This window comes from Gobio gobio (genome assembly GCF_949357685.1).
Source record: "Gobio gobio genome assembly, chromosome: 6".
NCBI lineage: Eukaryota > Metazoa > Chordata > Actinopteri > Cypriniformes > Gobionidae > Gobio > Gobio gobio.
This window is the reverse complement of record NC_137102.1, coordinates 54,314,052-54,458,230: the sequence shown is the minus strand read 5'-3', so window position 1 is coordinate 54,458,230 and position 144,179 is coordinate 54,314,052. Positions and strand designations below refer to the sequence as shown.

At 38.3% G+C, this 144,179-nt stretch overlaps 3 protein-coding genes and 1 long non-coding RNA gene across 6 annotated transcripts; 3 read left to right on the top strand and 1 right to left on the bottom strand.

Moving 5' to 3' along the window:
* Positions 1-32,807: 32,807 nt before the first annotated feature.
* Positions 32,808-83,341, bottom strand: fyco1b (FYVE and coiled-coil domain autophagy adaptor 1b). Of its 3 annotated transcripts, XM_079820603.1 has the most exons (18): positions 83,264-83,341; positions 82,690-82,790; positions 79,064-79,170; positions 76,891-77,016; positions 57,646-57,752; positions 56,792-56,935; positions 55,439-55,532; positions 52,276-54,369; positions 47,980-48,072; positions 47,389-47,507; positions 47,120-47,287; positions 46,827-46,970; positions 44,425-44,600; positions 41,193-41,313; positions 40,745-40,840; positions 39,756-39,966; positions 37,840-37,949; positions 32,808-35,309 (listed from the first exon to the last, which is right to left on the bottom strand). In XM_079820603.1, the coding sequence occupies exons 2-18, from the start codon at positions 82,739-82,741 to the stop codon at positions 35,231-35,233; spliced, it is 4,041 nt and encodes a 1,346-aa protein (XP_079676729.1). In that variant the 5' UTR covers positions 82,742-82,790; positions 83,264-83,341; the 3' UTR covers positions 32,808-35,230. The 3 variants fall into 3 exon arrangements, with proteins under 3 accessions (XP_079676729.1, XP_079676730.1, XP_079676731.1); XM_079820604.1 differs by lacking the exons at positions 76,891-77,016; positions 79,064-79,170; positions 82,690-82,790; positions 83,264-83,341 and adding an exon at positions 76,708-76,873; XM_079820605.1 differs by lacking the exons at positions 55,439-55,532; positions 56,792-56,935; positions 79,064-79,170; positions 82,690-82,790; positions 83,264-83,341.
* A 624-nt stretch (positions 83,342-83,965) lies between these two features.
* Positions 83,966-96,611, top strand: xcr1b.1 (chemokine (C motif) receptor 1b, duplicate 1). Its single transcript, XM_079820487.1, has 4 exons — positions 83,966-84,028; positions 84,508-85,589; positions 94,708-94,771; positions 95,431-96,611. Exons 2-4 carry the CDS (start codon positions 84,508-84,510, stop codon positions 96,475-96,477), a joined length of 2,193 nt encoding a protein of 730 aa, XP_079676613.1. The 5' UTR covers positions 83,966-84,028; the 3' UTR covers positions 96,478-96,611.
* On the top strand, positions 92,637-94,057 carry xcr1b.2 (chemokine (C motif) receptor 1b, duplicate 2). The gene is made up of 2 exons (XM_079820608.1): positions 92,637-92,724; positions 92,876-94,057. The coding sequence occupies exon 2, from the start codon at positions 92,876-92,878 to the stop codon at positions 93,932-93,934; it is 1,059 nt and encodes a 352-aa protein (XP_079676734.1). The 5' UTR covers positions 92,637-92,724; the 3' UTR covers positions 93,935-94,057.
* A 9,751-nt stretch (positions 96,612-106,362) lies between the features above and the next one.
* Positions 106,363-108,910, top strand: LOC307128674. Its single transcript, XR_013816804.1, has 4 exons — positions 106,363-108,169; positions 108,274-108,368; positions 108,457-108,573; positions 108,657-108,910. It is a non-coding gene; the product is annotated as an uncharacterized lncRNA (long non-coding RNA).
* Positions 108,911-144,179: the final 35,269 nt, after the last annotated feature.

Sequence of the window (144,179 nt, the reverse complement as noted above, 5' to 3'; positions counted from 1 at the left end):
TTAACATTAATATGAGTTCCCCTAGCCTGTATATGGTCCCCAAGTGGCTAGAAATTTCAATCGGTGTAAACCGAGTTCTGGCTGTCTTTCTCTGCCTTTGAGAAAATGACAGCTCAGACGAGCTGATCTTGAATTTTCCTGTTATGACGTCATACCAGGAAAGGTTACCTCCCCTTCCTCTGCTATAATCCACACTTTGACGATTCGTTCATCTCGACGGCTGTAATGGTACATTACATGTGTTACAAAGTTCGTAGAATAAGGTGGAAGACAGAGTCGACGTGACTGGGACTGTTTATTCAGAACTCTCAGCTACAAATAAGCTCGCGCTAACAGCACAGCGCTCTCAAAAACTCAGTACAATAAAACTTCTTCCAGCTCTCCGTGGTTCACGAGTGCCCAGTCAGTCTCTCTCTCTCGCCTCGCTAAACCACGCCCCCTCCGCAACATAATCTAACACTCATTTCAAATGCAAAGATGTCAGCCAATCACAACAGTGGGCGTTTTCACTGAAGTCTCACAGCAGACACGCCCCTTGAAACAGGGCATTCAGCCAGAGGGGTAATAACAGTATAGAAAAATGCCTTTTTCTAAATTATGACATTTTTTGATGTAAAAATCATACTAACAATATAAGTACACCTCAGGAAACATTATAAAATAATAGAAAAATGCCATGCCATGGGACCTTTAAAATGTCATTTATTCCTGTGATCATTACTCCAGTCTTCAGTGTCACATGATCCTTCAGAAATAATTCGCAAATGATGATTGGCTACTCAAGAAACATTCCTTAATATTATCAATGTTAAAAACAGTTGTGCTGCTTCATATTTTTATGGAAAGCTTAATTCTTTGATATAAATGTCTTTACTGGCACTTTTGATTTTGCCATGGTTAAAAGGGGTTTAAGCACTCTGCTTCATGTCACAATCCCTATGAGTGACTACGAGTGGCTTGCTGCTTTAACAGAGTCCAGATGTTTCTCATATTTTTTCCTCAGAATATTTGAATTGATAAAAGCACTGACTAAACCATGCAGCATGTCTTGCGGTTGTCATGGTTATGCTGCACTCAAATGCACGAGTCACATGATAAGCGCAGCACAGCACACACCTCCGTCTCATGGTTATGATTGTGAGAAACACTGTCCAAAAAAACAGTGTGATGTACAGTGTTGCCGGGAAGAGTTTGGAGTCAAGTGGGCGTTTTGCGTGTACCCTGTCATTTCCTGATGATGCTTCGCAAGAGAGAGAGAGAGAGAGTGAGGGGGAGGTGAGAGAGAAAATTGCTCAATTGGAAAACACATTGACGATGCAATGCACAATAAAACCGGAAAGCCTGTTTTGTTGTGTAAACCAGCTTGTCACTATTCACATAAAGTTGGAAATTGCCTGTCTATAGTCTGTCAGCAGCAAAATGCATGTAACCTTGCACAGGCTGTCTTCTGAGATTGAATGCATTATTTATGTACAATACCATGACAGGCTCCTTCCAGGATATGACCCGAATGCCACCACAGGTCTCCTTCCGTTTAATCCCACATTTCTCTGGAGTCCTGCAAACCGGATCCATGCAGCTGAAATAATAGAACAATATCACTGGTTTCATGTTCAAATTGATTTACATGTAGAAGGCGAAGGTTATATTTTTCTATTGTTTTAGGTGTTGCAACTGCTCAACATTTTCTATTTATTTATCAACTTTTGAACACCATTTTGCAGTTCAATTTAGTATTCCAGTGGTGCGACAAATTCATTTTTGTATTCTTTCAATACGAGCTCATTCAATTTCATGCAAAAATTTAGCTTTAATTTAGTTTCAGATGGTTTATGACATGTTACACTGTAGGATGTTCAAACTATAATTTTAAAATCTTGTTATCGCAATTTTCATATCCACAAATTAGTAAAGCTATAACCTTTAAAGTGCCCATATTATGCTATTTTGAAGGCTCCTAATTTAGTTTTGGAGGTCTCCTACAACAGGTTTACATGTATCAAAAGAAAAAAAAAAAACAGTTTCATTTTCTCATAATATACATTGCACATCACCACACCACATTTTTCAATGTTTCTCAAACGACTGTCTGTGTCTGGCAATCTGATGGATGAGGGGGTTTGGCAGTTGCCAGGAGAACGGTACTTGCCTGACTGCATTGTGCCAAGTGTAAAGTTTGGTGGAGGGGGGATTATGGTGTGGGGGTTGTTTTTAAGGCTTTGGGCTTGGTCCCTTCATTCCAGTAAAAGGAAATCTTAATGCTTCAGCATACTAAGACATTTTGGACAATTTCTTGCTCCCAACTTTGTGGGAACAGTTTGGGAATGGCCCCTTCCTTTTCCAACATGGACCTCACAAATGCGCTTTTAGAAGAATGGTAAAAAATTCCTATAAACACACTCCTAAACCTTGTGGAAAGCCTTGCCAGAAGAGTTGAAGCTGTTTTAGTTGCAAAGGGTGGACCAACTCCATATTAAACCCTACGGATTAAGAATGGGATGTCATTAAAGTTCACGTGCATGTAAAGGCAGGCGTCCCAAAACTTTTGGCAATATAGTGTATTTCAGTAAGACAGTAATAATGTGAGTTAGCCGGAAACTTACACAATATAAAGCACAAAAATACGTATTTTGAAAACCCGGTACAAAATATATACATCAATAATTATTCATACTTACAGGTTGTGATTCTGAGGAGCAAGTTAGTCCAAATAAACTGGGTCCTGACCCATCTTTCAAGAGCAAGCGTTTTGTAAATCCCGTGTTGAACTCTGAGATTTGAGAATCAGTCGTCAGTAAAATTACGCTTTTGAGGGCGGGACAAGTTGTTCACGGGCGAACAATGTACAACATAGTGGGGAATTATGCAAATGTCTACTCTTTTCTAGTGTTGTAGAATCGTAACACTGTAGGATTCAAAACAAAAACGACTCATTTAGGCGGTTCAGAGTCAATTCTTTCCTTTGGGAGACAAAAACGTTATTTATCGTGCATTTTCGACTCTACAGAAGGTTTACATTCACAAACAGTTATATTACACACTGCATGAAAGAGAATATTCGAACAACCATAATAGGGGCATTTTAATGCTAAAAATTATATTTTGAATGTGGGTTTTTCTTGATACAACACACTTTAAATGTAATCATATCTGTCATATCTGTCAATCCAACGCTCTCCATTGACTTTGCATTGCGGGAGGCTGCCTCATTGTCATTTCGGACTTATAACAAAAAACAGAACAATGTCTAAAAGCTGATATGTGACAAGGTGTACAGCAAACAAGCTAAAAAACACAGAAATACGTTTTTATAAGCTGTCGACCCCAAAAAACGAGCGTTTAAGAAGATAAAAGTGGATACAGGCAATACGAAGTGACGCTTCAGCAGGATGAATGGGTAAATTTTGGGATCCTGACACTCAGTATGTCTCAGTATGTGTATGTGTGCAGTAAACATTTTGTCACTGTTAAGTCAAATATCCAAATGTCCGTTTTATATATGATATTTCCTGTCGTTGATTACATTCCGCTCTAGTCGCCGTAGTTCTCAGTGTAATAGCCTATGACCTGTAGCGCTCTGTCTCAATGGCCTGAATCCACTTTTTTGTCCTTAAACGCTTGTTTTTTGGGTCAACAGCTTATAAAAACGTCTGGGTTTTTGCTTCTGGGTTTTGTTTAGCTTGTTTGCAGTTCACTTTGTCACATATCAGCTTTTATACATTGTTCAGTTTTTTGTAATAAGTCCGAAATGACAAGGAGGCCGCCTCCCGCAATGCAAAGTCAATGGAGACGGTTTGATTGTTTTCCCCCCCGGTGGGCGTGGTCTTCAGATTATGACGCGTGTCGCTCTGTCTCTATTGACAAGCGTTTACTTCCTTGAAGGCGGGTACTCTATTGAAGTTTAAAACTATTGGATCTGCCCAGGGCCACTCTGGATCTGCTATAACCAATCGCTAACGTTTGGTCGTGACGTATGTCATGCGCCATTCGCCTCTGTTTCTTACATGGAAATCCGTGATAAATGTGCAGATTGTGCACGCCACCTCAGTGATAAAACCTAAAACTTGTGCATTCGGATTGTGATTTATTCACAGTTTTGTGATCGGGAACGCGCTGCTCACGTGGTAATATACATGCTGTAAATAAATTATCATATGCTTGGTATGATAAGAATAAATGCTGCCGTAAATAACGGCCCAATTCAAATGTTTACGTGCTTTTCTTCTTTTTATTTTTTGAGCGGTGATGAAATATATTGCTCTTGTAAATACTTGCCAACATTTAAAGAAATACAAGTCTAGAAATGCATCCAAATTACAGTGAAGGAAGCGCAACCTTATGGTGCTCTGCAGTGGTCAAAAAGGATACAAACAGTGAATTTTGAAGTGATATATTCTTGAAAACTCAGAGATGTGGATTCGGAGAGCAATTAAATGACCACACGACCTTGGTGTTTGCCTAAAACAGAAGGTAAATCGGCCGGGGATTTTTACACGGGTGGTGGGAGACGGACGGCAATAAAATCACTGACTGTATATGATGACAATACCTCCCGACCCCACGAGAAACAATTACTGTCCTAATAGGGCTTCAGCCAACTCCTTCACCACTAATGGAGCGAGCTGGAAAGGCTTTAACTTCTGGATATTTGGCAGTGGTGCCACAACGGAATGAATGGCTTCGCTCGCATCTTTCTCCACCGCTATTACTGAACTACAACTCAAACTAGCGCACGACATCAGCGTCATCGTTCTCAGCCACTCTCTCCGTTTGCTGATTGGACCGGTAAAGATTTGTTCGGAGAAAACCTACGAATATACCGCAGTCCCAGACGGAATACTGAAGGAAAATGAAAATTGAGCGGAAGTATGTAGGAGGGCGGAGCAAGGCTACTGTTTATGAGCTGTTTTATGAATTTTTATTAATAAATTAAGGATAAATTAATTAATAAAAGGATGAAGCATCTGACAGAAACCTTTATATATTTCTACCTTTCTATACCTTCTATATATAAATACAGACACTTTTCTATATTTTCTTCTAAGAGTGTAAGGTGTTTCACACGTCACGTCAACAGATATGACCCAAAATAACCATGAGAACAAAGCAACAGTAACAGTGATCTTTCCATAGCAAAAAAGCACCAAAAAAGAGAGTTCAAAAAGAGCTCTGCAGCTGTAAAACTTGAAACATAATGTTCACAGAGCTGTGAGTGACATGTCAAACAAAACTGAGATATCACTGAAAAATCAACGGAAAAGAGGACACGCTGTTCTCTGCTGAGAGTTCTTCTGTTCCACTATATACACTCTTTTGTCCTCTGCGTTCAGTTTCTGACACACAGTAATGATGAATGGCAGAGGTCAGCGGGAGTCGTCCTCCTGCTGTGAGGGTGAGATCTATGTAAGGACACTTCACACCGGAAAAATGTGAAGAGATTCAACGACCCTTCATCCAAAGCACACCTGTCTGAGTGAGAACATGCCCTCTCTGTCCTGTTAGATTCCCAGCCGAATGGCTTTACAGACAATCTATTCTTCAGTAAAGCATGCTACAGCAAGCGTCACAATAACAATTGACCTATCGGTAAGCCCCTCCCCTCGAACGCAGATGAGCCAATAGCAGTTGAGTATCAGTTGCGCTGGGACCGGAACTCGGACATCTTTAGGTTTCAGTGCCATAGAGATGCATTGGAAAATCCGAAGCTCTCATCGATTTGATGGCATTTATGCTACAAAAATGCTAAAATGTCGTGCCTGAGGTACTGTAACACTGATTTTCTGGTTGTCATACTCTCATTAAGTTACGATTAAAGTCCCTGCTAACACACAAACCGTAATAACTAACTGTTCTCACGTCATGTAACACTGTAGGTCAAAAACACGAAGGTCTACATTTCAGTGCCTCTCCATCTTAAACTGGTTATATGTAAATTAATTTTAGACATGTTTAAGGTCTACATTATCTGTCCTACTAAGGAGGACTCCTATTTTGATGGGTATTATAGTCTACGGGTGGTGAAAGGGAGAGCTCGCACGCAGTTTATCGGAGTTGTTTTGTAGATCATAAAAAGTTTACCAGTTATTAACTGCACCCTCGAAAAGTCATAAGGTCTGTGTATATGTTTGTTTACTGTTAGTTTTATGAGTGTTTTTGTGTAATTTGCTGTGTATGTTAATGGTAATGCAACGGAGAGAGATAGTTTCTGAATGAGACGTTAATGTGCACTTCTTATGCTTTGTTTGTTCAGCTCTTTCGATGATTTTTTTGGAGTGAAAAATGACATAATACACTTGATAAACCGTCAGTGAAGTTTGGCCATCATTCGGACGGGATATACGCTACATTCTGTGTCCAAAAACATCTTGGGATAAGGTTTTCACACTGACAGCTGTCACTGTAAGATATAGCAACTCCGTTTGTTTGTCCGAGTTAGCAACAGTAACTAAGGGGGGCGGAGCTTACCGATAGGTCAATTGGGCTGTTTTTACGAAATCACCCCCTATACCCTCATTCACTATTCCATCCATTACTCCACTAATATATTCCACTTGAGGTGAATGAAAACGAGTGAGTGAATTTGGACGCTGAGTGTGCCGGAAGGGCTGCCGCTTTTGCATAGTTTGTGCTTGCTGTTTAATAATCATTTGAAAGTAAGCAAACTGGCAACTCCAGTAATGAAAATATGTATCTTGAACTCTGTCATTGTCACATATCTAGTCTGTTTTGGTTGTGTTTTTGATTCTGTCACATGGTCCTTTGTCTTAGTTTCCCGCCACTAGTCTGTTTCCTTGGTTACCCTCGTTAGTCTTGTTCTGTTCAGCTGTGTCTTGTTAATTATCTCGTTTCTGTTCTCTATTTAAGTTCCTCCCTGTTCATTCACTCCTTGTCTGGTCACCGTTATGTGAAGTACCCGTTATGTTAAGTAGCTGTATTATCCATTATGTTAAGTTGTGTGTTTTGCCTGCCTTAGTTTAATGTGAATTAAAATACGTCTGAATCTGCATCTCCTGTGTCCTCTGCCTGTTCCTGGTACACCAACCCGTAACAGTCATGGACACTATGTATAAACCCTTAATTTGAAAACAATGTTATAATCAATTAAAAAGGAATCTATACCTGTATGATATTACACTGTACCCACATTGGACCAGCAGTTTGGAAAATCAGCTGTGGGTGATAATTTCTAGCCATTTTCCGGCATGCAACTCTCACAGTGCATTATGGGTAATCTCTACACTCTAAAAAATGCTGGGTTAAAAAAGCAATTGGGTTGTTTTAACCCAAGAATTGGGTTGTTTTAACTCAGTGGTTGGGTTAAATGTTTGCATAAAACAACCCAATTGCTGGGTTAAAACAACCCAGTCACCAAGTCCATTTTCAACCCAACTTGGGTTATTTTTAACCCAGCATTTTTTAGAGTGTAGCCTCGTACCAATGCCACTTGAAGGCAAGCCTGCAACCTTAGTCAAAAAACGCCTAATGCTAGCTAACTAACACTGGAGAGCGTACACACTAAAAAATGCTGGGTTAAAAATAGCCCAAGTTGGGTTGAAAATGGACCAACCCAGCAATTGGGTTGTTTTAACCCAGCGATTGGGTTGTTTTAACCCAGCAATTGGGTTGTTTTAAGCAAACATTTAACCCAACCGCTGGGTTAAAAGAACCCAAATGATGGGTTAAAACAACCCAATTGCTGGGTTGGTCCATTTTCAACCCAACTTGGGTTATTTTTAACCCAGCATTTTTTAGAGTGTAGGCTGTTTTTTAATGGATGTCAATGGATGAGAGGCTTCACTAAGCTGAATAAACTGCTTTTGTGAGGAAATCGACAGTCCAACGGCTAATCTTCAACATATGGGCTCTTAAACATTCGATTTGGATTTATTTATTTTTGGAGTTTACACCAAAAAATTCTGTTTAAGAAGAGAAGTCATAGGCAATTGAGTGACAGGATTCAGTTTACAGCACTTCCATTAATTTCTATGGTATCCAAAAACAGTGATTGGCAGCATCTGAAATTGCATACTTCCCTACTATATAGTAGGCGATAAACAGTATGTGACAAAAGAAGTATGTCCGAATTCACAGTACTCATAAAAGAGTAGAGACCGAGTCAAGACCAATGTGTGTTGAGACCAAGACTTTGAGGGGTGGAGACCAAGACAAGACCAAGACCAAAGCAGGACGAGACTGAGTCAAGACCAAGACCAATGTGTGTTGAGACCAACCAAGACAAGACAAGACCAAAGCAGGGCGAGACCGAGTCAAGACCAAGACCAATGTGTGTTGAGACCAAGACTTTGAGGGGTTGAGACCAAGACAAGACAAGACCAAAGCAGGGGGAGACCGAGTCAAGACCAAGACCAATGTGTGTTGAGACCAAGACTTTGAGGGGTTGAGATCAAGACAAGACCAAGACCAAAGCAGGGCGAGACCGAATCAAGACCATGATCAATGTGTGTTGAGACCAAGACAAGACCAAGACTTTGAGGGGTTGAGACCAAGACAAGACAAGACCAAGACCAAAGCAGGGCGAGACCGAGTCAAGACCAAGACCAATGTGTGTTGAGACCAAGACTTTGAGGGGTTGAGACCAAGACAAGACCAAGACCAAAGCAGGGCGAGACCGAGTCAAGACCAAGACCAATGTGTGTTGAGACCAAGACAAGACCAAGACTTTGAGGGGTTGAGACCAAGACAAGACAAGACCAAGACCAAAGCAGGGCGAGACCGAGTCAAGACCAAGACCAATGTGTGTTGAGACCAAGACTTTGAGGGGTTGAGACCAGTGATGCCAGTAACGCGTTACTTAGTAACGCGTTACTCTAATCTGACCACTTTTTCCAGTAACGAGTAATCTAACGCGTTACTATTTCCAAACCAGTAATCAGATTAAAGTAACTTATCCAAGTCACTGTGCGTTACTATTTTTGTCATTTTCCTTACTAAAAATATATATTTTTGCTTTCTTGTTGAGTCTCAGCAGGGGTTTTCCTCCATAGAGGAGAATTACGAGGCGGCCGCTCGGTCTCTCGAAAAAACTCACGACAGGCAGTCACTTGCTCAGATTAGGCATGTCGTGATAATTAAATAATTATCAGAAATATATATTGTCACATTATCCTTCAGCAATCATTATTCGCAAATTATTATTTGCTAGCAGCCTACAAAGTCATCTAAAGCCATTCCATAGCTGAATGTCTTTCCTCCGCTGTAACTGTCAATCATTCTCCGTTCAGCAAAACTGCGCGTTGCGTTCGGTTCCAGTCAGCAGTCAGCGGTAAAGCTCACTCTATGATTCCCGTTATAATACTTGATATGTTGATAAAATAATTTATCTTGCTGGAGTTTATCTCGCGGTTTCTGAAAGATGTTGTGCTCGAGCTACCCAGGTGACAACACAAGGACTATTACGCACACATCATACGCACCGGAATTTAAAACTGTGAAGAAACAAATAATCAGTGAATGTTTGGACCGATATAGGCTACATAGTAGACTTTGTGGGCTCAACGCTCATCTTCTCTTTATGCCGTGAACTTTTCAATGTGCACTCGCGCTGCACTGCGCCCTCTGATTCCATGTTGCTTTAAGCGCATCATTTTGCACCCGGGATGCGCATAAGCGCTTTGTTGCCGCTCATATACCGCTCATATATATATGCGTTTCATATATTTTCATAGTTTTGTGCACTTAAAGATTATTAAAAAATATATTGTTCTCACGTATCGATCATATAATTGTTGTCCCTTTACAGAGCTGCACATCAGGTTTACAATAAACTATAAATCTTGTAATTTTATATTATTTGTGTAGGTCCATATAATTATTTACATTCATATATAAATATAAATAAAAAAATTAAATATAAATTGTTTTTCATAAATGTATTTAATAAGAACACAAAGTAATTTGTACCTTTTCATTAACATTTTAGATTTTATAAAATTTGTCAAAATATTTTTTTTGGAGATACAATTTCAGGAGATACATTGTTGACGTTACTATTAAAAATGCACTTCCAATAAAGTGTTGGCAAAAACGGTTGTCATTTTTATGTTGAGGCTGCAGAGGTGTTGTCGGCAACTGATGAATGTAACTAATAAAGTAACTTGTAATCTAACTTAGTTACTTTTAAAATCAAGTAATCTGTAAAGTAACTTAATTACTTTTAAAATCAAGTAATCTGTAAAGTAACTAAGTTACTTTTTCAAAGTAACTGTGGCAACACTGGTTGAGACCAAGACCAAGAGTGTCTGGTCTCAACACACATTGGTCTTGGTCTTGACTCTGTCTCGCCCTGCTTTGGTCTTGGTCTTGTCTTATCTTGTCTTGGTCTCAACCCCTCAAAGTCTTGGTCTCAACACATATTGGTCTTGGTCTTGACTCTGTCTCGCCCTGCTTTGGTCTTGGTCTTGGTCTCAACCCCTCAAAGTCTTGGTCTCAACACACATTGTCAATGTAACAAACGTTCATCAAAATATCTTCTTTTGTATTCAGCAAAACAAAGAAACTCATACAGGTTTGGAACAACTTGAGGGTGAGTAAATGATGACAGAATTTTCCTTTTTGGGTGAACTATCCCTTTAAAGGTTTAGTTCACCCAAAAATGAAAATTCGGCCATTAATTAGCTTTGAAGCAGCTCGACAGAAGACAATAGTATCATCATTCACCTCAATTCAGTTTTGTTCTCTCATCGGATAGTGTGAGTGCAGTCAAATCAATAATACAGTGAGCCGCCGTTCTGCCGTAGAAGAAGAATGATGTTGAAGAGAAGAGATTGTTGTACAAAGTCATTATTTTTTCCTCACAAAAAATATTCTCGTCGCTTCATAACATTAAGGTCTGTCTTCTGTCGAGTTGCTTTATAGCTAAAATCGAATTTGTTTGCTAATTGATTCCTTTTGTAATATCGACATTGTTATTGAACTGACTAGAGCTGAATAACGACTCTATTGTTTCTTTAGAGCTTCTTATAACTAAATTGGACTAGTTTCTAAATGAATTACCTTTATACACATATTGACCTAACCTGAACCAACACTGATCTCATCTGAATAATGACACTATTGTATTCTGTAGAGCTGCTTAGGAGCAGAATTTGAATTTGTCTCATATTTGATGACTTACCAATATGACCCACTTTACATGCTTTGTAAGATCCAACCGCATCTCTTCTATTCCAGCCTTCAGCACAGATCAATAAGGAACCTCTTTGAGAAAGTACAGCAACTTTGCAAGTACCTGTATTCACAATCAAACACGAAACCATGCAATATCAAACAGCAGCATGCAATATCGGATGCATCAAAGCATATTAAAACAGGCGACAGTGTTCAGAGAATGTACAACGGCTTTCCTTTTAAGTCAGTATGTCAGACAAATGAAATGATTATAATGTGTGCCGCATCTGCAAGGTTTAAATCCCAGTAATTAGCAGGGTTAATGTCTACGGTAATTTCTCAATTAGATATTTTAACTCTACTGAGAGCAGGTGGGGAGTGGTGCACCTGTTCCACTAACTGAATGTGGGAGTGCAGAGGCGAGATGTCAACGTTGGGATCATTAAAATGTTCAGAATGGAAAATGATTATTAAAAATGGTATGTGAAGCCGTTACAATATGCAGCATTTCATACAGTTTATGCTACATCGTTGTAACATGGCCTCTTTATGTGCAGAATTCAAGTAAATCCAAAATTCTCATTCATCTCGGCTGGAGCATTCAAAATTGTGCAAACTGGCTGGATGCTTCCCTCTTTGCTTCATCAGCATTCAGTTCCAGAAAACTAAATAGTCAGTCACTTGAGCTATAAATGTCATGTGACGAGCGAGAGTCGCAGCACAGATCAGCAGCAGAAGTCCGATTTCATTTATCGCGTGAAGAGAGCAAGGCAAGCTGACTGACAAGACAATGGCGGGAGATTTGGTTTCTAAGCAAAATGTAAAAGTGCCTATTTGGTAGCCGGACAAGCCAGACCCACATCAAGATGTTGGGTCTGGAAACTCACCATTGGCAGGGCTCAATCCGAGGGGCGGGATAAACGGTTGTCTTTCAAATTCCCTCTGCACGCAATAGGATAGCGCTACAACCAACCAGAGCAACGAAGAAGGTGAAGCGGAGCTAGTTGATAGATTAAACTTTCGCCGTATCCGGTCGGCAAAACTCCGAACACATCTTCCTTTTTTAAGAATGACTTCAGTGCCGTTCTTTGTTCTTTCCTCAAAGAAAAGCTTAACTCCAAGTCTTCCAGAGTCGCGGCCAAAGCCAGTTTTCTTTGTTTACAACTCTGCCGTCATTATGTTAAGCCCGCCCACGGACTCTATACACGATGTGATTGGCCTGACCAGAGTTTGGTTTTTCCAGCTCGCAAGCCAACGGAGAGTTGCTAGACTAAAATGCGAATTACATTTGCTGCCACTAGGGTGCGTATAGATTTCTAGGCTACCTATTTAGCAATTTGGATTTAAATCCACCCAATGCTAACTAACATCGAACATTAGTCTAACTACATTGTTTCATAGGAACGTTCCATGAATGATGTATAAATAATACTTTTGTTCTGATGTTTGATAACGTTATTTAAATAAACATTCTATTAACATTACTGGAATAATGTTTGTTCATAATTTTGAGAGAACCTTGCCAGAACGTTAGCCAAACTTCCCTGGTAGCTGAATCACACTGGATAAATTTGACCCCGATTTTGCCGTCACAGACAAATTTTGTGAATTCTAAAAGAATCCTCAGATCCTAGGCCAAAATCTAAAGTCTTTGATCGTTAGTTTGACATGTTCATGACAGCAAATTGATTATCATTTAAATCAAATACTTTCGTGGAATTTTGGCAGCGTCAGAAAATTTTGGGGGATAAGATGGCTTTATTAAAGACATATGTAAAAAAATATATATACATATATATTATATTATATATTAAATATATATATATATATTAAAATATCCAAAAAACACTATAACAATGTTATATTTTGTTGACTTGTGTACTTATGTTATCCCAAATGTTTTCAAGAATGTTTAAAATCCAGAAAAATAAGCAATTTTAACCAGGACACAGACCGTGTCCATGCGTCGCCTATCAATAACATCATACCCGTGTTACCCTCGATTTCCGGTTTTATTTTGTAGAAACCATGGAAACACCAAATACGCTTTAATATATTCTGTGTTTTATTAGACAGGTGAGTAAATGTTTGGATACATTCATCGAAAGAAAATTAATCATTGGTATACAGTTCAACACAGTTAGTCTTACTGTTTAAATCTTGTTTTCTTGATTTACCGCGAGTACCATGATTTCGGATGCAGCCATGGTCTTCGTTTTTTTCCCCCGTTTTCTTTTCAAGAGAAGCCATGATCGAAATTATTTTTGTTTGCTAGCCACCATTTCTATCCTGCATGTGAATGCAACTCATGACACTGAACGTGATGGTGTAACGAGTTTTCTCATGTGCGTCCATTTTGAATGCCGTAAAGTCTGACATTAAAGGTGGGGTAAGTGTTATTTCAAAACTGCTTTAGAAAAGTGTCTCGGGGCCGAGTATCAAAACAAACTGAGGGCCAATCAGCTGTTAGGGGCGTGTCTACTAATGACAGGGAGAAGAGAGCTAATGACGTGCTCAGTGCAACACAGGACGGACATTAGCGGAGCGACGACAGAAAGAGAGAGATGGCAGACGATCAGGCAAGAAGTATCAGCTTTCCAGCGCTGGAGAGAACTCAAGGAGCGAAGGCAGAGGTTGCTTTATTTCTTCTCGATTGACAAGTAACATTGGTTTTGTTTTGTTTCACAGAACTAATATATGCTGGCTTTTGCTTGAATATGCTTGTGTGTCATGTTTGCTTGCTTGTCTATTTGCGATCGTATTGCCGTTCACTTCAGCGATGATAAAGACCCATTCATTTCCACACCGTACACTCTAAAAAAAAAGGCTCGTAATCATAGGGGAACCTTTTTAAGTGCTATATAGCACCAATTTTGGTGCTTCAGTGGTTCTTCAGCGGTTCTTCAGAGGTGCTATATAGCACCTTAGTCAAAGAACCGGTGAAGAACCGCTGAAGAACCACTGAAGCACCAAAAATGGTGCTATATAGCACTAAAAAAGGTTCCCCTATGATTACGAGCCAAGAACTATTTTTGGTGCCATATAGAACCTTTTTTTTTTTAGAGTGTATAAGCCTGGAGCGTATAAACCTCCTCACTGTCTGTTTCAAGCGTCAGCTCCCAAAGTGTGTCCGAAAAGTAAAATAATATACTCCTAATATATGTTTGTTTCCTTTGGTTCCTCTTTTTGTGATCGATATAACCATAGATATCCATAATAAAGGCTAGATGTCTCGTCCGCGGTGCTGGCCAATGGAGGTCGACGTCCGCACCTGGCGGCCATCTTGTCACAGTCAGCTTGCTCATTCGTAACATTGTGTTGTAATGGTGCATGTACTTTTTAAATAACCATAACTTGCTAAATTTTCTACCGATTTTAAAACTGTTTGGTTTGTTATAAACGTCAGAGATGTAGTTATGACACAGCACACTTATGAATAATTATTCATAATTTGTTCAAGCATCCAGAATTATAGCCACGTTAATAACGTTTGTAAAAAAACAAACCATTTGTAAATCCATCAAGATTTCAGCGAGATAAGAGTATTTGTTAGAGACTCCGTCGTAAGACATCTAGCCTTTATTATGTATATCAATGGATATAACCCTTTAATCTTGTCATAATTGTAATACGTTTGTTAGTTGGACTGTCGTGCTCGTGCTATCGAGTTGTTCATGAGAACTGTGTTTGTGTTTTCGGGATGGAAGGGATGACTTTTTCACTGAACAATCGACCTGGATTACCATAGTAACAGGGGTGGGAATCTTAAGACACTTAACGATTCGATCCGATTCCGATTCTGGGAGTAACGATCTGATTCCCAAAACGATTCTTAACAAACATTTTTGGTAACTAATTATCCTGCTGTGCAAATACATGAACTTTACATTTTAACCAAAATTGAAGCTAATATGTGTTTTGTTTTTAGTTAGAATATCTGTTTGACAGTATTGCCATATTAAAAATGATTATGAAAATTTATTTCACTACTTTTATTTTATTAACAAAGTTATATTCAAGATTAACAAGCTCTGAATGAAACATGGTAAGCCATACAATTGCAAGGAACAATCATTAAGAATAAACAGTTCTCAATTTACAACTAAGTGTGACAATTTTTCAGTTTCTTTAGAACATTTTAACAAAAAATGTCTTTAAAAGCAAAAAAAAGTTTACTTTGGTTAGAGCCACAAAAAATCTTTAAAACATATAGGCTAAAGCAGAAGAAAAACAAATTTAGCGCTCGCTGAGAAGCCAAATTCAGTGTGTGCGCATAACATCTCACATGAGAAAACTTGCCGAGCTGCAACAGTCATGTTAGAGACATTTAACGAATCACACGCCAAAACGAAGTCTTTGTTCAGAATTTTCCATTCGTTTGAAACATTGTGCAGTAGTTCAGCAATATTCGATAAGCCCTTCCAAAAATTATGCCACGGATGTTGGTAGGTTTATGTCCCGGCCACCGCATCGGAGACATATGAGTGTTATTAAGCATTAATGGCAAGGAAAGCGCGTATAGCCTACTTGAGCACCACTTCGTTATTTTGGCTCAGAATTTCGTTTGTTGGAAATATTAACTTAATTTAGAAGTGCTTTTGAAATTAAAAACTTTGCATTTAATAGGCAAAATACATTTTTGAAATGGAGAGGCAGCCACAGCGAGCACAGACACAGAGCGGCCAGAGAAACGGAGGAACGACTGCTGTAAGGCGTTTGAGCAAAACTGTGGAACTGTGCCCCTGAGCAGGTTGAAGTTTGTGCATTTTATCTTAAACGAAGGCAATTCACCAGCATACGAACGTTCGCCTATCAACGGGTTGTTCTGTTTGGCCGGTGACCTCGCGCGCTTGAACACAGAATCAATTCTGAATTTTTGAGAATCGATTCTGAATCGTTGGATAACGAATCGCGATGCATCGATGCATCGACCTTTTCTACCACATTGCTTTCACTTATTGATGAGATTATACCCGGCTGGCTGGCACAGCAGATTCCGCCATAGTCGTTGCCTGGGTTACGTATGCATGTGTGGGGCGGAGCTATAAAAATAGGGGCGTGTTTGTTTTGGTGATTTGAAATCAACATCGTTTACCAGAAATCACTTACCCCACCTTTAATGAGATCCAACAGTGTGACATGGCTTACAGGGGTGATCATGTTCGTACATTCTGACAAGAAACCGTCGTAAAGGACTATTATAAATCGTAGTGTGCACCTGTCTTTAGAAAATAAGAGGCTGTATAATATGGCTTGAGTTAACTGTAAGTCATGAGATATCAAGCAATGATCTCAGTGATGTTCTTCTAATCAAGTGTTCTACTTCCATTGAAAATTACATTCAATTAGATGTTCAAGGCAGGCTGCTGATCAAGATAGGCTTCATGATTGCCACTAAATTAAAGGTGGCGATGTATATTTGGACGCCCAGTTGTGTACGTAACAAGGAGGCAGACAGGTATATTCTCTCTGTTAAAGCATGCTCTCGTTGGCTGATGCTCAGCTGTCTAATGGAAGTCAATGACTCGCATTAGAAAGGTTCCAGAACAGACGGAGTATCCATGGAAACCTGCGCTGGAGAGCATGTCCGTCCCAGTGCCTGCAGCGATATATTGTAATTACAGAGCCATTTATTCTGTGCTTGGGAAAAAAAAACCTCTCAGTGATGGTCGTAATCATGGCCGTCTGAAGGATCCGCATGTAAGTACACCAGCCTACGCATGACCTGATTAAAATTCCAACTAACTCAAGTCCTTCTGGCCTGTGAGAACATCTCGTCTGTGAAGTGACACATGATATCATGTGTACTGTCATGGCCACGTGTCAGAATAACCTGCTACATGGCAGTACACGCAGTGGGCCACAACCTCTGCATGCAAGCAAATCTAATTTATCGCTTTGTCTTTGGCCATGAGCACTCACAGTCTCCCTCTGTTATAGTATATTTTATGTGTTATACCTCTACAAGTGCAACCAAATAAATCATACTATGCTTATATTGCAACAATATAACATAAATAGTTTTTTATATATTTTCCTAACAATTGCTAGGCTTGTTATGCAGGGTGTTCCTGTTGTTCTGAGCGGTTTTAGTGTGTTACTATGTATTTGCTAGGGTGTTCAAATGTCCCTTTGAAGGGAAGTCTGTTCACTCTGCGGCTATATTTGCAACGCCTCCGGGCAGCTATTTCGGGCATCTCCAAGTTCTGTTTATTTGAATGGGGGAAATCCTGAAATCTCCAAAACTGCTTGCCATACTTGTGTTAAAATTAGGGCTGTCAAAAGATTAATCGCGATAAATCGCATCCAAAACAAAAGTTTGTGTTTACATAATATATGTCTGTGTACTCTGTTAATTATTATTTATATATAAATACACACACATTCATGTATATATTTAAGAAATATTTGCATGTATATACATTTATATAATCTATAATATATATAAATATAAATGTTTTACATATAAAAATTATATTTTTTTCTTAAATATATACATGCTTGTGTGTGTATTTATATATAAATAATAATTCACAGAGTACACACACATATATTATGTAAACACAAACTTTTATTTTGGATGCGATTAATCTTTTGACAGCCCTAGTTAAAATAACATTTAAAATCAGCAGCAATATCTGACATGAACTGTCCCATAAATGTTGTTTTTTGTGCGCAAATATCGCTAAAAATATTTTTCAGGCTGGACCAACCAATGCACACGTCTCAATTCGCATACTATCCGTCCTAAATATTATTTGAAAAATAGCCTGTGTCCGAAATCGCCCCCTATACCCTTGAATAGGGCACCACTTGAGGGGACAGCCATTCATTATGGTGTCCGAAACCATAGTGGACGTTGTGCACTCATTCAATCCCATAATGCACTGCAATAACGAGTGTACAACCGATGTCCGCTCATTTGCTAGAGAATAAATATAATGCACTGTGAGAGTCGCGTACTGAATGAATTCCCGGTGTCATGACAAATCGAAGCTGAAGTCTCCTCAAGCTGTCAGTTAATGATTATCCCAAGTTTATATATATGAATGACATTATTTAAAATACGCATTGCTTACTATATAATGCGTAAGAAAACATACTACTGCATAATAAAACCAATTGAACATAATTTCTTACACTTGATTAACTGTTAATTAATAAATAATAATAATAGTCAACTAAGTGAATAATTGAACAACATTATTTTTTTATTTACAACTGAAATATTTGGACATTTAACACTTCATTACATTAAAGATGATTGGGAATACATGTAGGGTAAGTGCAAATGCATATAAGCTATCAGGCTAATCGCTTATCTGTATACTATGCTAGTACACAAGCTAACTAATACAGACATAAGTTGTCATTATAATGTAGTTGAAACTGCGTTTATCAATACGATTTTGTAGGAATAGCAACCAGGCGCTAAAGAAAGTACCCATTAAAATCAATTTGAACCAATGGGATCGCTTGGGGTCCTAAAGGAGACCAATAAGCAGAAATAAGATCCTATTCCTTGGCTGGGATCATGCAGAGCCCATTGAAACTGCATTGATTTGGACCTTCAACCCGTTGGTTGCCATTTAAGCCCATTTCGTGAAGAAAAATCCTGGAATGTTTTCCTCAAAAAACGTCATTTCTTTTCGACTGAAGAAAGAAAGACATGAACATCTTGGATCAGATGGGGGTGAGTAAATTATAAGGAAATTTTCATTTTGAAGTGAACTAATCCTTTAAGCCCAAACTATACTTCGGCCATCCACATTCCATGACTGTTCGCCTGATGTAATTTTCGTCATCAGGAGGGTTCGCACACCCAGTCCACATGCAGCCCAATTTTTGCGTGCGAACAGCACGTGCGCTTGAAAACAAAGTCCACTAGATAGTGCGCACTAGCCAAATGCGTCTTTCCGCGCTCACGGCCAAATAAGTATTTTGAAAGGCTTGCACACCCAAATGTGCGGTGCACCCCGGTGCGCTGAAAATGAAGTATACCTAGGCCTAGCCCTAAGTATGTTGAAATGAGTATTCCAAAGATACCCGGATGGTCTAATTTTTCCAGTAAGGATCTGAAGTGAAGATCCGTGCACACTCAAACAGCTAAAATATTGCCTGCAACCCTTTTTTGACTATAAAAACAGCCCGTGGCAACAATTGCAGATTTGCTCTTTTATATTGCGTTTTCTCCCACTCATGAGTAATATGAGTGCACTGTCTTTGTATATAAAGTCTTTGGGTATTCTGAGCGGGTTTTAAAGGCGTCATGAACTGGCTTTTAAAAAAAATGTATACTGTTGTCTAAGGTCAACTTATTACGTTCGCATGGTTTTTACATTCAAAAACATCATAATGAATAAGTAATAGGCTATTTTCTACCCTGGTTTTGAGGCTCTCTCCTGGAACGCTCGGTTTTTATGGGCGTGCCGCACTGAAGACTTGGAAGTAAACGCAATGTGGAGAAACGGCAACCGGAATCCGCCCACAGGGCTTGCGCAAAATGTCTTTATCAAACAAACACAATGATTTATCTCTCATCCACCCGCAATTAATATGAATGTTATTTTTTATTACTTGGCCCACCCAATCGTGAATATATCCGTGAACCGCGCATCACTAACACACAAACACACACACACACACACACACACACAAGCCAAGCACATGCATCAGCAAAACTTCACTGCAGACAAATCAGCATGTTCAAAACTTCCGCAACACAATCAGTAGATATCAAACGATCTGTAACAATGCAATACTATAACATATTATAAAAACTGTACTCGCATTAGTGTTGCACCATTCCTGTCGGATACAATATAGACGGCACAGCATTGTGTTTTAATCTCAATCTGTCTGGAAATCCAGTCTCGATCTGTGTCTTGTTTACAAACGATTCCGCGGTGAAATGAAGCGATCAAACGCGCAATGTCTTACGCACGTGAGCTGGATCTTCATTAAAAATAAAGTTCAAACACACATTCCTAATATTAGAATCTGAAGGAAGCTTATGCAGCGACTGTGTTCTTCCACAACCAGGTACAGCGCCATATCTTGCTATCTTCGGCATGTTTATTGCTCAATAGCGCGATCCGTTTAGCTCCACGAGTCGGTGGGCGGGTTTCACCACACACAGACGTCACAGCCTGGCACATTCTGAGATCTCTCGTTTTCTTAGTCTGGTGTCAATACAAGCTGTTCTTTGACTAACAAGGAAGTTTTCAGCTCCGAAACGTACAGGATATTCTTATATCACGATGAACTTTTATATATCAAAGGCTGAATGAAAAGTTGATTTCCCAATTCATGACCCCTTTAACACATTTGCTATGCTGTTGCTAGGGAGTTTTTGGGTGGCTGCTATAGGAAGATACTTACTGGCTCAAATTTTCACCCCTTTCATTCTGTATTTCTGAATGCTTAGCAAAGTAACAGCACACCTCTCCTCAACAAGCTGCGTTACAGGATGAGTTACTAATGCTTATGGTTGGCTAGCCTATGGGTTTATTCAAAGAAAGCACCTCTAATTATTTCAATATTAATATTTCTTTTTCATGCTGTTGGCTGCCTGCTACTGCAACACAGATGGACTAAAAGGGCTGTCTCTCAAACACTGCTCATATTTAGACATTTTATTGAGAGGTTGAGCTATAGCACGTTGTCATGGCAACAACAGATAAAAAAGGCTATCAATTGGAAAGCTAAATGAGCTGAGAATGAAAAAAAAGGGAAAAGAGAAGCGCAAAAAAAATGAATGAATCAATGAATGAATTAATAACATTTTAACAGGAGACAATCAAATATTTTATCTTATTCAACTAAGACTTGTAATATAGATCATTTTGGATATTTAAGCCGCTGCAAAACCACCGGAAGGTTTCCGAGTGAGCGTAAAGACATTTCTCCTCATGAGGTCTGTCCATTGATCCATCATTAGAGCAGAGACACCCATTCAAACTCCGGAAGGCTTGGAAGGAAACATGATGGATCACAGGAATGGGACTTGAAAAAAAACTTACACACACACTACAAGATAATCGGGGGATTTTGGGGCCAATTCTCCCCTTCCAACAATCCTAGGTAAAGTCCTGATTATCTCGATGGTTCTACAGATGATCTTATCAGATTTAATTGTGGTGTGAGGTGTGTTAAGAGTGATTGAATCTGTTGGGGCTGCATCAATCTCAAATCAGAAATCCTGTTGTGTGAGGAGAACCCCGAGGACAAACGCCCACACACTCTGATTGTCAGATGGACCAAGACGATAACCAATCAGAAAGCGAGCTGACGGAAACATAAAACAGCTTCATCCAAACCTTTTTCTTTCTTCCCCCATGAATTTTCTATATAAAAGTCTATTATCTATTATCAATTCTATTATTGCCATTTTCATATTATATTGATTAATAATAGATAGTTAGCTAATCTGTGTGCTTGTATATGTGCAATTCTGAAATGCATAACATGTACAAATCAATTAAATGTAGATGCTTTTTCTGTGAAGCTGCTTTGAAACGATATGTATCGTGAAAAGCGCTAAACAAATAAATTTTAATTGAATTGAATTGAATTTCTTCTTTTTTACTCTAAACTAGTCACGTTTGACCGCAAGAGATTTTGCGAGATTTCCCGTGTTATAACTGGAAGACAACCGACTTGCCACCAAAAGAGTAACTTGTGACTCGATTTATGACGCGATGTAGGAGTATCCTAAGCTTTGACGCCTCTCTCGGTTCAAACAAATACAAGTGGTACACACTGTAGATGTCAAATGACATTAAGCTCCTCCTCTCTGGAGCTCCAATGGGGTGGAGGGATAGAGTTGTGGGTAGGGTTAGGGTGTGGTTGGATATTCTAGCTCCACCCATTCGGCACAAATTATATTCGCCCCTCCTCTCTGGAGATCTAGTGGGGAGGAGCTACATGTACGCTCCACCCATTTGCCTCTCAACAATAGGGCTAGGCAACAAACTCAAGTTCCTCTTATTTCGAAATCCTCCGACATTTCCCTTTAAAAATTTGTGACCAGAGTTTTGTTCGCTCTTTCCTCTGCACTTCCGCGTTTGTCAATGCGTCATGCATTGGGTCACAGGCTACTCTTTTAGCGCAAGTCGACTTGCGTACAGTCGTCTGCCGGAAGCTAGTTATTTTAGGCTCTAAAGATTCAAATATGGATATTTTTCTTACAAAAATGTGTCTCTTCGCTTCAGAAATCCTCTATTGACCCCCTGAGTCTTTTATGATGGATGGATGCACTTTTTTGACCTTCAAAATCTAATTTACCATTCACTCCCATTATAAAGCTTGGAAGAGCCAAGATATTTTTTTTAATATAACTCTGATTGTATTCGCCTGAAAGAAGGAAGTCATATACACCTAAGATGGCTTGACGGTGAGTAAATCATGGGGTAATTTTCATTTTTGGGTGAACTTAACCTTTAAAGCAAGCATAACAATTGCGACTCCCCATACTCTGGTTGAGGAGATATGTATTATTACTTCTCTTAGTAATTATACATAATATTTTCATCTGACATTCAATAAAACAGCTGAAATCTAGAGAATATCACAGAAGACCAGAAACACCCTCAGCAAAAAATTACCTTAGCAACCACATAGCTAAACCTGGCAACGTCTTGATAGTTTTACATAAACGCCACTTCCTTATTTTTTTCAGAAAATGCTAAAAAATAATAGCTATATATATATATATACACACTCACCTAAAGGATTATTAGGAACACCTGTTCAATTTCTCATTAATGCAATTATCTAATCAACCAATCACATGGCAGTTGCTTCAATGCATTTAGGGGTGTGGTCCTGGTCAAGACAATCTCCTGAACTCCAAACTGAATGTCAGAATGGGAAAGATGGTGAAAAAAGGTGATTTAAGCTATTTTTAGCGTGGCATGGTTGTTTCTGTTGAGACATTCAGATGGTAGAGTCAGAATTTGTCGTAAACAGAATGAGAACATGGATCCATCATGCCTTGTTACCACTGTGCAGGCTGGTGGTGGTGGTGTAATGGTGTGGGGGATGTTTTCTTGGCACACTTTAGGCCCCTTAGTGCCAATTGGGCATCATTTAAATGCCACGGCCTACCTGAGCATTGTTTCTGACCATGTCCATCCCTTTATGACCACCATGTACCCATCCTCTAATGGCTACTTCCGGCAGGATAATGCACCATGTCACAAAGCTTGAATCATTTCAAATTGGTTTCTTGAACATGACAATGAGTTCACTGTACTAAAATGGCCCCCACAGTCACCAGATCTCAACCCAATAGAGCATCTTTGGGATGTGGTGGAACGGGAGCTTCGTGCCCTGGATGTGCATCCCACAAATCTCCATCAACTGCAAGATGCTATCCTATCAATATGGGCCAACATTTCTAAAGAATGCTTTCAGCACCTTGTTGAATCAATGCCACATAGAATTAAGGCAGTTCTGAAGGCGAAAGGGGGTCAAACACAGTATTAGTATGGTGTTCCTAATAATCCTTTAGGTGAGTGTTTATATATATATATATATATTATATGCAACAACTGGTGAATGAGAAGGTAGTGAAGAAAACTGAAAAATATGGAAGAGTAGAGAATTACGCAAAGTTAAGATGAAACGCAGAGAGCTGAAATAAACAAGTTCTCGGTTGCTACCTGACAGGCAGAAGTTTGTGATGAAAGGTCTCTGAGGACTTGAGAAACCGCTCTGACGAAACTGAGCTTGACACCAACAAATACTGGGAGAAACAGAACACAAATGCATCTGTTAGTCTCTCTCCCTCACACACACACACACACACACACACACACACACACACACACACACACACACACACACACACACACACACACACACACACACACACACACACACACACACACACACACACACACACACACACACACACACACACACACACACACACACACACACACACACACACACACACACACACACTTTGATATTGATTAGCAACACTGGCATATTATCAGGAGAGAATCTGAATAAGTGTACTCACAGTGCTCAGGAGAATAAAAGCGTTCTGTGGTTGTTCATTATGCTAATAAAATTCACACACTGGAACATAAACAGATTCCAGAGGCCACGCATCACTGTGGCCCTTATTTACATTTTATGAATTATGCCTATTGCTCATCACCCGTCCTGTTGTAGAGGTTATTAAGAACATTGTTTGTAATGCTTGAAGGAAATCATGATGCATGACAATGGAGCTTTAACAATATACTATATTTTCTGAAGAAAATTAGCGGCGTTTACATGACATTTCATTCAGTCCACCTTGCAAGTCCAACACTAAATACTATACCATAAATGAAGGTATGATGGGTAATTTAAGTGTCCAAAACAACAGGTTAAATAGGATTATTATACAGAAACTATACGAGAATATGGTAAGAAAAGATTGCTATATTCCAAAATAAGTCTGTTGTCTGAATATTTTCAGGGCAGCCAGCTTTTAGACATGCATTTGCAATGTATTCTCTTTCAAGTCATGTTTCACATGCGTTTGACTGTTTATGAATGCAGTTTCAAGAATCAGATATAATATATCAAATCAGTGCCGTTCATGGTGTGATTTGTTACACTAGCAGTAATGATTGTAATGTGTCAGGCTGCCACCTAGTGCTCAGCACCACATATACAGCACATCAACCAAAATGTTTCAGTTTAGACTCAGAAGTAAAAATACATCATGAAACGGGAATTGTAAATGAAGCAATTTTCAAGGAATTTTCCGAGTCCATTCCTAACACAAACACAAATAATGCTTACACTATGCACTTTTAAATAAATGTTATGGGTTCCAACATGAATAGGCCTAATCATGATTTCACCCAAAAATACCTTATCCTAAACTATCGTTCATATGTCAGATAAACACTACCATTCAAAAGTTTGTAATAATTAAGTTTTTTTTTTGCTCACTAAGGCTGGATTTATTTCATCAAAGAAAAAGTTTAATATTGTGAAATATTATTACAATTTAAAATAACTTTATGCATATATTTTAAAATGTAATTTATTCCTGTGATCAAAGCTGAATCTTAAGCATCATTACTCCAGTCTTCAGTGTCACGTGATCCTTCAGAAATCATTCTAATATGCTCTTTCCAAAAACATCCTTTCACAAATTTGACATTTAATATAGGTTTTTAAGTCCCCATGAAATCAAATCTCTAGAATCTGAAGCCCCGCCCCCTACATTATATATAGAAGCTGAAGCTGCGGCTGAAATCGGTCACTTGTTCACACATTTACTATTTTATACATGTTTAATGGCACATAGTGCACTATATAGGAGATAAGGAACGATTCAGACGATGTAAATATGGTTTCCATTGGGGCGAATTAAGTCTGGTTTCAATGTTAGTGTCACGCGAACCGCCACAGCTCCGGTCCAGAGACACGATAGCACAGAGCAGATCATATGTGCGAGTCGGCACATACCAGAAAACATATTGGACCCATTTGAAATCTACAAAGAATGATATATGGAGGAGATTATGAGGAGAAACGGTTAGAGATTAGGAGGATATTGCAACTTTACCGAGCTCAAAGGCTCTGGATCAAGCTGTGATAAAAACTAACCACTATTATTATTTTAAAGGGTTGTTATGTTCGCTGTTCGTTATGTCTCACCCTGTCTTCCTGTTTCATTGGAAATTACGTCAACGCATTGAATAATGCTAAAGGCACTACAGTGGGATATCAGAGCCATATCAGAGCCATGACCACTGGCCACATTTTCTCCCCATCCCTGTACTGGACACGTAAGGAGAGTGAGCAAAGATTTAGGGTCAACTGTTAGTGGTATGTTATGGCAATTTGAATGCATGCTTTAAAATTAATTTCCTGTAACCAATGCCTTATTAAGTAAAGCTTCAGAGAACATTAAGTTCTGCTTAGTTTTGATGCCTTATTAAAATAAACTTCAGAGAACATTAGAGGGTTAGTTCACCCAAAAATGAAAATTCTGTCATTAATTACTCACCCTCATGTCGTTCGACACCCGTAAGACCTCCGTTCATCTTCGGAACACAAATGAAGATATTTTTGTTGAAAGCTGATGGCTCTGAAAGGCTTCAGATAGGCCTCCATTGGCATTCAGTACATTAACACTCACAAGACCCATAAAAGGCACTTAAAACGTCGTTACAAAGTCCATCTCACCACAGTGACTCTACAATAATTTTACGAAGCGACGACAATAGTTTTTGTGCGCAAAAAAAATCAAAATAACGACTTTATTCAACCTCTTCTTGTCTTCCGTGTGTGCCTCCACGACGCATGCGCGAGAATATGACGTAGCGCTGGCGTTCGGGAATCCATGAAATGCACACTTTAGCCCCATTTGAGCACTACGCCAAGACCTAAAGCACGATCAATGTAGAATTCAACAGCTTAGATACGCGCGTCTTCCTCTGCTTGTAAACAAATCGCTTCTGGGTCATGTGTCCGAACGCCGGATCTGCGTCATATTCTCGCGCATGCGTCGTGGAGGCACACACGGAAGACAAGAACAAGTTGGATAAAGGCATTATTTTGATTGTTTTTTGCGCACAAAAACTATTGTCGTCGCATCGTAAAATTATTGTAGAGTCACTGTGGTGAGATGGACTTTATAACGACGTTTTTAGTGCCTTTTATGTGTCTTGGGAGTGTAAATGTACTGAATGCCAATGGAGGCCTATCTGAAGCCTTTCTCAGCCATCAGCTTTCAACAAAAATATCTTCATTTGTGTTCTGAAGATGAACGGAGGTCTTACAGGTGTCCAACAACATGAGGGTGAGTAATTAATGACAGAATTTTCATTTTTGGGTGAACTAACCCTTTAAGTTCTGCTTAGTTTCGCTGAAAATAAATAACAAGAAAAGGCCTAGTACAGAGAAATTGTAAAAGGGGAAACTTCTGCCCGGCAACAGGTAGATACAGAGTATATTTATATTAAGGAATATGTCATGATTAATGCTACGTTTATGTGTTTTGGATACGCGACTTCTGTGAACCCTCCGTGTGCAAGCTGCAAAAGAAAATAAAGAGGATGTTGAGTGCGGCAGCTTGTGTTTGCGAGGGTGGGGGCATAAAGCTTTCAGACACAGAGGGAAGTTTGCCTTTCTCTCTCTGAAAGCTCGGAGAGATGAAATGCCTTTCCTGCAGGAAATATTTCAATACTTTCAATACTTCTCTGAATCCTAATTACTTTGAAGATAAAATAATTTCCACGACAGGTATTATAACAAAATGAAAGCAACTGGGAACAACAGCAACTCAGCCACAAAGTGGTAGGCCACATAAAATCACAGAGCGGGGTCAGCGCATGCTGAGGCGCACAGTGCGCAGAAGTCCCCAACTTTCTGCAGAGTCAATAGCTACAGACCTCCAAACTTCATGTAGCCTTCAGATTAGCTCAAGAACAGTGTGTAGAGAGCTTTATGGAATGGGTTTCCATGGCCGAGCAGCTGCATCCAAACCTTACATCACCAAGTGCAATGCAGAGCGTTGGATGCAGTGGGGTAAAGCACACCGCCACTAGACTCACTAGATCAGTGGAGACGTGTTCTCTGGAGTGACCAATCACGCTTCTCTCTCTGGCAATAATATATATATATATATATATATATATATAGAGAGAGAGAGAGAGAGAGAGAGAGAGAGAGAGCACAGTGGGATCATATGACAACATAGCATACTACTGAAACACCTGTTGATGTATAGCTTTCCATACTATTTAATTAGTACGCAAATACAGAGTTAGTATTCCATTCCAAGCCAAAACACTATGGACTGAAAGTGCACTGCCTGTAAAGCAAAACGTGCACAAAACTATGGGTGTGTTAACACTCGGCATGTTTGGGCAGAATAAAACAAACCCTGGTGCTTTTGCTCCGCGGTTCATATGAATAAGTGAGAACGCTGCCATCCGAACCGAGACCGCTAAAAAGTTGCACTTCCAAACGAACTCTGGTGCGGTTCGAATGAAATGTGCAAAAGGACAGAATGTTCAAGCATAACTGTTTTTTCTAGTCATATGATGTTGCCCACCACAGTTCGGTACAGGCATCAGAACTGCATCTCCGCGAGGCAGATGTTGGTTTCCCGGAGGGATTCCTGCCGCTGTTTGACTCCTTTACACATTTTATAAGCTCTTCACGAGTTCTCAGCTGGTCAAAATACCATCATATGTAGCTACGCACACACAACGGGTGCATTTAGCCCAGAACACAGCATTGTTTTGATGTTGGCGAAATATATAATACAAGCCGACCAATCAGGTTGTGAACATATCCCTATGCCTTTAGGTTCGGTGTTAAAATGCTAATGTGAAAGTGTTTTTTTTTTTTTTTTTTTTTTTAACCATGCTGCTATACAATATACAGTGGGGCAAAAAAGTATATAGTCAGCCACCAATTGTGCAAGTTCTCCCACTTAAAAAGATGAGAGAGGCCTGTAATTTTCATCATAGGTACACTTCAACTATGAGAGACATGGAAAAAAAATCCAGAAAATCACATTGTCTGATTTTTAAAGAATTTATTTCCAAATTATGGTGGAAAATAAGTATTTGGTCAATAACAAAAGTTAATCTCAATACTTTGTTATATACCTGTAAGGATCGGTTTTGCTGCTAAGATAAAATCTTAGATCCACATCCCAGCAATAGAACAATAAAAGTCACTAATCTTGAGAGAAGATCTCACAGAAACTGTGAGACACCACCCTGATGAAACATTCCTCCCCCCTCCCCATTTTGCCCTCTCCTTGCCCTGTTTTCAAGTCACCAAATCCAGATGTACCAATGATGATGTATCTTGTAAACCTATTGCTTAATCCCTTTCATGTTTGATGTGTTTTTAAAGGTCTCGGTGCGAATGGTAAAATGGTCTCAGTTTCACTGCAGTCACTAGTAGTATTAGAAAGATTGAAAACTAATGAGAATTCAGTTCTCCTTTTGAGGAGTCTCTTCAAAGATATCTGATGCACTCCCCCAAAACCAGGTGGTTGTGTTGCAAATATTTATAACCCTTTTGTTCTAGTTGGAGTATTTAAGGGATGGTAACATAGCTTTCAGTGGGAAAAATTCTGTAGCCAGAACCCCCATGCAGTCTGTGTGAGTGTCTTTGGGACACACACACACACATTGCATGTATTATGCCAGACATGATGACTCTTTGCATATTACTTTGCGATTGTGTTTATGTTTTTACGCTGATCAGTTGTGTACCATGGATTCTTGTTTACTTATTTACTTTTCCTGTCTGGCCAAAATAAATGTTAATCTTGATTTATTCTGCATCTTTCTGAAATCATTATTTTAGTAGAGTCACACGAGGAGTAAGTAGGGGCTACCGCAAATCTCCATAGACTCTATAGCGGGAGCATCGAGCCAAGCATGAGAGAAAATCAGATTTCTGACTGTCGATGGTATTATAAGTTGCAGCTTCCATGCTTATTAATCAAATTACACTTTTTGTTATGAGTAAACCTGTGGGACTCACTTAAAGTTAAAATAGTTCACTCTGCAATCCTCTGTAATATCAGAACTGACTAATTTGTGTCGTGAGAGCTAGTGATTCGCGACACTAGCCTCGGTGCGGCTCCGGGTCCCATGGTGGAACGAATATTTGAAAATAAGTGATACTAAGAAAAATCAACGATCTAAATTAAAATCGCAAGTAATCATAAAATCAGCTGATAAACTCTAAACGTAACACACTTTATGGAGTCACATAAAATTGGAGTCAGATAAAATTATTTATGGAGTTGAAATGAGATATCAATAAATTAAGAGAACTTCACCGAAATGCTGAAAAGGCTTACACACAGAATGTCTTTTGACCAAGCCGTTAGCATCCGGTTTTTGGGCTAAATGGATGGAAGTTTACATACCCTTTGTTGGCAATCACAGAGGTCAAACATTTTCTGTAAGTCTCCACAAGGTTTTTACTAGGGATGCACCGAATCCAGATTTTTGGGGTTCGGCCGAATACCGAATCCACTAGTTAAGATTCAGCCGAATCCGAAACCGAATCCTTCTCCCATCCTCAGTCCATTATCACAGTAAACACATTAACGAAGTAAACAACGTCCACAGCAGTGTATGCTATTGGCCATTTAACCGTTAACCGAAAGTAAGAACTTTGACCGATTAATTCTACCAGTTAAACGGTTTAAATGTTTTTAAAGCATTTTTGTTTGTTTGTTTTTTGATGCATGGTTAAGAAAATTATGCTGTATAGCGTTATTTGTTCACTTGCGGTGCGTTTGTGCACCCACAAACCAGATATATCTGGCAAAATGACGCAATGGGAAAGCTTACTGAGTGGGACCATTTCGACAGAAAAATACAGCAGTAGTACAAGCTCCTGACTGGTGGAAGGCTTCCCGAGGCTGGCCACTCTAGCGAGGCGTTATCTCTGTATTCCCGGGACATCAGTGCCATCTGAAGCCTTGTTTAAGGCTTTTAATAGTGTGGTTGTGGTCAAGTTTACTAAAGTAAACATTGTCGCGTACGTTCTTCTCGCCCCTGTTTCCTGATGGTTTATAGAAAAATTACCCCGAGTCGTCTTCTGTCGTTTCAAAGAACAACACAACGGAGAGCGCAGGAGGCGCGCGCGCGCTGTCAGCTGGGACTCGCGCTGTGGAGACCGACGGATTGAGGTTGTTTTCTGCCGCGGGTTTAACTGTCAACAGGCTGCGCTCCAGACTAACCCACATCACTTAGACATGTTACTTAAAAAACAAACAAACAAACAAAAAACATACAAGGTGTGTATTGAGGTAGCCTAGGCCTTCTATTTTTATTTGACAAAAAAAAAAACGATTCCGGTTCTTCAAATATTACAGATTCAGTGTATTTTCGTTTTCTCATCTTAATTTGGTAATTATTTAAGTGAAAAATATTTAGTGTAGGCCTATGCATTTTATTATTTTTATTTATATTTTATCTGATCTATATGCGGCTGTTTGCACGGTAAAATAAAATACATTTTGGCTGCTGTCTCTAGAGTCCTTCATGCACAAATTGATCATGTAGCCCGACTTGAATCGCCTTCTTTTGACTTAAAGTAGCATAGGCCTACTGCCACGTTTTCTGTTTATGAGTTCCATTTTCACTGTCAACGGCGGCATCATTACGTTCGACCAGCGGAGTGCGCGTAGTGCAAGCCTAGGGTTCGGGTTTGGCGGAAAAAAATTCTGAGGTTCGGCAGAAACCGAACCCCGTCAAAAAGCCCAATATTCGGCCGAATCCGAATCCTGGATTCGGTGCATCCCTAGTTTTTACACACTGTTGCTGGTAGTTTGGCCCAATCCTCTTCTGGATCATCCAAATGCTTTCTAGCAAACTTCAGACGGGCCCGGACATGTACTGGCTTAAGCAGGGGGACACGTGATCACGTTGTGATCATTTGGACCCCACGGGGTGAGATCTTGCCTGGAGCCCCAGATCGAGGGAGATTATCAGTGGTCTTGTATGTCTTCCATTTTCTAATAATTGCTCCCACAGTTGATTTCTTCACACCAAGCTGCTTACCTAGTCCAGATTCACTTTAGATTTTTTACTGTCAGTTTTTGTTACAATTACAAAATAAAGCCTAATGCTAAATTTACTGACTGTAAAACAGTCAGTGTGTTTTTAACAAGATCTGTACAAAAGGACATTGAAACAATGTGATATTAAAACTGAATCAATCTGCAAAATTGTAACAATTCAACAGTGATTCACTCGTGAACAAATGTTACATAATACTAATTTCAGATTACTTGTTGAAAAACCAGTATGCATTTTTAAAGGTCGAATCTTAAATGATCACATCTGTTTCCCCAAATCCTGAGCATGTAGTTTCTTTTGTGTATGTATGTATGTGTGTGTGTGTGTGTGTGCAATAGTACACACATTGATATTCAACTCACATTTTTCTACACACCCTCCCCCAGCTCTCTCTCTCTCTCTCTGCCAGTATGTGTGTAAATCTCTGATCATTGCAGGCCGGTCGCAGGATGTGATCTGATTTACAATGGGTTCATTAACCTTGGGAAATGGTCTGGACTCTGCACCACAAACACACTGTGTTCAGATGGACTTCACGGTGAGATCAACGGCGCTCGCCCTCTGCAGCGCTGCTGTAACCACGGGCAACCGGCATCTGAGCATGACTGGATGCAGCCCTGGCAGGGAATAATCAATATCCTTAGTGGACACGTGCATAGAGACCGAGCTAATCACATTGAAGTACATGCAAATATCTGTGGAGCAGATGGCAATGCCATGGGAGTACACTATTTACACATTATTTAAAAAGGTTTATGTGTTTTGATATACAACAAGAATTATACACTGGCGCACACAGTGTTATTGTTGACTGAAATTAAAGCTAATAATTTGCTTAAATTGAAATATAGCTGAATTAAAGGGGTAGTTCGCCCAAAAATTTAAATTCTGTCATGAATTACCCTCATGTCGTTCCAAACCCGCAAGACCTTTGTTCATCTTCAGAACACAAATGATGATCATTTAGATGAAATCTGAGAGATTTCTGTTCTTGCATAGACAGCTACGCAACTACCACTTTGACGCTTCAAAAAGTTCATATGGAGATCCATATAAATTTAGTCCAAATTTTCTGAAGAGACTCAATCACTTTATATGATGAACAGATTGGATTTAGGCTTTTATTCACATTTAAACATTCATCAACTCACACAAAGAGAAGTTCAAGCATGTTCGCTTCACGTGCGAGAACCAATGAGGTTCATTCTCAAGTAACACAGCACGTTTGAGCTTCAGCAAGAACCAATGAGGTTCATTCTTGTGTTACGCAGCCAGTTTGAGCTTCAACAAGAGCCAATGAGGTTCATTCTTGTGTTATGCAGCACGTTTGAGCTTCCACAAGAATCAATGAGGTTCATTCTCATGTAACGCAGCACGTTTGAGCTTCAGCAAGAACCAATGAGGTTCATTCTCATGTAACGCAGCACGTTTGAGCTTCCACAAGAACCAATGAGGTTCATTCTTGTGTTACGCAGCACGTTTGAGCTTCCACAAGAACCAATGAGGTTCATTCTTGTGTTACGCAGCACGTTTGAGCTTCCTCAAGAACCAATGAGGTTCATTCTCATGTAACGCAGCACGTTTGAGCTTCTGCAAGAACCAATGAGGTTAATTCTCATGTAACGCAGCACGTTTGAGCTTCAGCAAGAACCAATGAGGTTCATTCTCATGTAACGCAGCACGTTTGAGCTTCTGCAAGAACCAATGAGGTTCTTTCTCATGTAACGCAGCACGTTTGAGCTTCAGCAAGAACCAATGAGGTTCATTCTCATGTAACGCAGCATGTTTGAGCTTCTGCAAGAACCAATGAGGTTCATTCTTGTGTTACGCAGCACGTTTGAGCTTCTGCAAGAACCAATAAGGTTAATTCTCGTGTTACGCAGCACGTTTGAGCTTCAGTAAGAACCAATGAGGTTCATTCTCATGTTACGTAGTACGTTTGAGCTTCAGCAAGAACCAATGTGGTTCATTTTCGGGCCTAAGGGGAAGAAATATATAGTTGGGGTTGGGGGGAATTAACAAAAGAGAGTCACGCCATCAGGTAGTTTTATTTCAAAAGCTCCATTTTACTACTGTTATATCACAGCTCTTTACACTAACTGCAGATAAAAAATTACTGCTAGTCACTCTGATATGCTTACAGTACTCTGATCAAGCACCTTCATCAGCCTGAAACACATTCAGAAAGTGCAACAGTGTCTATGCTTTTTATTAAAGTATCAGTGCTTCTTATTAAAATGTAGCTATTACAAAAAGTGTCATTTACAATATTCACCATTTTTAGGCTGGAGTTATTGCACTGTGTGGCTGCCAAAAATCTTATTTATGCAAAAAACACAGTCACTGAGTTATTGCTTATACATTTTTGCCTGGCGTCAGCTGAATAAAAATGCATTTTTTTTTTGGTTGATAATAAACAAGGCTGCCAGGAAATGGAGTCTCTTATTACTGTGTACTCGTCCTTTCAGAATACAGATTTTATGTCTGCATAAAAATCTTAGTTGACTTATAAAGCTTTTCTTTAAAAAAACATGATGCCCAGAATAGAATATACCAATACTGAGCAATCTCACAATAAAATATATTAGTTTCCTTTCTATAGATTCTATAATTAAGAAAGACACATTTTGCACAAATTCCTCCATTTTAGCATCTGTGTTAGACTTGTATTGCTATTAGACAGATGGTATAAAAGAATGGGTAACACTTTACAATACATTTCATTTATTAACATTAGTTAACTACATTAGTTAAAATGAACTAACAAGGAATAGTCCATCTCCAGCATTTATTATTATTGGTTAATGTTAATCTAAATACTTACTAATGAATACATTTTAAGACCAAAAGTTCTGTTAGCATTTGTTAAAGCACTGTGAACTAAGATGAACATTAACATTTTTATTAACTGACATAAACAAATGGTAATAATGCTGTAAAAATCACTGTTATTTCATGTTAGTTAATGCATTGAATTATTGTTAATAAATGAGAGCGTATTGTAAAGTTACCACAGAATGTTAAAGGAAAAGACTGGTATGTGAGTAACCTGATGTCGTATAAGTAATTTTCAGCATATCTACAATCACTAATTTAATTAAAAAACAATAATAAAGCTCTTCTGTAGTGCATAATCTCCTATCCTTCAAACTTCAACTATTTAACTACTGACCACACAGCTCTCAATATTTCACTGCATTTCAGAGTTTGTTTTTTTTGCGCCATCCATTCCCTTTAGATTCATTGATAAGTATGTCAGAGATATTGTGTCATTCCGGCTATTAGAGTATTTTAAAATCATTCAAGAGGTTATGAATGAAAAGGAATCATTCATAAGAGGGATGTGGCTTTTGAATTAGATTTTTAGAAAATAGATTTTAACATTATTAATAGGACAAAAATTCCATTCATTTGATTGTGAAAGCAGCATCCCATGTTTGGCTTGATGAACAGACACAATCCTCAACAAGCAGTCCCATGACCTGGCACAGACGGAATAGTGTGCGTGATGTGTTTTCTTATGAAGAACAATCACTTCCATTGGCTTCCTCTGGCTTCTCTATACTCAGTTTGTACAGGACCTTCTTGGAGACGAACCTGCAAAGAGGAACAACAACAAAACATGTTGTCAGACTTGTAGATAGTTTGCTTTGTTCTGACTTTATTTGTTACAATGTTGCACTTTTTTCTTGGCTCGGTTTGCTTTCCCAAGGCAACATTTCTAAGTGTACCAAAATGGGTTTATGCAAGTCACACGTGAGTAAAACTTATCTTGTAAACGTATCTTCTTATTGGTCAGCGTTCACCTGTTTACTGCGTCATCCATTATAATAGATTGACAGGCTCATCTGTAGCTGTCGTGACACACGCAAGCACTTATACGAATGGAGCCATCATTCCCGCTCTAACTGATAAATTATATATTTTTATTGGTAACGTGTAGAGCAGGTGTTTTCAAACTGGGGTCCAGGGACCCCCAAGGGTCCTCCAGAAGGTTCCAAGGGGTCCCCAGAAAACTCAAAGCAAAAATGGATAAAGTCTATCAAACATTCTGTTTAATTTCTAAATGTTTAAACATACTTTCCAGAATTGTATATGTTTGCTTTGTATCAGTATTCTTAACGCAGTACATAAGCTGCTTGCATACATTTATTGTGAAAGTTGTACTAATTTTTAAAGGGGTGGTTGCATGCGATTTCACTTTTTTAACTTTAGTTAGTGTGTAATGTTGCTGCTTAAGCATAAACAGTATCTGCAAAGTTACAGCGCTGAAAGTTCAATGCAAACGGAGATATTGTCTTTTAAAGTTATGGCAGTTTATTGCCTACAAAAACGGCCGGTTTGGACTACAACAAGCTTCTTCCCGGGTTGGTGACATCATAAACCCTTGCTATTAACATAAACAATGCCCCCGCGAACACGGAACAAAGTGGGTGAGGCCACGTCGCAGTCATTATGAAAGAGAGAGAGCTGATGCAGAACTACAAACTACATTTGGCCATCTAACCAATCTAAGACCATTGCGTTTTTCGGAGGCTTCACAGAAGCAGGAAGTAAACGAGCCGTTCAAAGGACAGTGGAGACAGCTGTGGAATAAAGGTAAAATATAAGAAAAATACTGCGTTTTAAAAAAAGTATTAAGACATGTTATACTGCGCCCCATAAACACAACCAAGCCTAGAAAAAAAACACGGAACCACCCCTTTAATTGAAAATGTTCTTCTTCAGGTTTATACATCCAATAATATAGCCAATTTAAGTTTGGAAACAATATGTTGTATTTATAATGTCACACTTACTATTTATCTACAGTCTAAATTTTTATCATACATAAAAAAAATATAGAAAGATTTTAGGAAGGGGGTCCCTCATAAAAGGTTCATCATATTTGGGGGTCCTTGGAATCATAAAGTGTGAAAACCCCTGGTGTAGAGTCTCCTTTTGCGGCCAATACAGCATCAATTTGTCTTGGGAATGACAGATATAAGTCCTTTACAGTGGTCAGAGGGATTTTGAGCCATTGCTCTTCCAGAACAGTGGCCGGGTCACTATGTGATGCTGGTGGAGGAAAATGTTAATTTACCCCAAAGTGGCTGAAATATATTTAGATCTGATGACTATGTGCAGGCCATGGAAGATAAGTTCAACTTAACTTTCATGTTCAACAAACCATTTCTTGCTGTGTGTATTGGTGCATTACCATGCGGATACACGGCACCCCCTTCAGGGTACAATGTTTGAACCATTAGGTGCACATGGTCCTCCAGAATGGTTCGGTAGTCCTTGGCAGTGACGCTCATCAAGCACAGTAGGGAATGCCATGATATTGCAGCCCAAACTATCACTGATCCACCATGTGCTTCACTAACTTCCACAGTAGTAGGAAAGACTTGGCATTGGCATGAGTGACCACAGGTTTGGCTATAGCAGCACGACCATGAATATTGACTCTGTGGAGCTCCTGACGAACAGTAGGTGGAAACAGTTGATGTGCGCATTTATTTCTGCAGTGAGTAGGGCAACCTCCAACACTATATTGGCCAGTGTTTCAGTTACTATCAAACCCCTGTATATGTACATATATACACCACCTGCCATAATGTTATGCCTGATCGAAGTGAATAACACTGATTATCTCTGCATCACGGCACCTGTTAGTGAGTGGGATATATTAGGCAGCAAGTTAACATTTTGTCCTAAAGGTTGATGTGTTAGAAGCAGGAAAAATGGACAAGCGTAAGGATTTGAGTGAGTTTGACAAGGGTCAGAGCATCTCCAAAACTGCAGCTCTTGTGGGGTGTTCCCGGTCTGCAGTGGTCAGTCTCTATAAAAAGGTCCAAGGAAGGAACGGTGGTGAACTGGCGACAGGGTCATGGGTCATTGATGCACGAGGGGAGCGAAGGCTGGCCCGTGTGGTTCGATCAAACAGAAGAGCTACTGTAGCTCAAATTGCTCAAGAAGCTAATTGGGGTTCGGATAGAAAAGTGTCAGAATACACAGTGCATCGCAGTTTGTTGCGTATGATTCTGTTACCTCTAAAAAAATAAAAAAGGCTCCAAGTGAGCCAGGTGTGAAAACTCCTTAAGAGAGAATGACAGAAGAGGAATTAACTGATCTCAGTACAAACCTGGAGAAGGAGTTGTCGAAGATAAGAGTGTATTCTCCAGCGTTCCTGACCTTCAACTGACCCTGAATTGTTTCCTTGTGAGAGTTACATCTCGTCAGAGGGATCAGAACCTGAAAAAGAGGATACATTTATTATTATGCTAAGATTTCTAAAGCTGTCCAGATGTCATCACCACAGGAGAGAAGTGCTGAGAGAAGTGCTGTGGCCTCTTTTTGTCAACACTCACTGCAATGCGTGTTTGACAGATATAACCATGTCCGTACATGACAACTGTTAATTCGCTGTAAAATTGCTGAATTAACTTCTCCAGTTAAGGTACCACATCTGTTATTCACACAAGCAACGGCTTTCGGCATCGTATATGTATTGCAACTGCTTCACACACCACTGGGGAAATATTGTTAATGTCTGATGTCACTGTCTGTCTAGAGATGATTGTTAATGTGTTCTGCTGGAAAATAGTATATAATACTAGTTCAATAAAATGGCAAATGATGTGGAGTAAATGCATCAGCTCATACAAAACGTATCTAGCTCAAACTCCTTGACAAAATCTTACAATAGAGCACTGAAACCGTTAAAGTTATGGCACATAACATTAGCATGGGACTTTTCTGCTGAATCCAAATCCCCTCTGGACCTCAAGGTATCGTAGCCTGGTCCTACCAGACTCTCGTACATTTCATTTGTACAGAGAGTAAACCGGAGAAAAACAGAGAATATACCGCAGTCCCAGATGGAGTACTGAGGGAAAATGAAAATTGAGCAGAAGTACGTAGGAGGGCGGAGCCAGGCTAAAGGTATCACTCAGTAATCAGAAATGTCTCTTACATCTAATATATAGTAATATAGTACAGTATACAATAATATAAATACTGTTCAAATGTTGAGGTTTGAAAGAAGTCTCTTATGCTCACCAAGGTAGCATTTAATCAAAACTACAGTAAAAACAGTAATAATGTGAAATACTATTACAATTTAAAATAATTTTAAAACTATGTTAATATATTTCAAAATGTAATTTATTCCTGTGATTTAAAGCTGGATTTTCAGCATCATTACTCTTCAGTGTCACATGATCCTTCAGAAATTATTCTAATATGCTGATTTACTGCTCAAAAAACGCCAAAACATTTCTTATAATTATCAATGTTGAAAACAGTTGTGCTGCTTCATATTTTTGAGGAAACAGTGATATTTTTTTCAGGATTCTTTGATGAATACAAAGTTCAAAAGAACAATGTTTATTTCAAACAACAACCTTTGGTAACAATTACTGTCAATTCTGATCAATTCAATGCAACCTTACTGAATAAAAGTTTAAATTTCTTTTTTTTTTAAAAAGACCAATAGCAAACGGTAGTGTAGTATGATATATTTCTAGTAGTTTGTTTGGATATTACTGAGAATATCATACTGTAATAGTATATTTCTAAGGTGATGTCTAAAATAATAAACATAACTTTTGACAAAATGCCTATAAAAAACATGGAAAAATATAAAGTATGGGCTACCATATTTAACTCTAAAATCACTAAATTCATATGAAGGTTTGATATGATTATGTGCAGTAACTGAAGTAGAATGCTAACTGCAAGCTAACTGAAATGTGATGCGTTATATACAGTATATTATAAAAGACAATCATTGGTATAAATAGACAGTTAAAACATCAACCATCTAAATTTCTAATTAGAATATTGCAAATATATAGCCAATGGAATCAATTTTGAGTCAAAGAGGATATAATTTGGCAGGACAGCAGCAATATGACAACATAAGCTGAAACATTGGCAGAGTTCATTTCCAAGCATTTTAATAGCAGGTTGGCGCATGGACCTCTAAACTGAGAAATGCTGATACATTTACAGCAAAGCCTGTAAGCAATAAAGCGCCATATGGCATATGTATGTTACCTTGGCCTCTTCTAGAGGTGTATTTGTGTTCTCTTTGTATACCACGGTGAAAGCGATGCTCTTGGGCTCAGAGGAGAAGACCCAGCTGATTGTAGGACCCGGATGTGCAGCGGTTATGAGAATGGCACTGTAACAGCTGGACTTGATGAAGAGTTCTCTGGACATGTCGCCAAACTTATTCACATCCATTACACTGAACGGCACAGACAGCCTGTGAAACACAACATCACTGACGTCAACAATGCTGGTCATGGAAATTGATACATATTGCAATACTAGATTTATTTTGACATTAATTATTTTCATGACAAATATGCACATCTCCATTAAATTCTCATTAACGTAATGCATCTTTTGAGTTCTTTTGAAATTAGCTCATTACTGTAATAAAAATGCATAATGATTATACATAAATTAAAATGCATCATATATTTTTTATTGATTTAAAATCAGCATAAATTAAAGAAAGTACTATAAATACTACCACTGCATGTACAGTAAATAATACAGAAAATCGTAATCAAACCCACATTTGATTTCAGTAAACAAATTTGGGTAACACTTTAGTTTAGGGTCCGATTCGCACTATTAACTAGTAGCTTATTAGCATGCATATTACTAGGATATTGAATGTTTATTAATTCTTATAAAGCACATATTAATGCCTTATTTTGCATAATCACATTCTACATCCCTTAATCCTCCTCAATATCTAGAGTTAACAACTACCTTATTAACTATTAATAAGCAGTAATTAGGAGTTTATTGAAGCAAAAGTCGTAGTTAACAGTTAGTTAATAGAGAGAACTGGACCCTAATCTAAAGCGTGACCCAAACTTGAAAAATAATGGGGAAAAATGGGAAAACAATAAACATTGCAATACTAGATTTATCTTTTTGTCACGATGAGAGTAATAGTAACAATAACAATAATTTAGCAAAAATCATAAGGGCATCAGGCTACATCATGAGTGTTGTGTCTCACTCACGTCCTCTCTCCAGATTTCAGCAGGCAGATCTCAGCATCCTGAACAGAGCCAATCAGCTCGTCTGAATCTTCTGTGCTGGCGATGTCACTGCTGCTTCTGAAGACATATATGCACTTACATTTCATTTCCTGTCATACACTTATTAAATCACAGAATAGAAGTGCACACTTCATACCAAGTGATACACATGAAATTAAAACAAAGTCCGCAAGTTTCAATATTATGTAGTTTACTTAGTACATTAAGTACACTGGCAGGCACCATGTGTTCATGTCAAATTTGCTCTGATAAATGAAAATAAATCCAATAATGAAACTCTGAGTTCAGCTCAGCAGGAGCAAATTTAATTTTGTTTGTTACTTCAGCACAAATTCAGAGTGTTGTGTTTAGTGCAGAGAATCTGTGCTAACAAGACAGGTGTGTGTGTGTGTGTGTGTGTGTGTCTCACAGCTGTTGTGTCTCTGGTGACAGCGCAGTGTAGTAAGAGTCGCTGTCATGGACACAGTTCACCTCCTCTTCTGTGATGATGTCATATACTGCGTCATCTGGCCGAGGGGACTTCAGTGACCCTGTGGGGAAAACACATTACCTATTATGCCCTTTTACAAAGTCTTGATTTTGTTTTTGGGGTCTACTAGAATAGGTTTTCATGCTTGAATGTTCAAAAACACATTTGACATTTTGTTGCAGCTCCTCTCTTCCCAGTCTGTCAGAAACAATCTGTTTAGTTCCTGTCTCTATGAAGCCCCTCCATCTGAGAAGCAGGCCAGCTGGACCAGTGTGTTGTGATTGGTCAACAAACAGAGGTGTCAAGTAACGAAGTACAAATACTTCGTTACCTTACTTAAGTAGAAATTTTGAGTATCTATACTTTACTGGAGTAATTATTTTTCAGCCTACTTTTTACTTCTACTCCTTACATTTTCAAGCAATTATCTGTACTTTCTACTCCTTACATTTTAATAATAGCCTCGTTACTCCTATTCCATTTCGGCATGTTTTCATTCCGGCTTGTCATAAAAAAAACAACTATCCAGATAAATCGCACTATCCGGACAGAGTGAATTTGATTGTGGTTGGATGAGAAGGATAAACACAAACCATTCTGACACCCTATTGGGTTGTAGGCGATCAATCACGCCTGCACCTGCACAAATCACACACCATGTTGCCAGATAGGGCGGGTTCTCGCCGACGAGCCCGCACTTTCAGCCAATCAGCGATCAGCTGGCAGACGTGCTCATTCATGACTTTAGCCGGGTTTTTAGCGTGATAACTCGTAGCTGTATATTCCAGTGATCGCTATGACAGTGGCATAAATATACAGTAAGTTGTATCTACAGTAAAGAGTGGGAGAGTGACTCAACTCTCAAACTTGAATTACACCTGTGACTCGAAGACTCTTTATAAATATAACCGTGACTCCTGTCCATCGTCATATACACACTCAGGACATTTGCAACTAGCAACCCCTACAGCTGCTGAAAGAGGTTTAAATCAACGATTAATGCGTTTTGACTGTGCTAAGTGCGTGTGCCATGTATTTCACGAAAGACATACTGTAGTTTTGTCAAAGCAAAGTGCAACACAATGGTACACGCATTGTTGTTATTTATTTGTTGACGGATTATTGTACAGTATCAATGAATTATGTATTTTGGCAGTGGTGTACGCATTAACGTGTGAACTGCCTGTTTATTACATTGCTTTTTCCAATCTCTATATTGGGCACTTTTTGGACGTAAATTGGCTTCTTACTGTTGACATTGAAAATGATGCGTTTTTCTGAGGGATTGCCGTTTTAACAGTTTCTACCTGGACATATAGTCATATTTGATCCGTTTTACTGGGAAATTAATTTTTTTAATCATCAATGTTATGTTTTAAGGAGATAAAATGGTAACTTACTTATCAACCTTGATTGGTATGGCAATAAAATAATTAAAGTTAAAGTTTTGGGCTTTTTTCTTGGAGTGACTAGTTGCCTATAAGTATTGTAAAGGTGCAAAAAGTCAACATTGTTATCAATAACCAGGCATGTTATCAATAACCATTTTTTGAATATAAATGTACATTTGGTGAGGTTTTTGGGCTGGAAATTGTCGACCCAATCTGGCCACACTGATCACACATTAAAAAAATGGTTATTGATAACATGCCTCTGAATTTTGACTTTTTGCACCTTTACAATATTTATAGGCAACTAGTCATCAAATCTTCCGCTCCATGAAACACGTGAATGCTCAGTAGTACACATATGGTTCTTTAATGTATTTGCATTGTCCTAAAATGCGTTCATTTTCAATGGGAATATATGTGGCTGAAACACGTAGCCAAGTGCATCTAAAAATGTTCAACATTAACTTTTTAATATAACATTATAGTCATTATGGCCTTTAGAAAAATGTTTTTTTGAGGAGGTGGGGTATGCACTGTGGCGCGGCCTAATCTTTTGTCCTTAAAGGGATACTTCACCCAACAATGAAAATTCTGTCATCATTTACTCACCCTCAAGTTGTTCCAAACCTGTATGAGTTTCTTTGTTCTGAAGATATTTTGAAGAATGTTTGTAACCAAGAAGATAGAGCAACCATTGACTGCCATAGTAGGGGGAAATACTATGGCAGTCAATGGTTGCATATAATCCGCTTGGTTACAAACATTCTTCAAAATATCTTCAGAACAAAGAAACTCATACCGGTTGGAACAACTTGAGGGTGAGTAAATTATGACAGAATTTTCATTTTTGGGTGAACTACCCCTTTAATGGCATTTTTCCCCCTTACATTACTTTTACTTTTATCCTTTAAGTAGTTTTGAAACCAGTACTTTTACACTTTTACTCGAGTAAAAAGCTTGAGTTGATACTTCAACTTCTACAAAAGTATTTTTAAACCCCAGTATCTATACTTCTACCTGAGTAATGAATGCAAATACTTTTGACACCTCTGTCAACAAAGCGGGCTTCAGAAATGTCACACCCCTTACCATAACCTTACCGCAACTCAACCAGGCCCCTTTATTTTGCATATGCTTTGGGCGGGAATTATTTAAATGAGGAATATTGTGATGTGTTCGTTCTCTGATCTCTCATTTTATATTTAAACGGATCTCTATCTATATTACCATATCTGACACTTGGTGATTCTATGGCCATCTCTCACCATACGCAACCCTCCCCATTACATGGCCTGAGACTGACACACATGCATTCACACCTATGGCCAATTTGGCATGTACAATCCACCGGCATATCTTTGGACTGTGTGGCGGAAACCCACGCTGACACAGGGAGAACATGCAAACTCCACACAGAATGGCCTCCTGGCTCAGCCGGGCTGTGAGGTGACAGTGTTGCCCACTGAACCACTGTGCCATCCCTTTAAAGAGATAGTTCACCCAAATTGTTGCATTTTTCTTAGTCTTGATTTCTCACAACTTGTGTGCTTTTTCTGAGTGAGTCTGAGTGAACTGCAGCGCTAAATATTCTTACAAACGCACTTACCATAGCAGTGCATAGAAGAACAACGGCCAAGGTCAGGATTTTCGTTAAATAATGCGGTTGTTTTTTTTTACCAAACCCTATCGCATATCACCACAACACTTGGAATACACGTCGCATGGGACCATTCTGTTATATTTGCTAAGCATGTTAGTTTTTGCGCTCTATAACATCTCACCTGGGACTCGAGGTGTGCTGGTTCGGGTGGGGCTTGACATTGAACGTACAGGACTACTCGGATTTGTCTTTGGGTGGTGCTGAGTGAAGCAGTCCTTACAGCAGCGGTCCTTACCACCGCCTTGGACACTCACAGCATAACTGCAGCAGTAGTAACAGAATGGCCGCCCACATAGCCTGCAAAATATAGAGAACCAAATGTACACTACCTTTCGAAAGTTTGAGGACAGCGAGAAATTAATACTTTTATTTAGCAAGTATGCATTACATTTCTCAAAAGTAAAAAGATTATATTTCAAAGTTTCTATTCATTAAAGAATCCTGAACAAAATGTATCACAGCAGCTGTGTTGTGTTCAACGCTAATATTCATAAGAAATGTTTCTTGAGCTGCAAATATTAGAATGATTTCTGAAGGGTCATGTGACACTAAGAGGCTTGCATCTGGAAATGGTATTCTTTACATCATGACTTAACACGCGATGTGCGCATCCGCAATAGTATAGGGATCGTTGTTAATCCGTGATCCGTACATGCCAGCTACTCCCAGGTTCGGAACGCATGTGATTCGAGGATTAATTGTAAAGTTAACCATCAAAGAGTGAAAGTTTATCATTTGCATGTGTTTTTAAGTCCTTTCAGTTTATACATCAAGTGCAAGAACACTGTAACTCGTGCGCGGAGCCGTGCAGAAAGCATGTTAACACCGAATTCAGTTCTCTTTCTCTTCGTTTTGAGCTTAAACTCTTTAGGGGCGGCAGTGGCTCAGTGGTTCATGTAGGTTGTCTACAAACCGGAAGGTTGGTGGTTCAATCCCCGGTTCCACCTGACCAAGTGTCGAGGTGTCCATGAGCAAGACACCTAACCCCAGCTGCTCCCGACCAGCTGGATGGTGCCTTGCATGGCTAACACCACTGTCTGTGTATGAATGGGTAAATGTGAGGCAATATGTAAAGCGCTTTGGATGGCCATGGGTCTGTTGAAAGCGCTATATAAATGCAGTCCATTTACCATTTTAAACGGACACGTGCACGCAAAAATTGAAGTCAAAATGGCCGTCTTGGTGAGTATCCTCCTAAACACAGTCGGTTATGTGTTGTAAACAATTGAGAAAGAAAATGTATGTGTATCATTATATTGGATTCGTGCATTTGACTTAAAGGTGCACTATGTAAAATTTTTTCAGTTAAATATCCAAACACCACGAGGCCATATTTTGTTCAGTTGAGTACTTACAATATCCCAAACGTTTCCAACTATTTGTAAATCGTGAGAAAATTGCTATTTTAACCAATGAACCGGGACATGTGAGGGAGTCACCTGTCAATTGCGTCATATCTGCGTTACTCTCGGTTTCAGGTTTTATTTTGCAAAAATGCTTTACTCTCACAGCAGTGTGAAATGAACAAGTGTCATAGCAGCTGCCGAGCGAATGCACAGAGTAACATTATAACATAATTTTCAACACACTCAGATGCATCTAATCTGATAAACAGAGCTGCGTTACCTCATTCTCATGAGCGGAAAAGGGGAAATGGCGCCGGCGACTGTGGCATAATAAAAGTCCCGCTGCTCGCGAGGCGTGTTGAGTTCATCTTTTTAACAATCGCTCCAGCGGCCTTACTCAGCTCCCACAACACTCGTCCTGCTCTGCTTCATACTACAGTAACGTTAATAATCGCATCCATGAACATGATTTCTGCCCGAGTCCTATCCTGATTCTTTTCCACCGGCTGAGAGGTGAAGACCACATGTCCCAAGATTAAACTTGGCGTCATCAAACTACGCCTTTGTTTTGAATAGCCGACCTCTAGCGGACGGAAAAAGTTACATAGTGCACCTTTAAAGTGACAGCAGCCTAATGTACCTGTTACTGTTTGTGTCACCAATGTTAATCAAACAACAAAAGAGAAAGATACTTTTGTAGCTTTAACAAAGATCATTTGTATTAATGAATTAATTATATTAGTCATTTTTATGTACACAGTGAAGACTGTTATCTTACATTTGATTATTTAATTTATCTGAATACTGTTAGCTTTACCTGAAAAACATAAGCCCTGCTTATTTAATTTGTATCTTTCTTCTAGTGTATTCATCTATACTTGTCATTTGTTTATTATTTCTATGCAGATTCGCTCGCCTACAAAATCACCCCAATCATCCTAGAATGATTAATTCTTTACAAAGAGCTTTTCAAATCTGGTGAAATTGTTTTCATATCACAATATAGATCACAGAAAAACTAAATATCGCAATAATTTTTCCAATATTGTGCAGCCCTAACACAGATGCTCTGATACTTCTGTTTTATTCCATTGCATCTAGCTGATTTGAATGCAAGTACATGACATTTATAACAGATAACAAAAGTGCCATTTCCCCTTAAAGTTTCCCCCCTGACCTGCAGTTGTGTCTGTGCAACATCCAGCTGAAGTGACTGCGGCAGCTCAGGCAGTATGTGACGTCTCTGTCTGTCTGTTCCTCAGCTCTCAGCTTCTGTTCAAACTCCAGTGCATCTGACTTCTGCCATAAAGCATCTTTCTCCCTACAGGGGGTGCCAGAGTTCTATGAAGAACAGCTTGCAACAATTTAGCAGATACAATAGAGGAATTTTCAAATGAGTTTTTTGGCATTGAGTCCTGATGTGTTAAATATGTGTGTGCAGAAAAAACATTCGGTAACTGTCTAAGTTACCTTATGAGCTCAATAAGTCTCTCTTCCAGGTTCTTTTTGGTACGAGAAAGGTCATCGATCTCGGCAGACATCGTCAGTTCAATGTCTTGCTTCTCCATTGCACTTCTGCTTAACTTCACACCCAGTTCATGACAGGACTGCTGAGCAAGTGCCAGTTCCTTCTCAGCTCTGACAAAAACAAGGATCAGGCCTTGATCAACTCTTGTTTTGCTTTTTGCTTACATTTTTAATCTATGGTCTACCTGAAAAGCAGTACAGAAATCTCTTACCTTGATAAGTCCACTCTGAGGTTTTTTATCTGTTCCTCTTTCTGATAAATTATAGTTTCAGAATCACCAATGAGGGCATTTTTCATTTCAATCATCTGACTGTGATCACTGTTGACAGACTTTCAAACACAAACACGTATGGAAGCAACATTTAAAAGACTTCTAATCCAAATAATTAGGGTTGGAAATCTTCAGCCCCCTCAAAATATAATACACATGCTAAGTACTATAAAACAGTATATAAAACAATGTCAATAGCATTATGGTACCCTAAAGGGCCGTTCACACCAAGAACGATAACTGTATTATATAATGATAACTATAACAGCATCCACTACAAAGCATAACATTCTGTTTATTACAATTTGCAGCTTTAAATGCTCAAGGTTTTGCTCAAGTCAGCGCAGTGGAAAGCAAAAGTATGTTCTGTGGGGACAACCCCTAAGAGAAGGCTGTTTAACAGTTGCCAAGACTATAGAAAATTATTCAGTGCATTAACATAGGATTCACTTGATTCATTCACATCGCATGTTTGTCAATTACTCTATGTAATGAAATTACCTCAACAGCCATCTAATGAGATCATAATACCTCAAGCTCCAACACCTTGGACTCAAGACTTGAGACTTTCTCGACTTCGTTGTCCAACCTCTTCCTCAGCGCATCCAGTTCCTCATTCAGACCCTTCAGAAAGACATTTATAAACAGTTGTTGAATATGACAAATCCAAAACCTATAGGCACTGTATACTAAAGACCTGCACTCGCGGGACCCAACTAGGGATGGGTATCGCGAACCGGTTCCATTTTAGAACCGGTGATTCGATAAGAAACGCACATTTCGATTCCGCTTATTGGTTACTGTGCGCGCATTTTATTGTGATTTTTAAACATTCGAGCGCCAAAAAGCACATGCGCTGTTTTCTGTGCTGCAGACACACTCACACGTGCACAAAGAATGGATTCTATAGGTGAATGAATAGTGCGCGATAATGAATGTTTGTTGGACAAATACACACAAAAATGTCAAAAATACTCTCGTAAATACAGTCGGTGATGTCGTTGACTGCAGATTTTCTTGATGCCGTCTCTATGATAACGTTAATCAAACAACCAGTGTTGAGGAAAGTTACTTTGAAAAGTAATGCATTACAATATTGCGTTACTCCCTTAAAAAGTAACCAGAGCCGGCTCTCCCTATAAGCGAACTAAGCGGCTGCTTAGGGCCCCGCCGCCACTAGGGGGCCCCCTAACTACAGATTGCACTCGCCAGCGTCGCCGCAGTTTATCACGCAAGACGCTCAATTCGCGTCATTCGCACCGCGCGAAAAGCGCCTTCCGCGCCGCGGGACCTCTAGACGCGCGTCAACGCGCCTTTCCATTGACTTAACATTGAAATCAAATCACTCGCGCCAGACACTCTATTTGCGTTTGGTGTGAACAGCATAACGTTAGCTGTCCGTCGATTATGCTGAATCAACATTGCTTGAGACAGACCCACCTCCTTTGAATGTATTTTCTTTTTAACAGTTAACGTTACATGACCTACACTAGTTCTGGGAAAGAAAAAAACGAAAAATCTTTGTCTCAATAGACGCTTATTACAATAAAAAAATAGTTTAAGAACATTCGAGAGAAAGAAAGTAATAGGAAGAGAAAGAGCAATCATTTGACAGTCAAAATCAAAATGAAGTTTAAAATAAAGCGGTTAAATACAAGCTTTTTCTTATGGTCTTAATTGAATAGGCAATTAAAGATTATTAATAAATATGAATCTATATAGGCCTACTATTATGAAATATTTTATATATTGTTAAGCTAAATCGCCCAGACCATTTAAACCTAAAGAAAACACAGTGTCCTCACTGAAACATTATTAAATGATGATCGATACAAGACACCTAAAAGCAAAATGGATTTGTGGTAAATTTTAGTAAAGAACACTGTAAAAAAAATCAGGTCCCCAATTGAAAATTTTCTAGTGAGCGATCACATCTAAATTTTTCAGTTGGCCAAATTGAATTAATGTGAATTGATGCATTTTAATTCAATTAAAATGCAAGAAATTAAATTTGGCCAACTGAAAATTTTAGATGTGATCGCTCACTAGAAAATTTTCAATTGGGCACCTGATTTTTTTTTACAGTGAATGTATTACTGTATGTAATCATAAAAGGTAAAAAAATATCTCACTCCATGCTGTGAAGGTTTAAAATATGAACAGTATGTAAGAGTTAATCAACCAATAATTAAATAATATAATTTAACATTGGATTTCTTTTAATTTACCCTTAACATAATTGTAAAAAACTAAATGTCACTTTCTCAGGAGGAGCCATTCTTAAATATTTTGGTGGTCGTGGAGAAACATTTCATGAGGCTGACACAAGTAAATATTTCCCACTGCCTTTCTTTTGAATAGTTTTGTGTGCAACTTCAACATAGCTAATTTTCCTCTTGCCAATAAAAAATTTAGTTTTATAATCATAATTCACTATGTTGTCTAATTGTACTTTAATATTAATTTAAAATTAATGTGTTTTATCTACTCTGCATACTGTATTTATTATTAATTATATTATAATCTCAACAGCTGGAGGAGGTGACTCTACTGCTGCTTCAGTAGAGCATAGCGAGCCGCATACCACTATGGCTAATGTTGTAAGTTAGCTATATATTGTTAATGCTAAATTATTAATATTTATTTGTTTACAACAAATTGACCTTAAATTTGCAAATCTATAATCTTTACTTTTACTGTTTCAGTGAGTGTACTTTAATAAGCAGTAAAATAATTGTAGGCAATCATGTTAAAAGGTATACAGATGAAATATGTAAGTGTTAGATTGTATACAGTTGCTAGTTTGCAGTGCAATACTCCATTATTCACTGCAAGGCAGGGCCCCAAAATTATCCTGCTTAGGGCCCCCAGATTTACAGAGCCGGCCCTGAAAGTAACTAATTGAGTTACTTAGTTACTTTTTAGGAAAAGTAATGCGTTACGTTACTTTTGCGTTACTTTTTCTCACCTGGGCTGGGCTTGTTTTTTTTTATAACAAAAAAAGTTATATTTTTGTAAAGACCTCTTCATACCAAAATTGAAATAATAAGCCCCAGGCTGAGGTAAAAAAGCAGATTCACGCATGAACAGTAGAGGGCGCACCTCTGCTGTGCTGCCATTCTAGATAATGGTAGAATAGGATGCAGGAGAAAAACGTTTTACCAATAAAAACAAAAAATCTAGTAATTTTCATCATCAAAGGTCATCAGCAAGACATTGTTAAATTAAATATAAAAGGTAGATTAAATGCATAAAAATAGTTGTTTTATTTAACATTTAATTATTGGAGGTTTGCATAGTATTCTGATTTTGCATTTGACTGATTTTATTCATTTTGAGGAGTACAGAATCTTTATTGTACAAGTGAGATTAATAAATGCTCACATTTAGTCTAGAACTACAATAACCATTATGTTCACACACAACGCCTCTGCACTTATTTTTTCTCAACATGGGGGCAGCAGAGCTGTCAGTCAAATTAATGTGAAAAAGTAACTTGCGTTACTTTTTTGAAAAAGTAACTCAGATATTTTGTTGTAAATTTTAAAAGTAATGCGTTACTTTACTAGTTACTTGGAAGTAATATTATTACGTAACTCAAGTTACTTGTAATGCGTTACCCCCAACACTGCAAACAACAAAAGATGAGAAAATTCACGCAGAATAACTTTTAACTATATTTGTAATGTATAGCCGATATTATATCAATAAAGTGCAGTGTTATTTTATATTTGATTACAGTTTCTGTACCTACCTGAAAATGTTTATTTCAATCCTATCTTTGTTCAATTGTATTTATTTGTGCAATTGCTAATTTGCTTATTTGTTCTTTTTTAAATTACTGAGTGTTTACTTGTCTTTAATAATGCTTGAAATTTATATTAGGCTTTTTTTTGCCATAGGCAAAAGTTGCTAGCCTGTTGATTTTTGTTCATGGTAATGAAATGTTTTGCAATAATAGCCTAATAATAAATGTGAATGATATCTAAGTTGGAATCCCTATTGGAATCTAAATTAAGTATCGATAAGAATCGGAATCGATAAGCAGAATCGGAATCATTAAAATTCAAACGATCCCCAACCCTAGACCCAACGCAACAGAGTGTGGCACGGAACTAGATTTGATGGCCGAGTGCGGCCGTGGGCGGTAAGGTACTCGTGTGTGCGGGTGAATAAAATGATCTGCGGGACTCCTGCAAAATAGAAATATCTAAAAATAAAACAACTAAAAACAAATAAATTGTTATTCATCTATTACACAAAAGCAACAAGAACAACTAAAACAAAATAAAAACGATTTTCAGGCACAAGCATGGGCAGAGTTTCTACTTATAACATGTTTTTGTAGCGTTGTTCAGTGTAGCCAATCACAGACATATGTGTTGATTTCTTGAACGCAATGGCCAATCAGATGCATTTAAGATAGAAGCCACTCACCGCTCAAAGTGACCTTTTGTTCAGTGCTGAATTCTGCATGCTGGCAAATTCTGAGATTATAACAAGGAAAATGTGTAGACATTATGAAAGATTCACCTGACAGTCAGCTTTGTGAGATTGCGCGGAACTGAGATGTCAGCTTTTTAGGAATTATAACCCATGCATGCGCTTGCTTTTATGTTAAATTACTTGAAACTAAGTTATGGACGTATAGAAAATATCTATTTATACTTTTATGCTGGATTTTGCGGACGGGACCGGGACAGAATTTGAAACAATATTGTGGGCGGGAGAAGGTAATGTATATCTTTGCGGGAGCCGGACAGAATCCTACGGGATCGGGACTGAAAAATCCATCCTGTGCAGGTCTCTACTGTGTACTTCAGTTACCTGTATTTGACTTTGGTGGTGCTCAGCCTCATCGCTCAACTGGGACCTCATTGTGTCAACTTCCCTCTGCCGGATCTCTTGGAGGCTTTTGGCTTCTTCCTCCACCAGTTCAAATCTCTCCTGCAACTTCTGCATGGCTTCTGGGAGTCCCTCAGTCTGCTTTAGCTGCTCTTGGAGTCTTGCATTATCTTTACTTATGGCATCCATGGAATCACTTAGAGTTTTCACCTGCTCTTGTGCCTCCATCTGTTTGGTAGAAAGCTCTTCCCATCGCAACTGAGCCTCCTCTTTTTGGCCCGTCAGCATGCAAACTTGAACCCCGAGCTCTGCTGTCTCAGTGTTGGCCCTGTGTAAGGCCTCACGAGCCTCTCCGTTCTCAAATACAAGCGTGCCGTTCTGCTTTTTCAACAAGTGAAGCTCTTCCCTCATGGCAGTCATGTTCGTTTGGATTTCTGACCGTACCTTAGCCTCCATATCCCTCTCTTTTACCAGAGCGTCCTCTCTTTCACGGCAGCGTAGCATTTCCTCCACATGCCTACGATTTAGCTCTTCCACCTGGGACTTTAGTTGCTCTGTCTGAGCACGGAGGTCTTCTCTGGAGGCTTCTGTCACTTCCTGCAGAGCCTGGATCTTCATCCTCTCCTCTGAGCTTACCAATAGCTGAGCCCGGAGCTCCATGACCTCCTCCTGACGTCTGGAAACCTCCTTCATGTTGAGTTCAAGTTGGGCCTCAGCTAGAGCCAACCTGGAAGTGGATTCTCCATTATCAGTTCTTGAGGATTCAATGGCTTCAAGTAGGTGTTTAGAAGATGCTCTCTTGTAGGACTCCTGTGGGACTGCATCACTGTCATCTAATTCTTCCAGCCTTGATATACTCTTCTCCCCAAGTTGTTCAATTTCGGTTTCCTCATTGTTCATCTGGCCGTTCTGTATGCACTTCTCCGGATTTTGGTTCTCCACACTCAGTCCAGCTGACTCCAGTCTGCTTCTCAGTTGCCTCTCGAAGGCCTGTGCAGTAATCAGTTCTCTCTCTAAAGCGGTCTTAGTTTGCGCCAGCTCTTTGCTGCTGTCTTCGTTTCTTTTTACAGTCTGAATCAGCTTGGAATTGATCTCCATTAAACTGGAGCACTGGTTCTTGTACTCTTCCAGTTTCTTGGCTTGCACTTGTAAGCTCTGACTCTCTGAAGTCAACCGCTGGTTGTGATTCTCCAGTTGCCGAATCTTCTGGGTACTGGTGGACAACTCATGCGTCTTTGTCTTTAGTTGTTCTTCAAGCACACTTTTATGTTGCAGCTCCTCTTGGATCCTTTTCTTGTGCTCCTCCAGTTGACTCTCCTGGGCCTCCAATGCCCTTTGCACATCCTGAAGCTGTGTCTGGAGGTTCCCCGTTTCCCGCTCCTTCAGAGAAAGTGTTCCCTGAAGGTGGTTGATGGTCACCTGCAGCTCATCAGCCTGTTGCTTTGCAGTTGTTCGTTCCTTGTCGGCGGAGACTCTACATGTGTCCAGTTTGCCTTCCATCTCCTTTGCTCTCTCCTGCTGAAGCGTCAGCTCCTGGGCAAGTCGCTCAGCAAGTCTAGCCCGGTCTTCGCTCTCTCGTCTAGATTCTATCCTTTCTTCTTCAGCCTCCTTTAGCTTGGTCAGGAGCTCTTGGATCTTCCAGGCCGAGTCGCAGTAAGTAGCAGCTTGCTGTCCTTTTTCGCTCAGAGCTCCGTCAAGCTTCGCCAGCAACTCCATGTTCCTGTTCTCCGCAATGTTCAGCTTGGATTCTAGATTGCTCTCTGATGTCCGTAGAGCCTCCAGCTCCTGTGTGGTGGGATTGGTGGACTCTCTGACAGCTTTTACCACCTCCTGCTCCCCTGCAGACTGTCCTCCTTCTTTCTCTTGTTCCTGTAGGTCACTGAGCAGAGCTCTCAGATCAGCTGCCTCACTTGTGAGCTGCTGGACTTTCTCCTGGAGCTCTTTTTGTCTCAACTCTGATTGGTCCAGCTCAATGCGCAGGTCCTCAGAAGCGCTACAGGACAGCTCGCCCAACTCGCCCAGATCATCTAGCAGACTGGAGCTGAATTCTTGGCCTGGAAGAAACTCCTGGGCTTGCTGCAAGAGGGGGGGGGGGGGGCAATTAATTAAATCAACAGTGACTAAAGACAACAGTGAAAAAAATGCATTCGCTCACATTTGTCTACTTTGTTGATAATGAAAGACACTAAATTACTGGTATTTAATCCAAAATTAGATTGGTGGTACAAATAAAGCAATAGACATCATATAAAAATAAAAAAAACTGTTCAGGGTGGCATGATTCATGTAATGTGTTTTACATAATAAGTTTACTTTTTCGAAGTACTGGGTGCTGAGTTTATTGCATATTAGCCAAGGTACTTTTTACAATAAGAACCAGCTTTCTTTTCTATTTTCTATTTTATTTTTTAATTGAATTACTGAGATATATTACTGATATATATATATATATATATATATATATATATACCAAAATTACAAAACTGAAATAAAAATTGGTAAAACTGCAATTAAGTTCCATTTGTTAACATTGGTTAAGTACATCAGTTAACACAAAATATATAAAAAATACTTAATACTGATGTAAATTTCAATATTTGCTATTCATTTATTAAAATACAAAAGCTGTATCTGTTAATATTATTTAACAGACATGAGCTAACATGAACTAACAATGAAAAGCTTTATTTTTGTTATTTATTATGTTAACAAAGATAAAGCAAAAAAACTGTAACATATGTTTTGCTGTTGTTTACTTTTGTAATTTATTTTTGTAGTGTTTTATTGTAAATTGTTACCAATAAATTAAAGTCAAAAATAAATACTTAAAAAAACTAACAACCACTAAAGCACATAAAATTACTAAAACATAAACTAAATTTCAAATAAAAACTGGCAATATAAAAATAAAAGCTAATTTAAAATATTAATAAATACTAATATTGTACATCCAGTAAACAATACTAAAACATTTTGTTTAGTTTGTTTAGGGGTTATGTAATATTGCAGCAGATTACTTTTAAAAGAAGAGCTCACCAACATGAAATTAATAAATTAAATGATACATCTGACAACATGTATCCAGAGATTGTAAGGATATGAACAGAACAGACCGTTTAATGCTGTTTCTAATGTGTTAGCAAACCTGTGAGTAATTGCTGACCAGACTGTTGACACTAGAGCAGCGACTGGGTGGTTTCCACACTTGGGCAGATGAGAGAGCTGATCCCAGAGTCTTTCTGTATGTGTAAAATGCACATAATAAGTGAAATTTGTATGGCTCATTTGTTTTATTAATATTATTTGATCATGAACTACATAAGCTACAAGAAACAAGTACACATTTATGTAGAGCTTAGATAAAGTTACAAAGTCATTGTAGGCAATGCCCTTTCATGTACTACTTTCCTGATCCCTAATACATGTGCAAATACTGTAGTATTTGAATTATAAGCTTTTTTTTCGCACACTAATTGCCAAAAGTATTGGGACGCCCCTCCAAATAATTGAATTCAAGTGTTCCAATCACTTCCATGGACACAGGCGTATTAAAATCAAGCACCTAGACATGCAGACGCTTCTACAAACATTTATGAAAGAATGGGTCGCTCTCAGGAGCTCATTGAATTCAAGCGTGATACCATGATAGGTTGCCACCTGTGCAAGAAGTCCATTCGGGAAATTTCCTCACTACTAAATATTCCACAGTCAACTGTTAGTGGTGTTATAACAAAGTGGAAGCAATTGGGAACAACAGCAACTCAGCCATGAAGTGGTAGGCCAAGTAAAATCACAGAGTGGGGTCAGCACATGCTGAGGTGCACAGTGTGCAGAAGTCACCAACTTTCGGCAGTCAATAGCAACAGACCTCCAAACTTTGTGTGGCCTTCAGATTAGCTCAAGAACAGTGCGTAGAGAGCTTCATGGAATGGGTTTCCATGGCCGAGCAGCTCATCCAAGCCTTACATAACCAAATGCAATGCAAAGCGTCAGATGCAGTGGTGTAAAGCATGCCGCCACTGGACTCTAGAGCAGTGGAGACATGTTCTCTGGAGTGACCAATCACGCTTCTCTGTCTGGCAATCTGATGGACGAGTATGGGTTTGGCGGTTGCCAGGAGAACAGTACTTGCCTGACTGCATTGTGCCAAGTGTAAAGTTTGGTGGAGGGGGATTATGGTGTGGGGTTGTTTTTCAGGGGTTGGGCTTGGCCCCTTAGTTCCAATGAAAGGAACTCTTAATGCTTCAGCATACCAAGACATTTTGGACAATTTCATGCTCCCAACTTTTTTGGGAAAAGTTTGGGGATGGCCCCTTCCTGATTCCAACATGACTGCGCACCAGTGCACAAAGCAAGGTCCATAAAGGAGTCCCAAAACTTTTGGCAATATAGTGTATGTGAAAGGGAATTTGCTATAATAAAATGCTTACATATGCTGTAATGATGCTATTAAAAACAGATTGTTCAATGAATAGGAAAAAAAAAAAAAACGAATTACCTGGCAAAAGTAGGCCAGTCAGAATCAAGATCGTGACCTCGGGATGCTACATCAAACTGGACCTCATTGAGTTCATACAGGTGGTTGATGATATCGATGTTCAGATGGGACTTCAGGAAGGGACTGCGTTCATAATACCACTCACTGTGATAAACAAATATCACTGTGTTGTCAGTATTACAATAGAAATCGCTGACATGACATGTAAGTATGCTACTTTGAGACAAGAAGTTTTGAAAGCGAAGTGAAAGCGGGTGGAGGAAGGGAAATTAACGTGTCGAAGAGTTAACACTTCTGTTATGTAAAAAACAGCTTTGCAAAAACTGACAACTACAAATTTTATATTAATGCATTAAAATATACACAAATGCATCAACATTTTACATTCCCATGATCATGTTGTGTTATATGCAAAATAAATATTATTTCTAATTCATTGTAGACCAATTTGCTGAAGCCTAAACTGTTTAAAGTTGGCTAATAGAGCATAGTTTTTGGTTTCATACATACACTTTGTTATCGTGTGAAGCCTTCACCACACTTTAGAAAGTCGAGTGTGGTTGCGTTTTCCACCGAAACGTTTGTTTGCATGTTTGATTGTAAGTCTCAGGCATACCACTGATATTATTTTCACTAGAATGTTATACTGCTACATTTTATCTTCATTACTACTTCTTCTCATGTTAATTTTTAGTTAATGCCATATCATAAACATTTACTGGATGTCTACTGGAAATACAAATTATACTTTGCACTTTAAGGGAGATAGCAAATGCTATGCATTTTAAGCTACGAGTCATAATCTTACTGTACATACGTTTGCATTAAGATCAAATTATTGGCGAACACATTACCATGTGACTTTGTAGTTCATAAGACATTGCTGAAGAGTGTCTGCCAGCCTTTGGTGCACCAGACAGTAGCGGATGAAAGCCCGTCCTTTCCCCAAAGACGTCTTTAACTAAATGCACACAAAATAAACACATAGACCTTGCATTTAATAAACAAGATATACATGTTTTAAAATCACAGAGACCTGAGAATGAAACATGTTCCGTTTGGCCAGACCACAACAACAGTTTCTCATTTTGTTGATCACACCAAAACCCCAAAGATCCTTATGATAATGGTATGAGACTTGTTGAAGAACAATAACAACAAGCATGTGAACATCACAACAGAGCTACACTGAAAACAAATTTTGGTGCAGAAACAATTTTCAGTCAGAAATATAATAAATAATAATTACAAAGATTACACTGAATTAAATGTGAAACTTTGACGTGGAAAGACTGAAATTGTATTTAAAAAAATAAAAAATAAATGATACAATAATTTTACAGTGAAACAACACCTGACAAACATTTGAGTTTTGAAAGGAAACAGTATTCCTTAGTTCAGAGGTCACTGTACAGGTTTGTTTTTAAAGTGCCCCGATTATGCTTTTTTGAATATTACCTTTAATGCAGTATATAATACAGCTGATTGTGAATGTAAAAGGTCTGCAAAGTTTTAAAGATCAAAGTGCACAACAAATAAAGTTACTATAGTCAGAGCTACTTAAAGGGGCACTTCAGCACTGGGAAGATGAATGTGTATTTAAACTGGGTCATTTATGTAGTAGAAATGTGAAATTATTTTTGAATTTGGTGCCTTCTAGACCGAGAAAAGACAGAAAATGCATTTTTGTCTCATGTGGATGAAAGACAACTCCCAGAATGCACTTGCTTCGCTGCCCTATGAGGCCAATCCCAAAGCCACGGCTACTGGTTAGCCTACATATCTTGCCCACCGCTGCACCACCTCACTGTCGTTTAGATATTCATAGTAATAAAATAATTTTGTTCAGTTAGAGAACAGACACTACAATTAAAAACTCTACGTGTCTTTTCAATAAAGTGTGAGTGAGCTGAACGAAAGTCACGTCACAGACGCAGCAGGAGTCAGATTTCATTCATCACGAAAGCGAAGAGCTGAGCAGAGCTGAGGTAAGCGCGGCAGTCATTCACAACGCGTGTCCAGTCTGGCGCGTTTTCAGATCATGCCTATGGAAGCTAAACTTTCATAGGAATTCATTGAAAAGTTGAAACACTCACTTTTCTCCGTACCGCTTCATTATTAAAGGAACACTCCACTTTTTAAAAAAAAAATAGGCTCATTTTACAAGTCCCCTAGAGTTAAATAGTTGAGTTTTACCGTTTTTGAATCCATTCAGCCGATCTTTGTATCTGGCGGTAGCACTTGTAGCATAGCTTAGCATACATCATTGATTCTGATCACTCCATTAGCATCTCATTCAAAAAATTATCAAAGACACTTTCAAAATTTTTCCTATTTAAAACTTGACTCTTCTACAGTAACATTGTGTGCTATATCCAACTGAAAATGAAAAGTTGTGATTTTCTACACCTATATGGCTAGGAACTACTTTCTCATTCCTGCGTAATAGTCGCGGATCTTCGCGGCCGTACCATGGGAATTATATTATGCAGCGCCTGAAAGTAGCCCCCAGCTAGGTAACTTTCAATGTGACCGGCACTACGTTCGTGTAGTTGCAGAGAAAGTTTCAGGCTTGCAGCCGACAAATTGTGTTGTGGATTTACCTGTGTGATTAGCCATGGTTCTGTGTGTTGTAAAGAGCTGTGATAGTAAGTCGAAGGTGTATACTACCACCATGTTTCACAGAATACCAACGAATCATTGCGCCGCTGCAGCCATGGTACGGCCGCGAAGATCCGTGACTATTACGCAGGAATGAGAAAGTAGTTTCTAGCCATATAGGTGTAGAAAATCGCAACTTTTCATTTTCAGTTGGTCTTAGCACACGATGTAACTGTAGAAGAGTCAAGTTTTAAATAGGAAAAATATTGAAAGTGTCATTTTTTGAATGAGATGCTAATGGACTGATCAGAATCAATGATGTACGCTAAGCTATGCTAAAAGTGCTACCGCCAGATACAAAGATCGGCTGAATTGATTCCAAAACTGTAAAACTCAACTATTCAACTCTAGGGGACTTGTAAAATGAGCCTATTTTCAAAAAAAGTGGTGTGTTCCTTTAACGCCCGAGCCGAGCAGCCATGCGCATTTACATTCTCTGAGTGAGATCCCACCCCTATGGGCGGGTTGAAAACATGCAGAACAGCTCCTTCTACTGGCTGTAGTCTTTAGCCTCTGGCCAAAAAATCCTCAGATGATGCAAAATGACGATATTTGCGTCACTGAAGCTGCTTTGAAACGATATGTATTGTGAAAAGCACTATACAAATACATTTGAATTGAATTGAATAAAGACACGAAACGATCGGTTTCTGCGAGAAACCGAACAGTATTTATGTTATTTTTTTACCTCTTAGCAGACGAATGTCATCTAGTATTCCCAGCGCCATAACTTCCGGCAAATAAGATCAAAATACTACCGCGATCAAAGATATAAATACGTAGATGCCTCATTCAACCGATCCGTGCAGGCACTAATGAGGAATCTATGTATATATCTATGTTCGTGACGGTATTTTGTGTGTATTTTGGCCTTATTCGCCGGAAGTGATGGCGCGGGGACGGCTGATGCAGACCCATAGAAAAAAATGAAATACATTTTTAAATAAGAATATTTTTCTTACACAAACGCATCGATTCACTTCAGAAGGCCTTTATTAACACCCCAGAGCCCCGTGGAGCACGTTTTTTGAGGGACAGATGCATTTTTTATGGACTTCAAAAACAGAGCAACTATTACTGCCATTATAATGCTTGGATTAGCCAGAACATTTTTAATATAACTCAGATTTTATTCTTCTGAAAAAAGAATGTCATATACACCTCGGATGACTTGAGGGTGAGTAAAACATGGGCTAATTTTTATTTTTGGGTGAACTATCCCTTTAAGCCAAAAACACCATAGACAAACTTTTAGTCAACTTTTTATTGGCATATTTTGCAAAAGTTACAATTGGCGATCTGTTCTAAATTCCCCAATCATTTCATGAGCTCCATGAAAAGCCAAGACAGGGAACAGCAGCAGCTTCTGGGGACAACTTCCCAGGTTGTCCCCAGCGCTTCCCAGGTGGGTTGCAAAGCAGCGTGCAATGGTAGCAGCAAGCAGGCACACAGCGCTCAAGTAAGGTGCCCTGTTTGAGAGTTGCCAATTGAGTACATAGGAATTGGATCAGCTGATATGGACGGGGTTTGAATTTTTGCCTGAACTAATCCTCACTAAATTTTTCAACTAAACATAGAAATAAATCTAATTAATAAACTAAATTAACCATTTAAACTAAATGACTGATCTAATTATTGATCCAAAGTCCACACTGTCACTGTATGATAATTGAAATGAACTGATGACATCAGCGTTTTTTCCAGAATGGCTATACAGCTGAATAAAATTATGCTGCATTATTTTCCTGTTTAACACTGTAAAGCTGCTTTGAAACAATCTACATTGTTAAAAGCGCTATATAAATAAAGTTGACTTGACTTGACTTGACTAATGCAGAATGCTTGATTTGTCTCCTAAAAGAAAGAATTGATTCTGAACTGACGAAACGAGTCATCAGCAATTCAATATCACTTCCTGTTACATACATACAATGTACCAAATTTGCATTATACCAGCCTATGGTCTTCATCAGTGTTGGAAAAGTTACTTTTAAAAGGGTGATGAATTCAGAAATCAACTTTACTTTGAGCCTTTGGTATATAAAAGTTCATTGTGATATAAGAATATCCTGCAAGTTCCAGAGCAGAAAACGTCATTGTTAGTCAAAGAAAAGCTTTTATAAACACCAGGCCCAGAAAACGAGAGATCTCAAAACATGTCACTGACGTATAGGACAGAAGCACCGCCTCAACTCCGCCCACCGACTCGTGGAGCTAAACGGGATGCTACCGAGCAATAAACATGCCGGTTCCAGCTCACGTGCGTAAGACATTGCGCGTTTGTTCGCTTCATTTCACCACAGAATCGATTGTAAACAAGATAGAGGTTGAGACTGGATCTGCAGACATATTGAGATTAAATCACAATGCTGTGCCTTCTATATTGGATCCGACAGGAGCGGTGCAACACACTTATGTGAGTAAAACATGTTTTTATATGTGTTAGTATTGCATTGTTACAGATCGTTTGATATCTATTGATTATATACCTTAGCACGCGGTCCCAGGCTGGAGAAGGTGTTATTGGTTCATTCGTGATCAGACTCGGACTTGTAATGCCAGCTCGCAAAGCCTTTTGTTGCTCTCTATGGAAAGTAATGTGTTACATATTTTTGCATTACTTTTTTTGGGCTGGGCTTGCTGGTTTGCTTTATAATAACAAAAAAAAGTTAGATTTTTTTTGGCAAATGCAAAGGCCCTTTCACACCAAAAATGCCCGTGAACGTCGTTGCACGTCGACTTTGACCTGCCCTCAAATTATGTTTTATTAACAAGGTTAGGGAGAAGCACGCTCAGATAATTGACATAATTGATAAGTGGAGAGCACTCAGCTAATCAACAATAGAGGTATTAATACGCAGCAGTCCTACCTCCGTTTGTTGACAGTTATCAGCAACCCTCCACCACCCCTTCTCCACACTTTTAGTTCTAACCACTTACATACACGGGGGTACTCTTGGTCAGATTCCAAGCTCGAAGCCCTCCCCCGGACAGCACGCCAAATACTCATTTAAATTTACTCTATAAATTATATGTAAGTGTGAACTCGTGAAACACTGTAGTTGTAGCTGAGGCATGGAAGAGTTTGGTTCGTGTTGTCTACATGTTGAGAAGATGCTGTTTTCAGAGCTGCAAATCCACATTGCATGCACTCCCAAAGGATGAGGATACAGAAAAAAATGATGCCATCATTACGGTTCGTATCACTGTATACAAGTGCTGAGGATGATCCAGAGCTGGAATTCAGATATGGTAATAGGCGTTCATTTTCCGAAGACGCGCTGTAAGTGTTGGACCAATCACAACAGACTGGGCCATCTGACCAATCAGAGAAGAGTAGACTCACGGAAAGGAGGGGTGTAGAGAGACTGAATCTTGAAGCAACCATTTTCAGACTCTCTGAGAAATCGGGTGATGTGCTAGCTCAGATACTGATCTCATACTCAGATTGTGGTCAGGATATGAGACTGAAACTGCTTCCTTCGGCTTTGATTATGGGGGCGTGTTTCAACCGAAGCAGGAAAGAAAATGCCTCTGCACTCAATTATATAGACCTACAACCAATCAGAGCAACGGTGTAAGTGACATATGTTGAGCGACGCATAGTTGTCAACAGAACTCAACTGCACGCACGCTGGAAGAAGTAGAAGAAGAAGATGAGTGTAAACGATCTTTGCCGGTGTTGTAAAAAAGAATTTAGGAAACACTGAGTACTTACATAATTTTTGAGTACATAATTTTTTATAGAAATAGTAAAGGGGAATGCATATACGAACAAGTTCTCCGTTTAGGATTAGAACGAATTCAACCCAAGCGCTCTTTGGTGACGTGGATGATTGCGTTACCATTGATCATCTGTCCATCATCGTGTAAAGCCCGCCCTGACAATTTGATTGGTCCAAACAGCTCTGGTTCGAGCATAGTTGCTCCACAACGGATCAAGTCCAGACCAAGTGGCAACCTCCCGCAGTTTCTCTTGAAGCCAACACGGAAGTGCCTTAAACTGCAATTCTTCGACTGGCCGCTAGGGACAGGCTCCAGAAGGGAGCAGAATCTCATTGAGCCCCATATTAAAATGCCCAACTTCACAGCAGAATAAAACATGTTTACAGCCTGGTACAAATTGTGGTTTTGGTCTATACGGCTAATTTTGCCCTTCATGACAACTGTGAGGGGGGTGAATTTTTTTATAACTCATTCGTTTACATTATATAAAGCATTAAAGTTCTGCATAATTAAGGGCGTGGCCACTTCGAGTGACAGTCGGATAGCCATTCATCTGCTGTCTGTTAGTCATCGCGTCACTTAACCTCCGCCCACGTCCCGCCTTTTTGAGAAGGGTCTGGCTGCAGACATGCACTCTCAGACACGCATGCGCAGTCCGACACATGCACTCTCAGACACGCATGCGCAGTCCGACACATGCACTCTCAGACACGCATGCGCACTCAGATACATGCAGTCTCAGCCGCACTTGCGCAGTCCGACACATGTGTTTTCAATCACGCATGCGTACGCAGTTCTACAAACGTTCTCATCAGCTGCTCGTGGACACTCAGATACTTGCGCTATCGGACGCACCTACAGGCTACGTGTAAGTATATTATTTATGCAATTCGTACAAGATTAATTTAAATTAAAATAGTTGTTCATTATTTGGTAAATGTTATAGAAAAGTATCCTGATTATTATCTGGTATATCCCACATGCACAGGTGTGACGTTGTGCACGTGTTTAGAGGAGTCGACGAACATTAAATAATTGATGTAAGTATATTTACCTCATTCATAGACGATTAACTAGATGTAAAATAGTTGTTTAATCTATTAGATAATGTAAACGAAACTGTGCTTATATCTGTCTGATGGATCCTGCCGTGCTTATTGGGTACCAATTCTTCATCCAGTAAGTTGAAGATCTAAATTAATTTTGTTTAGGCATTGAACAAATGTACTGAATTTACTGTCTCTTGTTTGGGTCTGTTGTTTTGAAAAGTGATAGAAGTTTGCAGGTGACAGTGAGATGCTGTGTGTAAGTGTTGTTTAGACGAGGTGTTCCTTAAAATTATTTAAAATAAAGATTAAATAACAGGTTAATTTTGTTAAAAATGGTTATTCAAATCGTGAGATACTATAAAACAGATAACAAACATTCAAATAATATTATACACAAGACAATAATTATTTTCATTTCTGTCTCTTCAATTTATGCTTACAGATGCATCAATCAATAGTCATAGAAGGTGTAAATCAGCTGATACCAAAATGCACATCTTGTTGCAAATTGTAGCATTGCCCCCTGTGCCACTCATTGATGCCAATGACTGAAAAGAAAGTTCAGGCTCACTGGAAAGTCCATATAAAAAATGGAATCTTTTTCCAAGGTAAGATGAGTGTGATAAGTTTTTTTTTGTTGTTGTCTTTTTGAAGCACTTCAAAAAGGGTACTAATAAGCAAAAGAGAAGACCTATTTCAAACATATTCTTGTGCACACTATCAAACTCTCTCAAACGCCTCTCACTCTATCAAAGATTTTCATGGATGCTATCAAACTCTCTCATTCACTACTATACTATTTCTCACACACTAATCAAAGCTTTGATCCAAACTCATTCACAAACATGCTATCAACTCTCTCACAGACACTATCAAACTCATTGTCTGTGTATCATCCATTTAGTTTTTTTTATTTAACATTTAAGATGCTTAGTGTTTATCTTCTGAACAACCAAATAATAAGGTAGCGTGTATGAGTGCAATTTGAAAAAATGTCTTGAACAGCCATATTATGGGTATTTAGTCTTGGTCAAATATAACTTTTGTTTAAATGTTATTTTTTTCTCATTTGTATCCTGTTTATAATTTCTAGATTCTGAGCAGCTGGACATGGCAGAGCTGAGGAAATGGTGGTGCATCATGTTAATGGAGAACTTCGGACTGGATTGGTAAAGTTTGTTTTTTGGCCTCTGAATACTTAAAGCTTTCATGAATAAGGAACTATGCAATATTCAATCTTTAATCTCTATTTTCCAGACATGGAAAACTGTTTGCCCATTATGCAGAAGAGTGCAAAGCCTTCCTAAGAGGTGATCAGCAGCCTGTATTTAGGTTGCCAAAGAGGAAGTTTGATCAAATCTCTCAGGTAAAAACATATACTTGGAAATAATGAGGTTAAAAATGGCATGTTATCATATACTAGCTAAACTTGTGCTGTATTTTTTCCACTAACAGGAAAAGCCTTTCCATGTACAGGTAACTCTTACCTTTTACTTTGTTGCAGCTCCTCAGAAAAAGTATCAGTTACTTTTTAAAAAGGTTCAAATTCAATTTTCATGTTTTTTATGAAGATAAAACAAATGGTTTCACCCCTGAGTCTACATCGGAGAAGCAGGTGGCTCCATGAAATGTAGGTTTTATTAGAGGGGTTGCAGCCATTATTGTTCAGCATATTTTTAATTTTCCTCTTTTGAATAGTTTTTTTTCTTAGGCGCGTATCATGGTGAATCTTAAGATTGCCAGTCAGTGGTGCTTGGAGAACTCTGGCAATATTCTTGGCTCAGTTAAGCTTCCTCGTATACTGTGCATGGAGGATGAGGAAGCCATTGAGGCCTTGGAACAGTACTGCAGTGCAGAGTTTATAGAGGACGATCTTGTAGAGCCACTGATGTTTATCTTAACAGTTGTGCAGGACATGCATACATTTGTAGATAATATGGTGGACCACATGCACCTCGCACCAATCTTTTCTCGCATACAAAATTAAACAAACAAAACATTGTCCAGTTGTTTTTGTTTTTTTATGTAATGTTTTCTCTATATATATGTATAACTAAAATCATTTACAAAACTCAACCACGACCAACTGCTGTGTTTAAAAAAAAAAAAAATATGGTTTATTTGGAAGTATATTAACATTGAATGTGACCGTAGCAGTAGCAATGTGACTGGCTTGTTAAGCTATGATTTAATTCATTATAAAGTTAATTTGGACATCTTTAAAGGTGATTTTTCTCAATATTTTGAGATGTACATCTTAATAATCTTATGTACATACATATATACTGAACTTAAGCAGCTAAATATATAATATATATAATTTTATTTTATGTTTTAAAAGTTTATGGTCATGTATGCCATATTTATTTTAAAAAAAATACAGGAAAACTCTGAAATATTATAATTTAAAATATCAGTTTTCTATTTTATTAAAATACTGAAAAAAATATTTGTTTTCAGGATTTGTGTTCATTTGTTAAAATGTGTACGTTTTTTTAGACATTTAAGAATTTAATATTGAATAAATTCTGTTTGTTTTATTTTGTTTTATTTTTCACAGAATCTTTAGAATAAAATTATAACAGGCTGTAAAAATAAGTTGTTTCTAACATTGATGATTAATCAGTATTAGATTTCTGACTAATCATGTGACACTGAAAACTGGATTAATGGATGATGAAAGTTCAGCTTTGCATGACATACATTTTAAAAACGTATTACAATACAAAACTTATTTTGAATCGCAATATTTCACAATACTGTATTTTTTGCATCTGTACTTTTCATCAAATAAATTCAGCCTTGATAAGCAAAAACATTAAAAATCAAATAAATGAAAATCTTACTGATCAAACACTTTTGCGCGGTAGTGTAAAAAAAAAAAAATTTATTTATGCGCGGCATCAAGTGCATGTGTAATCTACGGTCTTAATACGAGTGAATCTCGTTTAGTGTGCATGCGCGGCTGAGAGTGCATCTCGTTTAGTGCGCATGCGCGGCTGAGAGTGCATCTCATTTAGTGCGCATGCGCGGCTGAGAGTGCATCTCGTTTAGTGCGCATGCGCGGCTGAGAGTGCATCTCGTTTAGTGTGCATGCGCGGCTGAGAGTGCATCTCGTTTAGTGTGCATGCGCGGCTGAGAGTGCATCTCGTTTAGTGCGCATGCGCGGCTGAGAGTGCATCTCGTTTAGTGCGCATGCGCGGCTGAGAGTGCATCTCGTTTAGTGCGCATGCGCGGCTGAGAGTGCATCTCGTCTTGTCTGCAGCCAGACACTATTGGCCTTTTTGCCCATTTTCTGTTATCTGGGAGTGACGCGCGATGACGTGTTGCTAAGATGGCAACAGCCATATCGTCCATACTTTGCGCTTCAGAACGGCTCATCAGAATCCTATGGGTGACCTCACGGACACTACGTCCATATTTTTTTACAGTCTATGGTCCAGACCGAACTTCCCGACCTCAAATGTTGTGGGAAGGGCTAAGTTCGGCTGGCATCCAGGCTAGTGATGTGCAGTGTATTTTATGAGAATATATATTTTTTTTAATGTAATAATTTTTTGATTTTGGATGCATGAAAACCTGTTGTAGGAGACCTCCAAAACAAAACTAGGAACCTTTAAAATTGCATAATAGGGGCGATTTTAAATTCAGAATTCATTATTTTGCATTTTTTGGTTCCTTTTTAGTATAAGAGAAAATAAAACTAAACATTGGCAGTTTGACCAAATAGTTAAGAAATCATGTTCAATATTTCTTCCTGCTGATCTGGCACACTATAAATGAAAGGTCAAGCTAAGTGCACTGCATAGTGGGATACACTCTGCGTGCCATGTGCTCTGGTTGTATACGGCACATTTTGGCAAACGTAGTAATAGGACCTCTGGGTATTCCATATATACAGAAAATGTGTGTAGTACACAAAACCCAAACTGAAAATATTGCATGAGAAGTATGGTAATACGCCATTCTAAACACAAACAATGTCTGTCTCTGGTACAGTATGGTCAGGAGAACAGATGGAGGATTACAGTGGGTGACCAAAGAGCATAAGGACACCAGATGGAAACGTTACACTACAGCTGATGCTGGATTTGTTCTGGATTCAAAACTCACATAAACCTGCATTTCAGTGGCAAATTAATTCTGAAGAGTTTTGTATTGTTGGGGAAAAATTTAATCACAGAAGATTTAATCTTCCAGACCTGTTTTCTCTATTGTGTTTTAAATGAGTCAGATCAAAGAGGCCTCACCTGTGGAAGCCATACATTGTCCCTTTTATCTTTTATTGCTCTTGGAATCTGAGTTCCTGGCTAACATGCTTTGTTAGATGAAGATGAAGGACCATTGTGTTTCTTGCTTTTAATTCAAATGAGATCCAAGACAGGAGGGGGACCATTTGTGTATTGTCTCACCTCTTGCTCAAGGCGAAACCTTCAGTGGGTTTCGCCAGATGTATGGAAAATTACTGAGGGGGTTGTTGAGGGTATAAAAGTTTGTGCTTTCTTTTGTTTTAGCAGTTCACACTCAAGGTAGCCTCGAGCGGCTGCGTTTGACCGTGGCTCTTCCTTGCAAGGAAAATAAATCTTTATAAAGACAATTGGATCTTGGTTTGTCTCTTATTAGTGATGTCGATGAATTAATTTTTGCCATTACAGTTGGTGTCAGAAGTTTGGGATTCCTTGGATGTGCCTTCTGGACCCCGAGAGCAGACAGTGACCTGATCATCCTGGACTTAGAGTCACAGCCTTACCCCGAAGAATTGAGGGAGAAGGGCTGACTGCTCTGGGGGTGTCCGGAGGGTCCAGACACTGGAATCAGAGAAAACGAATCCGATGGCAACGGGGCGCTTCTGGTAAGAGACAAACTTTTTAAATTCAGGGGGAAATGTTTTATTTTTTATTTTATAGAATTTGGTTAAATTGAAAATTGAATTGATAGGGATAAACCATTAGGCGAGTCTGACTCTGTGGCAAATGCAGCGTGAATTGATGTTTTTTACGAGGTAGAAAAAAGAACTGAAATCACGTGGGCGATTAAATACCTAGATTGGTATAAATAAGACCTAGATTGGTCTGAGAATAAATAAGACCTAGATTGGTCTGGGAACCATATTACCTAGATTGGGTTGGTTCCGCCCGCGGTCAGGTAACCAGGGCACAAAATCGGGCACTATTGCGAGTGTCCGCCCGGCTGGTCTTGGGTGAAGAGATCAGATCTGTCCGGAGACGTCCAACAGATTAATAGCGCGAGCGCGAAAAGCCACAGAATCAGACTGCCAATATGGGGAAATCCAAAGCAAGCTAGCTGAATATGAGACACCGGTATTTTATCAAATGAGAAAATTATATGGCCAGAAATGCATGCAACGTATACGAAGTTCATTAAATGTCATGATTTGAGTGTCACCGCTGAGTGACCGGACTGGGGCTGTGAAAGAGTCAGTTGAAGGAAAAGGATAAATCGATGGGCTGTTGTGAGAACGCGTGTGAGAACTGTGAGCAGACACTGAAATGCTGGGTGTGAGAGGCATTGACTGTGGAGAAATGAAACGGAGAAATTAAAATGCCACAGCTGTTTAAAGATCGCTGGTGAGTATGAACTTTGACTAAATTTTAGCTAACAATTTGAGTGATATGATCAGTAATTTGATTAGTCGGTATAAAGATTGTAAGATGAACAAGAGCAAATGCTGTAAGCAGCTCCGCTCTGAAACCCTGACTTCAAAGACATTTGCTGGACTGATGAAGATAATGGGCAGAAATGTTTTTATTGTAATTGGAAGTTAACTAGCTACAAACAAAGAGAGAACAAGAGAATTCAAATTTGTAGATGTTTGTGCGTATTCATTAATTTATAAAATGGGGGAGGTGCCATACCCGAAGGGAGATATATAATTTGAGTAACTAAAAATAATGTTGGTGAAAAAAAAAGCAGATAAACTTTGATAAAGCACCATAAATTGCAAGCCATTGTCTGTTTTATTGGACCTCGAGCGAGCTCTGTTCTCAGACAGACTGCCACTTTTGGAGCACACAGGTTGCTGAACGTTGCTCCATAAGCTAAAGATGAGAGCGTTTTAATTGTGCTCAGCTGGGCCATTGATTTTGCGCGTAACTGTGTCTGAACACCCATAAGGTGTAAAAAAGTGTGGCAAATCAGGCCACCAGACTAAATTCTGTAAATGAAATCAGTAAAAAAAAAAAAAAAAAAAAAAAAAAAAAAAGAATAAAATAGATTTACACTAAGAAAATGAGAAAATAATAAGCTTGATAAATTCTTTAGTGATTATTTTTGAAGGAAGGATTTGAGATAATTTTAATATGAGGTTAAAATTAAAGTTAAAGATGATAAAACATGTTGTAAAAGATATATAAAATATATAAATCCTGATTAACCGAGTTAAATGAAAAAGATATAATAAATATGTTCTTGCTCTTCTCACCTTTGCAAAACTCTGATAATGATGATTTGACTGAATATTGGGTTGTTGAAATAACTATAGGTGTTAAAATGTTGAAAACCCTAGAAATTGATGTTTTGGTTTCAAAAGATAAGATTGTGCTGATCTGAAATAAACCATTTGTAATCTCAATCCGGCCACCACGTGGCCTAATTTGAGTAACAGAGACTCAATCTGAGTGAAAATTATAGCTTCTGAATTTATTTTGGGGGCAAAAGACAAATATAAAGTTATGATCATTTGAAAATGTGATTTCTGTCTAAGGATAGAGTTAAAAGGAAAATGTCTCATTTATTTGAAAACAAAGCCAGATCTTAGGCTGAGCTAGTGTGAAGAGTGAGAAGTTTATGAAAATGCAGTGTACCAGCCCTGAAGGCCTCAAAGTCTCTCTCTGATCCCAGACCAGCTCAAAGCTGATATATGAGCCTGTGCCACAGATGATAGAAGATATTGATGAGTAAAGGCACAGGGTATCATGTGAACATAATAGACAGTTATTTGTTAAGATAGAAAAAGGTGCCATCAAGAGGGCAATAAGACATGTTTTAAAAATACAGACTTTTAATGAACTGAAATGTTTGACTAATGTATGATATGACCAGTAACTTCTGTCTACTCTTAGCCTTCACCATGTACAGAACTGATGGCCTTAGTCACAGATGTAGCAGAACATTAAATGGAATGGAGAGTTGTTTTGGCTAAATTCACTGAGTGTAATCCACGCACTGTTAGGTTGCGTCTTTGAAGAAGTATGATGGATTTTAGTGATTAAGTTGTGTTATAATTAACCTGTCTCCATGTTTTTGCTAATTTGAAAGCAGACCAGATGGCTCTGATGACTCTTGAATGCACTTTCCGAAAGGCTCTAGAAAATATCGGATCCTGTTTAGGGTCAAAGATCTCAAAGCGATGACGAGGTTGAGCACGATGTGGTTGTTCCCGATGACGGGTAAGACTTCCTACGGCCTGACGGGGGGCAACCCAAGCCAGGGGAATCACGATAAGTCGCCTTGGACCCCCTACCAAAAAAAAAAAAAAAAAAAAAAAAAGGAGGAGGGGGTTTTATGTGAGGTGTGTATGAGAGGTGAGGCAGATGTCTGTGAGGCCAGCAGCATCTCTGTTGGGGGGGGAGCTGTGTTTCGTAAGGGCCGAGGTCAAGACTGGACACAGCAGCCCCTGCCCTAATATTGGCCCCTCTATACCGCTCACCAAATACCGCATAAATTGAGAGCCAGGAAACACCCTGAAGGAAAAGAGCTATGAATGAGATCGGCATTCAAGAGCCAGCTGAGACCATGCTGTGATTGTGATTGATAACTTTGTGGAGCAGAACAAAATTTATTTGGATTAGTAAAACTGTATGATATTGAACTAATATGTCTCTATCATAGTCTTAATCCTGCAGGTCATTAGGATGGCAGAGGATAATTTGGAGACATGGTGATGGCTTTAAGATGAGGACGGCTTTTGAAGTTTAAAGAGAAGGTCTGAATAACAAAGAAATCTAAACTAAAGATAACTTGAAACAATAAGTTACACTATGAAATTTCTAAAACTTTGTGAAGGATTAATGATTTAAGGGTTAATGAATTTAACATTATAGTTAAAGTCTTAGAAGACTGTTGAAAAGATTATCTGGGTGAGAGAGAGAGAGAGAGAGAGGCTGGAAACAGGGATTGTACTATATCTGTTATTGCTCAGTTAAAGCTGAGACTACACAAAAACAATGATATCAGAACAAAACAACCCAGCTGACTTTTCTAAAAATAAACAACTAATGAACGAACATATTTGAAACTGGTTAAGAGACCATGTAAAAGCACATCTTGAGAATGAGCAGTTCATATTTATGTGTCATGATTGAGTGTAGTGTGTCAGTAACCTCTGGAATTAGTGTCTTTATCATTACAGATGAGTTAAGTTAAACAAAACAAAAAAACTTTAGAGGAAGTTGATTATTCTGAGTGAATCTGATGAAAAGATGATCAGAACATGGGACGAGCTTTAAGTGGATTGGACATCCAGCTCTGTCTGTCACTAGTAATTATGACCAAATTTGTCATGGATGAAGACTATTTTAATTTATCTTTGGATTAATTAAGAGACAAAGTGACAATTTAACCGAAGTCACTATCCAAATGATCTAGAGACTCCCTCATATTTATGAAAGGCCGGAGGGCGAACCAAAAAGATAACTTCTAAAAGAATATCTAGATAACTTCTAGACATATTTTGATTCATACAGGAAACAAAAAAATAAATAGAAAATAAAAATAAAAATTAGGATTTCTGACAGGGATTGTGAACAATCAAAGTCAAATTAGGCTAAAATGGATATTGAAATATGAATGCTTTTTAAAATACAGATTGGTTTTAACCAGCGTTAAAGAAATTGATGTGGCAAGTTTGATGATAAGAATCACTGCCAAATGACATGATGTAAGAGGAGTTTTAATGGACAGGGCATGGAGAAAATGGTACTTTAAAAGAAATCCTAATTGATTAATTAATTAATTTTGTTTATTGATAACAGGAGCTGAAAAGATTTTGATAAAGAATTGGGTATTGAGTATGATTAAGTATGATGTCACGAGATAAAGATGAGTGAACGAGCTGATTGAACGTAATACAAATTGATAATTTTGTCATTTTGATGAAGTATATTTAACATTAACAAATTTAGATTTATATTTGTTAATGGTTAAATATGAGGTGGGCTATGATGAGTGAAAATGGTTCTGTTGGAAATAGTAAGTAGGGAAGTTTGTGAAGAATTGTGTTGAAATGACTGACTGAAGGAAGGTTGATAAGAATGTGATGCACAGTGAGAAACTGTGGGCAAAGCACAAAATGTAAACTGAAGGATGTTTTATGTAGAGATTTAAGGCGCTAAGATGGATTATTATCTATCTTACTTATTTGTATTGTTTAGTTTGAGTTTGAGTGAATGCCAAAAAGGTCTGTTATGATTTTGATTAATCAAAAGAACCACTGATTGTTTGTTTTCATATATGTTTTCTAAAGTGTTTAGTCTCTGAGGAGTGACTGTGGGTCTGGCCTAGGGATGTGTGTGTCGTCAAACGGTTGATAGCAGAAAGTTGGCATGTTTGAATTTTGTAGGTATCACACACCCCTAACATGATGGGAGAGCAGTGACAGTGATTACTGACTTAGCCCGGCTTACAGAGATGAAATACGGATTTGTCTTTCATTTTATTGGATATTTTCAGTATGTTTATGGGAAACTTTCAAGTTAAGACTTAAATGCGCAGCGTAACTAACAACAAAGAGTTTATTTCAACAGGAAACCGTGAGAGCAGATGCGGCTGCGAAGGCCGCGGCAGCACAGCAGTCAAAGGAACCAGAATGCATTTTATTATCTGAAACTAACACAAATGCTTTGATTTCCTTACAGAGTATGCAGGCATTTGCCACAGCAGCGGAGAAGCACCTGTGGAGACGTGGCTGGAAACTTATGAATGATGTGTGAATGTGCAAAATGGCGTCTAGACAAGAAGTGATGGCAAGCCTTGTTTACCTCAACAATATTTTCAATGATTATGATAAATGGCTGCATGGGCGAGCCTGCAGCCAAAGGGGGAATGGTAATGGTAATGGTACTCAAATGAATGAAGTTTATAAGGGGGTTACAATATTTGCTGAAAATTTCGCATTTTGATGCATATTGAAATACATGAAAACGAGAAAAGGCCTTTAGTAAATCTGAGCCCGTTTGAGACATTTTTTGGAAGACCACCATTCATGGGAATGGAAGGGGGTAAACAATAGCTTGCATCAATAGAATTGTGAATTATTGCAAAGAAATGTCTTCTCTGTTGTCTGGTGTATGTGTGCAGGCGAAAACTGCTCAGGGGAAACCGGCTGAGACTCCCTTGCACAACATCAAGCCAGGAGATCACGTGGTAAAACAGGACCTGAGTACGAAAAGCTGGAAGGCGGAAAGGCGGCTAGGGCCTTTTGTCAGGCTTCTGACGACACTGCCGTCAAAGTAGCGGAGAGAGCGACGTGGGTGCATGCGAGCCATTGCAGAAAGGTCCCAACAGTGATCGGGGAGGAGGAGCCAAGAGGAGAGAGAAGCAGGAGGAAAACGTCTGTGCGGGCAGATATATAAACATCATTTGCCGTTATCATCTCAGGAGCAGAGACACTGGCACAACGTGGTGCTGAGCCAACCAGTTTTCAAGTTAAACCCTATTTCAAGCCTACAGAATCCAGTAGGTGGTGCTTAGAGCTGCAGCGGACATCGAGCAAGGGAAGATTCCAACAAAACATCCAACGTCTGCTCGAAAGAGAACGCAGCGGTACAACCACACAGACATGTTGATTACAAAATTGAGAGTGATGCATGTTCAAGGAGATGTGTTCGTGTGCTCACGAGACTGAAGCTGAACGTGAAAGCAGGGTGTTCTGACTGCAGAGTCAGAATTGACATCAAGAATTCGACCACAGGGAACTGCACAGCGGTGATAGGCAGTATCACAACAGGTTTTACCTGTACGTTTAGCAAACCAAGTGACACTTCGCATGCTGTAATTTGGGTTTGTGGTGACAGAAACCATTTCATGCCACAGAAAGACTCGACAGGTTGCTGTTACCCAGCTTTAATGAATGTGATGAGTGACTATTATTACTACTTCTATTTTTATTATATACACATTTAAAATTTTTCTTTTTTGAAAGTTATCAAAGAATGATAAAAGGGGGAAATTGTTGGGGAAAAATTTAATCACAGAAGATTTAATCTTCCAGACCTGTTTTCTCTATTGTGTTTTAAATGAGTCAGATCAAAGAGGCCTCACCTGTGGAAGCCATACATTGTCCCTTTTATCTTTTATTGCTCTTGGAATCTGAGTTCCTAACATGCTAACATGCTTTGTTAGATGAAGATGAAGGACCATTGTGTTTCTTGCTTTTAATTCAAATGAGATCCAAGACAGGAGGGGGACCATTTGTGTATTGTCTCACCTCTTGCTCAAGGCGAAACCTTCAGTGGGTTTCGCCAGATGTATGGAAAATTACTGAGGGGGTTGTTGAGGGTATAAAAGTTTGTGCTTTCTTTTGTTTTAGCAGTTCACACTCAAGGTAGCCTCGAGCGGCTGCGTTTGACCGTGGCTCTTCCTTGCAAGGAAAATAAATCTTTATAAAGACAATTGGATCTTGGTTTGTCTCTTATTAGTGATGTCGATGAATTAATTTTTGCCATTACAGTATGTATTAGTGAAAGTTGTTCTTCGAAAGGAGAAAAAAGGGAAAATGTCCTAATAATTGATTACATTTTTATCTGCGAGTAAAACAGGTTAGTGTCTTAAACTGTTTATGGTGGGAACACTACACAAAAAGAAAGATAACATCTCACAAAAAAAAATGGTGCAGTGTGAGAATACAATGCATATACAAGTTTCAGTGTATATTGTGGGTGATAGCTAGGATGTTGTTAGGTGGTTTCTAGAGTGTTCTAGTGGTTGCATACCGGCTAAGTGCAAGGGTTATTGCTGCTTAGAGCCAAAATTGGTCCAACGGTAATAATATTCTGTTTCCAAGATAAGGCTACGGTCCCTCCCTCAATGTAAGTCCATGATTTTTCCACCCATTGTTGCCCAACCGGCTGATAAATTAAGTCTGATCCCATAAAAATGTATCCCATAATCAATCAGTTTGGTTACCCATGTTCTTCAAAATATCTTCTTTTGTGTTCAGCAGAAGCTCATACATGTTTGGAACAACTTGAAGGGTGAGAAAATTATGACAGAACTTTCCTTTTTGGGTGAACTATCACTTTAAGGAATGAGTTGATGAGTTGTGTGCCAAAATGTAATACTTAAGCTTAGTGGTTTCTTTCTAACCCAAAATATGAGTAATAGTAATAGTTGTGCATACCTTAGCAAACAGCACTTAAATCACCTGCCTATGTGTATAATGTACAATTCTTTGGTCTACAGGAAAAATAATATTTGCGAGAGCCTCTACTGCTAGTCGAACACCTACAACACATGACCAACCTGAGGCTGAGCGTCACTGCATCCTTCTTGAAACCCTCCGGAGAGGTGGTGATAAAAAAAGACGTATATAAAATGTCAGAAAAACAGTGACATGAAACTGTGAAAGAGAAATGAGAAGGCATGCTCGAGCCAAACACGCACTGGCTGAAGAGATGTGTTTTTCTGCAGAGGTTTGTGGATTACCTCAGGGATTGATTTGACAAAGCGAATGCCGTCATTAGCTCCTTTAATCTTGGCCAAGCAGTCACAGAAATAGTCCCAGTAGTCTTTCCTGCTGCCCAAAAATGTGGTCCTCTCTTTCTGATCAAACTGGACACAACAGTCAACAGGTTAATCTCAAAGCAATCACTTTTGGTTGAATATGACTGCAGAGATCACCAATCTTCCAGGTCACCATAGAATGTCATGTTAAGATCTACAAGAATCTAGCTCAGGTGTCAACAACTGAATTCCACATGACATTCCACTTTTGCTCAAGTTAAAACTAGTTCCACCAGAATCTGCAAACTTGTTCCACATTTCCTGCACTGACTGTGGGTAAAAATCTGTGGACATTATATAAATTATTGTTTAAAATTATGATTACAAATTACAGTTGTCGAATCAATAAATAAAGTAACTGAAATCAAATTGAAATAAAATAAAATATAAAATAAAACATAATCAAAAAGGAGAAATCCTGCCTTGGCAAATAACTGAAATAAAACAAAGTTGAAGTTGAAGTACTAAAATTACAAAAAAACTAAAACTGGAATAAAAATGAATTAAAGCAATCCAAAAAAAAAAAAAAATTGTAAAAAAAAAATTGCTGCCATACATGTTTAATACAATCAACTTGGATGTTGAAGTCCTTTAAACTTAAATTAAGTTAAAGCAAAGTTTTTACTATTTGTTTACGGTGTAAAAATTACAAAAGCACATAAGACAATTACTAAAACAAACTAAAATTAAAATAAAAACTGAATAAATAAAAGTAAGAGTTCAAAACATTAAATAATATTATATATATATATAATACTGTATATAAACAATACTAAAATAAAACTGTCAAATTAAGAACATAAAATATTTTTTTATTAATTTAACTAATTATTTTTTTAAAAAGAATGCTATAAAAGTAATGAATTTAATGATGTCCTCTGTAATTTTCTGTATTATTATCAGACCCTTATTTAAATATGGTAAAGATTTGTTTAAATCTTGCTGAAGGTACTCCACTATTATTGATAGATGATATTTTAATCCAATCATTGAACACAGAAGGGGCAGAGATGTGAATTACAACCTTTTGAATTCTGTGTAAATTTCAGCTGAATTTTGTAGGTGCAGATTCCATATGGCCCGAATTTTAACTTCAACTTGAACATCAACTTCTAGAATTCATGATGAACAAAGAAATCTTAAAGGGTTAGTTCACCCAAAAATGAAAAATCTGTCATTAATTACTTACCCTCACGTCGTTCGACACCCGTAAGACCTTTGTTCATCTTTAGAACACAAATGAAGATATTTTTGTTGAAATCCGACAAAAATTTGCTCTGAAAGGCCTCCATTTGCACAATGCACTTTACACTCTCAAGACCCATAAAAGGTACTAAAGACGTCATTACAAAGTCCATCTCACTACAGTGGTTCTACAATAATTTTATGAAGCGACAATAATAGTTTTTGTGTGCAAAAAACAAAACAAAATAACGACTTTATTCAACAAGTTCTTGTCTTCCGTCTAGGCCTCAGACGTGAACTCACGAAGCACCACGACGCATGCGCGAGAATATGAATTAGTGCTGGCGTTCAGGGATCCAGGAAATGCACACTTTAGCCCCATTTTGAGCACTATGGCAAGACCTAAAGCACGATCAATTTAGAATTCAACAGCTTAGATACGGCGCGTCTTCCTCTGCTTGTAAACAAAGTTTACGTGTCAGAACGCCGGCTCTACGTCATATTCTCGCGCATGCGTCGTGGTGCTTCGTGAGTTCACGTCAAAGGCGCAGGCAGGAGACAAGAACTTGTTGAATAAAGTCGTTATTTTGTTTTAGTTTTTGCACACAAAATTTTTTCTCGTTGCTTCATAAAATTATTGTAGAACCACTGTAGTGAGATGGACTTTGTAACAACGTCTTTAGTACCTTTTATGGGTCTTGAGAGTGTAAATTTCGTTGCTGCCAATGGAGGCCTTTCTGAGCCATTGGATTTCAACAAAAATATCTTCATTTGTGTTCCAAAGATGAACAAAGGTCTTACGGGTGTCGAACGTCATGAGGGTAAGTAATTAATGACAGAATTTTCATTTTTTGGGTGAACTAACCCTTTAAGTATTCAAATGTAAACAACCTTAAAAACTGTGCCATACTTGCAGTAGGTACTCCAGTTTATAGCAGAACTTGTGAAGGCTGGGACTGTCATCGCTGATGGGCTCTCCAGTATCACAGTGTTCTTTGCTCAACTCAGAAACTGCATCTGCAGGTGTAGTGCAATATACATTCAAACATATGAAGTTACAAAGGAGTTATGTATACATTGTTATCAAGGCTTGACATTAACACCAGCCAAATGCAGGTGGATTTCAGCTGTGCGTGTATTGCAGTCACTCCTACTAGCCACCTTGGCGGGTTGAAAATTATATATAATAGCAATTAAATATCAAAAGTGTTGTCAAAAATATCGATTTTACAATCAAATCGATACTGAAATATCAAATGCTTCCAATACTAATTTTTCGGTGAATAGATCCACTATACCGATAAATCGGTTGGGTCTAGTCTAGTGACAACAGCCTAATATAGCTGCTGCCAAATTATGAGATAATATAATAAATATCTATATCACACTTTTTCCCCCTATGGTATAGATGTCAAAATTGTGGCCAGTGAAAATGCTGAGTGGCTAGTAACTGGAACACAGTGGCTGGTGAGCAAAAAAGTTCATGTCAAGCTCTGATTGTTATACAGTATATTGTTCCATTTTATAAGAGACTGTATGATGTTTGAGTTAACTAGTATCCAAATTTCAGTAACATATTAAGATTTCCTTGACTTATCACTTATTTAGGCTTTCCATTATTAATCAATTAATTGCAATGAATCAATTAATTGCGCCAAAAATTAATATTAATAAATAAACACCAATAAGTCAAATTTCACAGATCATGATTTCAACACTGCACATGCAGATAACATGCTTGCTGAATACCTACGAGAATACAGAGTATGTAGGGAAATAATGTTGGCTGCATCCATACTATATAGTACCCGAAAAACAGTATGTGACAAAAGTAGTATGTCTGAATTCACAGTACTCATAAAAGAGTAGATAAAACGTCCAAGGAGGACCTACTTCTTCCGGCGAGATTCTGAAGTGTTTATATGATGGACACTTCACTATCCCATGAGGCCACGGGAGAGGATTTATGAATGGCTGTGAAGCGACACAACTGATAGGTAGGTCACATGATAATGACAACATGGTGAATGTAGTATGTCCAGTATGTGTAGAGTTGTGTAGTATGTACATTCATACTACGCATACTAGGGCTGTGCAAATGTACATATCGCGATATCCATATCGCAACGGCATGCAATATCTGAATGATTTTAATAGGCTACTTCAACATTGTGAAAAGTGTACGTTTTAGGTTGACGCATATAGCAGAGAATAGACTGGGCACACGACTGTTACTTATGTGACTTTTGACGTTAAAAAGAGTTATTAAACGCAAAAAAATTGCGGAAAAACAACTCCTTGCAATCTTGCGCTGTCTGACACACACGCCGAAACGTGCGCACAAGCCGCCTCTCTGAAAGCGTGTGATCCCTTCAGTTCTGTTTCATGCCTTATTACTAGGGTTGGGTATCGTTTGGGTTTTTTCCGATACCGGTGCCAAACCGATACTTTTAAAATGGTACCGGTGCCTAAACGGTGCCTGAACCGATACTTAAAAAAAAAAAAAGAGCCACAAAACGAGGTGGATGAGATTAAATAATGGCTTTTTATTGATTTTTTTTTTATTATTATTTAAATTTAAAACTTTATTACAAGTTTAAAGTATACTTAAATATATTAATATAAATAAATACAAAACACAATTTACTTAACAAATTCACAGTGAAACTAACCCAACTACAACTAATTTAACACTAAATAACAGTTACAGTAATAACAGAAGTAGTCTGTTTTCTTGGTATGCTACAACCCAGCTTCAAGCTTCAGCTTTATTTTGCAGAAATATGACCATATTCTCTGGCTAAATATTTTAGAACGCATCACTTTATTGTTTCCATGGCGACGCTTCGTGCTTCTCACATGACACACAGCTGCCACAATAGTGCTATGACAGCTGTATCGGGTTTATTTCGCTTTTTCTTTTTTATTCAAAATATTCACAAACTTGCTAACTATGTCAAAAACTATCTGATATTCTGATTTTCAAATATGTGAATGTGTGTTAGTTGATCTATACTGCGCGATGGGCGGCGCCATGTTAGTTTGCGCCTCAGAGAATCGGATCTGTCATATTTACATCACATAAATTCATTCACATCTCACAAAATACATGAAAGTAAGTGACCGCTGAACTGGGAGAAGAATAGAGTAAACTATATAGTCACTATATAATGTGTATCTGATATGAATAAAACACGTAGTCAAGTTATAACTGTCTAAAAGGATTGTTTTTGCCGCTTCCATAGACAATGAGCATTTAAATGTCTGAAACCTAAAATAAACATGATGTGGTTGAAAACACTGAATAGTTGTGATATGTGACGAGCGCTGAGCGTGTCTGTCTCTGGCTCGGCGCCAGCCAAAGCGCAAAAGCACGTTTGAATTTAAGTGCCACCGAAATGAGGCACCGAAATCTTCGTTCCGATTCGGTCTGGTTCATACCGGCATAATTGGCACCGGGTTTCGGTACCCAACCCTACTTGTTACACACTCGAACTGTCAAATACACACACAGTTATGTCAAAATGGCTGTCTTGACAAGTATTCATGTAAACACAGTCGGTTATGCTTTAAGTGAATGATATCAGTTGGGGAAAGAAACCGAATGCGTGTCAATAGGATCCGTGCATTAGGTCTTAAAGTGACAGCCTGCTAATACAGTAAACCTGCTGCTGTCTGTCAAACAACAAAAGAACAAGAGAAAATCACTCAGTGCTCTTGGCTGAATAACCTTTGTAGCTGTATTATGTATCAGAGTATATTTAATTCATGTGAAGAATACTGTTTTTAGTTCTTATTTTTAATAACAAGGATAAATAAAAATAATAAAAATAATCGTTCACCCCTAGTTCAGGTGTGTTTGTTTACCTGGATGTTCTTGATGTTAAGTTTTAGGTTGATATAACTATATATTACCAAGTCAAAGAGTTTTTGGTATTTAAATATTGGCATAACATTTTTTGTTTGTTTACATTGATGTTAAAATTATATTGTCAGATTTGTGACATTCATTTTTGCTAAAACACTGCTGGTCACTTTCAGAAGTTGTAGCAATGCTTTCGTTTCCCAGAAAGAATGTGAAACACATAATGGTATCATTCTCTGTTTTTAAATATTTTGTTTTAATATAATTTAAACAGATTTTACACACTTAATGTATTTCATATCGCATTATTTAACAAGGTATTGCATATCGCATTTTTCTTCAATATCGCACAGCCCTAAGGCATAATCATACTATATAGATGATATTTTTTTAAATACCTACTCAAGAGAGTATGCCATTTTGGTCGCAGCCGTAGTGTCTCTAGAATAAGCTTTTACATTTCTTGGCCAACCACAAATTTCAAGAGACTCAGTTCACGTGACTGTGCCCACATGCAATAAATCACACAGTGTGTGTGTGTGTGTGTGTGTGTGTGTGTGTGTGTGTGTGTGTGTGTGTGTGTGTGTGTGTGTGTGTGTGTGTGTGTGTGTGTGTGTGTGTGTGTGTGTGTGTGTGTGTGTGTGTGAGGGAGAGACAGAGTCAGATTTTACCATGCAGATCTCTGATTATTCTCTGCAGCTGGTTTTCTCCGACTGTACTCATGGTGGACTGAATATGTTAGTGTGGCTGGTTCATAAAGTAAACATTATGCCTGTAAAAGCAAATAAAAAACAGGGTTGTACTAAAAGAATAAAGACAACAATAAAACAGTAAATCTCAAACTGTTTATGATGGTATACGACGTAATAAAAAAACATAATATGTTATGAATGCTTTGTATCATAACATCAGGCTAAAAGAGGAGCAATAATTTAATATAGAATAATTAAAGTATTCGTGTGTTGTGGAGTTTTACTTTTGTTTTTAAACGTGGAGAACCTCACAGCCATAAATTCACAAACCCTTAAATAGTATATAATGGTTACCATGATTAAACTATAAATACTACTTATTCATATTTAAATGAGACTGAAGAGACAACGCACCTGCTGAACTTTACAACTTCTAAACAGCGTTTTATCGTTTGAGTCATTTTCTAACAGAACAGTTTATCGTCAAGATAAGTACATGCATATAAGATAACCCGATGTAAATAACGATAAATAGATGTAAATAAAGACATACTTCATATAGAAAGATGATCTTCCTCATCGAGTATTTACAGTAGATACAACCCTGCTGCCATCACAGGAGGCGGTTACTAAGATTGACTGACAGCTCCCTGATCCAATCAGAGGTGAAAGCGCGATAGCGGATTGGTCCGGAGCGCAGCAAGTTTGGTTGCGCGATAGAAACGCAAGTGGTGTCATGTGATGATGTTCAGTAATGAGCGCATCATCACTAAAACAAACAAACTCAGGTGTTAACAAATATCTGTTATGATATAAGTGTTACTGTATAACATTTAACACGTTGTGAAAGATCAATTACTGTATAACATTTGACACGTTGTGAAAGATCAAAACCAACAAAATACTGTTTTATCAATTGCATCTTTAGAGTTATATAGCAGGTGCTTTATAAGAAGAGATCATTCGTAGCAAAGTCTTATTTAAATAATGCATTCAACAATCTATATTTAATATATAGGCTTATAGGTCAACTCAATGGGATTTTTTTTATTAATGTTTCTTGATTCGAGCCCTTCTTTGTCAAATGGCAAGGCCTCTCGCAAATGAATTTATGCCATAAAGGAACAGAAAATAGGGCATGGGCCTATTGGGTTTGAGGATGGGGGATCTGAGCATCATGTATTAGGTGGGTTGAACTCTTTACTGATACTCTAATGGGAACAATCCCATATATTCAGAAAGTTTCATAGTTTTAGGTTACACTCGCTCAGCCATTAACACGTTTCCATTAACGTTTTCTCTGAAGAATTTTTTAAAGGTAAGTGATATAACTCATCTCTCCATATTCCTGAAGTGCATGCTAATGAACATTTGCAATGAGTATTATTGCAATCATTATTTTTCAAAATGGTAAATTAAAGGGATAGTTCACCTAAAAATGCAGTTTTTCTTCTGTTAAACACAAAATACGTTATTTTAAAGAACTTTTTTTAGCCATTGACTTCAATAGTAGGAAAAAAAATAGTATGGAAGTAAAGGGGACTCGGCAGAAGAAAGTCATACAGGTTTGGAAAAACTGCATTTTTAGGTGAACTATCCCTTTAATATTGATCAGTTACACTGTAACTGATGTACATGGTACCTTTTAAATTTTACATTAGTGGGAAATCTTTATCTACACAGACTTCAGTAGTGAAACAGACAAGAAAAACAAAATGTTTCTTTACACCTTTCTAGAGGGTCTATCATCTCCTTATTTTTGTATTAATTATCGCTTTTTTACATTTATGCATCAAGATGGCAGCCCAATCAATAACTGAAAGTCATCCTGAAATATCTACTGCTGATGACTATTTTCCTGATTATCCCGAATATGACAATGACACAGACGGCATCTGTATCAAGACAAAAGTTGACCAATTTGGAAGAGCCGTCACGCCAATCATTTTTATCATTGTTGTTCTGTTCAGCTGTGTGGGGAACTCATTGGTCCTGTACGTCCTTGTGAAGTATGAAAATCTGAAATCCCTCACCAACACATTCCTGTTAAATCTGGCTCTCTCTGATCTGATTTTCACCTTCGGCCTGCCGTTCTGGGCCTACTATTACATGTATGGCTGGACTCTTGGAGATCCTGCTTGCAAAGCAGTTAACTATGTGTTCTACACGGGATATTACAGCAGCATCATCTTTCTGACAGTTATGACTGTCCACCGCTACATGGCCGTGGTTCACCCCATGTCGGTGGTCATGTCTAGGAAGAGCCTGCACTGCTACGTAACCTCAATTGTCATCTGGATCGTCAGTCTTATCGCTGCCATCCCACAAGCCATGTACAACTCCGTGGTGGACAGCCCCCCTGAAACAACGATAGAGGGTCAAAATGAGAGCAATGCAGTGAAGCTTTGTGATTTTGACGGTGAAATTAATTGGAAGCTTAAAACGACATACTTGCAAAATTTCTTTTTCATTGTCGCATTTGTGATCATTGCTTTTTGCTACACTGTGATCCTGACACGGCTGCTTCGACCAACGTCACACACTCGTAAGAAGACGGTGCAGCTCATCCTCTTCATAGTGGTGTTTTTTTTCTTGGGATGGGGGCCATACAACGTGGCCATATTTCTGGACTCTCTGATTTCATGGGAAATCTCTCCTTTTTACGAGTGTGATGTCAGTAAATCCATAGACTATTGGATGTACATCTCTCGCATGGTGGCTTTCTCACACTGCTGCCTGAATCCTGTGTTTTATGTTTTTATGGGGATAAAATTCAGAAACCACTTGAAGAAAATGTTATGGACTTTCCGTAAGAAGAACAGTGAGCCACAGAATCGACACAGCAGGCTCATTTACTCCAACGGCGAAGAAATATCAATGTATTAGCCCTCTATGCTTAAAAACAACTGATTTTCAGCCACAAAATGAACGCAATGAAAAGTGTCTATACTGTAATTGAACAAACCTTTAAAAATGATCCAACTAATCATATTACTGAAATTGCATGTAAAAAGCTTGGATGTATACATGTGTTAAATGAATTTGCATTATATATTTGCCTTCTTTTATGCATTCATACTTTAATGCAACTAATTATGAACTAATAATATGGGGTGTATATATTGTCATGGTAGCTGTGATCACATGCTCTTAACTGCATTTGTGTTTCACATTATTCACATTCTAATTAGATTTATCAACTTTAAATTGCTTTACTAATAAAAAGCAATTTAAAAAAGAAATTGCATTATGCTTTTACACTTGGCCTTAAAAGTATTTAGACATTTTTAACATTTTTATATAATTAAATTTGATATCAACACATAAACTCCTACAGACTGAATGTGAATCGTTGTCATTTATCCTTCCTTATTGTTCTTCATTTATATTGTTCTGATTTATTAACATTTTTTAAAATGTGCAGTAAATATTTCCCTGCACTTCTTTCACAAATGTCATGTATAAGCCACAAATAATAAAAATAAATTGCACCAAACCACATCCCTGCCACATACAGTGGTTCTATGATCTCTGTCTGTGTGTGTGTGTGTGTGTGTGTGTGTGTGTGTGTGTGTGTGTGTGTGTGTGTGTGTGTGTGTGTGTGTGTGTGTGTGTGTGTGTGTGTGTGTGTGTGTGTGTGTGTGTGTGTGTGTGTGTGTGTATATACAGCATGAAAAAAAAACCTGTCGAGTACCAAGCACATCATGTCAGGAAACACCTGTCAGGACGTGCTGCCACCATGGGTAACATATTTTATGAGTAGGCTACTACTACTATGAGTACCTACTAACCTTACCCAAGATCTCAAAATGATGCAAACATAGCATGAAGTCTGTTTTGTAAATAATGCAATGTAAAATGTTTGCCCATAGCTTTCCTATAACTCAAACAGTAGAGCATGGCGCTAGCCACGCCAAGGTCATGGGTTCGATTCCCAGGGAAAGCAAGAATTGACAAAAAAATATGTAACAAATGTGTACCTTGAATGCAATGTAAGTCGCTTTGGATAAAAGCGTCTGCCAAATGCATAAATGTAAATGTTTGAATGTTAGCTGTGGCCTCATCAGGTTTCTTTGGGTGATCTACAGATAATGCATGCAAATATTTTTTCCTTGCACAACATTGCTGCTTGTTTCTCGTACATGCAGTACTATGATCTATGGTTCAATTTACCGCAGCTTTAACACTAGCAGTCATTTGTGGTTAGCTGATTCAGTGTGGTATGCATTTTAGTTATTAGAGCAGGAAAAAACAAATGACTGTAAACTTTGCATTGGGGACTTACTCTACCTCAATGTGAAATACTGTGCAGTTATTTTAATAAGTTGTCTAGACTTATAGTCCAATGACTTTTGTATGAACAGTGTTGGGGTAACAGCTTAGAACCCAGGACCAGTAGTGAAAAAATGAAGACCAGGAGTCAGGAGTCAGATTAATTAAAGAAAATTTTACTGAAGAATAGTTTGCAGTTTCATCAGCAGAAGCCAGCTCAAGAGGAGTTTGTAGGCCGCACTCCCTCTAACAGTCTCCCCGCCTCCGTCTAATGTACATACAATTTTCTGAACAGTTATACTGTTTTCAAGGTCTAGACACGTCATTACTGCCATGTGGAATGATTCTGATTGGTTCTAACAACATGCAACGTAAGCAACTTTCCACACGTAGACAGATAGGAGCATATATCTCTAAAAATGCGTAGACTTGATGTCGCCCAGGCCCAGATTAGTCTCCAGTGACCTCGGAGGTCACAGAAAAGCGTCTAAAGGTCTGGCATCGCCTGCAGGAAGGCCCATATCCAATACTGAATCTGCACAAATCATACAACGCACACACACAATACTCCAGAGAATACCAGTTTCCATCAAGGTCGGGACATCTTAACTAACTATCAACAAAGCACTTCTCCAAAACATGCTGATACTACATTTAGTACAGAAGTGACTTTATTCTATTCTATAAAGAAAGAAAAATATATCAAGGAGGTACATTTCTCCCCAAAGAATCCCATAGCTGTTACATGGATGACCCCAGGGGTCACCTCAGTAAGACATATAGTTAACACATGCTGATCTCGTTTTACTCCCTGGAGTGTATTACAACACCAAGGACAGTTGCCTGTCAGCACGTCTTGACACAGACATCAGAGCAGCTCCTGAATAATCTGGATTCAAAAGCACAGAGCAACTAAAACACTACAATATCCAAAATCACTCCCTGATTTATCAAATGTAGGAAATGGTTATAACTTGATTATCATTCATTCTTATTTTAATATTGATTAAATATTTAATATTTAATATCATTCTTGAAGGATATGTGTCTGATGAAGAGACAAGTGATGTTTGGCTTGACCCTTGACCCTTCAACAGTGTCATGTCTGGGCCATTAGTGACCTCAAATAGAATTGCAAAAAGAAAAGAAACACTCCTCCTGTCTGCCACTGGTCGAAAAGCAGATGCAGCTGTTTCTGGGATACCAAAACAGCAAAGCAATGTGACTAAGTGTAACTGGTCCTACTTGACCCACTCCGAGTGGGATTTGAACCATGGCGTGGGAGACATGGTTGTTAATAAGGACGCTAAACTCTGCAGCCTCTTGCGTCAGTCGATAAAACGCCTCTTGACTTCAGGGGAGTGAGGTTTACACGCATAGCTCTTACTGGCCTACAGTTATACTCACTCCCATCCAGGTCATGACACCAAATGTAAAATTTATTTAAAAGTCTAAACAAGTGGATTTGGCTGTTGCAAAAACACAAATGTTCATAACAGACGCCATTTTGATGGGTGACAGGGCTGAATTTGCACTGCTGGCAACCCAACGACACTACAAAAGGTAAGAATGACATTAAATATGAACTGTTCAATGGTTTGATGCTTTAAATATAGCAAGGATAAAGCTAAATGTTTGTATTGATAAATACTTAAATTTGCCTTGAATTACACGGCTTGGCTGACGCTAACAGGCTAAAGCTAAATTGCTGAATAAAGTCGTTATTTTTGTTTGTTTTTGCGCACAAAAAGTATTCTCGTGGCTTCATAACATTAAGTTTGAAGCACTGGAGTCACATGGACTATTTGAATTATGTCTTTCCTATACTTTAGGGCCTTGAAAGTGTGTTTTAGACGGCAACCTCTAGTCTCGCACTGAAGTCCCGTGGGAACTCAGTTGTAGCCGGTAAAATGTAAATAGTCCAGGGGGGAGGAGCGTTGTGTGTGTGAAGAGTGATGATCGGCTCACAAGTGAAGAAGAAATGGTTCGTAACGCTCCTCCCTCCTGGACTATTTACATTTTTACCGGCTACAACTGAGTTCTCATGGGACTTCAGCGCGAGACTTTGCCGTCTAAAACACTATTTCGGTGAGTTTAAACAATGGCTAAGTTGCTAAACGCATCACGTTGTCATGTAAGGGCCTTGTTCATGTTGGACAGACATTTTAATGGCATTTTGTGTCTGTTACGAGGCACAAAGAAACTCTTTATGTATATGCCCCCATAGCTGCCGTGTTAACAGAGTGGGAGCTCTGGGCATTAACTGTAACAGCTCCGTGTTGCAAGCACCAATCCGGTTAGTTTTTTTTTTCTATAGACAGTACTCACAAAGGTATAACGATCAAGATTAACTTAAAAATCCACAGGAGTTCTCCTTTAAGAGCACATCTCTTACTGGCCTACGTTACACTCACCTCCCTAAACCTCACTCCCGCCCAGGTCACGGCACCAAATGCACACGGTGACGTCATGCACATGCAAATTTATGTGTTCAGTCTATAGGAGCATAGTTTCTTTACAAAGTGACATCGCCATCTGCTGACCTAGCAGCATAATACAGTGATTTAAGTCGTTTTCGCAAGTCTGCGTAACACAATTGTCATCTGTGAATGCAAGAAACGCAAAGGAAAACCGTTCCCATTTTTAGTACATTGCTTTTGTGTAAACTAACCCTGAACTAGAGCATGTTCCTGTATAGAGTATGTAGAGCATGGCACTGGTAATGGCAAGATCATGTATATGGCTACCTGTAAACCCGACAAGTTAGTGAGTGACCTTGGGTGTGTCTCAATCAGCTCTCTAGTTCGGTGGTCAGGGCACTGATCAGGGAGTCGGCCATTTTAAGGACTGGCTCAGTCACAGAATCCTTCCGGTGCACGTTCGCTCCCTAAAATGTCCCAAAATGCACTGCAAAAGGCATGCATGGGTGCATTGATGCTCACTATGTTCCCTTAACAGAAGTTCTGAAACGTGAAACTTAAATCACGTGAGCCAACTCGCCACACATAACGACACGCTATATGTTTTAAAAAAATAGAAACCATTATTGTATTATATTTCAGCATAAACATACATCGTTAGACAGGTAATAAACACAATCTAGCTAAAATTTAAAATGATATGTATATGTAAGCAAATGATTTATCATAATGTACTCTGCAAGTAATGTCAGAAAGATATCAGTTCTGATGTTGTTTCATATATATACCGATGTTGTACAATCACGTGGCCGGAAATAGAGTTATCTGTCCCAAAATGTAGTGAGTCAGCATCCTTTACTGTCCTTACAGTGCTCGAATTCGTGTACACCATATACTGATTCACGAGCTCGGGAGCTAGGGAGCTGATTGAGACACACCCAATGCCTTAAAGATACAGCATCTGTGTATACAGTACCCTACCGTATATGCATTTTGTCAATTTTTTTTAACATTTCACAAGTACACACTTGCATCAAATGAAATTGAGTAAAGATTATGTGTATCTGGCGTGCATGTGGCGTGCGGGAGGGCTCCGGGCTCTGAATTTTGGCCCGAACCCAGAGTATCCCCCCCGGGATAGAGATAGTCTAGAACTAGACTGCATTGTATTATGGATTGTGTTGACGTCTAATAAGAGTTTGTTAAATCAAAGTGAGGAGATGGGGTGGAGGAGGGATGCTAAAAAACTGTCAAAGAAAACAAGGTAAATCTGCGGTATATACACTCACCTAAAGGATTATTAGGAACACCTGTTCAATTTCTCATTAATGCAATTGTCTAATCAACCAATCACATGGCAGTTGCTTCAATGCATTTAGGGGTGTGGTCCTGGTCAAGATAATCTCCTGAACTCCAAACTGAATGTCAGAATGGGAAAGAAAGATGATTTAAGCAATTTTGAGCGTGGCATGGTTGTTGGTGCCAGACGGGCCGGTCTGAGTATTTCACAATCTGCTCAGTTACTGGGATTTTCACGCACAACCATTTCTAGGGTTTACAAAGAATGGTGTGAAAAGGGAAAAACATCCAGTATGCAGCAGTCCTGTGGGCGGAAATGCCTTGTTGATGCTAGAGGTCACAGGAGAATGGGGCGACTGATTCAAGCTGATAGAAGAGCAACTTTTACTGAAATAACCACTCGTTACAACCGAGGTATGCAGCAAAGCATTTGTGAAGCCACAACATGCACAACCTTAAGGCGGATGGGCTACAACAGCAGAAGACCCCACCGGGTACCACTCATCTCCACTACAAATAGGAAAAAGAGGCTACAATTTGCGAGCTCACCAAAATTGGACAGTTGAAGACTGGAAAAATGTTGCCTGGTCTGATGAGTCTCGATTTCTGTTGAGACATTCAGATGGTAGAGTCAGAATTTGGCGTAAACAGAATGAGAACATGGATCCATCATGCCTTGTTACCACTGTGCAGGCTGGTGGTGGTGGTGTAATGGTGTGGGGGATGTTTTCTTGGCACACTTTAGGCCCTTTAGTGCCAATTGGGCATCGTTTAAATGCCACGGCCTACCTGAGCATTGTTTCTGACCATGTCCATCCCTTTATGACCACCATGTACCCATCCTCTAACGGCTACTTCCAGCGGGATAATGCACCATGTCACAAAGCTCGAATCAATTCAAATTGGTTTCTTGAACATGACAATGAGTTCACTGTACTAAAATGGCCCCCACAGTCACCAGATCTCAACCCAGTAGAGCATCTTTGGGATGTGGTGGAACGGGAGCTTCGTGCCCTGGATGTGCATCCCACAAATCTCCATCAACTGAAAGATACTATCCTATCAATATGGGCCAACATTTCTAAAGAATGCTTTCAGCACCTTGTTGAATCAATGCCACATAGAATTAAGGCAGTTCTGAAGGCGAAAGGGGTCAAACACAGTATTAGTATGGTGTTCCTAATAATCCTTTAGGTGAGTGTATACACCTCTTATCGTTGATTAAATTGATTAACTTAATGTGCTCCACTCGTGTTTAATAGGTTTAATTATCTGAACGTGCTCCTCCCAAAATGTGTTAATAAAACATCACTAAAAGATCATGACAGTCCTTAACAATGTTTTGTATTTATGCTTAATTAGTTCTAGTCCTGTTTATATTATCAGCATTATCTTAATGTAAAAAGAAACAATGCAATTGAATTTCCCCCCCAAATCATTATTTCAATATTAATATAAAAACCAGTATCTGGACTGCACTCACGCTACTAAAAAGATTGTGAAAAGTCACTAAAAGTCCTATCTTTTGCAAGAAAGTATCTCAATGTAAAAAGAAGTAACGCAACTGAATCCACACCCTCCCAAGTATATGCTTAAAGGAATAGAATTAAGGAACTGGAATTGCTTAAATTCTGCTAAATCAGCTTCAACTTCAGTGTTATTTTCAGTGCCGGTGATTGGTGTTAAAACAATTATCACCCAGAAATTGGTAGTAAATGTTATAAACAATAATAAAGAAATGGTGTGTAGCATGTTGTCTTGTAAAACGCACTCTAATAATCTTAGTTTTGTTTACTAAAAAAAAAATGATTTACAGTCTATTAGCGTCTGTACCAATGTATCAAGAGGGTTTCAAACTTCCCAGAAGACATGCTTCAATGCCAAGCCACACTCTGATTATTCATTGCGAAACTGCTCGCATTAGCAAAAGGAAATGACTACGCTGACAAAAGTGTGAACTCGGTTGTCACTTAGACAATTATCCTCTTGCAGTTATCCAACTCGGTCAAATCCAGACCTTGAGGTAGGCATTTCGTGTTCTTTCATTCTTGATTTACTGAAGACGCAAGAAACAGTTGCATAGCTTTTTGATTACGCATGACTCTAATAGTGATTTGAAGTTTTTTTTAGTCAAAATTGCAGTGTTGTAACATGCTCATTTATATTTACACTAGATGGAACCAGTCAACTCAACTGGCGATTATTACTACTCATACAATGATACTGACGGTGTGTTAATCAAAATGTGTGAAGTTGATGACTATAAAAATATCACGGCCGCCTGCTACGCCACGGTCTTCTGCCTCAGCATCTTAGGAAATGGCTTCCTCATGTGTGCATTGACCTGCTACGAAGACCTGAAAAGGGCCACAAACCTTTTCATGTTCTGTTTAGCACTTTTCGATCTTCTGTTCACACTGACGTTGCCTTTTTGGTGTGTGGAGTTTCTTCATCACTGGGTTTTCGGTGACGTTGCCTGCAAGATCATGACTGGGGCCTATTTTGTGGGAATCTACGGAAGTCTTATTCTTCTCACGGCCATGACCCTCGACCGGTTTGTTGTTGTGGTGGTGAGAAGTTTTTGGCTAACACGTAGACGAAGGCTCAAATGTTCAAAAGCTGCCTGTGTTTGTGCATGGATCATAAGTTTGACTGCTTGTCTGAGAGATTCAATTGCATCAAAGGCAGAAAAAGACCATATTGACACCTATGCTTGTAAAAGCACAAATACGAACGATGATAATGTGGGATATTATTCACAACTCATTCTTCTGTTCCTCGTACCATTTGCCATCATTGTTTTCTGTTATACCAAAATCATTCTAACTCTCATGAGCACGTCGACCAGGCAGAAATACAGGACTGTGATATTGGTGCTGTGTATTGTTATAGCTTTCTTTATATGCTGGGGGCCTTATCATATCATCATCGTGTTGATGTCCATCTATGAATTTGATCCCTGCGAACATTACCAGCTGCATGTTGCGTTCGTCGTCTGCAGAATCCTGGCGTTTTCTCACTGCTGCATAAACCCAGCGCTGTATATTCTCAGAGGGAAGTACAGGAAACTCTTGTCCAGCTTTTTGTTCTGCTCTCCTGAACTCAGGCAGTCGGGGCTCTACAGAGGACCCACGGATCCCAGCGACTCCAGGATTCATCCGTACATGCATGACGTAGCCCCTGAAAACTGTGAACTGAGACAAACAAACATCACAGAGCTGAACACAATGTAAATATGGAGGATGCAAACATGACGAATGCATTTATTGCCAGAGAAACATTTTATGACCATTAGTTCTGTTTTATTTCAAACAAATCTTGCTTCACCCCCCCAAAAAAAATCACACTTTAGAGAGATATATATAATATATATAATTTTAAATATATTAAAAATGTTAATTCAGTATAACCATGAAGTAAACTGTAATATTTTTAATTAAAATTGAATTTAATTTGATTAAGATTTAATTTAATATTTTTTTTCTGTAATTAATCGCGATTATATATATATATATTATTTTTTTTTTTTTAAATGTATGCAATCAATCGCGCACTGGTAAGGACAGATATATTAGTTATGACAAAATATGCTTTTTAACTCATCAAAATACGTTTTTTATAATTTATACTAGATTCAACTCATTTTTAAAGTCAGTTTAATGTAATTTAAGTTGAAATTACTTAAACATCCAAGTTGATTATACTTAATTTTTTTAACAGTGACATGGATGTTTATTTAAAGGTTTATTTAAATATATTTAATTTTTGGCTGGTGTTATAACGTTTGAAAGAGAGAAACTGGATGTTTATTTTTGCACTCTTTCACTATATTAGAAAAGCAAAGCGTTAAATAGGAAATGATTTGTGTTATCTCTACTGTGTTCAGGGATTAACTTTAAGATGGATATTAAAGAAGATGTGTGTTAATGAGTTGGGTGGTAATGAGTGGGCTGGACGTTCATGTGACTGAAGGGTGAAACATGCAGAACAAGTATGTTTTCTTCAGTGTCTTAAAGACAGACAAGCCATATGTTTTAAGGAACATATCATTGATCATCACAACAATCAAGGTATTCCTTGTTTTACAGCGTTCTTTCCTTCACTCTTTGCTTGCATTTGCAATGGCTTTAAAGAAAATGCTCATTCAATTTGTTTTTTATTATTTAGTCTCTCAAAACATAGCATTGGTCATGGTAATAGACAATTACCACAAATAGTTTGTATAGACAAACTATATTTTTGTACTAAGTTTGTATTTTCCCCTAAAATCAGCATTTATTTTCTGTTCTGCATGGCTTCAAAAGCTTTGGAATATAGTTGTATAAGGTTCATTTTATGCTTTTTGATCATTATAAATAGTCATTGCATATGGAAAATAATTGTGTAAATAAAAAATGTATAATTGTGGGATTATGTAAAAAAACAGCATTAACATGACATACAGTAAATAAAGATTTTTATATTTTATTTATAAAATAAACTACATTTGTTTTATATGGTTTTTGATATGATCTTTTCACATGATATTTTTTGGAAGATTGAGTTTCTACAGTGAGGCTTTTAAATGATTTTCCCTCATAAATTGCTTGTAAATTTCACAAATAATTAAAATAAAAAGACAAATAACGAAATTTAGATGTAGTAGTAAGATTGAAATTGTATTTTCTTGTAAAACATAGTCCAATAATGTTTATTTACAGCTCCAAAAAAAATCACTTTTTTTTCACAGTCTACAGACAATATGATGAATGGAGACATGCACAAGGACTTAAATTCCAGCTATGATTACATGAACTTCACGTATGAGGATTATGGGGATCCTTTGATTGCATTAGAGGAAGAGAATTTTTCACTGTCGATAATCTGCGCCATTTGCTACAGTCTCATCATCTGCATCAGTCTACCAGGAAACTGCTTTCTGCTTTGGGTGGTCTTGAAGAAGATGGGTTTGAGCAGCTCTGCTGACTGTTTGCTCTTCCATCTGACAGCGTCCGACCTCATCTTCACCTTCATGCTGGTGCCCTGGGCCGTTTCTCACATCTGGGGCTGGATCTTTGGGAAACTGGCCTGCAGGCTGTTCTCCTGGGGCATCTTCTTGGGCCTTTACAGTTACATGACGTTCCTCACAGTCATGACTGTCCATCGCTATGTGGCGGTCGTGCATCCGGTGTTTGCTTCGTCTGTAGGCAATCGAAGCAGACTGTACAAGCACGTCTCGTCTGCTGTGGTGTGGTTGATCTCGGTGGGCTTCAGCCTGCCTGAAATGATCCTCTCTGATACTGTGGACAGTCCTAATGGCTTCCTCTGCATTCCCATTTACAGCTCAATGTTTATGGAGTTGTTTGGATCTTTCATGCAGATCATTCTCTTTTTCCTGTTGCCATTCCTGGTTATTACGTTCTGTTACACCCGGATGGGTTTTACCATCCATCAGAGCAGCATCAGAGACAGAAACCATGCTGTAGGTATCATCCTAAGCATCACCGTGGGATTCTTCATCTGCTGGGCGCCATATAACATCTTCCTCTTCCTCATCTCCTTGAAGTCTTTAGGCGTCCCTGTATTCGGGCAGGAAACCGATTTGGATAGCATCTACAGTATCACCCATATTCTAGCGTATTCCCACTGCTGTCTGAACCCGCTCGTCCACATCTTTGGAGGGAAGAAGTTCAGGCGATACCTGCCATGGACCAGAGGCTTTCGTCTGCTCTCACACAGGCTCAGCACTCAAACGTTCAGCATTCAGAGCAGCTTCTCAGGGCAGTTTCATCTCTGATCATGTCAAAGGACAAGTGTTATGATATCATAAGGAGTGTTCGAATCATCATGGTCTGACTTGAAGCAGTGCATGCTGGTTAGAAATGCCACACATCAAGGTGGCATAGGGGAGCGCGGGGCACAACCTAACGCGGGGTTAGTTGTAACGCGCATGTTTTAACCCTTTCCACACATGCCAGAATGACGAAACTTAGTGTATTTACTAGTTGCCATATCAACATTATTTAGAGAAAAAATAGCGCCAAAATTAAAAAATCTCTGGAAGATATTACAGAACATGTATTTAACCATAGTAAAAGTTAATTTCTTACTTAAGTTTAGTTTTTATCTCTGTTTTTTGTGTTTATTTAAAATAAGACAAATCCGATATAATTTTACTCTTATTTAACAGTTGAGATGGTTCTTTAATGCTGATCTAACCGGCAGAAGACACGAGCCGCGATATAAATCCCAGTTGCACAGATGGGGTGTGTTGTCACACTGCGTTACAATGAGCCCCTATTAGAAATAAGCCATTGTATTCTATACTTTTATGAATTCTTTTGAGAAACCATGAGAAAAGGGTGAATAATGACTGAGAGTTAATGTTCAGAAATTATTAATTATTATTGTTTTTAACTATGCTGTATAGCTGTATTTAGCGATGTGTTTGTAGTCAAACTCAAAAATGCTTATATTTTTAATGCTTAAAAGATTCCATTATTTTATTTTAAAAAGTTAATAATTGTATTTTGTTGACAAAATATTTTAGTTTGTGTTGAATATTTTTTTGGATTATATCAGGTAACATTTTAAGCTGTTATTTGGTCATGTTACAATGTACCCCACCTTTGGGGCATGTTGTCACATTTCACTTCCATTCTTTCGGGGTAAATCAAGAAAAAGGTATACACTGTATTAATGAAACAAAACCACATAATTGTACAAGACATGTGTGCAATTAATGTGGGAAGAAACAAATACTCTGAACCCCAAGTGGATTTACACAAACTGAGAAAGTCAAAAAGCGTTAGGTTGTGCCCGCTCTCCCCTACACTTTTAAAAAATAAAGGTTCCAAAAGGGATGCCCTAGAACAGGGTTCCTCACACTCAGTCCTGGAGTGCCACTGTCCTGCAGAGTTTAGCTCCAACCCTGATAACACTCGCCTACCTTTGATTTTCTAGTGATCCTGCATTCCTTGATTAGGTTCAGGCGTACTTGATCAGGGTTAGAGCTAAACTCTGCAGGACAGTGGCCCTCCATGACCGAGTTTGAGGAACCCGGCCTTAGAAGAACCATTTTTGGTTTGCCAAAGAACCATTCAGTTATAATTTCTTAAAATAACATTTTTTTGAGTGTGAAGAACACTTTTGATAATTTTTCCACTATAAAGGACATTTTGTGCAATAGGTTGTTAGCACATGACGTCACCGCTGTGTCGCGAAATGCAGATGGAGGGTAGGAAACGATTTTGTACACTATCACAAACTCAAAATGCCAATGTTTTGCATCATTTGAGGTTGCTAAAATCAATCAAACCGAGAAACCACAAGGAGCATTTATCGTTCACGTAATTTATATCATTTTTAACTTTAAAAGTTGACGCCTTTTGTGTCTGCTGATACCGAAAATAATACGGATACCTGCTTACCTTATGTAATATTTACCTTGACTTGGTAAATATTCACATTCTACGTGGTATCGTTTGCAGGGAAGATAAGCTATTTTACCGTATTGCATGATGTTTTCACTGAAGTTTTGTAGAGTTCCGTTCACAATGTTTATCTGGTTACCATTAAAACAGTGTTATGCGCTGGGCACTCGCTGCTGCTTGAGACAACATATGGTGGAAATCTCCAAATAAAAATGGTTTTCAACATGCTGACAGAAGTCAATCCATTTCTTTTTGGAAAGGTGAAATGTAGCTGAAGTTTTATTGTTGTCACTCTCCCATATGACCACGGAGGAGAATCGGAGTGGGTCACATTCAGTGGACAGACTGCATTTTTTTGTATTTATTTCAACAAATAACAACTCAAATCAAACCCATAGAAACTTGTGAACAGTTTTGAAGTTGTTGCGTGTAAGTTATGCTAATTCACAAGCCAAGTGAGTCATACTCGCAAAAATAATGTTAATTATTGCACTAAACAAAATACAAAACTTTCAGAAACACTCAATGTGATTATTTTATTGAGTGGGCAGTGGGTTTAATCAACACGGTGTGACGGTAGATTCACATCCTCTATATCTACTGTCTAAGTCTTTCAATTCAGTATAAAAATGCTCCTTTTCTAACATAAGGACCACGTCCAACATATGTTGTGATTTTCTGTTTATACCTTTCAAAACCAACACAGTAGCCTATGGACTTTCCTCCATCTCATCCATTGTGCTTTTCACTTCCTGCCCTCCATTTGAATTCCGCACATCATCAGAACCATACGACTGCAAACAAGCTATGGAAACGTTCTATCAATGTTAAAGGTTCTTCATGGATTCATTGACGTCAATAAAGAACCTTTATTTTTAAAAGTGTATAGGCTATCAACATTATAACAGTAAAACTCCTTTCCTGTAATCTTAATGTTATATTGTGTCATGTTTATCAAAATAAAGCGGATAGAAAAATATAGAACTCATATGTAAACAGTGTTGGAGAAAGTTACTTAAAAAGTAATGCATTACAATATTAAATAACTAATTGCTTTACTTAGTTACTTTTTACGAAAAGTAATACATTACATTACCTTTTCTATCGGGGCTGGGCTTGTTTTGTTTTTTTTTAAAACAAAAAAGTTATATTTTTAGGGGCAAATGTAAAGGCCCTTTCACACCAAAATTTAAATAAGGCTGAAAGAAATGCAAATCCACTCCTGTACAGTAGAGGGCACAGCTCAAACAAAACTTTCAGCTGTGCTGCCATTCTAGATTTCAGAAGAAAAGAATGCAGGAGAAGAAAGTTTAACTTACTTCAGCATTAAAAACGCTTGGGGTTACTTGACTGTAACCCTGTTCCCTGATAAAGCGGAACGAGATGCTGCACAAAGTGCATATGGGAAGTGCCTTATCACGACCAGCTGCGAAAAGTGTGTTTAAACTGAAATTGACCTGGAGGTATTATAGCCTCGGTCGGTGACGTCATCAGCGCACCTGCTACACGAATCTATAAATAGATGAGCCCCAGCTGTAAGCCTTCAGGTCTCTTTTGTTTGAAGACCAGTCCTGGGACATCATCAGCACGGTATTGCATCTCGTTCCGCTTCATCTGGGAACAGGGTTACAGTCAAGTAACCCAGAGTGTTCCCTTTCAAAAGCTGCACTCAATGCTGCACAAAGTGCATATGGGAACGAGAATACCCACGTCGCCTTGCTCGATGGTGTTTGGACCCCCTACGGTTGTGTAGGTGTGCACAAAAACGCAAGACAGTCTCAGACATTAGCTTGTGATGTTGACTCAAGGACATGAGAGCCCGGAGTGGCATCAGCATCCAAGCTATAAAATCTTATGAATGTGTGCGGAGAGGACCAACCTGCCGCATCACAAACACTTTGTAAAGGGGGCACCCCTTGCTAATAATGCCTTTAGTAGAGGAGGCGACCCCCCCCCCCCCCCCCTAGTGGAGTGAGACCTTAATCCCATTGGCGAAGCTTAACCGCGCGCCTCATAGGCAAGAGCAATAGCATCCCGGACCCAATGTGACATGGTTTGTTTGGTGGCGGCAGAACCTCTGTTACGGCCCCCAAGACATTATTAGTTATGGTTATAGCCATACGAAAAACCCATTTTTAAAAGGTCAGAAGTCTGTCAGACACTGACTCTTAACGGTTCAAAGGGGGTCTCAATCAGACCCTCGAGGACTACAGCTAAGTCCCATGGACGGATATTGGTTCTTACGGGAGGCCTCAACCGTCTGGCCCCATAAATGAACAGCAAACAGAGGATGCCTCCCAAGCGGCACCCCATCCACCAGGGCGTGGCAAGCCGAAAGAGCGGCCACAAACCCTGGGTGTGGAGAGGCAAGTGCCTGTTGACAATTTTCCTTGGAGAAAGTCCAGAACTGAAGCAACCTGGCAGTTAACTGGATCTGCATTATGTGTCGTACACCCCATTTACTGGCAAAAACGTTCCAAAATGGAGGAAGCCCTAGCACATAGGATGGCCCTGCCTGAGACAGAAGGTCCCTCCTCGCCGGAATCGCCCACGGCGATCTGTTGACGAGAGACACCATCTCCGAGAATCAAACTCTGTTTGACCACCGCAGCGCCATCAATAAGAGGCAAGACCCTTGTTGGCGAACTCTGGCTAGAACTCCCGGGAGCAGAGCGACTGGAAGGAGGGCATACAGGCACATTTTGGGCCATGTATGAGCTATCACATCCAGACCCAGCAGGGCTTGGTGACTGAGAGAGAAGTAGGAGACATTGCGCTGTCTGAGAAGAGGTGTAAAATCTGGTCCAGATCCGCTTGACTACTTCTGGGTGGAGTTTCCATTCCCCCATCTGTAATTTCTGTCTGGACAGTAAATCTGCTCCCACATTCAACCTGAATGTACACTGCTCTGAGTGACCTTGTCCTGGGCCCAGAGAAAAATCTCGCTATTCTGTTCAGTTAGCGTGAGCGCAGACCTCCCTGGTGATTTATATATGAGACTGTAACTGCATTGTCCACCCGCACTAGGACATGACAGCCCCTCAATTGGGGAGAACGTATTTCAGGGCCAGAAATACAGCCATCAACTCGAGGCCGTTGATGTGCCAATCAAGCTGATGACCCTCCCATTCCCCTTGGGCTGGACGACCACTTAAGGCCAAGGAGGCGTCTGCCGATAACAATCTGCGTCGACAAGACACCACTTTTATTAGCCTTGAGGATTGGCCCTAAATCCTCTGGCTTTGAGCCACAGCTGAAACGGTCTCATGTGCAACAACCCCAAAGGGAAACCCGAGGATGCTGATGCCATGAGACCCAACACGCTTTGGTGCTGACGATCAGTGCCCTAGCCTGACTTTGCTCAGGGTATGCTGAATGGTCTCAGTTTGAGCGGGAAACAGATGTGCCCACCTCGTGACCAAAAACCAAAAAAACCCTAGATAAGTTGTTCTCTGAGCAGGAGAAAGAACACTTTTCTTGGTGGTGAGTCTCAACCCTAGAGAAAGTAGATGAGCTAACACATTGTCTCTCTGTTGAAGCGCCATCTCTCGCAATTGTGCTAATATTAGCAATCGCCTATGTAATTCAAAATGTGAATACCCCGGAATCCTAATCCTAATGGCTAGTCGAAAGGAAGAACCCGAAATTGGTAAGCTTTTGTCCCCAAGAGTGAACCTCAGAAATGTCCTGTTGTGGCAGTATTTATATGTGAACACATGCATCCTTCAGATCGATTGTGCCGAACCAATCGCGATGTTGAATTTGGGACACAAACGTCTTTACAGTTAACATCTTGAACTTGAGTGCTTTAACTGTACGGTTTAAGTGTCAAAGATCTAAGATGGGACACAACTCCCCCACCCTTCTTGGGAATCAGGAAGTAACTGCTGTAATAACCCAACTCACTCTCCAGAAGAGGAACATGTTCTATGTTCTCTTTGTTGAGTATAGTTTGTAGCTCTTGTGAAGACCATTCCGTTAAAACATGGAGGACGACAAATAATTTAGTTTACAAATTTTTCTGTGCTTAACACCCATACAGAAACGCCTGGCAGAAGTTTCCATGCTGCCAGACTCTGAGAGTGATAATTTTAACACTTCCTGTTGAGGGGATGTTAGATGTCTCATGTCCTGGATGATAGCAGGATTTAAACACAGAACGTCTAACATTTCACTGGAAACCGGAGAGAGGTTGTGTGGCTGATAACCCCTCCCCTTGAGTGCATCGAGGAAGAAACTGAGTGAACACTTCCTTGTGTTTCTTCCACTTCTCCAAATCTGGCCACTACAGAGTTAACTGAGTCACCAAATAAACCACTCAAATCCTTCAGGAGATCAGCCTGGTATGCCTGCAAGACAGCCATAGTGTGCAGCGCAGCTCCAGCCTGACCTTTTATTTATTATTATTTTATATAAATAATATATAATATATATAATACACATTTCATATAAAACAATGTATAATTTATATATATATATATATATATATATATATATATATATATATATATATATATATATATATATATATATATATATATATATATATATATATATATATATATATATATATATATATGTATAAGCTTTGCCCATGAGAGCCGAAGTCTGTTTTCTGCATGGCTTCGTGGGGAGGTAGGTCTCTTTAATGAAGATACAGACCCAGGCGAGAGATTCCACCTGGGGCATCTCTACATACCCACGGCAATTCACACCCACTAAAGTCGAAAATGTCGACGTCGAGGGCACAAAAACATGCAAAGCAAATGGTTTTCTCCATGAATTTGCCACCGGACAGAAACCTAACCTCAAGCTCACTGCGTTTGGGGATCTCTTGTTCACGATGCCAGTCAAACTGTACCCTGGCCACCGCGCGAACAACCACCTTGATAAATTCCTCGTCATGGATTTAATATCATGTGAGGAACGATCGCAGGCCGGCTGCTCGAAGTCCGCAGACCCAGAGATTCATCATCATTCCCAGCGCGAGCCGAAGAAATGCCAGAGCGTGCTTCGGGCTCAGACGAGGAAAATTTGGTGAGCGAGCAAGGGAAAGGGACTGACCCGTCTCTTGCTCGTCAACCAAACCCATTGGGAGCCCCGCAACGTGGGTGCGGACTGAAAGTAGCAAAGACGAGCACAAAGCATTTTAACTGTAAAGGCTCGCAATGCTCCCACTCGTCTGACTCAATGCAGCAACCGCATGTTCCTCCCCAAACACACATGGTGTGTATCCAGTTCTTTCATTTGGAAGAGAACATGGAGAGACACAGCGTTTACCCTGCTGACTCATTTTCAACTGATTAGATTTCTTTCAGCTCTTTTCACTGACGTTTCTTTGTAACAGAGATGGAAAGAGAAAAATCTGCACACTGCCAGTTGAAAACTAACTCCCAACAAAGATCTCAAGTCGAGTTTTGAAAGGTAGAGAGAGATTTTTTTAGAGGGAGATTGTTTTGCACACCATCACAGTAGCGGTCTTCAAACAAAAGAGACCTGAAGGCTTACAGCTGGGGCTCATCTATTTATAGCCTCGTGTAGCAGGTGCGCTGATGACGTCACCGACCGAGGCTATAATACTTCCAGGTCAATTTCATTGACGTGTTTAAACACACTTTTCACAGCGGGTCGTAATAAGGCACTTCCCATATGCACTTCGTGCAGCATTGAGTGCAGCTTTTGAAAGGGAACTAAAAAAACTAAAGTAATTTTGCTTATGGTTTAACTGAATCATCGAAGGTCAGAAGCAAGTAAACTGGTCAATAAAGTGAGATTAAATGCATAAAAATATTTGTTTTATTTGACATTTAATTATTGGAGGTTTGCATAGTATTCAGATTTTTCATTGCACTTATTTTGAGAAATACTGAATAATTTTTAGTGCAAGTGAGATTAGTAAATGGCATGCTCACATTTAGGGCCCTATTTTAATGATCTAAGCGAATGGTGGCGTGTACTTTGGGCGTGTCCGAATCCACTTTTGCTAGTTTAACGATAAAATGGTCGGCGCACCAGGTGCATGGTCTAAAAAGGTTGTACCTAGTCTCCTAATGACTCATGGGTGTGTTTTGGGTGTAACCTGCAATAAACCAATCAGAGTTTCATCTCCCATTCCCTTTGCGCTTGCACCATGGCAGATTCGCTATTTACATGGCGGAATTTGCAAGCGTACATTTGAGAGTGTACACGCGTTGTGCACCCGCCTATATGCGCATATTACTAACGCGCCCTTTAAATAACACAAAAACTGCGCCGTTTTCAGTTCCTCAAAATAGCAACTGTATCTGCTATTTAAACAACGTGGCGCAGAATGTGAAAATGATAACTGTGTTGGGCTGAAACTAGCAAAATACACTTGCATCACATCTGGTGCTGTCTTGTGCCAGGTGTGTGATAGAGCCCTGAATCTAGAACTACAGTAACCTCATGTTTACACACAACGACTCCCGATTTTTCTCAAAATGGGGACAAGAGAGCTGGCAGTCAATAAATGGGGGAAAAAGTAACCTGTGTTACTTTGAAAAATATATTTTGTTGTAAATTTAAAAGTAATGCGTTACTTGACTAGTTACTTGCAAAAAAGTAATCTGATTATGTAACGAGTTAATTGTAATGTGTTACCCCAACCCAATCTCACGGCAATTCGTACATATACGAGGTGGCTAATTCGTACGCATTTGTATGACCTTTGTATGATTTTGCTAAATCATGGGTATTTGACCAGTTGCCAAACCTCAAACCCCACCCCTAAACCTACCCGTCACTGGGGTTTAGACAAAAGAGTGAGGTCGTACAAATTCGTACGAATTAGCCACCTCATAAAATACGTACAAATTGATCATGAGATAGTGTTGGTTACTCCCAGCACTGCTTATAAATATTATAGGCTTATGTTGAACTTTATTCTCATACGTACAGGCGCCGTATTCTCGCGCATGCGTCGTGGAGGCACACGCGGAAGGCAATAACAAGTTGGTTAAAGGTGTTATTTTGATTTTTTTTTGCGCACAAAAACTATTGTCGTCGCATCGTAAGATTATTGTAGAGTCACTGTGGTGAGATGGACTTTGTAACGACATTTTAAGTGCCTTTTATCGGTCTTGGGAGTATAAGTGTACTGAATGCCAATGGAGGCCTGTCTGAAGCCTTTCTCAGCCATCAGCTTTCAACAAAAATATCTTCATTTGTGTTCCGAATATGAACGGAGGTCTTACGGGTGTCGAACGACATAAGGGTGAGTAATTAATGACAGAATTTTCATTTTTGGGTGAACTAACCCTTTAATCCAAGCTATTATTCGAAATGTAGGCTGTCAAAAAGGAGGCAAGATGGGCAGTGTCTCTTAAAAAAAACTGAAAGACACATAATATTACAAAAAATAAAACTGTAGCCTATATATATATAATTACATTAAAAAGTCTAAAAGTCACTCGTTTTTATAAAGTCACACTGTCCAACAGCGACACCCGCAGGTAAAGTTACAGCGGGTTGCCGGAGCCCATTGATTTGAACAGACCTACGAAAGTCGCGCTATGATTGGACGACGTACCATTAATCTAGCTATGTTCTGTAACATGTAAAACGGGAACGTGAACGTAATATTCTAAAAGCAACTCATGTAAATGCCTTAATCAGATTATTGTCTTATTCACACTGCATGAAAAGTGGGATTTTCGTCAGTATGTGGCACTGTAGATTGCCGTGGAACTTCAGGTTTACAACTGTGCACGGCAATTTCCAGGCAACACCGAAAACTGCCGTAAAGTGTCGGAAATTGATGTGGGCCTTGCTTGGCAGTTGTCCCCCCATGACCCCCCCTCCCCTTAATTCTAGGGGAGGCTTTATCATGTAAATGAACATGCTGTGAGCTACACAAATGCAAATCAGAGTAGCAGCAGGGGGAGTTTTATCTAGGTTCTGAATTTTTTTAACTAAAACAAGTTTAAAGTTTAAGTTAAAATGTTAACTTAAATTTAAGTTAAATGTACTCATTTTAGTTCACATTACTAAATTTTTAGGGCAACCAGTTTGCTCCAATTTTTTAAGTAGATTCAACTTGTCCGGGCTCACACTGTAGATGAATTACTCTGTATGTTATTAGCAATAACCAATGTTATGTAAAAAAAAAAAAAAAAAAATACAGGACAGCAGTTCATGTCTTCAACCTTTAGAGAGGTTATGTGATGCAACAAGACAATGAACCAGCACACAAATAAATCAAGTAAAGCATACAGTTTACATACCAAAATGAATTTTTCCACCCTGCACTGTGAATGATTTCTAAATGGCTATTAATCATAAATGTGAAAAGTACAAGTTTGTGTGTTAATAGTTAAGTCAGATTGTGTTTTTCTGTAATTGTCATTTAAATTGAGCTCACACCACATTTTATGAATTATCAATGCAGATTTTCAAGAGGTGGTTTCCTGGACAGGGTTTAAATTATGCCAAGAGTAGGCCTTAATCTAGTTAATTATGAGTTAAAAAATTGTTGCCTGCAAAGATTAAGCACAGATTACTAACACCTGGACTATGAGTCCTGAACTAAAATAAACTGGATTCATTTACAGTTTTATCTAATTGCTTACACACAATTTCTGAAAATATGGCTCCATTTCTTGTAACTCTACACACAAAACACACAACATGCAAAACATCAGACATCGCTTGCAAAAGCAACACTTTGTGCAAAACTATTTTAACTCTTCCAAAAATGTTGTTTTTGCATATATCTAACTACACACAAATATGCACAACTGAGGAATTTTACAGTTGAACTGAAATCAGCTGAACTGAATCAACACTGAAGTCACTTGAGCTGAATATTGACACTATATTGGCTTGTTAGAGCCGGTTTACAGCAGAATTTGTTTTGAACTTGTTACTGAAGCTGCTATGAAACAATATATTTTGTTGTATGCATATTCTTTCTTTCTCAAACCTTAGTTTTGATTTCTAAGTGATCAATTTATGTATAAGTGTTTTCACACATGATCATTGGCTGTATGGGTCCTCAGTAAATTAATGTGGCATTTAAATGGCAAAAGTTATTCTTGTCTCTATAACTTATGGCTTCCTAAAGACACGTTTATGGGTAAATTAAATATTAATAATATAAATAAAATGAATATCAAAACATATTTTAAATATAACGAAGTCATTTTATTATAGCACTCATCAGATGTTCCTGGAAACAAAACAGAGACAGAACAGTATAAACAAACTATACAACAAACTAAACACCAAATTACAAAAACATTATTATGTGAAAGTAAATAAAGTTGTGTGTGTGTGTGTTTTCAGTTATAAATATGTGCTGTGTAAATTAGCCTATATATACTTTTAGAAATTATATATAGCCTAACTTTAAAAAAAAAAAAAATAAACCATATAGATAAATTATAATAATTGTATAATATTAAGGATTTACTTAATATACATTGTAACATTAGGCTACTTTACTCTAGCACAGTAGTCAGTTAAGCAATTAATTAATATCTTATATTAATATGTATGTAGCCTAGGCTACATCTAAAGGTAAGTCTGCTTTAAAAAAAAAAATATTACACTTTGACATGTACAGAATGTGCGCGTTAAGAAACACGTTCAAATGTGTCTTCTTAACATGTTAAAACTGTGCGTCGACTGTGCGTGTATGCCTGTTACACGACCAGAATGTGCGTGTCTACACATACAAAAGAAACACGTAAAAAATTGACGCGGACAAACAGTGCGTGTTGACACGGTCATAAGTCACACGTTTCGTATAAAGAGATTTGGCCCCGGGCGCGTTCCATAGTAGAGCCCTAGTCCAATGACGTGCGAGGTCGAGGTCATGGCCATGACGCGTAGAAGACGAGCTTTAAACTTTTTTTTTTTTCTTTTTTTTTACATTTCCTATGTTTTTTGCTGCTTTCCTTTTTCGTGATCAACAATGATAGGACGCCGTCTTCAACTCTGCATGGACGCAACCAACTTTTTGGACTCATTTTCAGGAGGCTGTCTTCGTCTTCACAACTCTGAGGCAAACTGCAGGCGCTATTAACCACAGCATGGGTAATGTAACGTTAAGATTTAAAGAATATGCTTTTATTCAGCTCTATAAGGAAATGGATGCGTTAATAGATCCGAGCTTAAAACTGCATATTTTGTTTACACAGACTATCCTCGCCTCATAACGAAGCCGTGAGCTCTTATCTGCTTGGAGCGATTTCAGCGAGTCCAGATTTAACCGCTGATCACGACGACATTGTGTGTAAGTATAACTTCTGTTTTTCTCATTCCTTGTTTAATTTTACCATGACTGTTTTTATTAATACCAGTCTCATGTAATTGTTTTCCAGCTGCCTGTAAGACGTATTATGAATCGACATGCCGGAGCTTCAGATACAAACAACCTGAACTTACATAGCAGGCGGAAACTGCGAAGTTTAGCTCGGAGTCGATCAAGAAGAAAAAGGGTACGATTTATTATATTAGATCCGTTTTTTGTCAATGTGAGTATTTTTCAGGTTGCTTATTGTCTTTATGGATTGTATTACAGTTGCTGGAAGCGAGACAAATTGTGCTGGGTGAGGATGAGATGGACTGGAAGTGCGCGACCATTGAACTCATATCTGATGAGGAAGACGGCTTTGTTGACGGGGTGTCTGGATGGATTGTGCGGCCACCGCCATATACGCCTGTGTTTCCCGAATGTTTTGGGCGCTTCTTTTTGACGTTTTTGGAGGACAACATAAGAGACATTACTGCTGCACTGTACATATTTGTGTGTTTGACAATAAAGCTCTTTCTTTGAATAAACAGCTGTGTTTTTCTGTTTTTCTGACAGCTGTCAAATTTTCCCATATATTCCTTGATAGTATGAATAGTGTAGTTCATAGCACAATAACATTACTATAAAACATAAATTATTACAACATAAATTATATATTTATTATTATTATTGGGGTTTACATTTATAATGAGCCAGGGTGACCAATAATGATTGGTTTGCAGTGATCTGCCAACCAATCACGAGGGATTTTTCTTGTTTAAATGTAGTGGCTTCAGCCAATACTGAGTGAGTAAATTCAAGTCTGGCCGTTGACTCTCTGGTTTCGCTGCTATTCATATGCAAATTAGAGGTGTCGCATCTCCGCGCAGTCTCTCCGCGGGGGGCTCTGGTTCGTTTACGACAATTTGTGGCACAGACGAACGCGACGTTCGCTGCCTCTAAATTGACGAAAACTGCCGAAAATTAGGGAGATCTCCGGGAGTCTACAGGCGTTTACGGGGTCGAAAATCCCACTTTTCATGCAGTGTCAGAGTAAGGTCAATAATTAGATTAGGCTACTGCTGTCCATGTAAACGTAGTCAATGATAAGTTTAATTACTCCAGCAGCTGTGAGAAAAGGCTATAAATGACCCGCTGAAGAACATGCGGTATGCTCCTCACATGCTTTACTACTACAAGCCGGACTCTTTCTTTATGTAGCCTATACAGACGTGACGTAATGTCGCAAAGCTATGCTTGAATTTCCCGCGGAAATCCACCACACCACTCAAATTATAACACATTATTACAAGCTTGCCGTTGTGAATGGGGCTAAGGTGAGGATATAGTTTTGAATACTGGCTTGTGTACTTGCTCAAAAATAGATTTTGGATAATTTTTGAACGGACTGCAGCTTTAAGGCCTGTTCACACCGGGACGATTTTCGCACGCGTTTATCGCCGACGTTTAACGCCTCGTGACTAAACAATGGGCGCCAATGTGAGTGTGCACACCGACACGCCAGGCGTAAAAGCGTCATTTAAAAAAAAACGCCTCGGGTTCGTTTTTTTATTTTGACGCGGCGCGTAAAAAACTGGCCGACCAATGAGATGAGCTTTTGTTCACGTGCCTGGAGCTGCTGAAGTGACAGTAAAACACGACTTGGTGGCGCTCAAGCACAAAATCGGTCTTGCCGAGCACACACTGATACGACGAAGAAGTAGTAAGTAGACAAAGAAGAAAATAGGCTGCTAATGCTGCTTGCCAGTTAGCAAAAAGTGTGTGAATGGTTTTGCCATAGACATAATATATCTATGGTTTTGGCAAGCACGTAAATACTGTCTCTCCTCTTCTTCTGTGTGATAAGCGAGTGTCAGAAGCGTAAAGTGCCGCAGCACCACCTTGTGTACCGGGAGCGCATCTACTGAATCTGCACATTCACTCGGCGCAGCGCCAGTGGAAATCGCTTGGGTGTGAACACTCAAGACGCGACGAAAAACGTCACGAAAAACGCTGGCGATAAGCGCACGCGATATTCGTCCCGGTGTGTACAGGCCTTAAGTGTTAAATAATATTAAATAGTCCATTAAATATTATTAACAGATATAACTTTTTATTTGAATAATGTATTAGTAAATGTTGAAATTAACATTAACTGATTAAATGCTATTATAGTTTTTTTGTTTATTGCTTAGCATTAAAAGCGTTATTTGTGGCCCACTCAGTGAAGCCATTCGCTCATGTGCCTGATCTTTAGACCAAGTCTGCAAAACTAAACTCAGTTTGCTATAGTAAAATAAACTTTTTGCAAAACTCTAAACACTATAAGACACATCATTTACTGATGATTACATACACCCAATGATCATGTGTGGAAAAAAAACATTATATAAATTATTATAATGATTGGATCAGCTTGTCATATACACCTAGAATGGCTTGAGGGGGAGTAAGTCAGTTCCGTGTTGATTCAGTTCAATTCCATAACTGTGTAAAATTCATCAGTTGTGCATGCATACCATATACAGTGTATTTGAGCACATACATGTACGTGTGCCAAAGTCATGTATAGCCTACACTCCACTACACACACAATAGTAGTGTTTTACATTTTTCAGATCTCTGTTTTACATTTTTCAGATCTGTGTGAAGTTTGGTGTGTATGTGGCTAATCGTTTTATGTTTGGGTGTGTTACAACACCATTTTTTTTTAGAAGAGATAAAATAGTTTTGAGTGAGAAATGTGAGATGTTTGCATCTTGCCTGTGTGTTTTGTGGTTGGTTTTATGAGTAGAGTTTGGGGATATGAAGCCATAGTTAAAAAAAAAAAAAAAAAAAAAAACTGTGTGCATTTTTGAGAAATTGTAAATGCTTAGAAGTGTTTCATTGTTAGTTCTTGCTAACTAACTAACCAAAATGAAATCTTATTGTAAAGTGTTGCCTGAATGTCAAAGTTGAATATTAAAAAAAATCTTACAAAAATAACATGAATACCATAATCTAAATGATAAAAAGATATCTATATTAAAATAGCTATAAATATACTTCACACACACACAGCCATGATGGTCTATACAGGGTCACTTTGTGATATAATTTCTTGTTTTATAATTTTACTGTCACATGGTAACAAAATGGCTTTCTGAATGTTGGTTATTCAAAGACAAGATGCTTATTTTGTAAAGAAGCTATCTATCACACCAAACTGCTTTAGTCTTTTGTTTACACGAATGTCAGACTTTTTTGCATGATAGGTCTGCAAAAATAGAAAAGTGTCATTGAACTACACCCATTACAGTAGGTCTGCTTGAGTTTGTGTTTGGAGAAGTGGTTATCGACACGAATATAATGTGTCAAAGATTTTCTGAAAAGGGAACAGAGACAAAAAAATAAAATAAAAAGCAGATGGAAAACCAAGTGTGATAGCAGAATTTGGATGAAAATAATTTTCCGCTATGTAGTAAAAGAGAAAAAAAGAAAGAAAAAAGAAATATTGGTTACATTTCATTATAAGGTGCAATTGTTACACTGTAATAATACATTTAGGTACTAAGTAATATTAAGTCGTTACATGTACTTAGGGTTAGGATTAGGGATTAGTTTAGTTTAGGGTTAGTTGCATGTAATTATGCATAATTTATAGCTATAGTAACAACATGTAACATATGTAACAAATGAAAAAATAAGGTGTTTCCGAAACGTTTCATGAGAAGTTTTTAGGAGGTCTCTGGGTTGCAAACTATAAGAAAGGCACAGGATGGTTAAGTCCTGTTAGTATCCACTAGGTGGCAATAGTGGTCAACAAGTGAGACATTTGGCACTTTGAATAACATTCTTCAAATATCATTTTTATTAGTGTCATTCTTTTTTTTCTTTCATAATTAATTTAGCAGAACATAAAAATAAACATAAAGCAACATAAAAACACCATTAAAATAGTACAATACTTGTGCACTAAATCTGAAGTTGTTTATAGTTTTATATATATAGAATAAAGGAAGTCATGCTCCAAAATACATGCTCTTTACATTTTATTGTGGAAGAAGCGCTTAATAATTTAGCAGAACTTTACCTACCATTACAATTGTTTGAAGTTAATATTGTATTTATGTTTAATGGATATTTTCACACAAAAAAATAGTTTGAAATCAAACCGTAATTGGTGAACCCACGGATCCCTGGAATCATTTCAATTAACAGTGAACAAATGTAGATTATTTGCCAGTAAACCGTCCAGCCCAGATGACAGTTGGATGATTGACAGCTCTCTGCTTGTCTTTGGAGCATTTCATATGAACGCGCCTCTGCGCTCTACATATCACAGACACATATACTCCAAGGTATCTTTAATATAACACCTAACGTGATGATGTGTGATATCTGTCTAATAGCCTGATATATCTCATTCAGTGCAACTCAGATTCCCACACCATCTCTGTCCTGATCTGATCCCATTAAACTCCCAAACCACAAACCTCTAACAGACGGCAGTCAATTGCTCTCCTAGACAAGACACAGGCTTAGCTCGGTTCTGGAGAGATTTACCGCACATTCAAATCAAGTTGAATATGTATATGAAGTCTTTGTACCAGAATGTTATTGCCTGGTTTCACAGACAAGGCTTTATAGTCTCAGACTCAAATGTTTGAGCTGTTTTAACTGAAAGCAACTTGCACTGACAGATCTTAAAATATATCAGTGCTATCGTTATGTCTCAAGATGCACACCGGTAATGTTTTTTTTTCTAAAAACACGTTTATAAAAGCTACTTAAATGTCCTAATTGAACTAATCCTGGCTTAATCTAAGCCCTGTCTGAAACCAGGCCGATATGTTCATTCTTTAAGAAACATATTCAAGCATCCAAAAATACAGTCTGCGATTTTTGTTGGTTGTTTCAAATTACGTTCAGAGTTCAGGACACCAAATATCAAGCATAATACTGTACACTACTGAATAGAATAAAAAATAACTACACTGAAAAAAAAACATGGAACATGGAAAAACATTTCACACATGGAATTAAGTAAACTCTACTTAACTAAGTAAAGTAATATTAACAAACAAAATAAGTCATTTTAACTTGGCCAGGGAAATGTTGAGTAATTTCTACTTAGTTGAAGTCTCCTTTGAAATACTTTTTACTTTTAAGGTGACACCATACAATAAACTCAGAGACCTCAATATTTGGTACCCAATATACAGTGATGGTAACATTCGATGGATCGTTAATGAGTATGAATGTGTCATTTTGAGTAGAAAAGGAACTCCAAGGGCCCTATCATACACCCGACGCCAGGCGCAACGCAAATGTTTTTTGCTAGTTTCAGCCTGACGCAGTACACGTCCTGTGCCACGTTGTTTAAATCATAGATATACATAATAAAGGCTAGATGTCTCGTCCACGCTGCTGGCCAATGGAGGTCGACGTTTGCACCTAGCGGCCATCTTGTCATCTTGCACTTTTTAAATAACCCTAACTTGCTCAATTTTTCTACCGATTTTCAAACTGTTTGGTTTGTTATAAACGTCAGAGATGTAGTTATGACACTGCGTACTAATGAGTAATTATTCATAATTTGTTCAAGCATCCAGAATTATAGCCACGTTAATAACGTTTGTAAGAAACCAAACCATTTGTAAATCCGTCAAGATTTCAGCGAGATAAGAGTATTTGTGTTCGTCCAGATCACTCACCTTACATCAGGTACCACAGAGCCCGCCAGAAAGCTTGCCTGTGACAAGATGGCCGCCGGTGATGACGTTAGAGACTCCGCCGTAAGACATCTAGCCTATATTATGTATATATATGGTTTAAATAGCAAATGCACTCGTGCCCATCTGTTCACCCATGGGCTTGCTGGTCTGAAAACCAGGTGTGTTCAGGCGCGTTGTTGGTGTGCTGCTGCTATGTTGAGGGAACTGAAAACGACTGCACTAGATTGATAACCTGGTCTAAAGTCAATAGTAATTTTTTGTGTTTTTTAAAGGGTGCGTTAGTAATATGCGCCTATAGGCAGGTGCAGAACGTGCGTACATTCTGTTTATTACACACACAGGGACGCACAGCAGCCCCAATTTTTTTTTTTAAATATTAAAAGATAAAGGATTCCTGTCTGGAGAAGCGTTCACTCCTTCCGCTCATAAATTCCGCCATTTAAATAGCGAATCCGCCATGGTGCAAGCGCAGCTGGCTTTTAAAGGGAATGGGAGATGAGACTCTGATTGGTTTATTGACTCACCCATGACTCATTAAGGGAATAGGCACAACCCTTTTAGACCACGACCATTTTTCCCGTCGATAAACTAGCAAAAGTGGATTCGGACACGCCCTAAGTGCACTTGTGTCATGCGCTTTAGACCATGCGCTTAGATCGTTAAAATAGGGCTTGAAATGTCACAAAATGGCAAGTTACTAAACCTAACAACAATAGCAATGATATACAGTGTAAAGACAGCTGGAAAACAGCGAAAAATCAACCTCATTAATTATTCAAATCCCAGTGCATGATGGGAACACCAGAATCAGAAAAGTTTAGTAGTTATACTTAACGTTGATATTTACACTTTAATTTTTACAAGCTTGAATTGAGCACTAATAGAGTTTACTTCGGTTTGTTTGATTCTTGCCTGGACTACCTTTTTACTTCACCAAAGAATCATTTTTAATCATTTCACTATATTACCCTAGTTGATTACATTAAGTTTTCTGAAATATGCAAGGAGGCATTATAATTAAATATACAATCATTAGCATAAATGTCCAGAAAAGAAATCTGAACATTGGACTAAACCATTCAAAATGTTTGCTTCATTTAGAGTTAAAGACTTTTACAGAGGGGGTTTTGGATTTCTCTTTTTATCACGGCATAAAAGAACAGCCAGAAGAAAAAAGAAAACAATTATTTTTTAAATAAAATCTGGTGAATTATGAACAAACTCCTCTGTAAAAACTGTAAAGTTTGGTGTGTGTGTATAAGGGCTGCTGAAGTGAAGATTTCTGACTCATTTTGAGATTAAAAAAAAGGCCTTTTAAGATATGAAATACACATACGTAAATAGATAAAGTGCAATAAAAGCAACACATGAAAGTTTATTTGGGATGTTTTCTTTCCACTAGTTTGAAACAACACTTTATGAAAAGTCAAAATTGACAGAACAATATTTTCACCAAATTGAATTGTTGTTACACTGTAATTTAAAAAAAAAAAAGTAAGTTACCTGGTTGCCTTAAAATTGAGTTCAATTAAATTTAAAATTTGAGTTAATACAATGCACATTTTTGAGAATGACAACATCACCCTTTATTCAAATATTATTAAAAGATTTTGTAAGCATATTGCGTAATTGTGTTTTATGTGAAACATGCCAAATTGTGCTATTTTCATGATTTATAACAAAAAAAATGTAATGTATGTGGTTCAGATACAATAATATTTTGAGTTTCTATTTATTAAACCAATTAAAAAACATTTTTTTTTATTTCAATTAACTCAATGAACCAGGTTACTTACTTTTTTAAGTTAAACCAGCAATATTTTTTTACAGTGTAGATTCACTCAAATCATCCTTGTTCACATTACTTAAAAACTCATGTAACTACATGAATTAAATTTAACTGAGTTGTTTCTTAAAAAAATGAATTTTTAAGTGGGTTCCACGCAACTATACTACAATTTAGAAATTCAAAAGAAATTCAACACAGGTATGGTAACCACAAATTTCAAAACATGTCCAACGTAACTGAACATTAAAACATTAACAAACTAACAAAATCTTTCTAGTGTCTATAGGATGCATTAAATTGTAAAAAACATTTATAATGTTACAAAAGATTTCCGTCTTAAAGAATTCATCAAAGAATCGTGAAAACAAAATTACGAAGCAGCTGTTTTCAACATTGATAATAATCATGAATGTTTCTTGAGCAGCAAATCTGCATATTAGAATGATTTCTGAAGGATCATGTGACACTGAAGACCGGAGTAATGATGCTGAAAATTCAGCTTTGAATTACATAAATTAGGCCTACATTTTAAAATATAAAGTTATTTTATATGTTCATAAAGTTACATGTTTGTATTTTTGATCAAATAAACGTAGCCTTTGTGAGACTATTTTAAAAAAATCATAAAGACTCCAAAATTTTGAACAGAAGTGTATCATTTTTTTGATCTCTCCATAAGATGATGCCAACACGACAACACGTCTGCTTTGACATTTCAGCAGTGTTAAAATGACAGTCTGTTTATAGCACTGACATGCCTCGCTAAATGTCCTTGATCGTGCTGTTTCACCAAACACGAACAACATTTCAGAAGAGACAATGTGATTGAGGTCTTGCTCATAACATGGAGAGATATTTTGCATTCCTCTGCGTTTTCACAGAAACACCTGCTATTCACCTATCTAACGTTCCTTCAAAGACCTTCGAAATCTTCTCCGTTTGAACGGAAACAGTTTCTCATCGTCGGAAAAGTTGAGAACAGACAAACCTGTTCACTGCATCTGTTTACAAGTTTCTTGAAAGACGCGGTCCTTTACCATACTGTACCTCTCTGGCAAATGTGTGCTCAGATTATAGCCAGGAGCCAAACAGATGTTGTTTTCTGCTCAATAGAGTCTCATTAGACCTTCTTGTTCTTACCTGCTTTCTTCCTGTCTTTATTTAACGTACTTTGATTTTTCATTTCTTTTGCTGCCTTTAAATGTCCTTGTTTTCTGAAAGTCTGTAGTTAAGCAAATGCCTGTCTTTCTTCCTTGATATTATTTTTCAAAAATATTCAATCTGGGCAAAATGGCACATTTTTCACATTAAATTGGTATTTTTATCAAACTGATCAATTGTAATATCTGTTGGTCCATACAAGGGTTTGATGGCCTATTTTTGCTTCTTGTTTCTTCATGTTTCATGATCTATACTGCTGCATGAAATTTAATGGCAGGGTCCCATTGAGACAACTTACCCCATACAGTGTGACAACATGCTCCACTATTAAGTTTGATGACATGTTCACTGGAGTAAAAAGTGTGACAACTAGCTTTCTAATACCATTATATATATATAATATCTGAAGAAGTGTATAAAAAAAGAAATTATAATTTTATTATATTATATTCACTTAATAATAATATAAAACAATCTTAATCTCATACTCTGTAAATAACAAATTTTAGTAATAATATAATATATATGTGTAATATATGTATGCATGTGTGTGTGTGTGTGTGTGTGTATATGTATATGTATATGTATATGTGTATATATATATATATATATATATATATATATATATATATATATATATATATATATATATATATATATATATATATATATATATATATATATATATATATATATATATATATATATATATATATATATATATATATATATATATATATTATATCTGAAGAAGTGTATAAAAAAAGAAATTATTAAATTAAATTATAAATGATCAGTTATATTATTATATATTTACTAAATACAATAATATAAACTCTTATTATGAATGAAAGCCTAAGAAATATACAGAAATATATACCAAAAATGAAATTATTATATGTACTACTATGTGTGATATATGTAATATAATATATTTTTATAACTTTCTTATTCTTTTGAAATTATGTTAAATTATGTTATATTATGTAAACAATATAATTTCTGTATGTATGTATGTATGCGTGTGTGTGTGTGTGTGTGTGTGTGTGTGTGTGTGTGTGTGTGTGTGTGTGTGTGTGTGTGTGTGTGTGTGTGTGTGTGTGTGTGTGTGTGTGTGTGTGTGTGTGTGTGTGTGTGTGTGTGTGTGTGTGTGTGTGTGTTATATATGAAGAAATCTATAGAACAAAATCTATAGAAAAGCTAGAAAAAAATATTTTTTTAATTATTATGATATTATTATTATGATATGTATTATACATTTATTAAAAATAATATACAAATCTGTTTATGAATGATATCTTAAGAAATATACAGATATATACAAAAAATGAAATTATTATATGTAATAATATAATATAAAATATATTATGTGTAATAATATATGTAATATATCTTTATACATTAAAATAATGTTAGGTTATGTTATATTATATCAACAATATATACAAAAATACATTATTATATATACTATTATTAATTATATATTTACTAAATAATAGAATAAAAAAATTATCATATTTACGCGCGTGTGCGCGTGTGTGTGTAAAAATGTAAATACATATGCAAAAAATTATATTATTATTATAATATACTAATTATAACTAGATTTACAGCTATATTTGCAGATACAGAGTCCTTATTGTATATGAGAGGGAAAGAGGTGCATATGCCTCAGGCAAACCTCGGAGGACATCAGGGTTAATTGTGAGCAGATTGGAGTGAAACACAGTGTTCAAATCATCCTTGATCAAACCAAAAACATGAGTCACACTGCACAGCTACTCTACAGGGTCAGAACTATGGAATATCGGCTCAAACTATATTCATTTCTTCATGATTTTTTTTACACCTATGATGTTCTGCGCATCAGCAACAACTCTTTATTTACATGATTTTAATTTAACCGCCAGAACAGAGAATTAGAGACTCATCTTACGAAAACAAAACTCTTCTCTTCTAAATATCAAAGGAATTATTCTCTGCTCACTCAAAGGTCTTGCTTATGAAACGATGCATTTTAATAACCAGGTGTGGCATTGATTGAAGCCGATAGACATCTGTTCTCTAAAGGATTTTTATACTAATCTCTTCCTCATTATAACCAGAACCGTCTAATTTATTAGCGCTTGCTGAGGCGTACTTAGGGTGGATTTGAACAATCCCCTAACGCTCCCGGACTTAAAACTTGTCCTGCATTTGTGCTATGGACATTAAATATAGGCTACCACACATTATTTTACTGTTCTAAATGTTAAGACTCATGAAAAACATATAAACAGGTCAAAAAAATCCCATATATACTTACATTGAAGGAAGACATTGAAAATGACTTAAAACAGTTGTGTCCCAAATGACACACTATACACTTGGATGCACTCACCCAAACGAACTTTATGGTTATTTTGTCATTCAACATCAGAGTCTGATAATCCCTCTGCTAAATAATGCTGGGATTATATTTTGTAGGTCAAAACCCAATTTTTCCCAGAGTTCCCATTTTAGCACTTCCGTTTCCACCGTCCAGAAGTCAATGGGGTTTTTTAAATGTTTTTTGGTTAAATGCTTAAAATAAGGTCTGTGGTCAACACAAGCTCAAGTTTTTTTTCTACAATATAAAATACATAGTAAAACACTCTTGTGATTTTACTTGTCTTGTAAAAGGTGGTTGTTAACAACTGTCTAAATGAGACTACAGACGTAAACCATCATCAGCCAAACAGGTAAACTCAGTATTAAAGGGATAGTTCACCCAAAAACAAAAATGTGATGTTTTTCTGCTTACCCCTAAGGCATCCAAGATGTAGGTGTCTTCGTTTCTTCAGTAGAACACAAATGAAGATTTTTAACTCCAACCGTTGCTGTGTGTCACTCATATAATGCGTGTCAATGGGGTCTAATTCTATTAGAGTAAAAAAAACATGGACAGACAACTTCAAATTAAACCCCGCGGCTCGTGACGACACATTGATGTCTTAAGACATGAAACGATCGGTTTCTGAGAGAAACCGAACGGTATTTATGCAAATATATCACCTCATATCAGACGAACGCTTCAGCTCTGCAGACTGCCATCACTTCCCGTGTGTGAGGTCAAAATTCTGGCCGGGTCATAAATATATACATACAACCCCAAATCAGAAAAAGTTGGGACAGTATGGAAAACGCAAAAAAAAAAAAAAAAAAAAGAAGTGATTTCTAAATTTACTTTGACTTGTATTTCATTGCAGAAAATATGAACAGATAATATTTCATGTTTTGTCTGGTCAACTTCATGTCATTTGTAAATATGCATCCTTTCCTGTCATTCAGACCTGCAACACGTTTAAAAAAAAGTTGGGACAGTAAAGCATTTACCACTTTGTAATGTTGCCATTCCTTTTCACAACACTTAAAAGACGTTTAGGGACTGAAGACACCAAGTGATGAAGTGTTTCAGGTGTAATTTTGTCCCATTTTTCCTGCAAACAAGTCTTAAGGTGGGCAACAGTACGGGGTCTTTGTTGTCGCATTTTGCGCTTCAAAATGCGCCACACTTTCTCTATTGAAGACAGGTCGGGACTGCAGGCAAGCCAGTGAAGTACCCGTACCCTCTTCCTCCGCAGCCAGGACTTTGTAATGTGTGCAGAATGTGGTTTTGCATTGTCTTGTTGAAATATGCATGGACGTCCCTGGAAAAGATGTCTTCTTAAAGGCAGCATATTATGCTCCAAAATCTCTATGTACTTTTCAGCATTAATGGTGCCTTCACAGGAGTGCAAGTTATCTTTGCCAAGGGCACTGACACAACCCCATACCATGACAGACCCTGGCTTTTGGATTTGTTGCTGGTAACAGTCTGGATGATCCTTTTCTTCTTTGATCCGGAGCTCATGGCGTCCATTCCTCCCCAAAAATACCTGAAATACTGATTCATTTGACCACTGTACACGTTTCCACTGTGTGATGGTCCATCCCAGATGCCTCCGAGCCCAGAGAAGTCGACGGCGCTTCTGGACACTGTTAACATAGGGCTTCCTTTTGGCACAGTACAGTTTTAACTGGCATTTGTGGATGTAACTACGTATTGTGGTACTTGACAAAGGTTTGCCAAAGTAGTCCTGAGCCCATGTGGTGATATCGCTTATAGATAAATGACGATTCTTGATGCAGTGCCGCCTGAGGGATCTGAGATCACGGTTGTTCAGCTTAGGCTTGCGCCCTTGTCCTTTACGCACTGAAATTCCTCCAGATTCCTTGAATCTTTTAATTATGTTATGCACTATTGAATGTGAAATATCCAAATCTCTTCCTATCTTTCTTTGAGGAACATTGTTTTTAAACATTTCAATAATTTTCTCACGTATTTGTTGACAAACTGGCGATCCTCTGCCCATCTTTGCTCCTAAAGGATTAGACCTTTCTTGGATGCTGCTTTTGTACCAAATCATAATTACAATCACCTGTTGACATCACCTGTTTCAAATCACATCATTATTTAACCATTTTACCTCATTACTAGCCCTAAATTGCTCCTGTCCCAACTTTTTTTTAAATGTGTTGCAGGTCTGAATGACAGGAAAGGATGCATATTTACAAATGACATGAAGTTGACCAGACAAAACATGAAATATTTTGTGTTCATATTGTCTGCAATGAAATACAAGTCAAAGTAAATTTAGAAATCACTACTTTTTTTTTTATTTGCGTTTTCCATCCTGTCCCAACTTTTTCTGATTTGGGGTTGTAGATACCTCATTAGTGCATGCGTGGATCATGGCGTGGATCGCTCGAATGAGGTATCTATGTATATATCTATGACCCAGCCAGAATTTTGACCTCACACATGAGAAGTGATGGCAGTCTGCAGAGCTGAAGCGTTCGTCTGATATGAGGTGATATATTTGCATAAATACAGCTCGGTTTCTCTCAGAAACCGATCGTTTCATGTCTTAAGACATCAATGTGTCATCACGAGCCGCGGGGTTTAATTTGAAGTTGTCTGTCCATGTTTTTTTTACTCTAATAGAATTCGACCCCATTGACACGCATTATATGAGTGACACACAGCAACGGTTGGAGTTAAAAATCTTCATTTGTGTTCTACTGAAGAAACGAAGACACCTACATCTTGGATGCCTTAGGGGTCAGCAGAAAAACATCACATTTTCATTTTTGGGTGAACTATCCCTTTAAGTAAACTCATTGAGTATAAAAGACAGACTGAAGTGCCATGAAATGCACAGCATTATTCAATGTGTTGATGTAATTTAAACTAAAACAGGAAAACAGGGCGGGACATATCGATCAGCCCCTCTCCTTTTCTAAAATGGCCGCCAATAGAGTTTAGTTTAGGCTATATCAGTGGTTCTCAAACCGGTCCTGGGGACCCCTCACCACTTCACATTTTGTATGGGATGGGTTGTATGTAATGAGCCAGTGGGCTGACTCCCTGATTAGTGCCCTGACTACTGAACTAGGGAGCTGATTGAGACACCCTATGTACGGTATTCATTTTAGGACATCTTCATGATGATGAAAAGGCGTCATGCCTCAGACTAAAAGGCTTCAGTCATTAGACAAAACGGCATCGCGCCTCAGATTGAAAGGCTTCGGAACTCAGGAAAAACATCCTAGTCTTAGTCTGCGACTTTTTCGTCCGATGCCGATCGGTAAGCCTCTCCCCTCGAACACAGATGAGCCAATAGCAATTGAGTTTCAGTTGCGCTGGGACTGGAACTCGGACATATTTTGGTGTCAGCGCCATAAAGAAACATTGGAAAATCCGAAGCTCTCATCGGTTTGATGGTGTTTATGCTACAAAAATGCTAAAATATCATGCCTGAGGTACTGTAACACTGATTCCAGGGATCCTGAGAGGATTTTCTGGTTTTCATACTCTCTTTAAGTTACGATTAAAGTCCCTGCTAACATTCAAACCGTAATAACTAACTGTTCTCACGTCATGTAACACTGTAGGTCAAAAACACGAAGGTCTACATTTCAGTGCCTCTCCATCTTAAACTGGTTATATGTAAATTAATTTAATTTTAGATGTTTAGGTCTACATAATCTGTACTAAGGAGGACTCCTATTTTGATGGGTATTATAGTCTACGGGTAACATAGTGAAAGGAAAAGCTCACACGCAGTTTATCGGTTTTGCAGATCATACAAAGTTTACCAGTTATTAACTGCACCCTCGAAAAGGCATAAGGTCTGTGTATATGTTTGTTTACTGTTAGTTGTATGAGTGTTTTTGTGTAATTTGCTGTGTATGTTAATGGTAATGCAACGGAGAGAGCAATGGAGAGAGATAGTTTGTGAATGAGACGGTAATGCGCACTGCTTTGTTTGTTCAGCTCTTACGATTATTTTTTTGGAGTGAAAAAGGACATAAACTTGCGGTGCAATTTGGGATAGAATGAGTGCACTCAATAACGTCCACTATGGTTTCGGACACCACTACAAATGGCTGTCCCCTCAAATAATGCCCTATTTGAGCATATAGGGGGTGATTTCAGATTCAGCCCAAGTCTTGCAGTCTCTACTAATGAGCTGATGAATTGAGTCAAGTGTGTTAGGTGAGGGAGACATGCAAAATGTGCACCTAATCTCCTTCATATCGCTTTAAAATATAGCATACTGTGCAAATAGGTCCTGGTCTGCGCCGACTCACACTCACATGTCGTGTATATTTATAATGTAGGGGGGTGGGACAATTCAGATTCTAAAGAGCATTTGATTGGACAGAAAAGCTGAAGTGCAAAGTGATGTCATCAAAATCATTGAAGTTTTGAATGCTTATATCTTCTAAATGTTAATTTTGTCATTGTTTCGGAGCACACTAGCTTATAGATAACAGTAAGGCTAACATATTCATACTAAAAGCCCAAAAAAACACATTTTGATTTAATGGGGACTCACTAGTCCACTTTCACAACCTTGTTGTGCTTATAATCGCGCTCTTGCAAACTTTAAGAGTTGTCAGGAGCGTACTGTGGTCACGTTGAAGTCATGTGACCGTGGTGTAGTTAGTTGTGTAGCTTTTGACCTGCCTATTTTATTATTTATGCTTCAAACTAAGGAGACCTTATTTTCTACCAATTCAACCAGTCAGATGACAACTTTGAAAATCCTGAAGTGTTTTCAGTTAAGTGTGCCATATGCATCAGACGTTCAGCCAACGGTCCGTGGGTGTGACGTCTGAGGCTGAGACTAGGGTGATGCTAGTCTCGCGTTGCCAGACCTTCAGTCTGACGGCAGAAGGTCTGGACTTTATCGCAACTTTCATTGGCCAAGGAACGCCCAAGAGGACATTTGACTGACGTAAAGCAACCAATCACAGTTCGCTTTGTTCCGCGTCATGTTTAGGGGCGTGAAAATGTAAAGTCAATGTCCTTAAAATAACAGACCAGAGTGCATCTAGAAATCATTAATTCAAGAATGCGGGCAATGGAACCGCAAACTTCACATACTTTTGAAAATCCAGTGGTTAATTGATACTGGTAAGCGCTCATTGTCACATGACCGAGTGGTTTCCAGGGGTCCGTTCTTCATACCTCGCTTAATACATCTGAGATGATTTGACAGATCCCAGATCCTCTAATCGTGATAACTGATCTCTGGCTAATTTGGTTCTACAAATTAATTTGCGGATTGGATTAAAATATCTGGATTAAATGATCTAAGATTACTGTGCGTTCTTGTGTTCCCTGAAGAGGGCAGATGCATCGATACTCAGTAATGCAGCGATTGGCTGGCGTCAAGACAACGTAATGACATCATATAATTAAAAAGAGCCACCTGGCAGAAAACAGAAAAAAAAACAGAAAAAAAGAATTACACACACACAAAAAAAAAAACATGAATTTCTGGACCTTTATGAGGAAACGACCAAACAACATAAGATATAAAAGATAAATGATTAATGTTTATTATTTTTTAATTATTTATATTCACGATTTTATAGTATTTGTACACCCTTTACATTTTTATTTCAATGTTGTAATTAGCAATTCATTTCATTCAAAAAAATTTGTTAAATTTGAAGCAGATTTGTTACGTGACAGCATTAATTAAAGTTTCTTAAGGGTCAAGAAAAAGTTCTCTGCATCTCCTGCGCTGCATCCCATAAAATCCGTTGTGACTCAAATTAACGCCCGGCTCAGAGTAACAGTACAATATGTGTGTAAGACTGCTATAACATTATAAAGTCATTTTTCTATCAAAAAAAAAAAAAAAATCTCTCAGTCAAGTGGCTGTGTCTATAGTTTTATACACAGCATTATAATATTATTTTCAAATACATTTTTATATTATAATTGTTATTATTTAAAATTATTATTGCCCTGGGTTCAGTAAGGAACTCTTGTTATAAAGTATCAGAGATTGGGACAAATTTGAAGTATCACCTCTGCTTAAAAAGATGCAATCTAATCCTGTTTACATGAAATAAGCTTCTCGCGAGCAGGTTTAATCTTACGGACCTGTTGCTACGACAGCAAGTCCAGGATGAGCGTCGAAGAACCAAACAATCCAAGATCATGCCAAATCGTCAACAATCAAATCCAGCTAACGGAGTTAGCGAGGTACGAAGAACGGACCCCAGGAGGACCGTTAAATAAGCTTTTTTTCCAGGAGGACTGTTAAAGAATGTGACACACGCGTCTCCTGGACATCCTGTAGAATTCAACCAATCAGTTTCCAGTTAGCTGTGCCATATCATAGACAGTAAAAGAAATGGACACAGCGACCCCATAGACTTCAACGGAAAAAGTTAAGTCAATTAAAGCAGTGTTAATTTTGACAGCATATTTTGATTTTGTTTTAGTCATAGCCTTCTGACTAAAATGCCATTTAGTTTTAGTCATATTTTAGTCACCTGAATTGTTTTTAGTTTTAGTCTAGTTTTAGTCGACTAAATATCATACGATTTTTAGTCAACTCAATCTACAGTAGATTTAGTCTCCTAAAATCGAATGAGTTTAGAGAAATTGTAATACGTTAAGCATTTAAGCATTACATAACCGACTGTCACTTGAACTGACATTTTGACATAATTTTGTTTTTGACATTAAAAATACACGAACGAGAGCTCAATTCACTTTTTTGTTTGTTTTTTAAAAACATCTATATAGTTTTTTATAACTTTGTATTTCTGTTTTAGTTAGTAGGCCATATCAGGTTAAGCTAAAGCTTCAAATAAGTTTGTTTATTTATTTTTTAATTTCAGTTAACATTTATTTAATTTCAAGTAATGAAGATTTTTTTAATGATTTTAGTGAACTATTTTAACCCTAATACTTTATTGAATATGTGTCAAATACTGGTCTTTACTCCTGACTATGAATTAAATGGGAATGAAAATCAATATAGTTTATTGTGCAAGCAAAAACGAATATACAATGCGTGACTTTTGATTATAAACAAGCTCGAAACACACATTGACTCTTATTTTGAAATGTCTGCCCCTTCCTATTGCAGTTGCAGGAGCTCATTCAAGTTCAGATGAGGGATCTAAAATATGCATTGTTACAACCGTCTAAAACATATTACTACACAAACATGGTAAAGTAAACATTGTCATTACTCATCAGCATTAGTTCATAAGCAATTGCCTGGCATAAATGTGCGTTATTGATTGACTTTGAGCCGCTCTGGAGCGCTGTATTGGGGATGCGTGAGGCCGTGTTTTCCAGCGGTTAGATCAGTTCAACTCAAATGTGCGCATCTTATACACAGGATATCAGTTCTGACTGGATCTCTTCCATAATCGTCCCTCCCTAACATTTTCGTCTCGTTTTTATTTTTTGGGGAAAATTACAGTTTCATTTTCAGAAATGAAAGTTTTTGTCATAGTTTTTGTCATCCAACACTAGTTTTTATTTAGTTATCGTCTCGTTTTCGTCAGTGAAAAAAGGTTGTTGACGAAAATTATGACAAAAATGATTCGTCAACGAAATTAACACTGATTAGAAGCACTCACTTCCTGATGGCTGAGCGTACTGCGCAGCCTCAGACTGAGCTTGACGACGTAGATGTGACGTGAGCAACCTGTCTGACTGCTGTAAGTCTTCTAGTAGTTGTGCAAAGTGAAATCTAAATCACGTTGTTGAAATATTTTGTCCCGTTGCTTTTGGCTTCTCCCATGCTTCTCCCTTGACTTTATCGGACTTTATGCCTCCACGTCCCCCCGATTGCCTCAGACAGTGAAAGATTGCCTGTGAGCTTCTCCTCCTGTCTATACGGTAATTTCTCTACTGTGTGACAGAGTAGCATGGGTATGACGCAATCGTTAGCCTATTTTTACAAAAACGGCTTCTACTTGGCGATAGTGTAAGATACAAGGTAACTGAGCCTTTTATACATTGTCGTGTTTCTTTAGAAATAAACAATGGAGAAAAGGAGTCTTTAAACGCCTCAGATGTAAAGTTATTCGCTGTCAAATTGACGCCAAAATGAATGGGAGTCAATGGAATGCTAACAGCAGGTGATGGCTTGCCCCTATGGAAGGTACGCTTTCCGGGTGCTGGACTACCCCCTTGTGCCATATGCATCAGACGTTCAGCCAATGGTCCGTGGGCGTAACGTTACGTCTGAGGCTGAGACTAGGGTGATGCTAACATCCAGCCTACAGAAATACATCCTCCCTGCCCCACTCTATTAAAGTTGAGTGCATGAAGTGTCCAACATTCCACACTTCCTTTTTTCTGGCGAATTAAGTACATCATTCAAGCATTTAAAGTGCACTTTTTCGTTTTTGGAATACTCACACTATATATACAGAACGGCATAGAATAGTGCACAAGTATGTGAATTGGGACGCACTTTGCGTTCTTCATGCTCTTACTTATATGGATCAAGACGTAAACTTTTTGTTCTGGCATGCCACGTTTTTTTCCAAAATGACACTGGCCGTCCACTGACCTCTTACACTTGTGCTACCACCAACTTGCTTTTCTTAAACACATGCACACATATGCGTAACCCCTGCCGACCTCTGAGGTTTTGCACACTGTCCCCCACTGGGACCGAAACTTTTGGAGAAATAAATAAATAAACAGAGTGGACAAAGTGATTTTAAACTGCACTGTGCATGACTAATGGTAGAAACATGTTAAAATCATTGCAGAAATGTCCTTGGGAAGACAAATGAATTTTCAGCAGAATAATTAACTTAATTAACAAATTTGCATGCATATTCATCAGGGCCATTGAAGTCTCTCCAGCTCAGTTTGATGAACGCGACTGTGCAATAACAGCCTCATTTACATTCTGTCTTCCATTGCCATTTCTGTGGATTACGGCGGCGCGGGCCTGCATGTTTGCGCATATATCTCACGCAACATCGTCGCAAAGACTCTGAGAATTGATTGGCTGTGCAGGTACATGTAGGATCCGTGTCGGTTCTGTTAAAATCCCCCCTCTCTGTCCTTCATGATAGCTGTGGATGGATACCTCCCTCACCCCCTCTTTCTCTCTCTCTCTCTGGTGGGCACGTCTTGGCATGGCTCCCACCTCGTAACTCTCCAGGGCTGCCCGGCTGTTCAGCGTTCCCTGCTGTCTCTGCAGGGCAATCTTTAAAGGCAGTAAGGTGTGACGATACCGACTGGCAGCTTGGCAGCGGTGCCCGAGGATATCAGAGCTCTCTGAGCCATACGCGGATCAACCGGCGCCATCGCGATCATCAAACTATCTATACATTAACATCGGAGGATGCATGCGTGGATGGGCACTCTTATGTGCAAATGTGATTGGGGTTTTATGCATGTAAAACCATATGTCCTTGCTTCCATTAGCCTATAAGTTTGTTTTTGCAAAGCACAAAGAGGCCATTAAAATGCATAAATAATGAAACCAGGTTCACATTTCTGACAATGGCCCTGGATGACATGAACGCTTAAAGGGATAGTTCACCCAACAATGAAAATTCTGTCATTAATTACTCACCCTCAAGTCGTTCCAAACCCTTAAGACTTTCGTTCATCTTCAGAACACAAATTAAGATATTTTTGATGAAATCGGAGCGGTTTCTGTCCCTCATTGACAGCTACACAACTACCGCTTCAACGCTTCAAAAAGTTTGTAAAGAGATCGTAAAACTAATCCATATGAATTGAGTGGTTTAGTCAAAATTTTCTGAAGACACCCGATTGCTTTATATGATTTTTTTTCACATATAAACATTCATCAACTCACACATCCGTTGTGGTAAACGCAAGCTCAAGCATGTTTGCTTGACGTGCGAGAACCAATGAGGTTCATTCTTGTGTTACGCAGCACGTTTGAGCTTCCACAAGAACCAATGAGGTTCATTCTCGTGTTACGCAGCACGTTTGAGCTTCTGAAAGAACCAATGAGGATCATTCTTGTGTTACGCAGCACGTTTGAGCTTCCACAAGAACCAATGAGGTTCATTCTTGTGTTACGCAGCACGTTTGAGCTTCCACAAGAACCAATGAGGTTCATTCTTGTGTTACGCAGCACGTTTGAGCTTCCACAAGAACCAATGAGGTTCATTCTTGTGTTACGCAGCACGTTTGAGCTTCCACAAGAACCAATGAGGATCATTCTTGTGTTACGCAGCACGTTTGAGCTTCCACAAGAACCAATGAGGTTCATTCTTGTGTTACGCAGCACGTTTGAGCTTCCACAAGAACCAATGAGGATCATTCTTGTGTTACGCAGCACGTTTGAGCTTCCACAAGAACCAATGAGGTTCATTCTTGTGTTACGCAGCACGTTTGAGCTTCCACAAGAACCAATGAGGTTCATTCTTGTGTTACGCAGCACGTTTGAGCTTCCACAAGAACCAATGAGGATCATTCTTGTGTTATGCAGCACGTTTGAGCTTCCACAAGAACCAATGAGGTTCATTCTTGTGTTACGCAGCACGTTTGAGCTTCCACAAGAACCAATGAGGATCATTCTTGTGTTACGCAGCACGTTTGAGCTTCCACAAGAACCAATGAGGTTCATTCTTGTGTTACGCAGCACGTTTGAGCTTCCACAAGAACCAATGAGGTTCATTCTTGTGTTACGCAGCACGTTTGAGCTTCCACAAGAACCAATGAGGTTCATTCTTGTGTTACGCAGCACGTTTGAGCTTCCACAAGAACCAATGAGGATCATTCTTGTGTTACGCAGCACGTTTGAGCTTCCACAAGAACCAATGAGGTTCATTCTTGTGTTACGCAGCACGTTTGAGCTTCCACAAGAACCAATGAGGATCATTCTTGTGTTACGCAGCACGTTTGAGCTTCCACAAGAACCAATGAGGTTCATTCTTGTGTTACGCAGCACGTTTGAGCTTCCACAAGAACCAATGAGGTTCATTCTTGTGTTACGCAGCACGTTTGAGCTTCCACAAGAACCAATGAGGATCATTCTTGTGTTATGCAGCACGTTTGAGCTTCCACAAGAACCAATGAGGATCATTCTTGTGTTATGCAGCACGTTTGAGCTTCCACAAGAACCAATGAGGATCATTCTTGTGTTACGCAGCACGTTTGAGCTTCAGCAAGAACCAATGAGGTTCATTCTTGTGTTACTGAGCACGTTTGAGCTTCCACAAGAACCAATGAGGTTCATTCTTGTGTTACGCAGCACGTTTGAGCTTCAGCAAGAACCAATGAGGTTCATTCTTGTGTTACGCAGCACGTTTGAGCTTCTGCAAGAACCAATGAGGTTCATTCTTGTGTTACGCAGCACGTTTGAGCTTCCACAAGAACCAATGAGGTTCATTCTTGTGTTACGCAGCACGTTTGAGCTTCCACAAGAACCAATGAGGTTCATTCTTGTGTTACGCAGCACGTTTGAGCTTCCACAAGAACCAATGAGGATCATTCTTGTGTTACGCAGCACGTTTGAGCTTCAGCAAGAACCAATGAGGTTCATTCTTGTGTTACGCAGCACGTTTGAGCTTCCACAAGAACCAATGAGGTTCATTCTTGTGTTACGCAGCACGTTTGAGCTTCCACAAGAACCAATGAGGATCATTCTTGTGTTACGCAGCACGTTTGAGCTTCAGCAAGAACCAATGAGGATCATTCTTGTGTTACGCAGCACGTTTGAGCTTCCACAAGAACCAATGAGGTTCATTCTCATGTTACGAATCTTGTTTGAGTTTCTTGAAGAACCAATGAGGTTTGTTCTCGCACGTCAAGCCGGTTCAGTTAAGCTTATGTTTATGTCCGCTGATCAAAATTTAAATGTGAATAAAAGCCTAAATTTAATCTATTCATCACATAAAGTGATCGCCGTAATAAATTCAACACATAAATGTGTCACATTTTTTTCTTTCCACTAGTCTGAAAGAAGACAAGTTTTAGTACAAAAATGAGCATGAAAAAAACAAGGGTTTTCCCTGTAGCGACTTGCCTTAAACACTTTATTTAGACAGTGGTATGTTTGATCTTAGATTGGTGCTTTCCAGTGCAAAACTCAAGCTGGGGTGTTCTAGGTGGTTGCTAAGGTGTTTCTAGGGTAATCTAGTTGCGTACTGCCCAAGTAACAAAAGTCCACTTCCAGGTCTCTAGAGTTGAACCTTTTGGGCCAAATTTTAGTCCAAATTTAGCCTACATCGATTGTTATACGTTTGGTTTTCTGTGATGTATTCCACAACTGTTTTCACCAATACAATGTTTCTAGCTTGCTCACATAGATGTTGAAATTACTTGTAGTCGTCTTAAAATTAGTAAGAATGTTAAACTACAAACAAATTAATAGGCCTACTATATATTTAAAAACATATACACTGTTCGGCCACAAAAAATGTTGCTGTTTGGATTTAAATAGGCAAATCTATGACTGAATCATTGCAGTGATTATGTTATATGCTTGGCAACAGTTCATCTAACCCTAATTGATGGAGTGTGCAGCTTTTCATTTCTTAAACAACCAATTGTCAATACCAAAAATGTATGCACCTTTTGATGGAAATAAATGTTGTGATTGACCAATTTTTGGTCAAGAGTCTGTAAAGGTGCAAATTCATGTGTGAAAATGATTCGTCACGCTCCCTACCAACCATTCTTTCACAATCTGAGCCTGATGAATCTTGTCATCCTGGAATATGGCCATGATGTGTCTTCCTACATGGTTGTTTAAGAAATGAAAAGCTACACACTCCATCAATTAAGGTTAGAAGAACGGTTGCCAAATATATAACATGCTAGAAACATATCACTGCAATATTGATCCAATCATAGACTCTTGAGCATTTGCCAAACAGCAATTTTCTTCGTTAGATAGTGAAATTTTGGCAGGGCAAGTAAAAATTGGGAATTAAAACCCTTATTGATGACTGCAACTGACAACCATATTACACTACAAGCCTTGAGTTTTAAATTGCTTATTCAAGTATTCAAGCCGATATTGGATGAAGAATCGAAGCTCATTTTTGAATTTTGCGATAGAAGTTAATTTCACCAACCGTATTGACGTTGACTTAAGCGAATATCGAAGATGGCGACGTCCACAACACTAGTTGTCTGATTACACAAAGTCTGATTATAGATTAGATTTTATTTTTACCTGAGTGGAGAATGCAGAACTTGAACCGCATACAGACCACAAAACTGATGAGAAGGACGTCCGGTGGAAGACAGAGATTGGACCCACAACTTTCAGATGATGTCCCCCCGTACCCCTTTCTGTAAATCATAGAATCCACCATAATTCACCAGAATCCACCATAAAAATAAAAATAAATGTGTATGACGTGCCAAGTAGTTGTTGCAGTTCAGTTTACACTGTACAGGTTTAACAAAAAGCGGTTACGAGACATTTTAAGGGTGTAAGTTTGGTCATATCTATTAGTTTTTTTGTGTATTTTTGGATTTAAAATGTGTATGTATTATTGTATATATTTATTTAGCTACATTTTGAAACATGCTTAGAGCACAAACAACTTAATATTTTGAGGGTTCAGGGTTCAATGCACTAGTGACTATTGCTAATAATTACTAGACTGGGTAAACCCAGCCTTATCTGCCGGCGATTTGATTTCGCCCTGCAGCTCAGGCTGGAAAACCTGTACATTAATGTATCCTGCGTCTGTTACACAATTGCGGGAACCAATCACAGACGGGCTTATCCACCTGACGCGCTATTGGCGGGTTTAACACAATTACGGATAGAGAAGGGATGGATCGATGCCGTTGATCACGCCTCTTGTGGTCTGATTGGTTGAAGGACTAAATGCGTACAGAGTCATTTTTGATCACGCCTCTTGTGCAGGAGAAAATACATAGCAGACTCCCCAGACTAATGTTCAATCTTAAAAGATTGCGCTTGGTCTGGTGATAGCCAGACAAAATAATTACATGTTTACGTTCTTCTCTCGGGCCTATACTGTAAAATCCAACAGTGATTCTAACTAACTGTTTTTTAGTTAACTTTACTTAATGTCTTAATTTATTTCTAAAAATGTAGTAATCTGTACTATTCACATACTATGCCTTTTTTTACTTAGAAAACTCAAGTTAAGATTAATTGATTGGTTTGAGTGCCATTTTGTCAAGCCAAAAAAAAAAATATCACCATTATGGTGATCAGTGTTCCATTTGGTTGGGCACTTGAACTTCATTCATATTATTGTAATTATCTTCCTATTGATGCTGCGATGCAACAAGAAATCAGTTATTTGGTTTCAAAGTAAGAGAAGTAATAAATAAAAGTTTTTAAAAGTTTCTGACTGAATAATGAACTATAGTTAATGAATTAGTCAAACATTAGGTCACCTTTTAAAAGCAACCTATGTAATACTTCCCTTCATGTTGTATAACGATTGTTTAAAATTGTATTGCTATCACTTGTGTCATAAACACCTTGTGAAACTTGTAATTGGGTTGATATAATCCCTCTATATTTGTAACAATATCTTGCAGTTGATCATGCTCGAGTCACACACAGACTTCAACATTCAGCATCAAAACACAACAAGGTAACAACAATGGTAGCTACTAAGTAAATCTAAAGTAAATTTTCAAGTACTAGTTACTATAATTCTTGCGTAAGTGACCTATACTAACTAAGCATTTGTCAGCAAAACATACTATTCCTATTTCACTTTACTTGTTGTTTTAAGGCGATTGGTTTGTATGCTTTTTTTTAAGTAAGTCTAACCAATTAGATATTACAGTGTAGAGTTGCTAGACTACTTTTTAACCAAAGATTTAATTCATTCCAGCACAAAAGAACAGATCTACCTCACCAAGAAATCACGATTAGAAAACAAAGAAAGAATTGAATAAATCAATAGGAAGAAATGAAACAAATGCACAATTTGACACCATCCCCTCCCACACAAGGAATTACACTTTTTTAGATCCAATATGTTTTGCCGCCCTGGAAATTCATCTGCCGTAATTAGCACCTTGTTACTCTAAGCAAGATTGACAAGAGAAAATCTGTTTTATAAGACAGACCTGTGAAAATGTCTCACTCACTAATTCTTCCCCGTCTATGTGAGGGTTCATATGCTGTTGTTGTCTCTTTTTTTTTTTTTTTTTTTTTGGAATAGAATTTATTCATGTATTTTATGTCAGTGTTAGGCCTACATCATAAGTATGGAAACCAAATTGTTTGCTTGTATTGGGGCTTTTTTTTTTTTTTGTCGTTAAGTGGCACTTTAGAGGAGTGTGTTTTTCTCTACACATGTCAGCAAATCTTAAAACCTGTAATCAAATTCAGAATCAGTATAATTAAGCAATAAGGTACAAGAGGCTGCTTTATTGTGAATTTTGGCTGTGTCTCAAACCAAAGGCAGCTGTCCTGCTGCCCAATCAGTCAATGACTAAACAGGCAGCATTTCTGTGGGATTTGGAGACACGGCTTCCAATTCTTTCTTCTTTTTACTTTTTATCTTTAGGTTTTACGTTTTTACATTAATTCTCTACAATGCTTATTTCTCAGAAGATGTGGAATCATAAATTCAAAAAAGTGGCGAAAAAAAAAGAAAAAAAATTTTATTTACTTCCAGCGTCATATAATGCCTGGCATTTTTCAAGTTTCGGATGCAGCCTGCATAAGCAGATCTTGCATTAGGACATCCCGAAGAGACTATAATATTCATAATTAAGAGTGTCTTATTGTTTTCATTAAACGGTTGCTGCATAATTGAGACAAATTTACTAGTCCCTGACATGTAAACTAATGTCTTTATGGGTGTTTTACTTCATAACTGAACTATATATTTTATAAATCGCTTTTTAAATATTAGGGGTGTAACAATATATTGTCTCTCACAATATATCGCAATACAAAAACAATATGTATTGGGGATAGTGACAATCTTGTATATAGTTCAAAATGAAAATTACTGTGTGAGAAAAAAAAAATCACAGTTTTAGTGTCAGTACAATATAAAATGTTGAATATAATGTATAATAATGCAATGGGAGAATATTTGTGGGTCCTGAAAATGCCAAATGTCTTATGTTACCAGTAAAAAGTGGCCTACATTATTTTAAATATAGTGCAAGCATTTTCGTCAAAAATAATTCTGTATTTTCAGCTTCAGAAACATGAACATTTTTATTCTGGTGTCACCATTGTCCTGTGCATTATGCTAGCTTATTCATTTCCACCCCCAATGTAATACCTAATTTAGAATTTTAATCAGTAGGCTACATAAACAGTACATTTTTTGTTAACCTTTTACCATATGTCTTGGAGTATCACAATAATATCATATGGTGAGTTCATATATATTTATACACACACATGCTTCCATCTTTTTCTGTGTTTGTTTAAGCACAATAATGAAGAGGAGGATACCGGAGATTTTTGTCAGATTCGGCTTCTTATTGTGTTTAAAAACAACAGATCTTACTGTCGTTAAATGATGCTGAAAAAACAGCGAGTGTCGCAAACAATGATCAAATACATGTCTAGCACGCGTTTACAAGGTAACGGATGCAAAAATAGGTCTTGTATGAATGGACCTTTACTTTTTAAAGGATATTTGCATTAAAGGCATGCGTGCAGTTTTACGGGGTTCTTAAAGCTACACAGAGTGTGTGACAGCCGTGAGGTGCGGCGCTGGCGTTTGATGGCACTATTGATGGGAAAGTTGTGAGGAAAGTCACAGAGCCACAGAGGAATTTGATTACCTTCATCCATTATCCGCACAGTGAGCGACGGAGAAACTCGCCATCTGTCATCCGTTTCATTAGCATCGTCAACACCTGCCCTGCCTGTTTACCACTTCTCTCTCTCTCTCTCTCTCTCTCTCTCTCTCTCGTTCTCTCTCTCATACTGATTTTTTTTTCAAACAAGCTTTTAATGAAATAATAAATGTTTTTCTTTGCTCGTGTAAATATAGTCTTATCCTGTTTAGGTGAACATATGTGCTTCATATATGAAATCCGCTTCACAAGTTTTGTCGAAAGAAGTTTACAGAGAGAAAGAAGATTTAAATATGTAGAGCGGAGTGATTATTCAGTTTAGGTTCATTATGCCATCTGCATAAAATAAATCAATCCAATATGATATAATCAGGGTTAACTTTATATGATTTATCTATCTATAAAAATCTATCTATTTAAAGAAAAGGGGGAAAAAACTGTGCTTTTCTAGAAAACAGAAATTAAATAAAGAAATCAAATGTAAAATAACAATCTTCACAGTATAAATTAAATAAAGATTAGTCATTAATTGAAGTTACAAAAGCTATTTAGTCGAGAGCAGTGAGTGATTTCGTTGACTTTGTTGTGCGATTAACATTAAAAAACAGACAGCAGAAATATTAGGCTGCTGTCACTTTAAGGCCGAATGCACTGATCCAATATACTGATTACTGTGCACATTGTTTTTCTCGATGGATTATGTTTACTTAAAGGTGCAGTGTGTAGTATTTATGAGGATCTATTGACATGACGATCTACCTGACGCGACTACCCAACCTGATCTCACGGCAATTCGTACATATTTTACGAGTTGGCTAATTCGTACGAATCTGTACGACCTCACTCGTACGAATGTGTACGATTTTTGCTAATTCGTACGTATTTGACGACTTGCCAAGAGTTGACAAATTCGTCCAAATGACCTACCTCAAACCCCGCCCCTAAACCTACCGGTCACTGGGGTTTAGACAAAACGTACAAATTCGTACGAGTGAGGTCGTACAAATTCGTACGAATTAGCCACCTCGTAAAATATGTACGAATTGGTCGTGAGATAGCGTTGGACTACCGTGTGCATGCAGTTCTCTTTCACGCCTTTCTCTTGAATGTTTAAATTAGCAAGGCTTAAATGAGTTTAGTTTAAACACAGATAGCAACATGTGCTGCACAGGTCTCACCTGAGCTCGCGCGCTATCAACACCCGGATGATGACGGCGTAAATGACTGGTCATAGAGCATACGGCACTCGCATTGAACAGTTTACAAAGTGTTAGTGTTTTGACCACGCTTTTTGATCATCGCTGTTGTAGCGTATTGGGAAGCCAGAATGCGTATACATCGACTGAAACACACATTATCCAAACTCTGTCTGTCTGTTTTACACATTGCTATTTAAAGATTTTTTTTCTATCTATCTATCTATCTATCTATCTATCTATCTATCTATCTATCTATCTATCTATCTATCTATCTATCTATCTATCTATCTATCTATCTATCTATCTATCTATCTATCTATCTATCTATCTATCTATCTATCCGTCTGTCTATCTATCATCTCTCTATCCAAAACCAAGCTGTCAACCAACAGCTAATGACAAACAAACATGACAGATTGCGGACTACCACACCATGGCATTTCGAAAAGTAAGGTAACAAAAAAGTGAAAGGAGGAAACAGTCCTTCTGGTTACCGAGGCATTCTGAATTCCTCCTCCAGCCCTCTCTGCAAAATCCCCAGGTGCTGCTGCGGGCCCCATTAGCGCCCGAGTCTCTGCCTCCAGCAGGCCATGCGTGTCCCCAATGACACTTTGTTGGATGAGAACCAAGTTTTTCCCCCCTCTGCAGTCAGAGAGCTCACTTCCGTCCAATCGCAGGACAGGAAGAGACAGGGGCGGAGTCCCGGAGAACAGGGCTGTCCCGGTGGACAGGTGGAACAGAGGAACATCATGAGCCGAACAACAGAACGGCATGCAGGACAGGAGGACAGAGGGTGAAATGTGACTGTCAAAAAATCAATGTACTGTTTAGGCCACATGTGTACTTAAAGCAATAGTGCATCCAAAAAATTCCAATCTGTCATTTACGGTATACTCACCCCCATTCGTTTCAAACCCGCATGATTTTTCTTTCCACATCAGTGGGTCTTATAAAAAAGCAAATGATAACAAAATACTGCTTTTAGAAACTTTGTAACGAAAATCTAATTAATAATAATAAATGCACATTTTACCAGGGCTACACTCTAAAAAATGCTGGGTTAAAAATAACCCAAGTTGGGTTGAAAATGGACAAACCCATTTATTGGGTTGTTTTAACCCATTCACTGGGTTAAAACAACCCATTCACTGAGTTAAAACAACCTAATTGCTGGGTTTGTCCATTTTCAACCCAACTTGGGTTGTTTTTAACCCAGCATTTTTTAGAGTGTACCTAAAACTAAAACAATAAAACAAACTACATTTGTATTACCTAAAATTTAAATTAAAACATTAAAAATAAAATTTCAAAATATTATCAATCCCTAACAATATATCAAGGGTACTAACATTGCATTTCTATACTAGCACTTCTAGTTTTTCAGCATTTCCCATGTTCTCCTCATGACAAATCACATTCCTCATTTGTAAGTCATTTTGAATGTAAGCTAAGTGAATAATGGTGTAAAACAGGCCTGCAATGAATTGTTGTTGAATTCGTGTGAAATGTAAACATTGCATTTGCTTGTAAAAACCCAATAGTGCAGAATAAATTTGCATACTAGATGTACATCAAAAGATGCCCACTATGAAGCGTGTCACAAAGCTCCGCCTTCATTCTAATTTGCGAATGTTGTTTTGAAGCCATGCGGCATCTAATGATATTTCTACAGTAGAAATACACGTAAAGCAAGACGCATTGTTTGATCATATGGGAAAAAAGCATGCAATACAAAACAGCAAATGACTTTGAATGAGCCGCTTCGACAGTTCATAGTTCAGCGAACAGCAGTGTAAACACACAATCACACATCTGGTGTTGAAGCTCCGGGAGCCCTGGGTCAAGTACACCTCCACCTTGAAAAAATTACTCGCAGCCTTCGGGGCAAATGCCCCAGTCTTCATGAATTCGCCCTGCCGTTGGGTTGTTTACTCAGAGGCCATGAAATAAATGCATGGATTGTTTTCAAGGTTTTTGTCTATCTTAGGTAACCGACACATTCAAATTTAGACTAGACAACAAAAAAATTACCTCTATATTTTCCAAATCAATTGAAAGTTGTCCTGGTTATGCAAAAATAATCAACACAGACAATATACAACAATACACAAATGGTTCACATGATTACCCTCTCAGAAAAAAAGCACCCTTTCAAAAATATGTACCATTTAGGCACTAATGCACTTTACCAGACTTTAAGGCTTGAGCCTAGTCCAGACTAAAATGCATGTTTGAGTTGTTTAGTTAAGTTTGTTAAGTTAAGACAACTCAAAGTATGTTAACCGTGAACACACAAGAGCGACCGATCAATGATTCACCATGGAAACAGACGCTAAGAAAAAGCGTGCCATTCTACTTCCTCTTCTTCTTTTGTTGAATGGCGATTTACATAACCTACTTAGTGCACATCGCCACCTATTTGGTGGTTGTGCAATAATTTTTTCAATGTCTTCATTTAATAATTCATCTTTATTCACTGAGAATAAGGATTATATTGTTTGTTTGATGCTAATTCATTGATTGCAGATCCATGTGTGAGATGAGAATAAAATTAATTATAAATATTTTTGGATTGAATTAACATTTAAACATCACCTTGTTATAATAGTGCTTTAGAATGAATATATAATATTGTATATTATAACTGTAACTATATAACACATTTAGTTATATTAATTGAACTATATTAATTAAATAAAACACATCTGAATACCTCTTAAGCAAACTAACCCTGGAACATAACCTGCTCCGGAGCAAGTTATGTTCAGAGAGTGAGTTGCCATGGTTACTTACATACGCTGAAAGTTACCTCCGTTTTTGGAACCGAAAGTTGAGGTTATCCTGCTTTCTGGAATACCCCCCTGGGGCCAGATAAACATAGTCATTATGTTATTGTTAGGACTGTGTAAAGATAAAAATAAATAAATAATATAGATAAATAAATAAACAAAGAAAACATTTAAGTTATTAGCAGCTTCTTAAAGAAAAAAAGGATGTCTAACTTGTAAGACTAGCCCCAGGCCTTAATATTAACCTCTAAAGGGGCTATATGTAAGAATTTTCATGTATTAATCGCTTTTTCAGAGAGAATGTGCTTGTAACGAAACTTTAAAAAAAAGTCCTTCCCGGACTTCCTAGGTTGTCTATGAAAGTCTGTGGAGTTATTTTTATGTGAAGGACTCGGGACGTTTTTATGCCAGGAAAATACCTTATTAGACTGTAAAAATAATATGGACGTAGTGTCCATGACGTCACCCATAGGATTCTGAAGAGCAGTTTTGAAGCGTAAAGTAAGGTCGAGCTGGCCGTTGCTATCTTGGCAGCGCGTCACTCCGGTTGAACAGAAAATGGGCAAAGAGGCGGGATGTGGGTGGTGGGTGCTGAGGTGACGTGATGACTAACAAACGGCAATCCACCTGTCACTCAAAGTGGCCACGCCCTTAATTATGCAGACCTTTAAGGCTTTATTATAATATAAACAAATGAGTTAAAAAAAAATTCTCCCCACTCACAGTTGTCATGAAGGGCAAAATTAGCCGTATAGACAAAAAACACAATTTGTACCAGGCTGTAAACATGTGTTTTTCTGCTGTATAGTTGGGCATTTTAACATGGAGCTCAATGAGATTCTGCTCCATTTTGGAGCCTGTCTCTAGCGGCCAGTCGATGAATTGCAATTCATGTCACTTCCGTATTGGCTTCAAGAGAAACTGGGGGAGGTTGCCTAGGCTAGAGGTTGCCGCTTGGAAAATACAAACAAATCAAAAGAAGTTTATGCGCGCTCCCTAGAGTTTCTCTTCCTTTCTATGACACCAAAACTAATGTTCAGGATAATGCCAAAAGAGCCATTTTGTACTGTAATGTCAATGTGTAATGCACATAAAATTAACTTTATATTTAACTAAACTAACATAACAGTGGCATTAGGCCTACCTCATCTGTCGACATGATTCCGGTGAATTGCAGAGCTGGTTGCAAATATATCCACATCACTGTGATCAGATGTTTTCTTAAATTGTTTTCTCAATGCTGTAATTTCTGTTGTGTGATTATTTTCTTATTGACAGAGGAAAGCGCGCAACACATTGCGGCTAGTCTGTCTCTCTCAGCAACGCGGAAGGCGTATGGATGTTCGTTAACGCTGTAAACTAAGGTATTTCCAACTTCTTTTTACTTCTTAAGTGATGAACGAAAAAAAACGTTGTCCTTCACGTTCAGTCTTGTGTACGTTATGTGTGAACTAGCGCGAGCACGAGAAATAAATTGTTGGCTGCAGTTCACTTAACCGCCTCAGTTATCGCTGATCTACGTATACTCCTTTTAAAGGGATAGTTCACCCAAAAATGAAAATTATCCCATAATTTACTCACCCTCAAGCCATTTTAGGTGTAGGCTATTCTTCTTTCAGATGAATACAATCATATTAAAAATACCTTGGCTAATCATAATATAATCCAAGATAATGGCAGATTTTGAAGCCCAAAAAAGTTAATCCAGGTGTAAGAAGGCGGTCTGGCGAATATTTTACTTTATAACATGTTAAATGTGGATATTTTGCTTACACAAACTCATCATTTCACTTCAGAAGGCATTTATTTACCCCCAGGAGCTGTGTGGATTAGGCTACTTGTATAATGGATGGATGCACTTTTTTGGGATTAAAATTTTGGGTTGCCATTATAAAGTTTGGAATAGCCTGGACATATTTTAATATAACTCCGATTGTATTCGTCTGAAAGAATGTCATATACACTCAGAATGGCTTGAGGGTGAGTAGCCTAACTCATAGGCTAAATTTCTTTTATGGGTGAACTATCCCTTTAAGTGAAAGCTTTGGTAACTTTTTTGAGAGTTTAGTTCCGTTTGAACAGTTTAAAATGATTGTGATGCTGGCAGAAGTTTCACACTCGAACAGTTTAGATTTTATTTTCCAATCAGCTCCACGTCCTGATTTATTTGAGATTTTTGGTATCAGTTGTGAACAGCAGGTGTGTTTCTGGGTAATGGCAGTTGGAACGTGTCCCATTAGCTCACAGACAAACAGCACAGACATGAAGAAATCTGACACATGGAAAGCTGCTCAGTTTAATGTTCATTTAATGTCGGGTTATTTTCTGCGCTGAGACTTTAAAATCACTTTTATTTCGAATTGCTGATGGTAAGAAGAGGAAACGCACACTATGAAGTGCTGTATTGTCCCTCAGGCACGTTAGGTCTGTTAATGAAGCCTTTTACACGGTCGCTTTGTCTGTTCGGCATTTTCTTGTGCTGTAAAACGTGACTTTGGACAAGTGTCAATAGAATACGAAGTTCTTGGCGATGAACTCTTTAATAGCTTTGAGCCTCTCAGCAAGAACCCCGCTATTATAAATGATCTGCCATCACTTTTTACTAATGGGAGTTAAATATGTCTCTTATTAGTCTTTCTGGGGCTCCAATAAACTTATGATTTATATAAATGACGGGAACTCATACATGTTTAATCAATGGCTGTATCATGTTCATTCCCATGAAATTGAAACTTCATACTGTATGAAAATAGGTCTGTCAAGTTAGCCCTGTGTAGAGGGTAATTGCTATTATTTGCTATCATAATGCTATGTGTGCATATATGTATAAGTGTGTGTGTGTGTGTGTGTGTGTGTGTGTCTGTGTGTGTGTGTGCGCGCATACACATACAGCATTATGATAGCATTTGTGATAGCATTTTATGATAGCATATATATATATATATATATATATATATATATATATATATATTAGTATAGAGGGGGGGGGGGGGGGGTATCATCTTAAAAAATGAATTTATTTAAGAATGAGCTGAAAAAAATATTTCTTTATTCTTGTCAGAATGCATGCCAGTGTGATGTAGCCTAATCTATTACATTTTAACCCAAAAATATATAGTATTAAAATACTCTACAAATAGTCTACAAATATTTTTGTATTTAGAATTTTTGTAATGTCGTTATTAAAATTGTAAATAAAAAAAATCGAATTATATATTTAAAATGTTAAATATTAATTAGGGCTGTCAAATCGCTTAATCGCGATTAATCGCATCTACATCAAAGTTTTTGTGTGTGTGTGTGTGTGTGTGTGTGTGTGTGTGTACATATATACAAACAAAAACTTTTATGTTAGATGCGATTAATCAATTTGACAGTGCGAATATTAATATATATATATATATATATATATATATATATATATATATATATATATATATATATATATATATATATATATATATATATATATATATATATATATATATAGGCTATGAATGCCTATGCACACACACACACAAGCAGCAAATTTGTGTTGACATTGTATGAAGACAAAGCATTCACATGAATCAGTCAAGATTTGTATGGATATTTGTTTTGGAATGAACGTTTTTACAGAGTCTTCTTAATGCGTTTGCCATTTTAAAGACGAGTATCATGCATTACTGTTACGTAATTTTTGTTCTCATTTCTCCGAGTAGTCTCTCACACCCTGGAACATAATTGCAGTCTTTCTCTCCTCTTCAGACCTCTGACTGCTGAGTTCAGAAGTGTTTCCCCGTGCCCAGGCCTCGTGCCAATCCGATGCCAATCTGACATGCAAATGAGCTCCTGGCTTCTGCTGTGGTGTCATTTTATGGCAGCCCTGCACCCATCACTCCCAGAATGCACTGCTTCCCACACCGCCTCTGCTCCTTAAAGCATCTAATTAAAACAGCAGATCCCTCGGCCTCACCCCCTCCCCTCCCCAGTCTCTCACACCATTCCACAAGAGAAATGATTATTAGGAATTTAATAGGGAGAGTTTTGTGTCCCAGGCCATCTGTGT

What these genes read in the sequence shown, in the direction of transcription:
- fyco1b (XM_079820603.1), bottom strand. Translation starts at nt 82,741, where the DNA reads ATGAGTACAGTCGGAGAAAACCAGCTGCAGAGAATAATCAGAGATCTG. An exon ending in TTGTCAAATCAATCCCTGAG is followed by an intron (nt 57,753 to 76,890) that starts GTAATCCACAAA and finishes GTGTGCATTTAG; the next exon opens with TTAAAGACGTCTTTGGGGAA. An exon ending in TGGTCAGCAATTACTCACAG is followed by an intron (nt 54,370 to 55,438) that starts GTTTGCTAACAC and finishes CCCCTCTTGCAG; the next exon opens with CAAGCCCAGGAGTTTCTTCC.
- xcr1b.1 (XM_079820487.1), top strand. Translation starts at nt 84,508, where the DNA reads ATGGCAGCCCAATCAATAACTGAAAGTCATCCTGAAATATCTACTGCT. An exon ending in AACGGCGAAGAAATATCAAT is followed by an intron (nt 85,590 to 94,707) that starts GTATTAGCCCTC and finishes TGTTTTCTTCAG; the next exon opens with TGTCTTAAAGACAGACAAGC. An exon ending in TGATCATCACAACAATCAAG is followed by an intron (nt 94,772 to 95,430) that starts GTATTCCTTGTT and finishes TTTTTTTCACAG; the next exon opens with TCTACAGACAATATGATGAA.
- xcr1b.2 (XM_079820608.1), top strand. Translation starts at nt 92,876, where the DNA reads ATGGAACCAGTCAACTCAACTGGCGATTATTACTACTCATACAATGAT.